At 44.4% G+C, this 130589-nt stretch overlaps 1 protein-coding gene across 6 annotated transcripts; it reads left to right on the top strand.

Annotated features, from left to right (window-relative positions):
- Window positions 1-10287: 10287 nt before the first annotated feature.
- On the top strand, window positions 10288-105782 carry elavl4 (ELAV like neuron-specific RNA binding protein 4). Of its 6 annotated transcripts, none has more exons than XM_085982893.1 (8): window positions 10288-10943; window positions 44854-45094; window positions 61670-61687; window positions 65287-65390; window positions 66775-66928; window positions 82878-83103; window positions 102146-102184; window positions 103295-105782. In XM_085982893.1, exons 1-8 carry the CDS (start codon window positions 10926-10928, stop codon window positions 103620-103622), a joined length of 1128 nt encoding a protein of 375 aa, XP_085839019.1. In that variant the 5' UTR covers window positions 10288-10925; the 3' UTR covers window positions 103623-105782. The 6 variants fall into 6 exon arrangements, with proteins under 6 accessions (XP_085839019.1, XP_085839020.1, XP_085839018.1 ...); XM_085982894.1 differs by lacking the exon at window positions 10288-10943 and adding an exon at window positions 27937-28140; XM_085982892.1 differs by lacking the exon at window positions 10288-10943 and adding an exon at window positions 28442-28579.
- Window positions 105783-130589: the final 24807 nt, after the last annotated feature.

The raw sequence follows: 130589 nt of genomic DNA, 5'->3' as shown, positions 1-130589 counted from the left end.
TTTTTCCACACAAACGATAGTGGAAATCTAGAATTATTTCCCTCAAAGGGCTGTGGATGCTGGATTAAATGAAACTTTCAAGACTGAGATTGACAGATTTTTGTTAGATCCAGTAACGAGGGATATAGATCAAAGGCAGTTAAATGGAGCCGAGGTACATATCAGCCATGTTCTAATTGAATGGGCTACTTTTATTCCTATGTTCCTATGACTGTACAGACTTAAAAAACTCATACACTAAGTATATACTAAATACACTACGGCCTGGAAATTGGATTCGGCCCGAAAACAGGCGGTGTCAAAGGCCAGCGCTATTTGCCTGTGCCCATTGAAAGTGGTCCAGGCAGCATGCAAAATTCATGCTGCCTGCTCATTATAATGATTGGAGCACTGATCTCAGCGCTAAATGCGCTGCTGATTGGCTTAGCGCTCAACAGGGGTGGGCCAGTATCGGGTGCAGTCTAATGGCCAGTAATGTTTGGCCTAGTCTCTATCCACTACTTAAAGGGGAGGTGCTTTGATGCAGCAGCACTTCATTGTCATTGCAGTTTGAAGCCATGGCACAGCAACAACAAGAACAACAGCAACACAGGGAATGAGCCAGAAAGTTCTCGGATGTTGCTCTCAAGGCCCTGGTCGTGGCAATGGAGAGAAGGCGGGGTGTCCTGTTCCCACAGGGTGGCAGGAAACCATCAAAGCTCACTTGCAGAAGGCTCTGGCAAGAGATAGCTGCCTACGTCATGGCGAACAGTGCCATGCCGAGGACCTGATACAGTGCCGAAAGAAGTTTAAAGACCTTACACGGCAGGTCAAGGTGAGTAAAGGCTTCAGCAAATGCCATATCCCATCATCTGCACCACAAGCCTCACACACTGCTCAATGCACCACACCCCCACTCACCTACCAACAATCTCTACCAAGCACCACTCATACCTCACAATCATAGCTTCACTTTACCCTCACAACCTTACCACTGCTGCAACACTTACAACCACATCTCACACCTTGCACACACTGACAGCTACTCAACTATGGCAGGCACGTCACGCAAGCACATTGCACCACGCTCACTGACTCACTTCTCTTTCTCTTACAGGCAAGGTGGCTCATAAACACCGCGAGCAGTGGCAAATGGGATGCAGCCAAGCCGCTTTACAGACGTTGAGCCAACTGGAGGACTTGGTGCTTGACATAATTGGAGGGGAAGTTGAAGCCCTTGCTGACAATAACGGTATGGTCATTCCTAATCTTTCTTCTCACATCCCACTTCCCCCTCATCCCTCAATCTCTTCTCACTTACAGCTGCTGATGCTGTATGCATGGAGATCTTGCTTTCCGCGACTCCTCCTTCCCTCCCCGCAACCAGACTCTTGTGCCTTTCTGCTTTCAGATAACCAAGAACTGCCAGCAGGCCAGTCTGTCTCTGAAGTCATGGAGTAGAATAAAGAAGTCACTGCATCCGACACTGGCAGATACCAACTCAGAAACTGGCACTGCACGGAATGCAGAGAGTAGTATAGATGTGAGATCTGCACATGATGAGGCACCAGGCACAAGTAAGCTGCAGCAAGGCCAAGGGGAAAGGGTAGCTTGGGGGCCAGCTCCCCGGAGGGCAAGTTCGCGTACAATTTCTGCTGCATAGGACTCAGATGGTGACCTCGATGGGGCGGCCTTCAGAAGAAGGGTGATAGTCATGCACACCAAAATGATAGGTGCAATGTCAAGCCTGCCAGAGAGCCTCTTGGCAATGTCAAGGAGTATGGAGGAGTCTGGCTGCAACATTGGATGGTGCTTTGCGCAGAGCTTGGAGCCCATGATTTCCAGGCTGTAAATGATGGATAACTCCAGGAGAGACCTTGTGGACCCAGCCACTATGCTGTATGATGGGCGATGTCACTGCTTCCATTGCAACACAGTGCTGCAGTGGAAGTGCAGACTACTTTCCTGCAGGCTCAGCTTGCAGCCACGCAAGATCAGACTGCTGCCATCGTGTCCTCCAACAGGTTGCTAGGAATACTGAGATGCTGCCCCAGGGGAGAGGCAGTGGGTCTGTGGAGCAGGAACCTGATGTCCTCTTTCAGGATGAGAGCATTCCTATTCCCACCACTGCGACTCTGCCATTGCCCTTGCTGCTGCCCGTCAGCCAGCCAGCCGACTGCTGCCACCCATGCCAAGGTGGTGCAGTCTACAGTCGGGTCTTCTAGGTCAACAGCTGATCGAGCTTGACCTGCAAGGCCATCTGTAGTCTCCCCCACGGAAACTCAGCAGCCTTCCACCAGCCTTGCTGCAGTCACTGGGGGAGCACTAGACTAGGAAAAGGCACACGAACAACAGGCACTAAAGAATTGCACAAGGGTGATTCATTCATATTGTAATGTTAATTGAATACTGATAAATTTATTCATTTTGTTTGGAATGTTTGTTTTGTGGTGCCTCTCATTTCAGCTTTGTGCCCAGGAGGATGCTGTGATGTTCCGTGACAGAGAGATGGTATGATGGGGATGTGGTGAACGACGGGGATCTGGGGTTTCAGTCACTCGAATCAGAGGGATTTGCTGCCTGCCTCCTCCCTTCCTCCTCCTGAGGTGGTCCCGCAATCCCTGCTGGCAAGGGATACACCCTCATTACGGCCAAGTTGTGACGCATGCAGCAAACCACCACGAAATGGGACACCCGCTCCGGCGAGTACTGCAGGGCTCCGCTCGATGGTCTGCTCGATGATGTTCCTGGTGGCAGCATGGCTCTCGTTATATACGAGTGCTGGGCAGGAGTGGTGGGGTTGCGGAGGGGAGTTATCAGCCAGGTGCAGAGCGGATACCCCTAGTCTCCGAGCAGCCACCCTCAGGTTTGACGTGGTGGCTGGAAGATTGCTGGCACACTGGACTGATGCAGGATAAAGGCATCATGACTGCTGCCAGGATAGTGGGCATTGACCATCAGATGCGCTGGGCATGGTCGCACAACTGCACTATAGTAATCTGGGATGTTATGATTAAGGTTATCCACCAGCCAATGCTGCTGGTAAGGTCAGAGGTTTGCTTCCTGTCAAGGTCAGCAAAGGTCGAATGCCAGGATGCAGGCCTGATGTATGTGTTTCCCAGTTGTTAATAAAGTACTCATGTTAATTCTACGATATCGCCTCTTTGAGTCCTTGTTCCACTTAATAGATTTATCACATTTGGCGATGAGGTAACTAAAGGACCCTGAATAAAGAAGAAAAGTCTGCCAGGACGTTTAAACAACAAAATCACGAGCTACGGTTAGCTACCAGCTGGAAGAGAGCATGGCTGCCATGGTAGGAACGGTTTCCGCTTTTGATAGTCAAGCACAAATCTGGGAGGAATACTGTGAAGTGTTGGATTATTTTTTCGAAGCAAATGAAATAAATGATGCCGGCAAAAGGAAAGCCATTCTGCTTAGTTCAGTGGGAAGCCAAACCTACAGTTTGATGAAGAATCTGCTCAGTCCTGAAAAGCCTGGAGACAAATTATTTGTTGAATTAGTGGCTTTGCTAAAAGAACATTTCAACCCTAAGCCTAGTGAGATTGTACAGCGGTTCAAGTTTAATTCAAGGAACAGGAAAGAGGAAGAGAGTGTAATGGACTATGTAGCGGTGTTGCATAAATTAGCACAAGATTGCAATTATGGGAACAACCTGAAGGAAATGCTGCGAGATAGGCTAGTTTGCGGAATTATGGACGACTGAATGCAGTGTAGATTATTATCTGAGACTGGGCTTACTTATGAAAAAGCATTGGAACTTGCTCAAGCCATAGAGACAGCGAACCAAGATGTAAAAGAAATACAGGGTTCAGACAGAGCTAATGCTACGCAAGTTGCAGGTCAGGTTGTTGTGCAAAAGTTGAACATGCGTCAGAAATCACAACGTGAGCATGTGAAGGCATGTTATAGATGCAAGGGCGATCACCTGGCGAGTGAATACCGGTTTCTGGAGGAAAAATGCTACAAGTGTGGGGAACAAGGACTCAGAGGCGATATCGTAGAATTAACACGAGTACTTTATTAACAACTGGGAAACACATACATCAGGCCTGCATCCTGGCATTTAACCTTTGCTGACCTTGACAGGAAGCAAACCTCTGACCTTAGCAGCAGCATTGGTTACAGCACCACCTGGTGGGTAACCTTAATCATAACATCCCAGATTACTATATCCCTCCCCCCTTAAGATTTCATTATGAATTTCTTAACAAACAACCATTCCTGAGGGTCACATAAGGAGTCTCCATTCATCATGTTCCATACTTGACGAATCTAACAGTTCAGTATCAATCTCTCTGGTGGCTTGCGAAACCTTTGTGAACGTCTAACAGTAAAGTCCCTGCTTGTTTGTGGTGAAGCTACCAGCTGCTCCTAAGCAGTTCTCAGAGTATCTGACTCTGCAACGATGGTTTCCTCTTGACGAATAGGTTCCTGTGGAATTAGCTCTGTCCCTGGTCGTGGCACCACAGATGCACTTGGATAACTGGGGCCAACCCTGTCTTCAGTCATTGCATCTGGAACCTTCATTTCAATTTCCCCTTGTCTGGGAAGTATCTGATCTACATGTCTGCGTACTACCCTACCATCTCCCAACATGACCTTGTATGATACTGGACCTGTCATTGAGTCTATGAAGCCAGGAATCCACTTTGGTCCATAACTGAAATTCCTGGTAAGGACCGCATCTCCTTCTCCAAAACTTTGGCTCTTTGTTCTTTTGTCATGGTTCTCTTTTTGTTTGTTTTATCTGTTTTCCCTTTTCCTTTTTAGGTCTGGGTGGACAAGGTCAAGCGTGGAGCGTAGTCTACGACTTAATAACATCTCAGCAGAAGAGAGTCCTGTGGTGGATTGAGGTGTTATTCTGTAGCTGAATAGAACCCGTGACACTTTGGCTGCTAAACTCCCTTCTGCACTTTTTTTTCATCATCTCCTTAAATGTTTGTACGGCTCTCTCCGCAAGTCCATTCGAGGACGGATGATATGGAGCCGAGGTCACCTGCACTATGCCATTTTTTCTCAAGAGCTCTTGTGTCTCTGTACTCACAAAACAAGTAAATAAGAATGGAGGCATTCCCCACTTGCACCAACACTCCCTGTCCCCTTAGGAACTTGAAACAAATTTAGAAAGCAGCAAGAGTTTCAGAAAGTTACACAGAGCCAGTGAAACTGAAAAACCATATCAGCTGCAAGTTGCTGCTGCTGATCCCTTTAAATAGCACTGCTGGAGGCTCCTTCCTGCTTGTGAACGCTTCGTCAGTTGGTCATGAATAACACAGGCTGGTAAGTGGACTGGCGAACACAAAAATGGCAGTTCGGGCGTCAAGTGAGCGTTGCACACTTACTGATGTCACGATCTGCATAATCTAAATATCGCCAGCGGGTGCGGGCATTGGCAGTGCTGCCAACCTGCCGAAAATGGCAGCCACTACAGGACCCACCAGAAGCGGGCGAAAGTGAGGCGGACGCCATTTTTTTCACCAAAACAGGCTTTAATGGCCAGCGCTAACTCCTCCAATTTCTAGGCCTATAAGTTCTTATATGTTTCCATTCTGTAGCTTGACTTTGAATGTGAAATTTGTTACTTCACTATTGTTGAAAAGAATGGAACAATTAATTTAGAGCATTATTTTCTTCTGTTTATTTTACTCTGGGCAGCTACTTATATATAATTCTTCCTGCTCCTGCATATAATAATAAATAAAACTGTACGATGCATTGCATTACACACTTTCCTGTCACCTCAGAGACTTGACCTCAAATCCAGCAGGGCTGCTTTGGTAAAGGTCTTCTTTCTCCTGGCTGTAAGGGTCTTATACAAAACAGGCCCAACCCTTGTGAATGCCAGCCTACAATTTGACACATATTGATAAGCTAATTCAGAGAGGCCGTAGGAAACAGGAGAAAATAAATTGCACTGAGGTGCAAGAGTATGTTCTCTCAAGACATGATGGAATTTTCCACTGTTGGTTCTGGGGGCATCTTGTTTTCAATTTTACTGCTGCTAACATTCTTCCAGGTGAAATCCTTTAAGTTTTCCACTGGAAGTAATCTATCACTATGTTGGCATTAATACTGTAAATCTGGCCAATTCTGATTTCATCATGATAATCCCAGTTTCATAATCTTCAGTGGCTTAATGCTACTTGACTAGGATATGTATCACCCACCGACATCAAATTAGTCACCAAAGGTGCAATTTCACAGCTACTATGTTGCAGCTATGCACAAGGAAAGTTCATTTCATAAAATTTATAAAATCCAGCCCTGGAAAGGGAGTCAACACCACCATATGCTAACATGCCTGTAATGGAATTACCAACATGGTCATTGTTGTGCATTATCTCCATCCAAAAGACACTTCTAGGACTAGGTTTCCCTTGAAGTGGGGGATTTGCTCCTCACCAAATATAGTTAAGCCATGTAAATGCTATGTACCTACTACAGTACATTAATGGCAAGTATCACAGCATTCAGACAAAAAAGGATGTTAGCAGGTCCTGCCATAATTACACAGTAATATTAACATGTTCTCTCCATTGTTCCTTGTACTGTTTTCACAGGTGAAGAGCTAGATGATCAGCATCTTACAGGAGCAAAGGGAACAGCAAAAGAAACAGCCTTCAAGCTCCACACATTTTAGCAACACTGAATCACTTACTTCACAGGAAAGGGAAATACAGCAGGGTTCGCTCAATGAAGTTAACAGTTCTGTTGGTAAAGGGATGACACCAGGAGTCTTCAGAGTCCCAAGCACTCCAAACCCTCTATAGAAATGCCTGAAAAAGTAGGCAATGCAGCAAGCCCCTTTAAGCAGAGATTGCTGGATCATGTTCATGGTGCATCCACTTCAATTGATTTCATAAATCACAAGAGTGAGGCATAAGAGTTTATCAACATCATATAAACCACAACATGCATTAAATTTTTGAATCACACCTTGACTTGTGCTACCCCACAAAACAACATTTAATTTTCAGTGTCAGTTGTACTTGCAAGCTATGGGGAAAACAGACAGCAATAAATGGAAGTCCCTGACAGATGAATCATACAAGAATTATAGTTTGTTGGCTTTTTATTTCCTGGAACAGTAGAACCTGTATATGTTATATAAACCTACATCATAGTCATTAGTGATGAGCAACACTATTGGTATTATCATATTACAATGTCAACAACCAAACCTGTATAGGTTTCTGATTTTTCAGGGTGCATTTAAAGGTGTGAAACCTCCAGACATTGTAACATCTTGACACAGAGTATATGCGCTCAGAAGTCTACAGTTTAAAGCTTTGCTGTCAGTTATATAAGGAAACTACTTTTATGTTGCTAAGGCAGTTGAGAAAGAAAGTACCTGGTACATCATGGAATAATGGTGTCACCTGCCTGTTCAACTCCTCTCAACTAATGGTGGAAGCTACTTTTTTATTCAGAGCTTTGCAGTTTCCCATCAGCTGCTTGTTAGCCAATTTCATGTCTATCTGCCCCAGCAACTTACAAGCAGCTTCCTTATATAACTGACAGCAAAACTATAAATGGGAGACTTTCTCTTTCTCAGCTCATATACTACAAATACCATGACAACATCACACACACACATCATAATCAACACGCAAAGGTTTAAGATCGTCTTGAAGCTGCAAATCAAAATTGAGTTTGAGGTGCCAGTGTAAATCAGCTATTTGGGAGCAATTCACTTTGAGCCGACTTGCTGCAGTACAAGTGTACTCTTAAAAATAACAAGTATTTACTTCCTGTATCCTTACCTATTAATAATTGTTTGATGGTAGAAGTGCTTTATTCTCTTACGAACAAAAACAAACCACATATTTTATTATTCATTCATTTCAGATCTCACAGCTAGAAAAAGTCTGCTGCACTGATGTAACTAACAGGTTCATCAGTAAGCAGTTCTCATTGTGCGAATGCAATCCTTACCTGTGCTAGATGCTCATCGAAGAACTTATAAAGCAATGTTTATTTTTAATTGCAGTTCTTGGTGAAATGTTTTGCTGATCAAAATAAAGGCTGTTGGTACTGGCGAATGGAACCTTTTCCACTTCTACCATCCATCCTCAATATCAAATGCCCATATCAAGTAAAGCTCCTATTATTTTGCTACAACTTCAGAAGAGCATTCTTGATTGAACCAGTATGTTTTTCAATTTCCCACAACAGTCATCCCTGTAGTATCCATGTGAGAATGCTAAATAGCATGCAGTTTTGCGCTGGAGGCACTGCCATCAGAAACTGGGTTCAGACTGTCCAAAATCAAGTATGTTGGGCAGCTAAAATTATTTAATTTTTCACACATCTGTACTTAATCAACATTTCAGGTCAGTTTCCATATTAACTGCTCTGCTTTTTCCAGCTTTCATTCTCTGCTAAGCTAAGCAGAGGACCCCTATCTAAATGATAAATGAAAATGGCACGGAAATTTCTATTATTCAGCATACATACACACAACCCATCTCTTGTCACTAAGAAATGGAAGAAGTACTACTAAAGAACTTAATTAATTGTATGTTATGTAGTCAGCTTCACTCATTATTTAAAAACCCTGTACGCCACAGACAAGCACAATAAAATCTAAGCAGAATAAGTTGGCAGACTGAAAGGTACACTGACATGAGAAATACACTGATGTGTATTTCACTATTAATAGCACCAATATTTGCACTACAGTAGTGCCAAGGCCAGTTCAGCAGCAGATTCTCATGTGGCACATCAGCTGATCTCTTTTTCTAACTGTGTAAAGGACACAAAGCCTGAAAATCAGCAGCATAGTTAGTAACACATAACTACATGATCTAACCACCTTGTACCTTTAACATAGTTTGACTTTAGACTCTATCGGCATTGTTAGCAAAACCAGTAAGAATATTTAAAAATTTAGAATTTTCTTCCAGGCAGTAGCAGGGAAAGAACCATGTTTACAAATGCATTTACCCAAGTGTTTGAAAAACATGATAACAAAATGCTTTTTTTCCTGTAACTGTTGTAACAAATGACATGTTCTGAAATATATCTGGCCCCAATCCGCAGTTACAGTGTAGATATATTGGGCAAGAATTTGCGGTGGGTATGACGGCATACTCCAAGAGTACGCCGTCATACCGCCTTTGAAATGGACCGCAAGTTCGGGAATTCCGCACTCGCTTGTGCTTGCGCTAAATCCCGAACTTGCGATCTGTCAAGTTCCAACTTGGCAGAGAATCAACACCGACAGGGAAAGTCTAATTGGTGGCGCAGAGTTGGGCTAATTGCCCACCAACTGCCCAGCAATTACACTGAAAATTTTACAGCTGATGCAAACAGGAACAGGGCCGGTTTGCACAGCGTAAGGGGATACCTCCTAACAAATCCAAGTATTAAAAACTTATGGGGCCGGAAATGGAAGCATTTTAGGATTTTGTCCATGGAAAGTATTTATTGTCCATGTAAAAGTTTGGAGGCAGCGGTTGTTATGTTGAGGGTTTTTTTTGCATCTATGTGGAGCATAAGCTTTAAAAAAAAATCCTGCACATGAAATCCCGGAAGGCTCTAGTAATGAGGGTTTTTTTTCCCTTTCTTGGAGATCATAAATGAATGAGACACCTTCTGTTTCCTGATTGGAGCACCGGCCCATCTGAATGCCCTCTACTATGCAACGTTAAACAGCAAGATCGCATTCCGTTCAGCTACCGGCGGCGTAATCCGTAGTTACGCTGCCGACCGCAAATTCCAGGCCAGTGCGTTGATGTCAAACCAACGAGGAGTGTAAAAGTTGAGTGCAAAAACATATATAAACACTTATAGAATATCTTGAATTTTTGCTAAATTACTAGTTATGCCAATCTTTAAATCATGAACACGTATAATATCTGCACCTTTCACAATGTCAGCGAACTAAACTGTAAAAATTCAAACAATTTGAATTTCTATATATTTTACCTATCACACATTGAGTGCTATTCTTTTTATTACAAAAAACTTTAACATTTTGGGGTAATAGTTGAGAATATTCTGACGTTTTATTTAACATAAATTAAACCACCTTATGTTATGTACTGAGATTGTGTTAACATACGAGCAAGAATTAAAGCACTGCAGTAGAGCCGTCCGTAATCTATCCAACACTACTGTTGGATTATTTGACAACGTATTGGTTCGCCCTTTTCCGCGAAAAACAGACATATATTTAACAAATGTAAAAAAAAAATTACCGCGCCAACAACTAACAGCTCTAAATAAGCAACTTTACACACCAGAATCATTTCTCCTGTCCGCCATTTCAATCCCAGAATTCCCAGATTTATCCATAACAACGCTGTGAGTTCGTTACCGTGGTTACTGACTGGCAGAAGGAGAGACTGTGAGAGGGAAGGATGAGGGCTGAGGAGGAATCATTCTGCGGCATGTGCCCAATCAAAGTTGCAAATATTCGACAGCTGAGCACCCTCCCCCCGGAGAGCATCGAACAGGCGACCGTTGGAAACCAACCAACCGCCAGCCCGGCTCGCGCCCAAGGCTCTCTGGTTCTGGCGCTGAAGCTCAGCGGCAAGTGCAGGTGCGAGCAGCGCCGCCGCGGCCGCGTTCAACACTCGCTTAAAACAGGCAACAGCTCCTGAGACTGACGTTCCATTATCGAGGATCAGTCGTCTGGAAATTATTATTAGGATATTTCCATTTTATTTCCATTGTTCACCAGGTTTTTGTGTGTCATGGTAATAAAGCAAAAAATAAATAAAAGTGAGTTCCTGTTGATTTTTGGTTTGCATTTACGAGTGGTTGTAAATGGCATTGCAGTTTGAGTGATTGGTGGGGGTGGAGCATCGGCGGCGGGGGGCTCGTGTGCGCTTTTGTTACATTCTCTTACGCCTCAGTGCCGAGTGGGTTCACACGCAAAATACACGTATATAGAGTACGCGAAGATAGCGAGAAGGATGCGTTTAAAAACTCAGGTAAACTCTATATATATGTGTGTATCTTTAGATGTTGATAGTTTAAAAAGTTCATGTTTAAAGGAAATGGTGAGCCTGAGGGGACTTGTGCCAAAACCAAGTTGAAAAAGTTTTAGCTGAAGAGCGGTTGAGCCTCAATGGGTCACAATATTGCCAAGGCCACGTCCTTAAAAAAAAAGAGGGTTTTTTTGGAAAACAATTAACCTTGATTTCAAACATTATATACAGTACTATGGAAAATGGTAACATTGAGGAAAAAAAGTACTTTACTGAAATTCAATGAGACTTTGGGACTTATTCAACTCTTAGATATTCTATGATGTACACCTATAAACTGGTCGTTCAATAACGGTGAGAAGGCATCCTGTTTATATTCTAATAAAAATTGTAAAAGATCTAATGGGTAATTTATAAGTAAAATTCACAACTTTTGATATGGTATGAAGGCCTTAAAATTGTATGCTATACAGGTACACTATCCCTTATCCGAAAGCCTTGGGACCAGCTAAGTTTCGGTTTTCGGAATTTTTCGGATTTCAGAAGGTATAAGACTGGGAAATTTGTATTTAATATAAATTTTTGAAGTTCAGGCTACCTCTTGCGACTGTTCCGTGTCTCATTCCCCTTCCTGCTTCTCTGGAAAGCCGGATATCGGCTGACTCCCACTAAGCTGGCCCGCAAATCAGGTCGGGGGTCGGGTCGGGGTGGGGTGGGGTGGGGGAGAAAAGAATATCGGACGGACCGCGGTTTGGTTTGGGTCGAGTCGGGGGGAGAAAAGAATATCGGACGGGCCACTGCAGCTATCGGATGGGCCGTTGTATTGTTGGGTTCACTCTCCCGGTACCTCCTTCACACTGCCCGGCTTGGCCTGCAATCTCCTACCCAGGAGGGAACTCTGTGACCCTCTGCCCTGCTCAGCGTAAGTCGTGCGCCACTCTAGTCATGTCGTGCGCACGACTTACGCTGAACGAAAAAACTTTCGGTTTTTAGAGGTTTTCGGAAGTTCGGATAAAGGATAGTCTACCTGTATTAAATCTTTATTTTTATGTGTGTGTAAGCGAGAGAATCGGGAAAATAGAAAATATATATTTTTACGATGGAATGTTTTACTCAATTCTGCCAGTTTTTGCCTCCACGCGGCTTATTTATGAATTTGTCTGGAAAAGTACTTGGCACGAGGGTTGTTACAACATTCCTTTATACAAAGCAAGTTTATTTCCTTTGGAAGAATATTTGCAAATTATTTGCCACTAATTTTTCTTGAGTAGGGCATTTTGATTCAATATAAAAAGGAAAACTATACCGAGCAAGTAATCATTAAAATAAGTTCCACATTGATTCCCCTCAGCACACGATTTCCTGCTTATTAAAATGAATGGACGAAAATCCCAGTCAGTGGGAAATATTTTTGTTAGTTGTTACCCGCCTACTGGTACTGCCGAAAAAACCGCCAAACTCAAGATCTGGCGCCAAATCGAAGCAAATGAGAGAAAAACCATCATTTGCCTTTTTGAGGGCTGTAGTAACACTTTTGCAAGGAATTGAGATATAAGTTAATTGTTCCCCCTACAAATCCTAATACACTGCATTTTTATTTGCGTTAAAACAATATCAAGTTACTAAAGTTATCCTTTGAAAATATGTCTGCCTATCTATCTCTTTTTATATATAAAGCAGTTGGTTTGTCTGTCTGTCCGCTATACACTCAAAAGTTATAGAGCGTACCTACACGCATGTTATATCAAAAGAAAGCTTATCATTAGGGGAGTCTAATAGGCGTATTTACTTTTTGGTCAGACAAAAAAGTTCAAAAATCCGCTCATTAGCAGTTGACCAATCCTACCGCTCATTAGCGTTGAGTGACATGATGGTTGACCAATCCGCCATCTGTGGGCGGGCCTAATCCTGCAGCCTCCCGAAACTTCGCCGCCATTTTTTTCATCCCCACAGCGACAGCACCAGCCAAACAAACCCCCACATTGCGGCTCCGGGAGCAGGTGGTGAGTTGGAGTCACTCGGCCCGGGCCACAGAGCGGGCGGGGTAGCGTCAGCGGCCATCCATAAACTGTGCTACCCGGGGCGCGGCGGCCAGGCGCACCAGGTAATCAGCTGGGGTCCGTCTCGGCCCTAGAGCCCGGCCGGACCTCAACCGCTCGTCCCCGCACGGCCACCGCGGCCTGGCTCAATTTTCAAAGCCCTTCCCCGGGTGCCAAAAGGGGGGTGGGAAAGAGGGGGGGGGGTGGGAAAGAGAAGGGGGGGGTGGGAAATAGAGGGTGTGGGAAAGGGAGGGGGGGGGAAAGGGAGGGAGGGGAAAGAGAGAGGGGGGGAAAGAGGGAGGGGAAAGAGGGGGGGAAAGAGAGGGGGTGGGGGAAAGAGAGGGGGGGGAAAGAGAGGGAGGGGGGGAAAGAGAGGAGGGGAAAGAGAGGGAGGGGGGGAAAGAGAGGGGGGGGGAAAGAGGGGGGGTGTGGGAAAGAGAGGGGGGGAAAGGGAGGGGGGGGAGGGAGAAAGAGAGGGGGGTGTGGGAGAGGGGGGGGGAGGGAGGGGGAAAGGGGGGGGGGGAGGGAGGGGGAAAGGGAGGGGGGGAAAGAGGGGGGGGAGAGGGAGGGAGGGAGGGGGAAGAGAGAGAGGGGGGGGAAGAGAGGGAGGGAGGGGGGGAAGAGAGGGGGGAAGGGAGGGAGGGGGGGGAAGGGAGGGAGGGGGGGGAAGGGAGGGAGGGGGGGGAAGAGAGGGAGGGAGGGGGGGAGGGGGGGGGAAAGGGGGGGAAAGGGAGGGAGGGGGGGAAAGAGAGGGAGGGGGGGGAAAGGGAGGGAGGGAGGGAGGGAGGGAAAGGGAGGGAGGGAGGGGGGGAAAGGGAGGGAGGGAGGGGGGGGGGAAGAGAGGGGGGGGAAAGAGGGAGGGAGGGGAAAGAGAGGGAGGGGGGGAAAGAGGGAGGGGGAAAGAGAGGGAGAGGGGGGAAGGGAGGGGGGGGGAAGAGGGGGGGAAGGGAGGGGGGGAAAGAGAGGGAGGGGGAAAGAGAGGGAGGGGGGGAAAGAGGGGGGAAAGAGAGGGGGGGGGAAGAGAGGGGGGGCGGAAGAGAGGGAGGGGGGGGAAGAGAGGGGGGGCGGAAGAGAGGGAGGGGGGGAAGAGAGGGAGGGGGGGGAAGGGAGGGGGAAGAGAGGGAGGGGGAAGAAGGGAGGGGGGGAAGAGAGGGAGGGGGAAGAGAGGGGGGAAGAGAGGGAAGGGAGGGGGGGGAAGAGAGGGAGGGGGGGAAGAGAGGGAGGGGGGGAAGAGAGGGAGGGGGAAGAGAGGGAAGGGGGGGAGGGGGGGAAAGAGAGGGAGGAGGGGGGTAAGAGAGGGAGGGGGGGAAGGGAGGGAGGGGGGGAAGAGAGGAGGGGGGAAGAGAGGGGGGGGGAAGAGAGGGGGGGAAGAGAGGGAGGCGGGGAAGAGGGTGGGGGAAGAGAGGGAAGAGGGGGGGGGAAGAGAGGGAGGGGGGGAAGAGAGGGGGGGAAAGAGGGAGGGGGGAAGAGAGGGGGGGAAAGAGGGGGGAAGAGGGAGGGGGGAAAGAGAGGGGGGGATGAGAGGGGGGGAAGAGGGGGGTGGGGGGGAAGAGAGGGGGGGAAAGAGAGGGAGGGAGGGGGGGGAAAGAGAGGGAGGGAGGGGGGGGAAAGAGAGGGAGGGAGGGGGGGGAAAGAGAGGGAGGGAGGGGGGGGAAGAGAGGGAGGGGGGGGGGGGAAAGAGAGGGAGGGAGGGGGGGGAGAGGGAGGGAGGGGGGGGAAAGAGAGGGAGGGAGGGGGGGAGAGGGAGGGAGGGGGGGGGAGAGGGAGGGAGGGGGGGGGAAAGAGAGGGAGGGAGGGGGGGGGAAAGAGAGGGAGGGAGGGAAGGAGGGAGGGAGGGGGGGGGAAAGAGGGAGGGAGGGGGGGGGAAAGAGAGGGAGGGAGGGGGGGGAAGAGAGGGAGGGAGGGGGGGGAAAGAGGGAGGGAGGGGAAAGAGAGGGAGGGAGGGAGGGGAAAGAGAGGGAGGGAGGGGGGGAAAGAGAGGGAGGGGGAGGGGGGGAGAGAGGGAGGAGGGGGGGAGAGAGGGAGGAGGGGGGGAGAGAGGGAGGGGGGAAGGAGAGGGAGGGGGCGGAAAGAGAGGGGGGGAAGAGAAGGGGGGGAAGAGAGGGAGGGGGAGGGGGGAAAGAGGGAGGGGGGAAAGAGAGGGAGGGGGGAAGAGAGGGGAGGGGGGGAAGAGAGGGAGAGGGGGAAGAGAGGGAGGGGGGGGGAAAGAGAGGGGGGGAAAGAGAGGGGGGGGAAGAGAGAGGGGGGGGAAGAGAGGGAGGGGGGGAAAGAGAGGGGAGGGGGGAAGAGAGGGGGGGAAAGGGAGGGAGGGGGGGAGAAGAGAGGGAGGGAGGGGGGGAAAGAGAGGGAGAGGGGGGAAGAGAGGGAGGGGGGGAAAGAGAGGAGGGGGGGAAGAGAGGGAGGGGGGGAAAGAGAGAGGGAGGGGGGAAGAGGGAGGGGGGGAAGAGAGGGAGGGGGGGAAAGAGAGATGGGGGGGAAGAGAGGGAGGGGGGAAAGAGAGAGGGGGGGAAAGAGAGGGAGGGGGGAAAGAAAGGGAGGGGGGGAGAGGGGTAGGGAGAGAGAGGGGGACTGACAGAGAGAGGGTCAGGGAGGGAGAGTGACACAGAGCGCAGGAGCAGCAGCGCCCAGCCGTAAACCGCATGGCCCAAAAAAGCCCTGGCAACGCCGGGCGCCCCCAGCTTTTGTACATAAAGGGCAGCACGGTGGCATAGTGGTTAGCACTGTTGCCTCACAGCGCCAGGGACCCGGGTTCGAATCCGGCCTCGGGCAACTGTCTGTGTGGAGTTTGCACATTCTCCACGTGTTTGCGTGGGTTTCCTCCGGGTGCTCCGGTTTCCTCCCACAGTCCAAAGATGTGCGAGTTAGGGTGATTGGCTATGATAAATTGACCCTTGGTGTTAGGGGGATTAAATACGTGGGGTTACAGGGGATAGGGTGGGATATGTGTTGGTGTAGGGGTTACGGGGATCGGGTGGGATATGTGTCGGTGCAGGCTCGATGGGCCGAAATGGCCTCTATCTGCACTGTGGGGTTTCTGTGATTTCTGTGATAAATAGGGTGGAAACCCACTGGAATGGGTCCAATTATTTATGCACCATGTGATTTTCTGCTGGAAGTAATAGCACTGTTCACTTACCAGCATAACGGTGTAAACCCACTTTTGACCCCCATTGTCGTAACTACCACCCCATGTTCAATCTCCCTTTCTTCTCCAAAGTCCTTGACTGTTCCATTGCCTCTGAGATCCGTGCCCATCTTTCCTACAACTCCAAGTTCCTGCCCCTGCCATAGCACCGAAACGGCTGTAACCAATGTCACAAACAATATTCTTTATTGTCTGTGACCGTGGTGCATTATCTGTCCTTGATCTATGCTGTCTTCAACAGTCAATCACACCATCTTCCTCCATTGCCCAACTTGGTGCGACTCCCCTCAATTGGTTCTACTCCTATCTATCCAATCACAGCTAGAACATCTCCACCAATGGCTATTTTTCCCATCCCTGCCCTCATTTCAGAAGTACCCCAAGGATCCATCCTTGGCCGTCTTCTCTGCCTCATTTACATGCTGCCTGTAGTGGCGTTTCTTAATTTCCAAACAGGCAGCCACTGAGCTTTGGGGCTTTTAACAACGAGTAGACGCGTGTCGAAATAAAACGTTCCCAAACGTAGCTTTGTCTTTTAAACTGTTTACTATAACACCTTACAAACAGAATTACAAAGCAAACACGTATAAACGAACACGGTCAAAAACTGTATTGCTCCAGCCCTCACAAGTTTCTGCCTCCTCCAGCCACGTGGAGTTTAAACTGTAAAATGGCTGCATACCATGTGACGATCTTAAGGACTGTACCATTGTGGCAAGAATGAAGGGGGTATCTCGGACTATACTACTGGAGCTAGAAAATAGGGGGGTTTCTCAATACAATAAGTCAGTCAGGTAAATTAACTGTATTATACTATTTAACCAATATTTTAAAGTATTTTCTTAAACTTTCATGGCTCTTACACTGCCTCTGAACATCATCTACAGATATAGGGTCAACTTCCACATATATGCTGATGATACCCTTTTTTTATTTATTCATTCGATGATGTTGGCGTCGCTGGCAAGGCCAGCATTTATTGCCTATCTCTAATTGCCCTTGAGAAGGTGGTGGTGATCGCCTTCTTGAACCACTGCAGTCCAAATTCCCATAGTGCTGTTAGGGAGGGAGTTCCAGGATTTTGACCCAGCGACGATGAAGGAATGGCAAATATATTTCCAAGTCAGGATGGTCTGTGATTTGGAGGGAAACTTGCAGGTGATGGTATTCCCATGCACATGCTGACCATTTCCTTCTAGGTGGTTTCCAACAGGAGTCTCTCTTTCACATTGATTTGGATGAGGGGACTGAGTGTCATGTATCCAAGTTTGCTGATGATACAAAGCTAGGTGGGAAAGTCAGCCGTGAGGAGGGCACAGAGTCTGCAAAGGGATATAGACAGGTTAAGTGAGTGGGCAAGAAGGTGGCAGATAGAGTGTAATGTGGGGAAATGTGAGGTTAATCACTAGTAGGGAAACAATATTTTTTAAATGATGAGAAACTATGGTGTTCAGAGAGATTTGGGTGTCCTCGTACAAGAAGCACAGAAAGTTAGCAAGCAGGTACAACCAGCAATTAAGAGGGCAAATGGCATGTTGGCCTTTATTGCAAGGGAGTTGGAGTACAATCGTAAAGAAGACTTGCTATCATTGTACTGGGCTTTGGTGAGATCACACCTAGAGTACTATGCACAGTTTTGGTCTCCTTATTTAAGGAAGGATATACTTGCCTTAGAGGGAGTACAAAGAAGGTCCACTAGAATAATTCCTGGGAGGAGAGGGTTGCCCAAAGGGCTGTGGATGCTGAGTCATTGAGTATATTCAAGGCTGAGATCGGTAGATTTTTGGACTCTAGGGGAAGCAAGGAATATGGAGATCAAGCTGGAAAGTGGAGTTGAGGTCGAAGATCAGCCATGATCTTATTGAATGGCGGAGCAGGCTCGAGGTGCCGTACGGCCTACTCCTCCTATTTCTTATGTTCTTAAAGCGAGATGAGTAGCTACTGAAAGCAGCTACAGTTTTTTATGCAGTGTGTAGGGTGAGATAAAAGTAAGAACCACCATGGCCATGACTCCTTATGCCAGTGATGACCAGCACAACTTCCTCTATGGGAAACATAGAAGATAGGAGTAGGCCATTCGGCCCCTCGAGCCTGCTCCGCCATTGAATGCGATCATGGCTGATCATCTAAATTCAGTACCCTGTCCCTGCTTTCGCTCCATATCCCTTTAGCCTTAAGAAATATATCCAACTCCTTGAATATATTTAATTAATGAATTGGCCTCTACTGCCTTCTGTGGTAGAGAATTCCACAGGTTCACCGCTCTCTGGGTGAAGAAATTCCTCCTCATCTGTGTTCTAAATGGCTTACCCCTTATCCTTAGACTGTGACCCCCTGGTTCTGGACTCCCTGACCATCGGGAACAGCCTTCCTGCATCTAGTCTGTCTAGTCCTGTTAGAATTTTATAAGTTTCAATGAGATCCCCTCTCATTCTTCTAAACTCCAGCGAGTACAAGCCCAATCGACCCAATCTCTCCTCATGTCATTCCTGCCATCCCAGGTATCAGCCTGGTGAATCTTCGCTGCACTCCTTCCATGGCAAGAACATCCTTCCTCAGATAAGGCGACCAAAACTGCACACAATACTCAAGATGTGGTCTCACCAAGGCCCTGTACAACTGCAGCAAGACATCCTTGTTCCTGTACTCGAACCCTCTCGCTACGAAGGCCAACATACCATTTGCCTTCTTAACCACCTGCTGCACCTGCATGCTTACCTTCAGCGACTGGTGCACAAGGACACCCAGGTCTCGTTGCACTTCCCCTTCTCCCAATCTATTGCCATTCAGATAATAATCTGCCTTCTTGTTTTTGACACCAAAGTGGATAACCTCGCATTTATCCACGGAAGAGAGCGTTCAGGCTGGCTCGGCCTCCTCTGGTGATAGCCTCCTTTCTTTAGTTGTGCACGACCTTCTCCTGCAAGATAGAAGGGAGTATGTTAATGACAGTCTTGTCAGGTGTTTAGAAAGTCTGCCTGTCATGGTAAAATAGTTGGTATACAGTATGTGAGATGTGGGGCAGTGAGGGTTGCAATAGTGCTGATTGTATGAGTATGAGGAGAAGAAGGTGGAATGGTGTAGTGCAGTGATTTTTAAAAATTCGTTCCTAGGGTGTGGGGGTCGCTGTCAACGCCAGCATTTATTGCCCATCCCTAATTGCCCTTGGGAAGGTGGTGGTGAGCAGCCGCCTTGAACTGCTGCAGTCCGCGTGGTGAAGGTACTCCTGTAGTGCTGTTAAGGAGGGAGTTCCAGGATATTGACCCAGCGATGATGAAGGAACAGCGATATATTTCCAAGTCAGGATGGTGTGTAACTTGGAGGGGAACTTGCAGGTGATGGTGTTCCCATGCACCTGTTGCCCTTGTCCTAGGTGCTAGAGGTCGCGGGTTTGGGAGGTGCTGGCGAAGAAGTCTTGGCGAGTTGCTGCAATGCATCTTGTAGATGGTACACACTGCAGCCATGGTGCGCCGATGGTGGAGGGCGTGTATGTTTAAGGTGGTGTATAGGGTGCCAATCAAGCAGTCTGCTTTGTCCTGCATGGTGTCGAGCTTCCAGACAAGTGGAGAGTATTCCATCACACTCCTGACTTGTGCCTTGTAGATGGTGGAAAGGCTTTGGGGAGTCAGGAGGTGAGACACTTGCCGCAGAATACCCAGCCTCTGACCCGCTGTTGTTGCCACAGTATTTATGTGGCTGGTCCAGTTAAGTTTCTGGTCAATGGTCACCCCCAGGATGTTGATAGTGAGGGATTTGGTGATGGTAATGCCGTTGAATGTCAAGGGGCGGTGGTTAGACTCTCGCTTGTTGGAGATTGTCATTGCCTGGCACTTGTGGGGCATGAATATTACTTGCCACTAATCAGCCAAGCCTGAATGTTGTCCAGGTCTTGCTGCATGTAGGCATGGACTGCTTCATTATCTGAGGAGTTGCGAATGGAACAGAACACTATGCAGTCATCAGCGAACGTCCCCACATCTGACCTTATGATGGAGGGAAGGTCATTGATGAAGCAGCTGAAGATGGCTGGGTCTTGGACACTGCCCTGAGGAACACCTGCAGTGATGTCCTGGGGCTGAAATGATTGACCTCCAACAACCACAATCATCGTCCTTTATGCTAGGTATGGCTCCAGCCAGTGGAGAGTTTTATCCCTGATTCCCATTGATTTCAATTTTAGTAGGGCTCCTTGATGCCACACTCGGACAAATGCTGCCTTGACATCACGGGCAGTTACTCTCACCTCACCTCTGGAATTCAGTTCTTTTATCCACGTTTGGACTTGGCGGAACCCAAACTGAGCATCGGCGAACAGGTTATTGGTGAGTAAGTGCCATTTGATAGCAGTGTCAACGACACCTCCCATCACTTTGCTGATGATTGAGTGTAGACTGATGGGGCAGTAATTGGCCAGATTGGATTTGTCCTGCTTTTTGTGGACAGGATATACCTGGGCAGTTTTCCACATTCTCAGGTAGATGCCAGTGTTGTTGCTGTACCAGAACAGCTTGGCTAGAGGCATGGCTAATTCTGGAGCACAAGTCTTCAGCATGACAGCCGGGATGTTGTCAGGGCCCATAGCCTTTGCTGTATACAGTACAGTGCGCTCAGCCATTTTTGATATCACGTACAGTGAATCGAATTGGCTGAAGACTGGCTTCTGCGATGGTGGGGACTTCAGGAGGAGGCCAAGATGGATCATCCACTCGTCACTTCTGGCTGAAGATGGTTGCAAACGCTTCAGCCTTGTCTTTTGCCTATTAGTTGTTTAATTGTCCACCACCATTCATGACTGGATGTGGCAGAACTGCAGAGCTTTAATATGATCTGTTGATTGTGGGATCGCTTAGCTCTGTCTAGCATGCTGGTTTCGCTGTTTAGCGTGCATGTAGCCCTGTGTTGCAGCTTCCCCAGGTTGGCACCTCATTTTTAGGTATGCCTGGTGCTGCTCCTGGCATGCTCTTCTGCACTCCCATTTGAACCAGGGTTGGCCCCCTGGCTTGATGGTAATGGTAAAGTGAGGTATATGCTGGGCCAAGAGGTTACAGATTGTGGTGGAATATAATTCTGCTGCAGCTGATGGCCCACAGCGCCTCATGGATGCCCAGTTTTGAGCTGCTAGATCTGTTCTGAATCTATCCCATTTAGCACGGTGGTAGTGCCACACAACACGATGGAGGGTGACTTCAGTGTGAGGGCGGGTCTTCGTCTCCACAAGGACTGTGCGGTGGTCACTGCTACCAATGTTGTCATGGACAGATGCATCTGCGACAGGTAGATTGGTGAGGACAAGGTCAAGTAGGTTTTTCCCTCTTGTTGGTTCTCTCGCCACCTTCCGCAGGCTCAGTCTGGCAGCTATGTCCTTCAGGACTCGGCCAGCTCGGTCAGTAGTGGTGCTACCGAGCCACTCTTGGTGATGGACATTGAAGTTCCCCACCCAGACTACATTCAGTGCCCTTGCTACCCTCAGTGCTTCTTCCAAGTGGTGTTCAACATGGAGGAATACTGATTCATCAGCTGGGGGAGGGCAGTAGATGGTAATCAGCAGGCAGTTTCCTTGACCATGCTTGACCTGATGCCATGAGACTTCATGGGGTCCGGAGTCAATGTTGAGGACTTTCAGGGCCACTCCCTCCCAACTGTATACCGCTTTGCCACCACCTCTGGTGGGTCTGTCCTGCCGGTGGGACAGGACATACCCAGGGATGGTGATGGAGGAGTCTGGAAATTGGCTGAAAGGTATGATTCTGTGAGTATGACAATGTCAGGCTGTTGCTTGACTAGTCTGTGTGACAGCTCTCCCAATTTTTGCACAAGTCCCCAGATGTTAGTGAGGAGAATTTTGCAGGGTCGACTGGGCTGGGTGTGCCCTTGTCGTGTCTGAAGCCAGTACCGAGGTCGATGCCAGATGGTCTGTCTAGTTTTATTCTTATTATTGTTTTTAGTTGCAACTTGTTGCAACTGAGTGGCTTGCTAGGCCTTTTCAGAGGGCAGTTCAGAGTCCACCACATTGCTGTGGGTCCAGAGTCACATATAGGCCAGACCTGGTAAGGATGGCAGATTTCCTTCCCTCAAGGACATTAGTGAACCAGATGGTTTTATAACAATCTGATAGTTTCCTGGTCACCATTACTGATACTAGCTTTTTATTCCAGATTTATTTAATTAACTGAATTTAAATTCCCCAGCTGCTGTGGTGGGATTTGAAATCACTCCAGGCCTCTGGATTACGAGTACAGTAACATAACCACTATGCTACCGTTTAGAAGATGTCCGACCCTAATTGTTGAACAGTTAGACAATGATCTCAGGATTCCTGCCAAAAAAAGACGAATGTTTACAGAGTATTGGAACCATATGAAGGTACTGCAAAGATTCTCTGAAGATGTGTGGCAGATGGCTGGAATGGCAGCACAGCCCAGTGCCATCCTTTGTGTCACTATTAGAGAAGGCTTCTCTGAAATCCATTGGCTCTTGGAGCGGGTAGCAATCCCAGGAACCGCTCCTTTTGTTGGTTGAGAAACATGAGCGCCTGGCGCTAATTTTTTCACCTTTTAAAAGTTAGTACCCCAAACAGGACTATATTTAATTTCTCCCCCAAAGGCTTGAGCTGATAAGTGGCAAGTAACATTCGCACCACAAAGTGTTAGGAAATGACCATCTCCAACAAGAAAGAGCATAACCATCTCCCTTGATATTCAATGGTATTGCCATCACCAAATCCCCCAGCATCAACATCCTGAGGTCGCCATTGATCAAGAACTGAACTGGATCAGCCACATAAATGTCGTGGCTACCAGACAAATCAAAGGCTGGGATTTCTGTGGTGAGTGGCTCACTTCCTGAGTCCACAATGCCTCTCTACCACTTACAAGGCTGAAGTTGGCAGTGTGATAGAATAATCTCCACTTGCCTTTATGTGTGCAGCTCCAACAACACTATTTAGGACAAAGCAGTCTGCCTGACCGGCACCCCATCCACTAGCTTAAACATCCACCATCGGTGTGACGTGGTTACAGTATATACTATCTATAGAATGCAACTAGCAACTCGCCAAGGCTTCTTCGACAACTCCTCCCAATCCCGCAACTTGACACCCTCACCTCCAAGTCGCACACCATCCTGAGTAGGACATATATCGCCATTCCTTCATCGTCGCTGGGTCAAAATCCTGGAATTTCCTACCTAACATCATGTTGGGACCACGTTCATCACACGGACTGCAGCAGTTCAAGAAGAAGGCCCACCACCAACATTCCCCCTAAGGTGCGCGGGCGCACGGCCACACATCGATCGGGAGATCCCGTGCAGGCCGCTCACCAGCTGTTGCTGCTGGAAAAGATACCGTGCATGCTGTTGCGCTTGTTCCTCTTCCAATAAATAAACCATAACAAGGGGAATCTCCAAGCGGAAAACTATTTTGCAGCCTTCCCCTTCATTATAGGCAAATTCCCCAAGCATGAAACAATCTCGAGGGAGACTTATGAATGAAGCTAGCAGCCTAAAAATAAAGTGCAATAAATTTTCCAAAAAGGCCACTCCATAGTAAAGTAATGATGTTCTATATAACACTACAATGAAACATAGCAATTCACCTTTAAGATTCCAGCATCAGCCTTGTTCAACTGCTGCTTGTTGTATAGTGGCATAAATTAGATCGACAAATCCTTGGACGGAAATGACGGCATTGGGACTAATGATGTCACCCTGTCTTAAACCCATCACTTGCATGGCTGCACTCTTGCTAGGGCAGGTGCATTTACACCCTTCAGTTCTGCGGTAACTTAGGGTGAAATTCAAATGAGGCATAAAACCGGTGGATCCTCTTTCCACCCCTAATACGTCCTCTGGTTTTACACCTTACTAATCCATCGGAACTTCAGGGCTGTAGTTCTGCATTTATATAGAGAGAAGTGTGAAGAAGGGAGCTGACAGGAATTTCTTTTCATGGCTAAAGAACAGAAAAGCTAAAACTATTGGCCATTTTCCTTACAGAATGTTTGCTTGCTTTGCTGAGCATGAAATAGGAAATGCAGCACAGGTGCAGCCATCGAGAAACTAGCATGAAGACTGTTTTAGAGGGATTTCCTAGCACACCCTTGCACATGAAAGCTCTAGTGGTTCTCTAATGGACTGAAAATGACACTACTGCTACTGTTTACTATACTGTACTAAGCACTGCTCAGCAGTACAGCAGATGGTGGTACATCAATAGGTCAGTATTGATTGGATAAATTTGCCTCAGGACAACACCATTTTAGATGGGGGGGTTTTTAAACTAGTTTTTTGTTTCCCATTCCCCCAAAAAATAAAAAGCTGTGACTGAATTCTACAAAATATCTAAATATAAACAAAACATTTCAGGATTTTCATGTATACTCTCACATTAATGGTTTACAAATCTCTGCTATATTTGATTTATAATGTGTTGTGCTTTTACTTCTCCAGTACAATGGAAAATAGATGGTGTACATATTTAAGACCATTGTTTTATATAGACAAGAATCATATATTCAATAAATTATACCAGTGTAATCTGCTGTGTTGATATTCTTTAACCAGTGCTTGAATTGTTTAGCGTTGTACATTTCTCAAGGCAGAAATGTTGAAATCGTTATGTGGGCTGTAGATTGAAATTAAGGCCCTATGCTAAGGATTTATTACCCTTAGATGTTCAGTCTCTTGGAGCAGACAGAACATAAATTCTGTGCTGCAGTTCTGAGTGCAAGCAAAATTAGTTTGTGCTGCAAAATGATCAATTAATTTTATTAAGTTAGCGAAAAAATAGAAAAACTGTTACTGAACAAATTTGTGATCCTCAAGCTTCAGTAGCAGCTTTTCATTTTAACCTAATTTCTGGTTCATTGTTTTCAAACAAAGGTAGTTTTAGTTGTTTTGAGTCACTGTGAATTAAGTCCTATTCTCTGTGTAGTAAGACTAGAACAAATACTTGATATTTTGGTCTCTCGTCAGGCAGATTTCAGTTTAATTATGGTTTTTTTCCTCCACCTTTCCACCCTGTATGATTTTGAATGGAGAGAGCAGAGAGGGAAACAGAATATAAAAAGAAATATCGACTTTATTTATTCTGGTACCCATTGTGTGTACGAATAGTACAACAATTAAGTGGAGTGGTGAGGTCCTTGCAGGCTTATTTTTGTAGTCACGATTTCCTCAGAACAAACAAAAATAGTATTTTTGAATCAGATTTGCAAAGAACTGGAATTATTCAGAATGCTACTGAGTTGAGAATAAATTGAAGCTTAATATGGATTTGCTGATATCAGCTTTTCAGAGTAGCAGATTTGACTGAACGGTAAAAACCTTATTGTTGGGACGGAATTAAAATTATACTTAAAACCAAACGTGCTCTTTACACAACCATTGCACCTAATGGAAGGGGATAAAATTATACAGTGATTTGTGATAGTAACTAAATTTACTAGGCTTTTAACAGTTTTCTAATATTGTTAGTTTAAAATATTGGTCTCCAGATCACCATGGAATTATTGCAAAGCTTTGAGTTTCAGTATCTTCCTTTCTTCGTATCTTTTTTTTTTCAAGTTTCTTGTTAAAGATTATTGTAAGGTGTTGCATGGGACAATTGAAGTTTATGGAATCTTAATTTATGTAGCTGTAAATTTTTGTGCAGCATTTTTGTAGCATGAACCTCAGTACATGTGTTTGAACAGAGTTTGCCTTAAAAGATGTAGGAAAAAGAAATAAACTTTAGTTTGTGCACACTGCTCACCTTGTGGTAATTCAGAGAACTGTAACTGGAGAGGAACATTTGCTCAACAGCCATGTTGGAGTAACATAATCTGCCTGAGCAATACGTCTAACACAGTCTTAATGTGAATTTGATAAGGGAAAAATTGTACTGCTGTCTGTTGGGCTGGTGCAGACTAAGACCAGGAAGAATTGACCAATCTGTCGCATGGTATAATCTGTTGAAAACAGGAAAACCCCTTATGTAAACGTGTTTTGCTAAACGTGCATCAAAAGAAGTCTTTTGATTGTGTAAAACTGAATTGTCAGTGAAATGTTTGAAATTGGTAGGACGCTAAATGCTGCTTTATTGAATAATGAGGTACGGTATACTTGTTTGTTTTTTGGCAAGTGTTTTTACATATTGTACATAGCTCTTTCGAATTAAAGAAAATTGTTATGGTGTTTAGGTAATACATTTAAGAAGTCTTAATGATGTGATGCATAATTATTTTTTTTGTTCAATAGATTCAGTACGATTGTCGTACTATGGGCTGTTGCCTGGAATATTATGTTGTTTAAAGCTTCAAAATGCTATGGAGTAGGTGGTTATTAATGCTGAATTAGCTGGAATGTGGTCCATCTGGGCTGTGCGAGCCTGATGGCTACTGATGCTAAGATACTTACAATTTGTCCCTAAGGTTGTATGTTGATCAGGGGACTGTTATGGGATCACGGTGATAACAGATAACTGTAGTAAGAGCGTCTCTGCATAGTTTATCATTAACTGATCACTTCTTGTAGAAAATGGGCCATTGCAACCTCATAGGTGGAGATGTAATGTGGCTGATCATAAAAGTGATTGCTCCGTGAAGGTAGGGAAAATCTTATAATGAAAAATCGATGTTCCACCATCTGTGATAGAGTACCAAGAGAATACTGACAAGGATTTCACTCGACACAAACTAAAATTGTACTTTGCTTCTCTGTATTGTTGCAAAACATATTTGGCTTGTACTCCTGGAACTGTTTCACTGGGTTGACTTCTTGAATTATTGTTTGTAGAGCCAATCTCTCTCAGGATCATGAATTTGTCACAGGGTTCTATTTCTTATTTAACAGGCTGAAAAGATATAATTTTTATTTCAGAAAGATATGCCTAATATTTTTTCTACTCCGTAAGTGCATTGATTTTTTTAAACTGTATTTTTAAGTAGCTTTGATTCAACTGTTAATATTAAGATAAGTATTTAAATCTATGTCCTGTATTTCTGGTACTTTATGATGATTGTTAAATTTATTTGGCTTATAAGCAGTAACTGCTACTGATTCATGTTAATTCCTACATGTTTTTTCTATTGGCTTTTATTGAGAATAATTGTTGTTATCTGTTAGCAACTCATCTGGCTAGTGTTTTAAAGGATGCAGTTAACATGTTGTGTTGCATGTGTGGTTAATAGCCATTGTAAGTTTACATAATAGGATTTGAAAGATATTACAGTATAGAAATTTATTTCAAGTTAGACACAAAGCTAGAGCTGGGACAGTTTTAAATAGCATTTTTCTGTTTGGAAGAATAAAGTATACAAAATAGTTTAAGGGGAAAAAACATCGATACCTGAAATAAATCCAGTGTTTTTGTGTAATTTTTTTTATGCACAAAGTGGCCTGTGAGCCCCAAGGCTTTGCATTAATTATGCAAGTCTTGAGAAAGCAACTGTCGGAGTAGATAAGGTGGTTGAAACACTTAAATTTAAAAGCTCAGTTTGCTTGACAATGCATGTGACATGCAAGCATTGAAGCATGGCTGAGATATGACATCTTGGCTTCTGCAGATTGCAAATTGAAGATGTGACTTGCAAATTTATAGTAAACAAAATTGAGTGAAAATTTGTGTGTGTGTTGGTTTCTTAATCTCGGTCTAATTACCAGGGACATGGTGCAGTTCAAAAGCTTTTCTCTGTTGTGGATAGAGGTCACCGCATCATTAACATCGTCAATCTGGTAAAAGCTAATTTCAATAGCAGCTGATGTCATGACAGCCTTTTATTTTTCTAGCCAATCAGACACAAGCAGTAATGACAGATGGTCCCATAAATGGGAGTAAAAGGGTAAAGCAGCCAGCCAATTCTCTGGGCTGGTTTGTTGTCTCCTGTAGCTTAGATTCAGTACTGCTTTATTCTTTTATTTTGCACAAACACTTTCACTGTGTTTTTGGATCTTAACAGAGGAATTGAAATATTATAAGTCTTCTCCTGAAGATTTCAAGTACGATAAGATCTAATCCTGTGCAATAAGAATGGTTATGGTAGGTACTAGGGCTTGGTATAATTTTAATCTACTTTGGAAGCGTACCAAAATGGTTCAGTTTATTGTACATTTTATTATTAGTGCATTAATGAAAGTCTATTTGTGAGGAAACAAAATTAAAACTTATTTAATATCCAGGCTTGGGAGTGAGGGGGCCGAAAGTACTGTGCAGTGGTTACAATGATTTCAAGGATGTGATTTATGTAAGCACCCGTACAACCGCATATTGTATTTCAAAGAGTTTGGCATCGTGACCTCATCAGAGAGGAGGAGGCTTGTGTGCTGTACTATATAGTATATGTTGAATTGTTGTAACTCGAAACATCAGTGTTGTAGAGAAGGCATGCCTGCTTTTACATAATGCCCTTTCGGTTTTGATTCACTGAAGACTACAAATTTCTTGCTAATCAAAAATGGAGTGGGGTGGTTTAAAAATGGTAGGTGTTTAAAAGATGTGCTATTTGCCTCAGTATCAGTAACGCGTTCTTTGTTTGGTACAGTATTTGAAAACATAGGGTCTTTGTGTGAGTAGAGGAATGCCATTTGGCTTTTTAAGCATATTTATTTTTGAAATACGTGAACATCAAGCATGTATTCTTAATGAGTATTTCAAGGGAGGTGAATAGAATAGAATTATTCATTTTTTTCCATTCACTGTTCTGTAGGCTTTTTTCGTCAGCTACTTGTTTTGATGGGTGTAATATAAATAAGATTAGACTGAACAGCTGAACTGAAAGTGATAGCTAGAAGGAAAAGCCTGTTGGTTGCCAGGGAAACAAGCTGAAGGAAGCTGAACTGAGAGCAGGTGGCAGTCATATGGGAATACCATGAAGCGAACAGTAGAACAGGCACTGTGATTGTCTCCCCCATTCTGTGAGAGTCACAACTTTAATTGTTTCAAAAGGTGTTAATTATATTCCAGACTGGAGGCTAGCGCAGTTGAGGCTATTATTAGACATCTGTGTCTTAAGAGTAAATGGCATTTCATTGGATTTTCTTTCTGTAGAGATGTACCTGTCAAAGGGGAAGAAATTGTATGAACCAATAAGTAAATAGAAAATTGGTCAAATAAAACATATAACAGTAAATGGTGAGCACTACACTGCTGATGGTTGTTCTAAGCATTACTGGAATTTTTCACCAGGCAATCCTGTACGGTCTGCCAATAGTGATGAAGATTTTAATGTTTAGCCCAATTTTAACATTGTAGTGGGTGTGCTTTTTCTTCAGCAAAGATGAATTCATTAATTCTTCAGTTGAATTGAATATGTATGATGCATTTGATGTGAGAAATTGGGGAAAGCAAAGATGACTGACTACAAAGCTCTGTCACTTAAATTCCTGATTCGAGCTAATACAACTAAAGCAGGATGAAACTGCACACTCTTCGTAATATATAGTTTGCAGAATGAGTTACTTTTATCCTTTTAAAATTAGTATATTCGTTTTGGAAAATGATTTCACAGCGTCCTGCAAGGATGATGGGCAGTGCATAATAACGTTAGAGTAGGTTGTAGAGAATTCAGTAAGGCCTAAAGATTAGAAAGCATGTTAAACAACAGATTTTATTTGTACAGAGCACCACTCCAAGATAGATAAAAGACTAGGTAAAGATATTCATTGTTTTTTCTCATCCATTTATTTCCCCTTTGAAACATATGGTAAGATATGAGTATTTCTATATCTCTACAATAATATAATATAATTAAGGTTTTTTTGTGCAGAACGATTTTGAAATATCCAAAATATGTCTATTAAATAATTTTCTTTTTTTAAAAGATTCAATGCTAATTCATTTCTAGTTAGGTCATCCTAAATAAATAATCCTAAAATCAGGAGAAATCTCAGTTTCACATTCTTAATGAAACTTTTAATTTTTAAGCATGTTGCTATTTTATTTTTTATATACAAGAACAATTTGTAAAGAAGAATAGATACAACATTTGAAAATGAAATAGTTTAAATATTGTTACTAGCTCAATGAAAAAGGTTTTTAAAAATCATTAAGAACAGTTGGAATTGGTGTTAATTTCATTCTTGAAACTCGCTGGCTTGGTTTAGTAATCATCAAAATCTAATGGTGATTTTGTTTTTAAAAATTACAATTCAAAAGCATATTAAGTTTTATTTTAACATTTTCCCTTGAATTAGTCTTGTTGCATTTATAACAACTTGAAATCAGTCAGAGCTAAGGAAATCTGTTAAATTTGAAAGGTTACTAGCACATTTAATGTGATAATTAAAAATGCAGCTAGGATATTTTGTATGATAGCATTAATACTGTTTTGAAAGGAAATTACAGGAAATGGATCGTGTGACTGAGCGAGACTGTAATTGATCTTAAAAAGCTACAAATATTTCTAATTTATTTCCAATGAAGTTGTTTGTTGTCACTTGTCTTCAAGAAAAAATGTAATCTAATAACCATTTTATAACTAATATATGTGATGCATAGTGCAAAACATTATTTCCTCCAGAAACAAATAAGTTAAACAATTAGAGCCCCTTCCTCATCCACTCAAACCAACCTTCTGCCTGCAGTTCCAGGTATTGCTGAACTTTACCTTTGTTGCCAACTATGTCTAATTGATAGATTGTATAAATTCTAATGGATTCTTCGACTTTATTACTCCTTTTCTTTAAATCGGTTGCTTTTTGTAGTAATGTAAAGAAGAATTTTGCAAATTGATGTGATGAGGACAAGGGGATCGATTAGTAATTATTACAATATCATTGTAAATTCTGAATTTTTCAGTGCTATTTAACAATAAATCAGAATTATTGTTTTGAATTTTGCTTAACTGTGCTTAATCCAAAGTTGTTTGGCTTTATTCATTTCAATGGATATTTACGCTGACGGAACTTGTGTTCAATTTGATGTGATTCTTACTGTGACAAATTTACCGTGATAGATCACACCATGAGAGCTGAACTTGATGTTGATGGCAGTACCTCAACTCTAGAAAACAGCTAAAATTAGAAATACAGATTTGATGTGTTTCTGACCTCTGAGAACACTGCCATTGGCTGTATTAAATATATGAGATTTCTGTTTATTCACCAGAGTAAGATGATTTTGTGCCCCAGGTCACTCCCATTTTGAGTTAACTGATGGGGGAGAAAATATATTTTTCAAAATTCTGCACAAGATTATTGAAATACCTCAATGTTCTATATATTGTAACCCAGATTGTTGAGTTGTTTTCCATATTCACAGTTTTGCCAAATATGAGATTTTTTTCATCAAATGCATACCATGACAGTTCTTCCTCCCCAACCTAACCTCCTATACCCCTGGGGGAAAAGGAGCAATTTTAAATACCACATCTTTGAGCAGATCATCCGCAGCAACTGTTTTTTATTTTCCCTCCCCTCCCACCTTTTTTCCTCTGGAGAGCACCAACGATTGCTCTTGATTCTCTATAATATATTGCTATTGTGTTTCACATTCAAATAGAATTTTTTTAAAGAAAGAATGCTGTGTTTCATCGTGCACTAACCTTTCCCAATTAAGCTAATTTACACCATACTTTTTCAGAAACTCAAAATATGATGAAGTACAGCAGATGATAAGACATCAGAAGGTGTACCCTAATACATAGTTGTATACTTTTGTTCTCAAAACCTTTTTTAATACTGTAAACTGCAGCATACATTATTTAAAAAGAATAACTATTTTGAAATGGGATATAAAAGAGCAGATTGCATATAATCAACAGAAAATGTCCTTGTTAATTATTGTAGTGTTTTGGAATTTTTATGTGTTTTATTTTTTTTTAATTGGGCAAGGGGAGGAAGTGAATGGAACATATGGAAATTGAAGTAAAGTATTATTTCAAGGCAGTTTCTGATAAGCTGAAAAGAGCAAAGACTCCAGGGAAGATTTTATTTTCAACAGTAGACACTAATAGGATACATTTTATTCAGTAATTTAAATTGACTTTTTTGGCATAAAATGCAGAAGTGTTGGGGAGAGAGCCATAGGCTGTGTTGGCAGTTCTGTGAGCCGTACCTGCTTCACCGATAATCAGATTAAAAAGCAGTGCTGTGCTTGTGATTAACTAAACAGTGATAGCCTTGCAATGTGTGCTACTGATGCCACAGTCTGCAGCTGCACAATGGTAATTGCATCTTGTCTTGTGTTTCATGGAGAAATTATCGAGTTAATTTGTGAGTGTGAGAGAATGGGTGTTTAAAAGTGAGTTGAAATGAGGGAGTGTTGTAATTTTGGGTGAGAATTTGACATGTAGCTTAAAAAGGAAGCTGCAGATTATTTTTGACAAATTTGGATTACTGCTTTATTCTGTTATATATGTACAAGTGCAATAGTCTTGTTCAATTGTTGATACATAAAGTCTTTAACTTACATTGATATATATTTATCTAAATGAAAAATGTTAGTTAGGAATTAGGAAACAAATGGAAGACTGCAGTGAATGTAAAAGGTTTGCCAGTGATGTCTGACATGCACCTTTGCTACAAGATTTCTTTCACTTTGCTTGACTTTTTTTTCATTGGCTTTACAAAGTGATATAAAGGCTATAATGAAAATATTCCACACGAGTTAGCTTATGATGTCTAACTACTGAGATTTATTATGATCACTACGGTTTGAGGTAAATTTCATTTTTCATTATGACACACTGAGCAGCAGGGTTTTTTTTGTTTATTTTTACAGTGATCTTTGACAATGTTACTATGCTGCTACATTTATATACCGCTATGTAATAATCTTAAGCTCTGATCTCTAACAAAGTGAAGCAATGTGGTTTTAGCCAGCATTTCAAATCTGGACTTTATTACAGAAACGAAAAACAGCTTTTCATTACTAAACATTTGCAAGATGATAGAACCAATAAAGCTATTCAAATCAGAAAAGCCAGTGCGGGTAATTTTAAACTTTGGCCAATGGTATAAAACAGGCAATATTGGATCGACCGCCCATCGTACATCCCGCAGATGTTTCCTTTCCACAATGGGCAGCAGATGCGAAATTGCCTGTTTTACACCATCTCCCAAAGTTAAAATTACCCCCAGTGATATAATAGGCAAATGCGCCATCTTGTATAGAGCTATGAAGGTTTACAGCACATAATGAGGCACATTCAGCCCATCATGTCTATGTTTGCTCTTTGCTAGAGCAATTCAATAATTAACTCACTGCCCTCTCCCCATAGTCCTGTGTCTTCCTCAGTTTCAAATATTTATTCAATTCTCCTACATAAGATGCAATGCTCTCTACCTCAGCCACTCCCTGTGGCAAAGCATTCCATGTTCCAACAACCCTCGAATCAAATAAATTTCTCCTGACTTCTCACTCTCAGTGACAGTTTTAAAATTGATGACCCATGGTCAGTGACATTTTTTTGTTTGCTCTTGGGATGTGGGCGACACTGGCAAGGCAACATTTATTTCCCATTCCTAGTTATCTGAAAGCATTACGATTCAACTGGAAATGGAGTCACATGTGGCCCAGACCATGTAGGTGTGGCAGGTTTCCTTCCCTGAAGGACATTAGTCAGTAACTCCCCAACCAGAGGAAATAATTTCTCCTTGTTCAACCTATCAAAGCCCTGCATAATTTTGTTTTTAACTATTAATTTCCTCTTAGCCATCTATGCGCCAGTGATAATAGTACAGGAAACTCTTTATTATCCGGCACCGACGGGACTAGTGTGGTGCCGGTTTATCAAAGTCCGGATTACAGAGAGGTATAGTTAAAAGGTACGAGAGCTCCGTACACAGCAACAAATCCAGGCTTCCCTGTTGCTTAGCAACATGTGCAGGAACTCCAGCCACAGACCAAGCATTCCTGTTGCTTAGCAACAAGTGTAGGAGCCCCAGTTACACAGCCACAAATCCAGGAACTCCCACTAATATGAAATAAAACTTAACTGAACCTACTCCTGAATTTTGCCGGTTAACAGAGATCTCCAGTTATTTAGGTGCTGGTAAATCGAGAGTTTCCTGTACCAGTTTCTCAAGTCTCTCCTCTTAGGTTAAAATTCCCCCCATAACTAACAAAACAGGTGGGTTGGGGGCATGTGGGAAGTTAAAGTGCTAAAAAAATCTGCTTTAACCTCCATTTTGAATTTAACTTTATTATGCCTCGTGAAACCCGCCAGCTAATGTAAGGCGAGGGCTGCTAGATCCAGGAGGTAATTGCCTTTACACTGCCCCCCCCCCCCCCCTTGCTGGCCTCTGATTTCCGATTCCCCCCCCCCCGCTCCCCCAATGCTCCTCTGGCCCTCTGATGTCATCTCCCCCCGCTCCTCCGACCACCGATCTTTGCTGACACTCCTCACCCCTCCTGCTCCTCCAGCCCTTGATCTCTTCAGACCCCCCTCCGTGCTAGGCCCGGCCCCATATCGTTTCCAACACCCCACCCACCTGCTCCTCCGGCCGTCCCCCACACAATCCCTCCCTCCTCTCTGCGGCCCAGTGCCGCAGGCCGACCCGGCCGGAGCCAGCCAGCCTCTCAATCTGGCTGGCTGCGGTTGGGAAACGGAGGCTTCGCATGCAAATCAGGCCCTGCCATTAAAATCAGCAGGGCATGTGGGAAACCCATTCTCCCAGGTTTCCCAGCCACTTCGGAGCACCACCCGCTCCCTCCCCCCCACAAACCCATCTTCCCCATTAAAATTCAGCCCATAGTTTCCCATCCCTGGCATCATTTTGGTGAATAAGCCTTACAGTCTCTACACTCCTAATGTGTTTGTTACAATGGGGTGCCCAAAACTGCTTTCAGTACTCCAACTGTGGCCTAACCAAAGTTTTATATAAATTCATCATTATTTGGTTACTCCTGCATACTATGTCTTTATTTGTAAAATCAAGAATGCTGTTGAGTTTTTTATGGCTTTATCTACCTGCACTCATGCTTGCAACAAATTATCGCTGGGACTTGCCTTCGGGGGTTCCTGAACAGCCGCCATAACTTCAGCGGAAGATCGTTGGAAACCCTGTTTATGCAAGTATCCAGGATTTCCACTGAAGTTACGGCACCCAATCAGGAGAACCCCCAAGATATTCACTGCATATATATTTGAACCCCTAGGTCTCTGTTCATTTGCACCCTTCAGTGTCTTTCCATTGAGCGTCTACTCCCCTTGTTTTCTTTTCTCCCAAAATGTATAACCCTACACTTACCCATGTTAAATTGCACCTTCCCCTGTTTATCCATTCGACTAACCTTTGTCCACCTTAAGTCTTTTACAGTTCTCCTCACTGTTTGCGTAATCCCCTACTTTTGTGCCGTCAACACATTTAAAGGGGTTGATTTTAACTCAGCCGTGAGGCGGGCTTTGAGGCATGTGGGGGGTTAAAATCGCAAAAACTGGGGGTCGGGACACCTCCCGCCTGGTTCTCGACCCCGAGCCATTTTAACCCAGGCATGTCTGATGGTCCCGAATGGTCTTTAAGGCCCTTAATCAGCAATAATTGGCCTTTATAATCCCATTTTAACAGGCCCTTGCATTTTTAACCCTTTTCCCACGTAAAACACACCTGGTGGGGATCACGCCTGTGAAACCTGGCGTGAGCACTATTGGCTTACTGACTATCAGCTGCAGGTCAACCATTAAAGAGGAGATTTGATCAGTCATCATTTGCAGGTGGCAGGACTTTGTTGTTTGAGGCCTGGGGCAACTTTTACCAGGCTTAACCACACCTGTGGAAGGTTGGAGCCTCACACACATCTCCAGTGTGAACTCCTGGGAAACCCCTCTCGCCACCCTCACTCAGCACTTCCTCAGTGGAGGCATATGCCAGAAGCATGGGAGCCATTTTTCTCCTTCCCTTCTTGGCATTAGAGGAGCTCGAGCACCAGGCGCGGCAGCAGCAGAACCAGGAACAACAGCAGCAGCAGCAGGAGCGATAGGCTGCTGCTCACCCACCTGAGGCAGCACAGGCCAGCGCATGGAAGCCCGTTGGCGCAGGAGATACCCCCGAAACAGGGTCTACAGACACAGGGTCAGCTACCTCAACATGACTGAGCAGCAGTGCCAAAGGCGGCTCCGACTTTCGCGACACACTCGCAGCGACCCCGGAGACAAAACCTGCCAGAGACTCCTGCATCTGTGCATGGAGTTCCATCACCTCTGATCTTATGGATGGACCCAGAGGCAGAGGGTCGACATGCAGCTGAGCCGAGCTGGCAGAATCCTGCACCCTCCGACGAGGGCTCTGCACTGCTGAACCTGTCTCCACAATCTGCTGATGCTCACTTGTGAGATGTGATACACCAGGTGACAACACTACTCTATGTCCCGAAGGTCCCCCCGAGGTATGAGTGTCTGCGCTGGTGCTGGATGCGCTTATTTCTGCTGACGCCGCGCCCTCAGAGGTTGCAGATTCCTCTGAGGAGTCTGGAATCTCAGGCTCTTCCTCCTGCACAGTGGGGACGGGGGCCTCTCTGGTCCTGTGGGGGAGTCAATGAAAAAGTTAGAGATATGATGCCAAGGTTACATGCACATTGCATTTTGCAGATGATCATAAGTCCATATGATGTAGCTTCAGAATCATTGACATTGCATGAGTCGCTGATAATGAGAGAGATGGAAAACTATTCTGTCACCAGCTTGCGGGGATGCACCTGTGTGTCCTTCCCCAACTTCCGCATCTGTATCAGCCCCGACAATCTCCAGGACGGCTTCCTCCCAGGGGGTGAGCTGGGCTAATGAGGGTGCCCCTCCTGTCCTGGCTCGCTCTCTCCTGTTGTGAGCTCTCTTCTCCTGCAATGAGGGAGACAAGGAGGTTGAGTGAGAATGAAGGAGTGAGTGTAGAGATTGCATAGCAAAGATACTTAGGAGACAAAGATGGAGTGAGGTTGCAAGACCAAGGGCCCTCCCTGTGTGTTGTCAGTTGTGTTCAAAGCATCAGAGTGAGAGGGAGTGTGAGGGCTGCATGGTCGAATAGTTAGGTGAATGTGAGCATAGAGAGAGAGGGAATGGCTAAGGGTGCATGGATGTGAGTGTCAAGTGGGATGTGGAGGAAGAGATTGCTAAAGCTGAGTGCTGGTGAGGAAAGGCAATGGGGATCAGATTGAGGGTGATGGAAATTTCATACTTACTTTTCCAGTGCGATGAAGGTCATGGAATCTTTTCCTGCACTGCATCCAGGTGCGCCGTGTGAGCCCCAAGGAGTTGACTTCCCCAGCCACCTGTAGCCACACAGCCTTGGTCTGACTGGGAGGCCTCTTCCTCCCTGAAGAAGGGATCAGGACCTCCCTGTGGGTCCTAGCCCCATCCAACAATGCCTGCCATGATGCCTCATCAAATTTAGGCGCAGCTCCTGTCCTCCCGCTGGCCATTGTTCCTGCAAGCTTCTGTGCCATCATAATGGGAAAGCTTGGAAGCCTGCAGAGGAAGCAAGGCTTGCTGTGGACCTTAAATGCAGCAGCAATGATGATGTCATCGGAGGGGACTTGCAGTCATGAAAAACCCATTTGCAAAGGCTTCCCACACGTTGGAAATAATTGGCCAATTGAGTTAAAATTGCATCAATCTCACACATCCATTTAGATTCGTGTGGGAATCATGAAATTCGGGGAACCCGACAATTGCCCGCAGCCGAGTTAAAATCGACCCCAAAGATTCTGTTCCTTATGCCCAAGTTCAAGCCATCTATAAATACTAAGAGTAAAAATGCGCTCAGTATTGACCTCTGCGGTACAACACTGCCAACCCGTCTCCAATCTGAGCAGCACCCGTTTACCTTAACCCTTTGTTTCCTGTCCATCAACTAACTTTCTATCCATGCTGCTACACTTCTTGTACCATATGCTAATTTTTAACCTAAAAATCTGCTTTCAGGCACCCTATTGAACATCTTCTGAGAATTCATATACGACACATCTGCTTTATCTATCCAATACTCTTCTTCATAAAAAACTCTTAAATTTGTCAAACACTACTTGCATTTAACAAATCCATGCTGGCTGTCTTTGATTAACCCATGCATTTCTAAAGGCGTGTTATGTTTATCTCAAATGATGGATTCTAAAGCCTAGAAATTCCCTGGTGTAGCGCTGGCTGTTAAGGCTGGTTTTGTTGAAAAAATGGCAGCCACCTAGCTTCCGCCCATTTCCGGCATGGGACATGGCAGCCGCCATTTTGGGAAGGACCAGAGCACTGCCGTTGACAGCGCTGGCTTCTGAACTCTAAATTAGCAGATCGTGATGTCAGTCGACGTGCAACATGTGATTTGACGCCATGACTGATAATTTGGACGTTTTTGCTTACCATTACGCTGGGTCCTAACCACGCACAGAAAAGCATGCATGAATCATAGAATGGTTACAGCACAGAAGGAGGCCATTCGGCCTGTCATACCGTGCCAGGTCTCTGCAAGAGCACTTCAACTAGTACCACTCCCCCGCCCTTTCCCCGTAGCCCTTAATTATTTTGTCCTTCAGGTACTTACCAATTCCCTTTTGAAAGCCACGATTAAATCTGCCTCCACCACCCTTTCAGGCAGTGCGTTTCAGATCCTAACCACTCGCTGTGTAAAAATGTTTTTCATCATGTCGCCTTTGGTTCTTCTGCTAATCACCTTAAATCTGTGTCCTCTGGTTCTCGACCCTTCTACCAATGGGAACAGTTTCTCTTTATCTACTCTGTCTAGACCCCTCATGATTTTGAACACCTCTATCAAATATCCTCAAACTTCTCTGCTCTAAGGGGAACAGCCTCAGCTTCTCTGGTCTATCCACATAACTGAAGTCCCTCATCCCTGGAACCATTCTCGTAAATCTTTTCTGCACCCTCTCTGACCTTCACATCCTTCCTAAAGTGCAGTGTCCAGAATTGGACACAATACTCCAGTTGAGACCGAACCAGTGTTTTATAAAGGTTCATCATAACTTCCTTGCTTTTGTATTCTATGTCTCCATTTATAAAGCCCAGGATCCCGTATGCTTTTTTTAACCGCTTTCTCAACCTGCCCTGCCACCTTCAACGATTTGTGCACATATACCCCCAGGTCTCTCTGTTCATGCACCCCCTTTAGGATTGTACCCTTTAGTTTATATTGACTCTCCTCGTTCTTCCTACCAAAATGTATCACTTCGCACTTTTCTGCCTTAAATTTCATCTGCCACCTATCTGTCCATTCCACCAGCCTGTCTATGTCCTCTTGAAGTCCATCACTATCCTCCTCACTGTTCACTATACTTCCAAGTTTTGTGTCATCTGCAAATTTTGAAATTGTGCCCTGTACACCCAAATCTAAGTCATTAATATATATCAAGAAAAGCAGTGGTCCTAGGACCGACCCCTGGGGAACACCACTGTGTACCTTCCTCCGGTCCGATAAACAGCCACTCACCACTACTTTCTGTTCCCAGTCACTTGGCCAATTTCGTATCCATGCTGCCACTCTCCCTTTTATTCCATGGGCTTCAACTTTGCTGGCAAGCCTATTATGTGTTACTTTATCAGATGCCTTTTGGGAGTCCATGTACACCACATCAACCGCATTGCCCTCATCAACCCTTTCTGTTACCTCATCAAAAAACTCAATCAAGTTAGTCAAACACGATTTGCCTTTAACAAATCCGTGCTGGCTTTCATGTAATTAATCCGCACTTGTCCAAGTGACTGCTAATTTTGTCCCGGATTATCACTTCTAAAAGCTTCCTCACTACCGAGGTTAAACTGACTGGCCTGTAGTTGCTGGGTTTATCCTTACACCCTTTTTTGAATAAGGGCGTAACATTTGCAAATCTCCAGTCCTCTGGCACCACCCCAGTATCCACGGAGGATTGGAAGATTATGGCCAGTACCTCCGCAATTTCCACCTTTACTTCCCTCGGTATCCTAGGATGCATCCCATCCGGTCCTGGTGACTTATCTACTTTAAATACAGCCGGCCTTTCTAGTACCTCCTCTTTATCAATTTTTATCCCATCCAGTATCTCAACTACCTCCTCTTTCATTATGACTTTGGCAGCATCTTCTTCCTTGGTAAAGACAGATGCAAAGTACTCATTTAGTACCTCAGCCATGCCATCTTCCTCCATATGTAGGTCTCCATATTGGTTCCTAATCAGCCCCACCCCTCCTCTTACTACCTGTTTACTATTTATATGCCTATAGAAGACTTTTGGATTCCCTTTTATGTTAGTTGCCATTCTATTCTCATACTCTCTCTTTGCCCCTCTTATTTCCTTTTTCACTTCCCCTCTGAACTTTCTAGGTTCAGCCTGATTCTCACTTCTTTCTCAACCTGACATCTGTCATAGGCCCCCTTTTTCTGCTTCATCTTACTCACTATCTCTTTCGCCATCCAGGAAGCTCTGGCTTTGGTTGTCCTACCTTTACCCCTCGTGGGCATGTACCTCGACTGTACCCGAACCATCTCCTCTTTAAAGGCAGCCCATTGTTTGATTACAGTTTTGCCTGCCAATCTTTGGTTGGGCCAGAACCATTCTTAACCCACTGAAATTGGCCTTCCTCCAATTAAGTATTTTTATTCTAGATTGCTCCCTGTCCTTTTCCATAGCTAATCTAAACCTTATGATACTGTGATCACTGTTCCCTAAATGTTCCCCTTCTGACACTTTCTCTACTTGACCCACTTCATTCCTCAGAACCAGACCCAGCAATGCCTCCTTCCTCGTTGGGCCGGAAACGTACTGATCAAGAAAGTTCACCTAAACACACTTCAGAAACTCTTCCCCCTCTCTGCCCTTTACATTATTACTATCCCAGTCTATATTAGGATAATTGAAGTCGCCCCTTATCACTACTTTGTTGTTCTTGCACCTCTCTGTAATTTCCCTGCAAATTTGCTCCTCTATATCCTTCCCACTACTTGGTGGCCTATAGATTAGTAGTGTAATGGCACCTCTATTGTTTCTCAACTCTAACCAAATAGATTCTGTCCTTGACTCCTCCAGGACATCCTCTCTCTCCAGCACTGTAGTATTCTCTTTAATCAATACAGCCACCCCACCTCCTTCCTTTCCTTCCCTATCTTTCCTGAACACCTTCTATCCAGGAATATTTAGTACCCAATCCTGCCCTTTTTTGAGCCAGGTCTCCATTATCGCCACAACATCATATTCCCGTGTGTCTATTTGCACCTGCAGCTCACCAACCTTGGTACATTCACACACATGCACTGTAAACCTATCTTAGAACTTCTTGTATTCTCTCTTAGTCTGACCCCACCTAATACTGTACTATTTCTTACTCTAGTGCTATCTGTCTCTCCTAATCCTTTGTGCACCTTGTTTCTAATGCTACATCCTGGTGCCCATCCCCCTGCCAAATTAGTTTAAACCCTCCCCAACAGCACTAGCAAACCCCCCGCGAGGACATTGGTCCCAGCTCTGTTGAGGTGCAACCCGTCCGGCCTGTACAGGTCCCATCTCCCCCAGAACCGATCCCAGTGTCCCAGGAGCCCTGCAGAAACGCTGTCAACACTTCTTAAAAGGACACACACATCTTTCAGGTAAGTTTGAATTTAAGCTTTTGGACATTTTTAAAATATTTTATTCAAGTAGTGGCTTGGTGCAATAGATGTTTAACGTTTTTAAAGTATGCAGGGAGTGCTGCTGGACACTTGCAAGGCTTCAGATGGTAAAGGAAGGCATCTTTTTTTTAAATGTGTTCTTGGGATGTGGGCGTCACTGGCAAGGCCAGCATTTATTGCCCATCCCTAATTGCCCTTGAGAAGGTGGTGGTGAGCCGCCGCCTTGAACCGCTGCAGTCTATGTGGTGAAGGTACTCTCATAGGTAGGGAGTTCCAGGATTTTGACCCAGCGACAATGAAGGAACGGCGATATACTTCCAGTCAGGATGGTGTGTAACTTGCTGGTGTCCCCATGCGCCTGCTGCCCTTGTCCTTCTAGGTGGTAGAGGTCGCAGGTTTGTGAGGTGCTGCCGAAGAAGCCTTGGCGAGTTGCTGCAGTGCATCTTGTAGCTGAGAAGACAGAAAATGCTGGAAATACTCAACAGATCAGGCAGCATCCATGGACAGAGAAACAGAGTTAACGTCTCCGGTTGAGATGCTGCTGAGTATTTCCAGTATTTTCTGCTTTTATTTCAGAATTCCAGCATCCGCTCACAGAGGGAAGAGGAAGACACAGAAGAGGAAGACGCAGAAGAGGGTTTAAACTAATTTGGCAGGGGGGTGGGCACCAGGTTGTAGCATTAGAAACAAGGTGCACAAAGGATTGGGAGAGACAGATAGCACTAGAGTAAGAAATAGTACGGTATTAGGTGGGGTCAGACTAAGAGAGAATACAAGAAGGTCTAAGATAGGTTTACAGAAGAGGAAGACGCAGAAGAGGAGGAGGTAGAAGGAAGGGTGCAACCCAGACAGCCCCTTTTTGGCCGGGATATCCAGGATGGAATCATCCGCTTGCGGTACCAGTGACCACAACCCCAATTCCCCTTTCAACATTTGTCCCACACCTTGCCTTCCCTCTGTTATTGACCATCACATCCTCTTGGCCACAATGCTGAAATAAAAGCCATCACAAAGCAAACTTTCCGATCCAACTTTATCCATATATGCATCCAGTATGACATCAAGAAATCAACAAATCACCCTTGTGCAGTCCCTTAGTGACTGTCTTGCAAGTGCCTTTGCCTATCCCAGTGATGTCACGCAGTGCTACCCCTTCTTCTTAGGCAGTCCCTCGGAACCGAGGATGACTTGCTTCCACACTAAAAATGAGTTCTCAGGTGACTGATGAGTCCAATACGGGACCTACAGTCTCTGTCACAGGTGGGGCAGACGGTGGTTGAAGGGGCAGGTGGGTGGGTGCTTGGGTTGATGTGCGCTCCTTCCACTGTTTGCGCTTGGCTTCCGCTTGCTCCCGGCAAAGAGACTCGAGGTGTTCGGCGCCACCACTTTGTGCGGTCTTGGGCCAGGGATTCCGGCTGCAGAATGGCTGGTGGAAGGCTGCTGGACTTCAGTGGGGGACACTGCAGGTGGCCGTGCAGGCCGACCTCGAGGAGCTGGTGGCTGGGAGTCAAATCGAGTTGTTTCTTCTTCACTCTCCTCTCCCTCTTTTTGGTCAACCACTGGCTGAGCAGGCTGTATTTCTTGGGTGTCTGAAATGAGGACGGCACAAGGGTAGAGTTGTGGTGAGGGGAGGACGGAAAAGCAAGAGCTGCATACCATGTGCACCTTGTAAGTTAGAAGATATCGTGGGATGAGGTGGAAGTGGGATGTGAGAAGGAGGATAATGTATGAGGATACCAGCATCTTGTATTCTTTCAGCCATGCCCGTGCCAAGAATGGCCAGCACCATCTCCTCCGAGGGGGTGAGGTGAAGCTAGGAATTGGAGGTGTGGCTTGTGTTTGGTAGCTGAGTAATGGGGGTGGGGGGTTGTGCATTGAGCAGTGTGTGAGGCTAGTGGTGCATTTAGTAGTAGGCGGCTTTTGAAGATGCATTCACTGACCTTGACCACTGGTCTTAGCTCATGAAACTTCTTTGGGCACTGGAGCCAGGTCCTGGGGGCAACACTGCTGGCAGTGACGGCCTCGGTGATCTGGTCCCACATAGTTCTTTCTGGAGGGCTTCCTGGCCCCCCCGTGCGTAGAGGACCTCTCTTGCAGTGTTAACCCTCTGCACAAAGCTGGAATGCTGCGTGCGAGACCCTGGGTGCCCCTTCCCTGGCTTGTTAAGCCATTTGTGTTCGTGCTGAATCACATCTACCATTTTTCTTACGTGTGGAAGACATTTCAGCTTTAAGAGCTGAAGACTGCCATTTCAGAATTGTTTTTAATGGGTTTTTTTCAGTTGAACTTTAAGGGCTAAAGACTGCCTATTTTTAAATTATTTTTATTTTTTTCATTTTAGAGGGCAGTTCCCCTTTAAGAGATCGACACTGCTTTCTAAAATGACAGGCTAGCTGTAAGAGAATGCTGCCTCGCTCCAGGGACGCTACGGCCAAGCTACATTGGGCTTCCTGCTGAGACTACTGCCCAAAACTATGCGATACAAGGCAGGTTTTGCGCTGTGCTAATTTAAATCAGCAGACTGCACCAAAATACCAGTGCTGCCTATGCTTTTTTTTGCAGGCGGCTGTTAACTTCAACCCGCAGTGGCACCGGCCTAATCAGCAGACTGCACCAAAATACCAGTGCTGCCTATGCTTTTTTTTGCAGGCGGCTGTTAACTTCAACCCGCAGTGGCACCGGCCTAATCGAATTTCTAGGCCTAAGAGTTTGTCTAAAGCTAACAGATGTGACCGCCCAGCTGACAGAATATGTAATAAAAACAGAAAATGCAGGAAATACTCAGCAGATCAGGCAGCATCTGTAGAGAGAGAAACAGAGTCAACGTTTCAGGCCGAGGACGTTTCAGGTTGAGGATCCTTCGTCAGAGTTCTGATGAAGGGTCATCGACCTGAAACATTAACTCTGTTTCTCTCTCTACAGGTGCTGCCCGACCTGCTGAGTATTTCCAGCATTTTCTGATTTTATTTCAAATTTCCAGCATCTGCAGTATTTTGCTTTTGTGACAGAATATGTAATTGACTATGATTCAGGAGTGTGTCGTCATGTTTGATTTCTATATTTAATGTTCTCGAGTATTATTCTAGTGAAATTACAATTAGTATCTTTGTGATTTTTAAAGGAGTTGAATCAAAGTTGCATATTCTATACTGACAGGCATGTCTGACTATTGGAAGGGTGTTTATTCCCTTGTAATCATGCATGGAATTCTAATACTGACTTTACATTCTCTTAGATAATCAGCACCATGGAACCTCAGGTGTCAAATGGCCCTACGTCCAACACACCCAATGGTCCTTCAAGCAACAGTAGAAACTGCCCATCACCTATGCAGACAGGGGCTCCTACAGATGACAGCAAAACCAACCTCATAGTCAACTATCTTCCCCAAAACATGACACAGGAAGAATTCAGAAGTTTGTTTGGGAGCATCGGTGAAATAGAATCATGCAAACTTGTTCGAGATAAAATAACAGGTTAGTTTGGGCCTTAAACATACAATGAAGTGTACAGACCCAGCACTTCTGTTGAGACAGGTCCAAGCAACATTTTTCAATTTTGTCAAATTTAGTTCAATATGCTAAATTATATAGTTCTGATTTATTTGTGTGTTTTAAGTTCTAAACAGCAAGGCCCTGAATTTCCACAGGGTTCTCTGACTCTCCTGCTGAAACTATGGTGGGAGTTAGAGTAATGATCATTTTTAGCCATTTACGCCAGTTCTCTGAAGGTACCACTGATCTCCCCCAAGAGAACCCCAGCCAAAATTACAGGTGCATATATTTAGGTAATAGAAACATGAATAACAATCAATATATAATGTGATTACTACTATGATTGAAAATACAAAGATAATGGGGTAATTTTCACTTTCAACGGGGGCAGAAAGCCAGCAGTAGTGGATCGGCTGCCCACTGTACACCAACCCAATTTTCTTTTCTATTGAAGTCAATGGAAAGGAAAACGGGCTGCAGTGTATAACAGGTGGCTGATTCGTTACCGCCAATTTTCCGCCTTCACAAAACATTAAAATTACCCCCAATACATTCAGGAATTGGAAATTTATATTTGACATAAATTCCACAATCCTACCATCTTGTTTTTTCTTTGTAAAATATCATTCATGTTCTTTTGGGCTCCATTCCCAGCTACATGCACAAGGAATGCCCAAGTGAAATCAGAAAGTCCCCATTGAGAAATTACACAGGTGAATCTCTTTTCCTCCTTTGGGGCACAACATGCTAATACACCAACACGAGACATTACCACCCAAGAAAGAACATAAAAAAGCATGTAATGAGAATTTGGCCCATCAAGCCATTGATCATGTACATTCCCCCTTATGCAGTTGATCTACTGAAGGATCCTCTGCATAAATATCCTTGTTCTCCAAAGGTAATCAAGTAAAATCCCAGCATATTCATTCATCCTTTCATGTGCACTTTTCCTGCCAACCCTCCATCATTCCCTCCTCCCCACCGGCAGAGGAACCACCAAGGAATATTAGACTTTTCAGCAGCTATTCATTATGTTCCCTACACACTTTCTTGGTCCAGTACAAATTTGGCTGGGCTTTTAGAAGTCCAGCACCATAGTTTTTTTTTCTAAAACTTGCTAAAACTTTTTAAATTCTGTGCGAATGTTTACAATCCTCATCCATTGCCAAATTTATTGGACCACAATACATTAAGGGAAACAGAAGCAAATTCTTCTGCGATGGAGGTAGCAACAGATTTATCAGTGTGAGGCTGTAATGCTATTACAAGCTATTAAAAGAGCTTGAGGGCCCCAGAGCCAGTTACTGACAAGTCGGTGGAAATGGTCTGTACATCTAATGTAATAGAAATTGTCTTGGTTTTAAACCAAAGCATATACCCCAATTGATCAGAGACTCCTGCCTAAAGATATAAAATAGACCTGCTGCAGAAGGAAGAAGATACACAAGCCATGGCCACCACAATGCTGGCAAGTAACAAATCATGAGCTCCCTCTAGATGGGGGCTGCCATGACTAACATCCTGCAGAGATAAACAAGTTTACTTGGCTTCGACTATCCCTTTTAAACAAACCAAGAATCATATGAGAGACCCATCAATGATGCTGATGAATAGTGCCCGAAAATGGGATTAGAGTAGATAGCTCCAGTTGGACAGCTCACAGTGGAAATGGTATAATGGGCTTAATGGCCTTCTTCTGTACTATAATTTCTGAGATAGAACTCCCTTGCTGAGAATTTAATATGAATAGCAGATGAAGGGGATCTATGATGTCTTCGATGTGGTTGTTCAGTCAGTTATTCAAACAATGTTCTTTTCCAAACAGGCCCAACTTTAGAAATAGAAACATAGAAAAATAGGAGCAGGAGTAGGCCATTCGGCCCTTCGAGCCTACTCCGCCATTCAATATGATCATGGCTGATCCTCTATCAATACCATATTCCTGCTCTCTCCACATACCACTTGATGCCTTTTGTGTCTAGAAATCTATCTATCTCCTGTTTGAATATATTCAGTGACTTGGCCTCTACAGCCTTCTGTGGTAGAGAATTCCACAGGTTCACCACCCTCTGAGTGAAGAAATTTCTCCTCATCTCAGTCCTAAATGTCCTACCCCGTATCCTGAGACTGTGACCCCTCGTTCTAGACCCCCCAGCCAGGGGAAACATCCTCCCTGCATCCAGTCTGTCTAGCCCTGTCAGAATTTTATGCATTTCAATGAGATCCGCTCTCATTCTTCTAAGCTCTAGTGAATACAGGCCTAGTCGACCCAATCTCTCCTCATACGACAGTCCTGCCATCCCAGGAATCAGTCTGGTGAACCTTCGCTGCACTCCCTCTATGGCAAATATGGCAAATATATCCTTTCTTGGGTAAGGAGACTAGAAATGCACACAATACTCCAGGTGTGGTCTCACCAAGGCCCTGTACAACTGTAGTAAGACATCCTTGCTTCTGTACTCAAATCCTCTTGCAATGAAGGCCAACATACCATTTGCCTTCCTAACTGCTTGCTGCACCTGCATGTTTGCTTTCAGTGACTGGTGTACAAGGACACCCAGGTCCCTTTGTACATCAGCATTTCCCAATCTAGCACCATTTAAATAATACTCTAACTTTCTGTTTTTCCTACCGAAGTGGATAACTTCACATTTATCCACGTTATACTGCATCTACCATGTATTTGCCAACTCACTCAACTTGTCTAAATCGCCTTGAAGCCTCTTTGCATCCTCCTCACAACTCACAATCCCACCTAGTTTTGTGTCGTCAGCAAACTTGGAAATATGACATTTAGTTCCCTTATCCGAATCAGTGATAATTGAAAATCCAAATACACCACATCCACTGGTTCTCCCTTATCTATTCTACCAGTTACATCCTCAAAAAACTCCAGTAGGTTTGTCAAACACGATTTCCTTTTCATAAATCCATGTTGACTTTGTCTAATCCCGTTGATATTTTCTAAGTGTCCTGTTATCACATCCTTTATAATAGGCTCTAGCATTTTCCCTACTACTGATGTTACGCTAACCGGTCTGTAGTTCCCTGTTTTCTCTCCCTCCTTTTTTAAATAGTGGGGTTACATTTGCCACCCTCCAATCTGCAGGAACTGTTCCATAATAATCTATATAATTTTGGAAGATGACAACCAATGCATCCACTATTTCCATGGCTACCTCTTTTCGTACTCTGGGATGCAGATTATCAGGCCCTGGGGATTTATCAGCTTTCAGTCCCATTAATTTCTCCAGCACTATTTTTTTATAATACTAATTTCCTTTAATTCCTCCTTCTCACTAGACCCTTGGTTCCCTAGCATTTCTGGGAAGTTATTTGTGTCCTCTTCCGTGAAGACAGAACCAAAGTATTTGTTTAATTGCTCTGCCATTTCCTTGTTCCCCATTATAAATTCTCCCGTTTCTGACTAAGGGACCTACATTTGTCTTCACTAATCTTTTTCTTTTTACATACTTATATATAAATGGCTTCTTATCTCAAAAGACAGCATTATAGACTGAACCTTCATTGATGCCAACTTGTTTTTCTAGTGTGAGTTTAAATAGCAAGAGTTAGCAATCCTTTTCACCATAAGGGAAATCACAGCCCAGACTGATTCCATCTTCCACCATTGGCCACACATGCGTACTTTCCATAAAGGATCACTGGATATCCATCAGGATCAGGAACCGTACCCAAGGAATGCTGATGCTAATTGTAGAACCCTTATTTCCATCCTCAATGAGATTAGTTAGCTCAGCACAGATTGGGAATTAAACTTTGCAAGCTCTAGTCTAAGTGACTCAAGTTACATGCTGCTTTTACCAACTGAGACAGTGAATGAGTTCCGAATTACCAAGTATAAACTGATATCACAGCTAATAAATGCTATTTCAGGTCTTATTTTGAAGCGCTTTCCTCCAAAGTAATGTGAAAGATAGCCAAACAGTGTTTCTCTGTAGCCGCAAAAATACTCTGCAGAGTTCAAGCACGAACATTCAGGTCCACGGTTACTGGAAGACGCATTGCAATACTTCAACTTATATATAATGATGATGCATCAATATGGCACAGTATGGAGGAGTACTGCTCAATTTTCTAAGTCAACAGTGACAGATCACCACCGATGAATTACTAGAGTTAACTCCCTTTCTTGAAAGGGTTCCTTCCTTCATCCCTCACTAGAAAAATCCAACATGTATAGTGTAATTGTCTCCTTTCATGCCATTATTAAATGAGGGCAATGTTTTGTTAAGAGACTGCTATAAAGCCGAGAAAAAACATAAGGGCCTAGAAATTCGGTTGGTAGCGCCAAAAGAGCCTGAGAATTGGGGCGTTACCCAATTTTTGGGCGGGCGCAGTGAATATAGCGCCACCTCCCATATTGAGTATCCTTTTAGCGCCGGCGCTAACTCTTTGCGCTCGCCCGCGGGCGCAGGCAGATCATGACATCATTTCAGTGTGCAACGCCTTTTTGGCGCCCCAGACCGGATATTCGGTGGCGCCCGCAACCTTTCCACCTGGCGCTATTAGTGACAGTTGGATGGAGCGTTCCCAGGCCCTTCTCGGACTCGGGGGGCGCTATTTAAAGGGGACCGCACTAGTATAAAAGCTGCAGCCATTTGGGCTGGCCATTCTGATCGTTGCTGGAGAGAGTTGCTGACCTTCTGTTGGACAGTAATTTTCTCATTGAGCCTTTGGAGGCACTGGCAGCTTGAGGGCCCGGCTCCCGAGCTGGTGATGCAGCATCTGAAAGCAGGGAGGTGGAAGAGTGGCTTTAGCAAAAGGACAGCTTGGCAGCAAGGGATGCCAGATTGCGGCAAGGCTATGACATGGGTCCACAGTGAGAAAGCATGCTGGCGGGGGGAACAGGTGGAAGGAGACAGTTGTAAAAGGGGAGAACCTTACCATCGCTGTCGACAATGGGGTCGGCAGCTGCAGTGGTTACAGGACCACTCAGACGTCCTCCAAGAATCTGGTGGACTCTCTCCTCGAGATCCGTGAGAGTGATCACTTGTGGAGGACCTCCACCGGTGCGAAGCTGGTCTTTGCCAATCCTCGCCAGCTTGGACTGCAGGGGAAAGGAGGGGAAGTTATGTTACATGATGCCCTGAGTGATCATCTCATGCCCCCCATGGTGGAAGAACCCTTACATGATGCCCTGAGTCAAATGTGCATGTGTGTGCCCAGAAAGGGCCATGGGTGCTTGCTGGCGGATGGCCAATGGGGCACAGCCCACCCTGTAGCCATAAAGTCAGGTGCAAATGAAGGGATGCAGAAGTTTGCAGAAACAACACTCACCCTCACGACCCGAGTGAGGTCGTTGAATTTCTTTCTGCATTGGACAGGGCTCCTGGTCACCATGCTGCTGGAGTTGACCCTCTGGCATACATCCCTCCAAGCTCGTCTGTAGTCCTTATGATTCGGCCTCCTGCCATTGTCTGGGAAGAGAACATCTCGCCGGCGCTCCACTGCGGCCACCAATTGCTCCAGAGCCTCATTGGTGAAGCGCTCTGCTCTCTGTCTCACCTTCTCCATCTGGCCCAAGTTTTTAGCGCCAGAGAAGGGCCTGCGCCGATTCTGAGGTCTGCAAGGCGCAGAGTGTGGATGCTGAAGCTGACTGACCCACCCCTTTAAGAGCTGGCCGGCGACTGGAAGTCTCGTGGTCATCAGTAATTGAGAGCACCTGCGCTGCGCCCGTCCGCTCCGATATTGGGTTGCGCCGGAAGTTTGGCGCCTTAGGAGTCCCGTGTAACGCCTGAATTTGCGCCTCAATCACCTTTAGGGGCGATGCAACCCAATATCGCACCAGGTGGCGATAAGTTGCGTCTGGCTATAAACTTTGCGCTGCGCCAATTCTAACGCCCCAAGCGGGGCTATACCCAATTTCTAGGCCAAGGTGACTCAGATCAGTTGCTGATATCAAAAATTTGAATAAGCACCCCAGAAAGCAGTTGTTCTGAAGTCACTACTTATTAATATTGGCAAACATTTAAAGAATGGCAAATAGCCATAAATTTGAAAGATGATAATTGTTTCCACAAAAAATATGGAGACACAGAAAATGTGTACGGGTGCATTTATATTGTAGCTACCAATTATTTTGCAGCTGATATCTTTTGGGTCAGGTCACAGATTTGCAGCAAAAGCTTACTTTAGAAGCTAATGGCTAAAGTCTTCTGTTGGTGCAGTCCGAATCTGTCTCAAAATTCTGTTTCACATCTCAGTAACTGGAAGGATATGGTTTTCCCAGACATTGCTCAGTGGTGGAAAGGTAGATAATCTATAGCAGCGCTGCTGGTACCATCAAATGCATTCCTGGAAGGAGCACATATGGAACAGGGTCTGCAGAGCACTTGGCCTCACCAAGCACATAAGTAAATTGGACTTCAGTGTGATTTGGTTACCTGCTTTCAATACAATGCACTTCTGTGGACAGACATCATTGTAGTCAAATTCGTAATCAAGCAAAACTGGAAGAGTTCTCTGGTATTCTGTAATGATAGTTTGAATCTAAGGCCCTAAGGAGAGCAGGCATGGAAGTACTGGAGACTGGGGATAGATGCAGAAGATCAATGTTCCTTGAAACCCCAATGCATATAAGAACTCAAAATACTGTGACAAAACTGCTCAATCTTATGATATAACTCCATCAGAAAATGACAACATTTTTAGGAAAAAGTGACCTTATTGGGACATCCAGTTAGAGAATGAATTTGCAAGCACAACAGCCCGAGGATGTCTTAAAACAGTTGAAAAGAAGGCAAAGTGCAAAAATCCAAGCCAATTTCAACAACCAGAGGACATAAATTAGAGCTCTCTGATTAAAGAGAATAATTGAAGGATGCAACAGAGAAAATTTAACCAACAAAAATTAGTGTTGCAAAGCAACCAAAATGTGATCAATACACTGAAGGTGTGGAGTAGCAATTATATCAGCGATTGACTGGATTACCTAAGGAAAGGGACAAAATCATTTCACTGGGAAGATATAAACAACCTGGCAACAGACATCACTGAAAAATCTTAGAATTTTGGGATTACCTAAGAACATGAAGGGAACTGACCCAACAGGATACTGAAAATAATTATATAAATAAAATCAGATAAAAAAACGATTCTGGAGAAGGTATACTGACACTGGCTTCAATCTTCAAGGATAAAGACAAACCGAGGCTATTTGTTTTCTATTTTCCTAATTAGTACGGAAAAGAGCTCATGTTGTGGGCAGCTACCAAAAGAAACCAGTAAAGGCAAAAGAATTTCCTTATACAGTGACAATTGGCAAAGCACTTGGCCGAATGACATCCATTTGAGAGTGCATGTATAGTTTTCAGAGAAGCAGTTTGGAGAGATTATATGTTGTATTCTATCAGAATAACGGTCTTTCATGCTGTACATCAGAAAATGCAGAAGAATTCTTCAAAATAAAGTGAACTAGATTTGTACAAACACAGAAGTTGCAGGAGGCAGGTCCTGCATGGCAGAGTGGGACAGAAAAGGAAGGATAAGAAGGGACTTAACCTCAATAAGAAAAGAAAGTATTTGCATTTAAAATCAATGGATTGCTTTTGAAGTGCTGTCACTGTTGTTATGTAAACAAACACAGCAACCTATTTTTGACCAGCAAGGTTCCACAAACAGAAAATGAATGAATGATCAGATAATCTGATTTTGATGGAGTGGATTGAGGGAGGATTGTTGGCCAGAACACCAAGAGATGAAGATGCAAATCGAAGCCAAGAGGAGACAAACTAATTCCTTTAAATGGTGTGGATAGAGAGAACACCATAGAATCATAGACAAACTAATTGCCCTAAATGGTATGGATAGAGAGAAGAGAACACGAACAAATGACAAGGATAATTTAGGAAAAGTTACCCAGCAAAAACACTGAGAACCTTTTGTTCTAGGAATAGGGATTGAAGACTATGTTCATGCCATAATAGGGGAAGATTTTTGAATGCTTTTGCCAATCTTCAGGATCAAAGATGAAGAGTGGGTAAGGTAGGATTAAAAATATTTTTATTGGTATAGTAAAGAGCTCAAGTCAGGAGCCACAATAATTTTAATTGCCCAGCAATAGTCCTGAAATAAATCATTGCAAAAATGCTTTTCATTCCAATATCCTTCAAATATTTTGTCTTTCCAAAACAAGAGTGGAATATCCTTTTAAGGACACCATCACCATTGATGCCTAACCTCAGAACAGCTCTGGTGGTGAATACGCTACTAGCTTCCAGGAAATCATCAATTGATTGTGCTTATATCATTATATAGAAGATTTTTTGATAATGTTTTATGCTATAACACTCTTAAGAAACTTCTCTAGGCTTGGAATATCTGCAACAATTCTTATTCCTCCACTTGCATCCAAGATCATTCTGCCTTCAAGCATAAGCCTCTTTTTCTGTGGTTCTTTTGCAGATGTTTCCCTCATTTCTCTGTTTATGATAATCCTCTTCTTTAATTCCTCCAATAGAATTATATCTCATTTTTCATAAACTCATGTATCATCCTTTTGAACTTTTAAGCTTTGCTGGCTCGTTTAACAGCTTTGAATTGATCAGTATAAGATTTATTGAATTAAGAAAATCGAGACAAGAAAAGGCCATTTAGCCCGCTCTGTCTAGAGTAAATGTTTGATTATTCTATCACGGTCTTCCCTCCGCACCATCTGTTAGTCTCCTTTAGAGAATATCAATTTTCTTCCCCAGCTCCTCTTGGGGGAAAAAATTCGTTCTACTGTTAAATATCTTTGTAACTCTTAATCCTTCTTCCTAGAGATATTAATCCAGGTCCTTTTTAAAGATGCCCGTTGACCCCAAATCAACTACCTTCTTTGGGAGTATGTTCCACATATCTACTATCCTGGAGAGGGACAAAGTTTTTTTCTAAACTCTAACCTTGGTCAAGGTTTGTTAATTTAAGAACAGAAGTCAAGATTCTGCTTGGTTCATGGCTACCTTATCCACTAATTTAAAACAGATTTACATTACTGCAAAGCTACAACATGGAATAATCCATATATATTTGTAAAGAACCATTGCTTTGATTTGTCCAACATGGACGTTCTTCAGTTTAGCAGGTCCATTGTCACAGTCAGAGAGGTAGATTTTCGTCTTCACCACCTGGCCGGTAATCTGCCAAATCGAATTTCCCACCCTTTTATAGAATCCACACAATTTTAATTCTTTTTCAGGTATTTTCCATTCGTAATATCAGGACAGTGTCCATATGACCACCCCACCCCCCCCCACCTCTGTGTAATATGAGTACAGGAAACTTTCTGGTATCCGGCACTGACGGGACCAAGCTGGTGCCGTAACATCAAAAGTGCCGGACATACCAGAGTTAATGTTTAAACATACGGAACTGAGAAGCTCCGTGTGAATCAACAAACCCTGTTGCTTAGCAACAGCTTCAAAACAGTCGGCTGCAGCTGCAAGCGTCTGTAGCTGAAGCTGTTGCTATAGCTACAGACCTTGCAGTGCTTGACTGGGAGAAAAAAAAGCAACGAGAACTAAAAAAAATATAGAAAACGGCTCCTGATTTTTGCCATTAGATCGAGTATTCCGGACACATAAGCTCCGGATAAACCAAAGTTTCCTGTACTATAAAGAGTGGGCGGGCGCGCAGCCAATCCACTCTCAGATTACCGCCTAGATGCCGAATTCAAAAATTATCCCAGGTTGTCATTTCCTGAGCAAGCAGCTAACTTCCATGTGTAATAATTGTCAAGCCTTCTATTGTGTTGAGGGTTTCAGAATGAAAAAAGGAAGAAAGACTGCCTAACCTGTGTAGTTTTTTTTAATTCTTCAAATCATAGGTGTCTTGTATGTACTGAAGTCCCACCCTGCTTCCCACTCAATCGCTTGCTGGGAAATATTTAGGATTATGTATCACTATCATCATTTCCCCCCTAAATATTGGGTCAAAACAAACAAGTTCCGTGACTGTGCTCTTCATACTATACAGAAGTGGGGGCGGGAGGGGGTTCATGTGGACATCATCCTGACATTATGAAAGCAAAACATCTGAAAGAGACAATGGAAAGGAAAATCGGTTGAAGTGTATAATGGGCAGTCGATCCGCTGCCGTTCATTTTGTGCCACTTCCAAAGTTGAACTTTGTCCCTGTTGTACACGTGTGTTTTTTCTGACTTTGGAATGTACCTCTTCTAAGAAATCACTGGCATTTGGAGGATGCCTACTTTTGAGAATGTGAAACCCCCTATGAAGGTAGCTAATCATTATTTTGGTACTCTGCTTAGGCCAGCCTTTAAGTGATAGCTTGTTTATTGAAAGGCGAGACTAAATGCCTGCATTAGCACTTTGGCATTGTGGAAATAAAACTTTTGGTAAACCTGTCATCAAAGAACAGTTTATCAATTAGCGGACCATATCCCTAATGAGAACCAAAATCCTGGTTACCTGAAAAAGTATTTTGAATACAAATGGAGGATCTTTACTACCAAGAACACAGTATAGAGGAACAATAATTACTTTGTAGACCAGTTTCAAGGTTAATGGAATTGGATATATACTTGAAAAGGAAAAATTTGCAGGGCAATGTGGAAGAGCGGGTGAGTGGGACTAATTAGATAGCTCTTTCAAAGAGCCGGCACAGGCATGGTGGGCCAAATGACTTCCTTCTGTGCTGTAAGATTCTATGGGGTCATTTTTGTCCTGAATTTTAATAGGAGGCGGGTTGGGAGCGTGGGGACTCCGAAGCAGTCGAGAAACACTGGAGTCCCTGGATCCAGCAGTCCTCAACTTACTTTAGCTGGCGGGTTTCACGAGGCCTGCAAAACCCAACCAGCCAGAGTTAAATTTAAAATGGAGGTTAAATCTGAGGCACAGCAGCCTCATTATAATATTTAAATGGACGGCCCGCCTCCTGAGAGCAGGCTGGCTGCCCACTCCGGCCGCCTCCGTTAAAACCGGAAGTTGGCGATTTGGAGGCGGGTTCGGGTCGAGATTCAGACTTTTAACACTTTAACTTCCCAAACCCACCCTTTTTTTGAGTTAAAGTTCCCGACTTTGTGCGATGGTGTAAAATGGGCGATAGTGAATCAGCAACCCATTTTACATCTCTCCTGATTATTTCCATTGACATTTATGAGACAGCTACAAGAGTGATATCACACTATTGTCAACATCCTCACAAAGCTAGGCTGGCATCTGCTTTAAATTTGAAGCAGGCCTGTTCTCTTTCTTGCAGAAAAAAATACTACTTTGGAAGAATTAGATAATGGTGTATAGAATGTAACAAAATAAGTTGTTTTTCCATACCGAATTTTCCACCTTCCTTGTCTCTCAACTTTGTTCTACAAGAAATTGGGTTTTTGAGTTAACTAATTATACTTTACAGTAAAACTGCATGTTTCATAGTAAAATGTTTCATAGTAAAATGTCATTAATGAAATCTAGGGGGGAATTTTAACCTTAAAAGAACGGTGGGTTGGAGGCTTAGGGGTAATTAAAGTGTTAGAAATGTGAATCCCGACCTGAACCAGCCTCCAACCCGCCCACTTCTGGTTTTAACGGGTTGCCAGGAGGCAGTAAGCATCCAGGTGCAGCAGGCAGTTAAGAAGGCAAATGGTATGTTGGCCTTCGTAGCGAGAGGGTTTGAGTACAGGAACAAGGATATCTTGCTGCAGTTGTACAGGGCCTTGGTGAGACCACACCTTGAGTATTGTGTGCAGTTTTGGTCGCCTTATCTGAGGAAGGAAGTTCTTGCCATGGAGGGAGTGCAACGAAGATTCACCAGACTGATACCTGGGATGGCAGGAATGACGTATGAGGAGAGATTGGGTCGATTGGGCTTATACTCACTGGAGTTTAGAAGAATGAGAGGGGATCTCATTGAAACTTATAAAATTCTAACAGGACTAGACAGACTAGATGCAGGAAGGATGTTCCTGATGGCGGGGGAGTCCAGAACCAGGGGTCACGGTCTAAAGATAAGGGGTAAGCCATTTAGGACAGAGATGAGGAGGAATTTCTTCATCCAGAGAGTGGTGAACCTGTGGAATTTGCTACCACAGAAGGCAGTTGAGGCCAATTCATTAAATATATTCAAGAAGGAGTTAGATATATTTCTTAAGGCTAAAGGGATCAAGGGATATGGGGAGAAGGCAGGGACAGGGTACTGAGTTTGGATGATCAGCCATGATCTCATTGAATGGTGGAGCAGGCTCGAGGGGCTGAATGGCCTACTCCTGCTCCTATCTTCTATATTTCTACTATCTAAATATTATAATGAGGCTGGAAGCTTCTTCTTTAACATCCATTTTGTGTTTAACTGTAGCTGGTTGGGTTTTACACTCATAAAATCCGGCAGCTACGGCAAGGCAAGGACTGCTGCATCCAGCCTTAAACTTACCACCTGGATCCAGGGTCCCTGCCAAACCCAAGCCCCCGTGATCGGAGACCCCCCAACGAGATCTCCAATTCCCATTCCCCCCCCCCCCGACTCCTCCGGCCTTCCCCATGCTGCTCCCGGCCCCTGATCCTTTCAGACCCGCTCCTCCGGCCACCCTTCGGCCCATCGCCCCATGTCTTCTGCAGACCCCTCCCACCACTCCAGTGCTGCTCCCGGCTCACGATCCTGGTGAGACCCCCCCACCTTGCTGCTCCGGCCGACTTCGGTCTCCCTCCCTCCTCTGTGCGGCCTAGTGTCGCAGGCCTACCCGCCCAAAGCCAGCCTCTCAGACTGGCTGGCGGTGGGTGGGAAACAGAGGCTTCCCATGCAAATCAGGCCATGCCATTAAAGTCAGCAGATCCTGCAGGAAACCCAGTTCTCTCGGGTTTCCCGACCGCCTCGGAGCCCTCTCCCCCGCCTTTCCCGTTAAAATTCAGCCCCTAGGCTTTTCTAAATAGTACCATTGTGCATTATGTTAAAATAAAAAATAACCTACGCAAGCATTTTGTGCCATTTAATGTTCATGTAAAAATATCCATTCCTACAGTATGTTTATCTGGGAATTCTAACAGAATTTTTAAAAGTGCCTAAGCATGGTTCAAGATTTGTTAAGCAATCAGATTAACAAGTGCATTTGTTTTCTCTAATTTTAAAGGAATGGGGTCTAAAGGAATGGGGTCTGTGTTCCATTTCTTCCCCCACCTAGCCCCCTCCTGAAAAGAACTCAAGATAGACCAAATGACTTGGGGCCACAAATATGGTCATGGGAGGGGGAAGTCACATGTGTCGGGACAAAAATCTCTTAACTGGATAGGTTTCCCATGTGTTTTACCCTGTTAGATTGCTTGACAGCCATGGGATATGAAGGATAACTTCATATGAAGAATGTTAACCCCCTAAGGTGAACAGTCTACCTTTTTGTAGAGGCAGTTTCTAGCAACGCACATGGGGTATTAAAATGCCAGAAGACAGGATGTTCTATCTGTGTGCACAACACAGAGAGTGAAACATGTCTTCCGGGGGGGGGGGGGGGGGGGGGGGGGGTGGTTTTTAAGGGAAAAGGTATTTTGCGTCAAAGCTTTAAAAAAAATCTGATGCTCTTGCCCCTCTCTTTTTTGTTTCTTTTGTTGCAGAGTACTAGAGAAATACAAGAATGGTCGTTACAGCGTTTAATTTTTTTAAGGGTATTCTATGTTCATTGTTTTAATTGCTTCTTGCTCTCTGAGGTTAACAGAATTGTTTTAAATATTTGTCAGTTTTAAAATTGTGATCTGTTTACTCCTAATCATTAGACAAAAAGTTATTCTGTTGAATATAAATTAAAATATTTAATATCATAACCCATTGATTATACTCTTCACTAAAAATGGGATGGCATACTAGCTCATTATTTCTTAAACATTTATCTGCACCTACTTAATGTGTTTTCAAATTTAACAGCACTTGTTACATAATACAGAGTATGGATTTTGCATGCTACTCAGTTATAAAATGACTTGATAACTTATTTTAAATCATGGGTCATGTGCTGTCAATTGATACAAATTTCCAATTTTATTGGACTGTGTGTTCCTTAGCAGTATTGAATTATATGATGTAATTGTTTCTTCCACTGTACACATTTTTATATCGCCCTGAAATACTGTATATACTTGCATACAAGACAGTACTCTATATAACAAATCCTCCCTCCCCCAAATTCCACCTAGTTGATGGAGGTAACGGGTTTGGGAGGTGCTGCTGAAGAAGCCTTGGATAGTTGCTGCAGTGCATCCTGTAGATAGTGCACACTGCAGCCACGGGCGTGCCTGTGCTCATAGAATCATACAGTACTAAAGGAGGCCTTTAGCCTATCATGCCTGTGCTGGCACTTTGAAAGAGCTATCTAATTAGTCTCACTCCCCTACTCTTTCCCCATAGCCCTGCAATATTTCCCTTTACAAGTATATATCCAATTACCTTTTGAAAGTTACTATTGAATCTGCTTCCATCACCCTTTTAGGCAGTGAATTCCAGATCATAAGAACATGCTGCGTTTTAAAAAAAAAAAAAAAAAAAAATTCTCCTCATCTTCCCTCTGGTTCTTTTGCCAGAGGTGGAGGGAATGAATGTTTAAGGTGGTGGATGGACTGCCAATCAAGCAGACTGCTTTGTCTTTGATGGTGTTGAGCTTCTTGAGTGTTGTTGCAGCTGCATGCAGGCAAGTGGAGGTTATTCCATCACACTGACTTGTGCCTGGTAGTTGTTGGGAGGCTTTGGGGACTCGAGGTGAACTACTCACCACAGGATACTCAGCCTCTGGTCTGCTCTAGTAGCCATGGCATTTATGTGGCTGGTGCAGTTGAGTTTCTGGTCATCCCCCAGGATGTAGTTGATGTGGGACTCGGTGATAGTCATTATCTGGCACTAGTGTGGCGCCAATGTTACTTGCCACTTATCAGTCCAAGCTTGGATGTTGTCCAGGTCTTACTGCATGCGGACATGGACTGCTTCGTTATCTGAAGAATTGAACTGCGTATAAAAGGAGCCATCTCCACGCCCCCTCCCCCCACACACTCTCACAATTTTTAACCCATAACAGGGACATAGAATTCTGATCTTATACAAATGTATATGCAGTAGGTCAATTATCAAAATGTCTGGCTAGCAAAAAAAATGCCTTGCATCCTTTTGATTCTTTAGAATTAAGAAAACTGCACAGATTTTAACTGACAAATAATAATTTCCACAAGTGCATTATTTTTACACTTTTATCACACCATTGGCAATGAAATTCTTCTTCCTAATGTTAATTGTAGTGTCTTATCATTAAATTAAAGAGCACTAAGGAATATTCCTCCAGGAAATTCTCCAGGTGAACAAACCTTGTTGCATTGCTATTCGGGTATAACAAATGTTTACATCCTTTTTAAAAGAGAATGGTAATTTAATTTATGATGTGGTAGGTTGAAAAAATTATTTTGAAACAGTGGAGCAATATGTTGTCACCTGCCACCATTGTACAGGGAGACTTAAGTTCAATTAAACCTTTATGGTTATGGTACTGACCCAAGGGTCCTGAGTTCAAATCCTACTATGGTAAGTTGTGAAACTGAATTCAATAAATCTGGTAATTTATGGGCTAGCACCAAGATAAAATGACCATGAAAGCTGCCAGATTGTTGTAGAAACACAACTGGTGCGTTAATGTCCTTTGGGGAAGGGAACCTACCACTCCTACCTGGTCTGGCCTACATGGGACTCCAGTGCCACACTGCATACTACATGGTTGGCTCTTTATGCCCTCAGACAACTCCGGATGGGCAATAAATGTGGCCTGGTCCGTGTCACCACATCCCAAGAACAATTTTTTTTTAAATTCCCATGCCGTTGAGTTCCCAATCTCAACCTTGCATTCTGGGGGAAGCACTGAATAGAAATCAGAAAGAGAGTCTTCACCAGGCATCTCAGTCACAAGTTCCTCCTAGCAGCTAACTTAGATTGGCTTTAAAGACAATTTGGCTGCAGAAGATATGTGGCTCGGGACTAGAGAGGAGAAATTCAATTTATAAAAAGTGTTTACAATTATTTTAATATGGTGTTGTGATATTTAGATATGTGTGAAGTTAAATACCTTTTTTGAAAATTGTATTTGAAAATATTGTTTCAAAGCTAAGTTGAACTTTGGGATATTGCATCATATTATTCAGCTTCATGTCCTTTATTTACAAATGTCAAAACAGTAGCCTTTTCATTTTCACTCTTAATTTTTTTTTTGTTGAAAATTGACCAGTTCCTCAGGTATGGGGTTCTGTAATTTTGGCACACTCTAAAATTTGGCTGCTGAATAAATGATGCTCAACATAATATACTTGCGTTGAAGTTCTTCTGACAAGGAAGAAATAAAATGAGAGTTTAACATCTGTAATTCTTTTTTGGGAAGTACTTATTTAAACATTAATTTCTCTAATATACAAAAAACATTGTGGACTACTTGCTGAACATTTGACAAGTTCAGTCAAAAAGCTCAACATAAAATAACATTTGAACCTTAAATTTTTTAAGTTTAGACATAGCTCTTATAAGTAAATTTGCCCTGTTTTACTTCCTGTTTCCTGTCTCCATGCATTTCAATGGTACTGACTACAGCTGATTTAAAAAATACTGGTAGGTATGGAAAAATGTATTTTAAAAATCAAAATTATTTACAATCTGAGATTAACAGTGATTGCTTTTTGAATTCTCAAAATTAGCTCCCACATCTTTTAATAATTACTGTTTGTGCATAATAACCAGTTATGTGTTTGTAATATAATCCATTTGACTATAAATAACTAAAATTGGTTTGTTGAAAAGTCATACAACTACCTTCAATAATCAATACTGAATTAATAAATCCAACAGCACAACAGTGGGTGGCAACCCTCCGTTAGTGTCTGGTTATTTTCTTCTCATGGCTTCCTTACAGTGCTTAAGTCATTACTCATCGGCCTTCTGATAAGCAGTGAAACAACCTTAACAACATAATTTAAAGCATTAGTTTAAAAAATATATATTTTGGATTAAGACTAATTATAGTTGGCATGTGTATATGTTAATCCAATTGTATTTTATATAAGCTTTACTCTTAAATCACACAAACACAGGACTTAACATATTGGATGTTAGACAACAAATGAGAAGAAAATGTTGAATTTCCAAAATTCCTTTCAATTCTGGCTTCTGGTTTACAGATATCCAAGACAATTCTTAAATATTTGATGCAGTAATTTTCAATGATACAATTTTTTAAGTAGCACGATCTACAAACTGATTCATATGACGCAAGATGTTTGTATCGATCATCCATGTAATTGTATTACCGTGGTTTTAGTCTTTGAAACCATTGAACCATTAAAACTTGTTAAAAATTGTTTCACACTACCAGAACCATAATGTTAACAGAGAGCATAGCATTGCTTGTTAAATATGATTTTTATACAGCTTGTGAACCTGATGTGACAACAGGTCAATTCACTCATATAAGATTTGTACATAATGGATACCTGCAATGTTCCCTCTAATTTTGGGGGGGGGCACGCAGCCCCTTTAATGGGCTGCGCGGCCTATTCAATGCGCGGTTTTTGCATTTAAAAGCCGGTGAACCGGCTGCGCAGGAGCTCCAGAGCGCTACGCAGCTTAAAGGGAACATTGGGTACCTGCTATTTATCCTTTATATTTTTCTCCTTCGAGCAGAGAATGTTAAGGGGAGATTTTCAAAATTATGAAGGGTTTTGATAGGGTAGATAGGGAATAACTGTTCCAACTGGCAGGAGGAGATAGATTTTATATAATTGACAAAAGAACCAAGGGGGAGATGATTTTTTTAATGTCATGATTTGTTACGATCTGGAATGCACTGCTTGAAAGGGTGATTGAAGCAGATGCAATAATAACTTTCAAAAGGGAATTGGATATATACTTGAACAGGAAAAATTTGCAGGGATATGGGGAAAGAGCAGGGGAGAGGGACTAAGTGGATAGCTTTTTCAAAGAGCCACAGGCATGGTGGGCCAAATGGCCTCCTTCTGTGCTGTATGATTCTATGATTTTATTTGCAAGGAATGCAAGTACTATATTGCAGTTCAGCACTAGATTGTATGGAAATAAATTGCAAAAAGGGTATAATAGGAAAATTACAAGTGACTTCTAACATAGATAAAATATTTCAGATAAAAAAGGTAATTTCTGTTAATAAATGAAAACCCCTTTTAAAACTAAAACTTACAAATAATGAATATCCTGTTATTTGTTGCAAAGGAACACAGCTCTTGGAATCTTCAAAAAACACTTCAGTTGGACTTTATGGGCTGGATTTTCATTGAGGAGGCGGGACTACAACTTTTGGGGTTGTAGTCCCGCCTCCATCGAGTTGTAGCCAACCCACGCGATTTTGACTTGATTGACCTTGTTGAGCCCGCCCAGCGGGCTCAGCAGGCCAATTAAGGGCCACCCGGCAACAGTTGACGTCACAGATTGATATTTCATCTGTCAAGACCTTTTGACAGATGAAATATCAGCATTTCACAGCTGTTTGAAGATGTCAAACACTGACAATCTGTACTCTAAGTCAATTCCTTCCTCTCAGGCTGATTTAGAGATCTCCGGAACAGAAAGCTGAATGCTGCATTTTTTGACAGATCGCAGCCATTCTGCTTTCTGTGCCGGTGAGATGAGGGACTCCCTAGACCTGAAGGAAGGAAGGCTGTAAAGGTAAGTAAAACTTCTTTAAACACTTTAAACACACCAAACACACTTCCCTCTGCACCCATCACTCACCTGAACACCGGACATCTCGACCCCTCCAAGCCCTTCAACCCGACGGCCCGCCTCACTAACTCGCCGTGGTTTGGAGCCGTCGGGAATCCCACACTTCAAGAATGAAAATAGGGATTAGGCTAAAAACTGCCTGTTGGCACTAATCCCTTTCCTGCCTCGGGGAGGCGGGTCTCAGTGCGGGTCAGGTACCCGCCTCCTTTGAAACTGGCATGGAGGCGGGTTGGGGGCGGGATGGGTTTGTGCCCCCCGATTTCGGGATTTTAACCCCCCCACACGCCTCTAATCCCGCCTCCACGGCCCAATGAAATTCCTGCTCTATATGTTAGTATGATGTGAGTCATACTCAATGAGGTTGATTTTAACTCTAGGCATTACCATGTTACCAGTGAGCTGCATACCCCGAATGGGTGTCTCGCTGCTGCTCACCGGCTCCGAGCCAGTTCAATATTGGGCAGCCTGGAAGCCGAGCCAGCTGGCAGGTACTCCTCCTGGCCCCACAAAAATGGTTCTTTACTTATCCTTTGGGCCTTTTATGCTTCACCGTCTGGCATAATTGGGCAATGTGTACATGGCACACGCACCGCTCAGCTGTCCCTCAAAATTGTGTTGGGGTCTTATGTACATCATAGGAACCCGATTTGCATGTAGTAATGACACTGCCAGCACACAAGGCCTCAGGATATGTGGTGGGCAAGATCTGAGTGGGAGCAGGGCAGTAAGTGCAGCACAGCTACTTTAGGGCTAGAACCGCCCCATTTCCACTGGGTGGGCCTTTAAAATTAGAGCTTTTAACTCTTCTATTCCAGTTGCCTCTAATTATGTTATCTGGACTCATTTATGCAAACACAATTTTTTTTAAAAAACAAATGAAACAAAATGTTAATCTAAACATAGGTATTCCTAATGTTTTGACTTTCTAATGGGGTATTATTAGTGATACTTTAATAGAATCATAGAAATTTACAGTGCAGAAGGAGGTCATTCGGCCCATCGTGTCTGTGCCGGCTGAAAAAGAGCTATCCAGCCTAATCCCACTTTCCAGCTCTTGGTCCGTAGCCTTGTAGGTTATGGCACTTCAAGTGCATATCCAAGTACTTTTTAAATGTTAATTAATTTGATAAGTTGCACTGATAGATTTCAGTAAATTGCATACAGCTTAATTTTGGTTCCATGAAATAATATTCCATGCTACAAAGAAAAGCTTAGACTTCTGTCTTTTACATTAGTACTATCCTACATTATAAAGTTAGACATGATTTCATCATTTGAGTTGAGAGAAAGGTGGCGGAGGGGGGGTGGTGATGGAAATGATTTATTTTCTTTTAAAACAACCTAAAGATTGCTTCACTCCTTTCAGGGAGCACAAGTTGTTCCTGGTGAGTTGCAGTATTGTGATACTCCACTTTTCAGAAACTAAAGGTTGGCCATCTATAATTCCTCTTAAACAGGGCAAAGTTTGGGATACGGTTTTGTGAACTATGTCGATCCAAAGGATGCAGAAAAAGCAATTAATACTTTAAATGGACTTAGACTTCAGACCAAAACCATAAAGGTAAGAGGCATCCTATTTGTTTTTGAGCATTGGTTTTTAAGGTGCATTCCGAAGCGTTTGCTTAAATAAAAGGAAAATATCTGCCTTGTTTAAATTTAAAATCACACAGGGTAATTTTGACCTTGGGTGATGGTTTAAAATGGCTGACATCGATTCAGCTGCCTGTTCTACATCCCAGTGGAAATGAAAATTGGGAGAAATATATAACGGGTGGCTGAATCAATATCACCTGTTTTATACCATCACCCAGAGTCAACATTACCCCTATAGAACTGTTGCCAACAGCCCGTAACCTCAGATGTTGCTTTTAATATCTGATGCAATGGATTTGAGTAGTGCAGCAGTGGGAAAACAAGTAAAATCTTTTGAAATGAATATTTATAGTCAGATATCAAAGTATTACTACTTTTTACTTTTTCATTTTGTTCATAACTCTAATAAAGCTTTGAACAACTGGTTAGGAGATTTTCTTTAATATATTCTTCACCTCTACTTTTACTTATGGATTTTGATAACAGAAAGTTGAATTTTATATCTTTCTGTACTTCTGTATTGTATAGCCAGTTAAAACTCAATGGGTTAGAAATGAGTCCTCATTGCGTCTGTTTTACGGGCGTAAAATGCATTAAGAGGACCAATTTTGGGCCACAACGACCTGCACCTAATCTGTGCCGGGGTACAGGTGCCACCATATACATCATAGGCATATGTAAATAAGGGGCTTAACATCTGTTTAAGGACCCCTCAGAAAAATTCCTCACTATGAGCAGAGCATGCGCTGAGCATGTTCCGCTAAAGGTTTTCAAGGGCTTACTGCGGCCTAACAAGTGGCCACCAACAAAATATATTTTACATTTTTACTTGCCTTCATATGGAGCCAGGATGAGTGTGATTGCTCCTCTTGGCTCCACATCACACCTGAAGGCTGTTGCTGGCCTGCGATTGCCCTCCTCCCATTCTCCTCTACCCCCAATTAAAATTGGGGCTTTGGTTTTAATGTAGATTTTGGCTACCAGAAACTCTGGCTGTTTATAGCATATATTTCTCAGTTCACTAAATTTCATTACAGGCCATACACATATATAGATAACTTTAATGCAGTAGTCTCAGCAAACTTTAAATGTAGGTAAAGATATTTCACCTTGCAAAAATTAGGTTCTTAAAGCTGTCTTTCTTGTCAATACGGACATTTACACAAGGTGGATTGCTTATAAAATATTGTACAGTATGAATTTACCAATTTCATCATAAATGGATAGGCGGAAGCTACTTTGGCAAGGCAAAAGTAGTACAAATTATTCTAAAGCTACTATACTTGAATCAATACATTCTATTTTTATGACAACTTACTTGGCATAATTTCTTGCTTTTATCTTTTCTCTAGGTTTCTTATGCTCGTCCAAGCTCTGCATCAATCCGTGATGCTAATTTGTATGTTAGTGGCCTTCCTAAATCTATGACTCAGAAAGAATTAGAGCAGATGTTTTCACAATATGGCCGAATCATCACTTCCAGAATTTTAGTTGACCAAGTCACTGGTAGGTGTCATTGATACTACTTTTCCCAGATGAGTTACCATCCTTTTACCAATACTAATATTTTCAAGGAGCAAACTTATCACCAATAAATTTCTTGGGGGTTTTTTTTGAGTACAATGGAATCTTTGATTTTACTGTAATTTTTTTTAGAAATGGCCACTTGAACTGACATGGTTTTTCATTCATTAAGTTTTGCAGGTTGCTTAGAATTCATTCTTCTCTGAGAGCTGCATTTGATCATGTCCTGTAAAGCAGCACACATCTGACTGATGTGTATACACAATGTTGTCAAGGGAATAATAAAAAAAGCAAGAAGTTATGTAAAATATATTGCATTCGGCCCTCAATTTTGTTTTGGCAAGTTTCTTTTCATAAAGCATTTATATATTTTTTTTAAATTATGGCCCAGTTTTTCCTCCCCCACCCCCTTTATTGAGGCATATCTCCAAGTGGGGGAGGGGAGGGTGAGACTTCAGCCCACCACAGAGATGTGCCCCTAACTGGCTGATTTTCTGGCCTTAGGATCATTACCATAGTGGAGACAGGCTCCTCGGCCTCTTCCCTAAAAAGAGGGTGGAGTTTTGATACAATAATGCCTAGGGGGCCCATCAATGTCAGGATGCTGGCAGCCTTCATGCTGACTGCAAAACTGCATGCTTAAATCAATAAACTTTTAGACCTTTCCCTGGGCCTGTGCATGCCAGCACTCCCCGAGCACTTGTGCAGGCCTTGTTTACACCCTGATTTCTTGGCCACCTACCATCGACCATTGAATGCTAGATGCCTGTATTCAGCATTCAACTGGTGGGAAACACAGCAAGGGCTATGTTTCCCTCATTTACATCTAGTTAACATATGTCACCCATTAATGGATGGGCATATTCTGCCCCAATGGGACCAGCACCCAGGGAAGCAAGGACACAGTGGATCGCGTGCCTGAGTAGCTATGCACCTCTGCCCACCCTAGGTCCAGTGAAATGTCGACAAAGAAGGGCTGAAAGTGTACAATCTTAATCTCAGGGCTATGTTTGCATGGCAATGAAGTCAGGCAGAAAATTAAAACAATTTTTTCATATTTCAGCAACATTTATTTTGGACCAAAGAACTAATAGACTGTCATAGGTACAGGTGGAATGTGACTGAGTGCTATTTCTTAAAGATATGTGCCCTGAAATTCCTGGGTATAGTGACGTGAAACATTGTAATCTGAATGGGCAGAGGCAGAATTTGGGACATGATCTGGATGCACAGGCCCCTTCTCCTTTTGCCACCCATAAAAAATTGCACCAGAATTGGAGCAGTCACACAATACACCCACCCACATATGGGAGGGCATATTGTGACAAAATGCAAATGAGGGAAATTCAACCTATGGCATTTGTCCCGTCATTTGCACCCCAGCAATGTTGGGCTCAGTGTTTCCCTGCAGCCATTAAGACTAGTTTTCCAAAAGCAATTGGCAATCAATTCCTGTTGGGAAATCAGTACATGGAAACTTTTTTTTTAAATTATGCTTTTTGGGCAGGACCAGAAGGCCAGGTTACACTGCAGCAAGGTGTTACAGTAAAATCCCTCCCCCCCCCCCCCCCCCGCACCCACCCTGGACCCGAGGGAGGTGCTGCATTGACGCTGTAAATAGCAATGCTCCCCGCCTGCAATAAGTAAATGTCTTGACTCCAGGACATGGACCAGGGGTTGAGCATAAATTCTGCCCCACCCAAGAATCTGACTCAAGGAATTTCTGGATTGTATAGTTTGCACACCACTGTTTTCTTGTAATTAACAGTGTTAAGTGAAATAGAATTCTGAAGTTTCAATGGGATTATGAGGAACTGAGATGTAATAAATCCTATAAATATATGATTTCTGGCAAAACTTAATGTGACCAAAAGTAGAGGTGTTGGGATATTAAGGAAATATATGTAAGAATCAGTATTGGTCATTATAGCTAGTTCTTTCCCAGAAAATGGTGGTGATTGTTAAGTCTGTGTGTTCTAGTTGTATTTAAGATTAATTACTGACACAGACTACAAGAATAACGTTTCAACAGGTCTTTACTAGTTGGAGGTCAGGGCTATACTAACAGCAATATCACTACACAGTACTTATATACCGGTGGTCACCACCGGTATTACGTATACAGCAGCCAGAGAAAGTAGTACATCTCTTAAGGTGGAACAGGCTTAAGTTCTCTTAAGGTGGAACAGGTTACATACACCACAATCCTCCCTTATTAGCTTAACAGTCATATCCCCATTTAACATAACATAATTACATATATAACTTCAGGTATAAACAGTTCAAAGGTTCAGTCTCTCAGGAGGCCTTCTGATTCGGGTTGGATAACGCCTTTCAGTGGTCTCTGATTCTTGTTGCTGAGGTGACTCCTCTAGTTGGTTTCCTATGTATTGGACGTCATCATCAGGTACATTCCCTGCCGAGGTAGATGCTTCAGGTTCATTAACGTCTTCCACAGTTGTCTCTGTCGCAACCATGGGTTCGACCCTTGCTCTCGATTCTACCAGTTGATCCGCATGACGCCTTATCACATTGTTACCAATATCTACTGTGTACGTCAGAGGTCCTTGTCTGGCCCGAATTGTTCCGGACTGCCATTTTTCGTTTCCATAGTCCCTTGCCAACACTGGTTGTCCTACGTCGAAACTTTGAGTGGTCTTGTTATTAATATGCCGGAACTGTTTGTTTTCCACTTCCCTCCGCACATTTGGTTTTAACAAGTCCAACCTGGACCGCAACCTCCTGTTATAAAACATCATGGCAGGACTTTGGTTAGTTACTGCATGAGCGGCGTTTCGATATGCCATTAGGAAATTGTCCACCTTGTGTTGTCGCGGAATCTGATCATCGTTCATGGCCTTTATTGCCTTTTTGAACGTTTGGACAAATCTCTCGGCCAACCCGTTTGTCGCCGGATGATATGGGGCAGAGGTATAATGTTTCACCCCATTCTTCTTTAAGAATTTTTGGAATTCTTCCGACACGAACTGTGGTCTGTTGTCCGAACATATCTGTTCTGGCAATCCGTTCCTTGCGAATATTGTTCTTAACACCGCAATTGTCTTTTCTGAAGTAGTGGTATTCATCTTGATCACTTCTGGCCATTTGGAATGTGCGTCCACCGCAATTAGGAACATGGAGTCCATGAATGGACCAGCAAAGTCAATATGTACGCGTTGCCATGGGGCTGAAGGCCATTCCCATGGGTGTAGCGGTGCGATCGGAGGTGCATTTTGCACTTTTTGGCACCCAGCGCAGCTTTTCGTCAACTCCTCTATCTGTTGGTCAATACCCGGCCACCATACATAAGCCCTAGCAAGACTTTTCATCTTAACTCCCCCCAGATGACCTTCATGCAGTTCCTTTAGAACTCTTTCCCTTAACTTGGGAGGAATAATCACTCTTGTCCCGTACATCAAAGTACCATGGCAGACGGACAGCTGGTCTCGCCTTGCCGAGAATGCCGGTAACAGAGGATCACCATGTGTTGGCCATCCCTTCACTGTCACCTCGTAGACTCGGGACAGTGTCGGGTCGTTCCTGGTTTCTCTTTCAATACTTGCATTGGTGACTGGTAAACACTCGATGATGGTCGAATGAAATAACTCAACAGGGTCAACTTTCGTCGTCTCCTCTTCTTCAGGTAGTGGCAGGCGCGACAGCCCATCAGCATTGCCATGCTGCTTTGTACCTTTGAATTCTATTTGATATTGATGTGCCCCTAGGAAAAGGGACCATCTCTGGAGTCTCTGTGCTGTCATCACCAAAACACCCTTCTTAGGGTTAAAAATGGATACCAACGGCTGATGGTCTGTCAGAAGTGTGAATTTTTGGCCCTGCAGGTAATGATTAAACTTCTTCACTCCCCATACAAGGCTGAGAGCCTCCCTATCGATCTGCGCATAGTTGCGCTCAGCGGAGGTCAATGATCTGGATGCAAACGCGACTGGCCTTTCCGTGCCATTTGGCAACTTGTGTGAGAGTACTGCCCCAATACCATATGGAGAAGCATCACAAGCCAACCGAATAGGCAGTGTCGGGTTGAAGTGAGCCAACACTTCCTCTGAGGTGATCAATTCTTTGCTTTTGCGAAATGCCTTCTTACAGTTTTCGCTCCATTCCCATGGTACCCCCTTCTGTAAAAGAGCGTTTAGCGGGTGCAGTACCGTGGATAGATTCGGTAGAAACTTATGGTAATAGTTAATCAATCCTAGAAACGACCTCAACTGAGAGACATTATCCGGAGCGGGAGCCTTTACAACTGCCTCTATCTTGTCAGGAGACTTATGAAGCCCCTCCCGGTCAATGACATGACCACAGTACGAGATCCGCTTCTGAAAGAACTCACATTTCTGCCGATTAACTCGAAGTCCATACTCTTTCAGTCTGTTGAGCACCAGTTCCAGGTTTGCGAGGTGTTCTTCATCACCATCTCCTGTAATCAGAATATCGTCCAGGTAACATTGTGTGCCTGGAATTCCCTGTAATACCTGCTCCATGGCCCTCTGCCAAATTGCTGGAGCCGATGCCACTCCAAAAACCAGCCGATTATACCGGTACAAACCTCTATGCGTGTTGATCGTGAGATACTGGCGTGACTCTTCTTCAACCTCCATCTGCAAGTACGCCTGCGCCAGGTCTATCTTGGTGAAGTGTTTCCCGCCAGACAACGAAGCAAAAATATCCTCAATCCGCAGAAGCGGATACTGCACCGTGTGAAGCACCGGATTAACGGTGATCTTGAAGTCTCCACAGATGCGAACCTTCCCTGGTTCTCCTGGCTTGTTGCTCGAAGGACGTTTCATAACGGGAACAATGGGCGTAGCCCACTCACTCCAATCTACCTTAGACAGTACACCTGAACATTCTAGCGCTTCCAGTTCCGCTTCTACAGCAGGTCGTATTGCATAGGGTACCGGTCTGGCTTTGAAAAATTTTGGGTGTGCATGTTCATCAATCTTGATGTTTGCCGTAATTCCTCTCAGTGTTCCCAGTCCCTGCTGGAACACCTCTTTAGCATCATCCAATATTCTGGACAATCGTTTAGGTTTGACATCTGTTTCCCCGGAATCTACCGTTAGTGCCTTTAAGGAGTGCCAGTCCATATTCATTTTCCTAATCCACTCCCGTCCCAGTAGTGGTGGACCTCCTTCAGGTAGCACATATAAGTCCATTACTTGGCTTTCTTTGCCCTTGTGGACCACTTTTACCTCTATCTTTCCGATGGGGTACACTCTTTGCCCCGTGTATGTTTTCAATATAATCTCCGTATCCCGTAGGGGAATATGTTGGAATAACCTTTTGTAATCTTTCTTATTCATGACCGTCAATGCCGATCCAGTGTCCAATTCCATCTTTACTTGGACTCCTGCTATCTGAAGAGTGACCCAAATTGTCTGGAGATCTGCATCCTTACCAACGTTGTGTACTCTTAAGCTACCCAGTTCATTACTGCTAGCGTCTGAATCTGACTTCTGTTCGTTCGAACTGTTCTTTGTCACCTTGTGTACCTTTATGTATTTTCCTTGCGGTGACTTTTTGTTGCTGGTCTTCTTTCCTGACCAGCATACTTTAGCTATGTGGCCAAGCCTGCCACACATTCTGCATTCTTGGTTTTTAAACCAACACTGGTTCTGATCATGCGTTGTCTTTCCACAACGATAACATTTTACAGTACTCAAAACCAATTGATTTGTACTGAGTTCCGGTGACCGTAGCTGCATTACTGCCGTGCCTCTTGCTACGGCTTCGTGTGATGCTGCCATAGTGACCGCTTTCTCAAGCGTCAGCTCATTCTCCTCGAGCAGTCGCTTTTGTGTATCTTCTTTTAATAATCCACACACAAATTTATCTCTTAGCGCATCTGTTAGTCCCGTTCCAAACTGACAGTACTTTGCTAGTTTACGCAATTCCATTAAATATTCAGCATTGCTTTCATCTTTCAGCTGCTTTCTGCTGTAAAATTTAAATCGTTCCGCTAGCATCAGCGGCGTGGGGTTTAGATGATTTCTCAGGACAGTAACAATCTCCTCGAACGTCTTCTCCGCCGGTTCATCTGGTGATAAAAGGTGTTTCAATTGCCCGTATGTCTTCGCACCCATTAAGTTTAATAAAGTTAGTGCTTTCTCTGCATCTGGGATTTTATTTGCTTTACAATAATTTTGTATGCGTTCTACATACGTGGCCCAATCTTCAATGTCGCTATCAAAGGTATTAATGTTCCCATGTTTAGGCATCGTTGCAATTTTTTTTAGTGATTTCCCTTTTTCCAAGATGGCGGCTTCCCGCTCTTGTCTTCGTCCTCCGCCTACAAAATGGCGGTTTCCCGCGCTTGGCGGTCTTTCCCGCGCTCGCCTTCTTCACCCGCTGGCTGCAATGACGTTTGGTGTGCCGCTGCTGCTCCCTTTTCCCAGCGATTAGTAACTCCCCCGACGCTGTCTCCGCTTCACCGCGGCTCCCTCGGGCATTCGCGCTTCCCCGATGTCGCGCCTCGCAGCCCTTCTTGCAGCCCGGTTATTAGCACCGGCTGCGTTCGCCTTCACCGCGGCTCTCGCGCCTTCAGTCGCCCCAGACGCTGCGCCTTTTTGGCCCGAATGCGGCCCGGCCCTTATCACCAGCCGCGATCGATGTCCCCGCGCTGCGCCTTTTGGCCCGAATACGGCCCGGCCCTTATCTCCAGTCGCGATCGATCTCACCGCCCTTATTCCTCCATCTTCCCTCCCCGTCTGTACAGCCAACACGGCCGACTTTCTGCTCGCGTCGCTGACTGGCTTACCCACCACCGAGGTAGAAGGAAGATAGCTGACTGCCGCTGATGGAGGCTTCGAGTTCAGGATATCTTCTGCACTCCGGGTTCTCGATGCCTGCCGCGCGACGTGTCTTCCAGCAGGGTGATGAGGGTGGATGCCTCTCTTCGACGCCCGTTCTGTGGACGAAGCCGCCGTGGATATAAACTGCCGCAGGGTAAGAATCGGACTCGTCGCCACTGTTAAGTCTGTGTGTTCTAGTTGTATTTAAGATTAATTACTGACACAGACTACAAGAATAACGTTTCAACAGGTCTTTACTAGTTGGAGGTCAGGGCTATACTAACAGCAATATCACTACACAGTACTTATATACCGGTGGTCACCACCGGTATTACGTATACAGCAGCCAGAGAAAGTAGTACATCCCTTAAGGTGGAACAGGCTTAAGTTCTCTTAAGGTGGAACAGGTTACATACACCACAGTGATGATGATAAATGCCTATTCACTTTGATAGTAATAAGCATTTTGAAGAATTTATAGCATTAATAATACTTGCCATTATATTTAACACCCAGTATATCTCCCGTGGTTCGCACATGGTCTGGTATGTGAAGCACAGTTGAGATGTTTAGCTGCTAAGTTGGTTAGTACTGCTAGAGAGACAAGCTAGGAGCTGTTGTCTCTGTGCCAGGAATGAGAATTCTAGACGCAGAGGGCTTAAAACTTGTTTGCCCACGAAAACAGGCATGGGGATCGCGATGCGGGGTCAACCCACTCCCGTTCAAAGTAATGCAGGCAGCATGCAAACTTCGTGCTGCCTGCTAATTAGAATGATTGTGGCTCAGCAGGGGGGTCAAGTACATGCGAGGCTATCACCAATTAAAGTTAGCCTGCACTTCTTAAATCCAGCCTGTACATCTTAAAGGGGAGGTGCATTCTGGCTGCAGCAGGTGATTCAACTGGCTGGGGATTAGAGTGCCAGCAGGAAGAAGTACAATGGCACAACAGGGGAAATAGCATGCTACAAAGTTCTCGAATGTAGCATTGGAGGTCTTGGTGCAGGAGGTAGACAGGAGGCGAGAGGTCCTGTTTCCACAAGGGGCCAGGAGGCCCTCCAGGCAAACACGGAAAAGGCAATGGGAGCAGACAGCCATTGTGGTCAATGTCCACAGTGTAGCCCTGAGGACCTGGCTGCAGTGCTGCAAGAAGTTCTATGACCTCACACGAGTGGTCAAGGTCAGTGAATTCATCTTCAAATGCCATATCCTTACAACTGAACCACTAGCCTCAGACACTGCTCAATTCACTACACCCCTTCACTGACCTGCCAACAATCTCTATCAATCATGACTCCTACCTCACATTCATGGCTTCACGTCACCCTCACACACTTAGCACTGCTGCAAGTCTCTCACTGCCAGCTATTCAACCATGACAGGCACATCACCCAAACACATTGCACCACATTCACTGACACACTTCCCTCTCTCTTGCAAGACAAGGTGGCTCATAACTGCAGGCAGCAGGGGCTACCTGCAGGGAGACAGGCACGCCTGCATATCCTGACCCTAATGGAGGAGATGGTGCTTGAGATCATTGCAGCAGCCATCGCTGAGCCCGTGGCGAGTGATGCGGCCTAAGCACTGCAAGGTGACGGTATCCTCATACCTTTTTTTTCATTATTCATTCATGGGACCTGGGCATCACTGGCAAGGCCAGCATTTATTGCCCATCCCTAATTTCCCTTGAGAAGGTGGTGGTGAGCTGCCTTCTTGAACCGCAGCAATCCGTGTGGTGAAGGTATTCCCGTAGTGCTGTTAGGGAAGGTGTTCCAGGATTTTTGACCCAGCGATGATAAAGGAACGGCAATATATCTCCAAGTCAGTATGGTGTGTTACTTGGAGGGGAACTTGGAGGTGATGGTGTTCCCATGCGCCTGCTGCCCTAATCCTCCTCACATCCCACTTCCCCCTCATCCCACAATCTCTTCTGATTTACAAGCTGCAGAAGGTGTAAGCATGCACATCTTGATTTCCCCCTCTGCCCTCACCACAACCCTACGCTTGTGCCTTTCTCCTTTCAGATAGCCAAGAACTCCAACCTGGCCAGGCAGTGGTGGAGGAGCAGGAGCTGCAAGAGAAAGAAGGCAGTGATGCTGAAGACACAGCACTGTCACTCGATTTCACACTTGCAGCCACCATCTCCTCACACTGCGCGTACATTAAAGTGTAGCATAGAGGCGCGATCTGCACGTGGTAAGTCACTGGGCACAAGTGGGCTGCAGCCAGGGCAGGGGGAAAGAGCGCAGGTGCCAGCTCACTGGCGGGTGAGGTCGCACACGAGTTCTGCTGCACAGGACTCCAGTGAGGACTTTGATGGGGCGGTCTACAGAAGTATGCACAGTGAAATGCTTGTTGCATTGGCAGGTGTGCCAGAAAGCCTGAATGCAATGTCAAAGAACATGGAGGAGTCTAGCATCAACCTTGCACAGGGCTTGGAGGCCATCCTTTCCACTGTGGAAGCGGTGGGCAAATCCATTAACGCACTTGTGAACCCAGCCATGATGCAGCGTCTGATGGCCGATGTCTCAGCTTCCAGTGTTGAAAGGGGCTTGCAGGGTGTCATAGCAGTTCAGCAATCTGTCCTCCAGTCGATTACTAGGATTGCTGAGGCGCTACCCCGGGGGAGTGGCAGTGGCTCCGTGGAGCACAAATCTGTTATCCTCTCAGGATGACAACATTTGACCTCTCACCCCTGCTACTCCGCCAGTGCTCTTGCTTTTACCTGTCAGCTAGCCAGCCCGGACTGCTGCCGCCCATGCCGAGGTGGTGCAGTCTAAAGCCGAGCCTTCTAGGCCTAGATCTGCTCAAGGTCGTCCTGCAAGGCCATTTGCAGCCTCCCCCACTGAAAGTCAGCAGCCACTGGGGTAGCACTGCGTAGGAGCACTAGGACAGGCAAAGGCACACGAAAGACAGGCACTAAGGGAATGGACAAGGGTGATTAGTTGACTTTGGAATGTAATATTGGATGATTTGATTTGGAATGTTTGTTTTGTGGTGGCTTTTATTGTAGCATTGTGGCCAAGAGGACACTGTGCTGGTCAGTAACAAGGGAAGTAAGATGTTGGACTATTGGTGAATGGGGAATTGCATTCACTGGTACCGCAGTCGAATGAGTCGATCACGGACATCCCGGCCAGAAAGGGGCTGTGTTGGTTGCGTCCTCCTTGCCTCTCCTTTCTCTTCCTCCTCCTCCTCTTCAGCTCTTTGCCGTATACGTGGTGGCAAGGGCTGTGCCCTCATGATGGCAAGGTTGTGGAGCAGCAGACCACGACGAATCTTGAGACGCATTCTGGCGAGTACTGCAGGGCTCCTCCAGCGGAAACGTTGTTTATGTACGCCAATGGTCTGCTCTATCAGATTCCATGTGGCAGCATGGCTCTCATTGTATGCATCGAAACCCATAGCGCCGAAAAACCGGGCGCTTCGGAGCCGAATTTAGCGGCAAGAGTCTTCGCTTCTGGATTTATTAGAGGAAATTATGCTCATTGACAACCCACACAGTGAAGGGAAGGCTGCAGGAGACCACACGTTACAGTTGCTATGCTCAGTTGCAGAATGATTAGACTTCGGGTCTTGCCTAACTTCTGTAACAATGGTCTCACTTTTATCCTCAGCTATAAGGCCATTACATCATGACTTGCATTCTGTGACATTTACTATTGGTTTACACTAACTTACATCAGCTCAGCCTTCCAAAGACTTGTCGACTTCTATTGTATCAAGTTTCATGTTCTTATTTATCTATACTTATGGTGGCCTTAAGACAATAATACAGATAAGCTTATCTACAAGGATGTTGAAACTCCACAAAGAAGAGGCAACAATCCTTATGACTCTATCTGTCCAGCTATAGAGACCTTGAATGTCTAAGCTGATTTGGGGCATTTTCCAGAATGCTTTTGCCAGCAAATTCTGGAAATGCTATCGGTTACAAAATAGAACCTTTAACATAAAAAGGCTTTTTTAATGCAACCTTTTCTACTAACGTTCCTAATAGCTTCCCTCCTCAGAACTTATAATATGACCTGCACAACACACTGAGAGAGTACCAACCACACGCTCAAAAAAAGAACTGACTTGATTAAATATTAACTGAACAATATGGACAATATTTTAAAGAGGTCAAAGAAGGGTTTAATAAACGAAGTAAAAATATTGATGATGCATTGGACCAGACTGAAATAAATGATTTACAGGGAATAATGAACATAATTTATTGGATAGTATGGTTCCTCCAGGGCTAATGTGTAAATGAGATGACAAGATTGTATTATAGTAGATCTAACTTGGACAGAGGAAGTGACTGACAGTATGAGGTAGAAGCAAGAGAATTGCACCGCCAACTGGGGTTGAAAATCGGTGCCCTAGGTGATCATGGGTGATACTGGTTAATTTTATGATAACTCGAACTGAGGGGTCATGGAAAAGGACGTGTGAGTACATCCTGCAAAGGGTATCAATCTAGAATCAATACACAATCTAACAACGGTCAATGAAGTGTAGTTAAGAATAGTTGATTGCTGGCTTGCTCTTGGAGATGGTTGTGTCCTTGCCTATGATTAACAATGAGAATATATTTTGCAACCTGGCCACTACCCGATCATGCAGGGGGAGATTCTAATCAAATACCTCCAGACTCCAAATCTTTTTTTATATAGCCTTGACGGGCAGGAATGGCTTTACCCGATGTCTCATGCAGCATAATCTTGGGATACTGCCACGTTAATAGGTTGGATATGTTACATAAGAACATAAGAAATAGGAGCTGGAATAGGCCATTTGGCCCTTCGAGCCTGCTCTGTCATTCGTCAAGATCATGGCAGATCTTCTACCTCAACTCTACCTTCCCACACTATCCTCATATCCCTTAATTCCTTTCATTCCCAAAAATTTAGGGTATAATTGACTTTAAAACTGAACTTACTGTACAATGTGTTATCATTTTCCTTGTCTGCATCATGATGTGTAATATTAAACAAATGAAGCGAAGGCTGCTGGAACAGATGGGTAAAGATGCGATGTTAATGAGATAGTGTGTGTGGACCTTGGACATTTTTCCAGGACCACAAGTGGGGGGGTGGGGGGAGGGGGGTAGATGTTGGAGAAGTTATGTTAGGTGAAGGTGTATTTTAATTACATTTTGTGTTAAAGACTCCATTTTGTGGTTAAAAGACAGTTTCTTCAGCAATTTGCTGAAACGGCTAGTATATGGAGAATGTCAATAAGTACTGACTCATCATACAAGATAGATTCAGATTTCTTGTGTAAGCTCTGAGCTTCTAATGGATGCATCTATCTGTTTAACAATTATATGTTTAACTTTTCTGTATCCGTAAGTAGATAAGACAGTTTATATTGTGACCTGAGATTTTGCTGTGGAGTTTTTCCACCCTGAGACAATGGGGCTGATTTTCCTGGAGCCGTTAGGCGGGCTTTCAGGCGTGTGGGGGGGGAAATCGCAAAAATAGGGGGTCGCGACCCCCCCCCCCCCCCGCCTGATTCCCCGCCCCGTCCGATTTTCACCCAGGCGTTTCAGTCCGACCCGAATCAGTCCCGCCCGCAGCAGGCGGGAGTGGTCTTCGGCACCTTAATCACCAATAATTGGCATGGTGTGGAGATGCCGGAGTTGGACTGGGGTGGACAAATGTAAGATAATTGGCATCTATAATGCCATCTTAAGGTGCCCTTGCTATTTTCAGCCTTTTCCCATGTTAAACACGCCTGGTGGGAACCCCGCTGATGAAACCTGGCGTGAACAATATCGGATTGCTGACTAACAGCTGCAGGTCAATCAGGAAAGAAGAGATTTAATCAGACATCATTTGTAGATTGCAGGACCATGTTGTTTCAGGCTTGGGGCAACTTGTTCCAGGCTTAGGCACAGCTGTGGAAGGTTGGAGCCTCACGCACTTCTCCAGTGTGAGCTCCTGGGACGCCCTTCTCGCCACCCTCACTCAGCGCTTCCTCAACTGAGGCGCCTACCAGAAGCATGGGAGGCCTTTTTTTCCTTCCCCTCTTGGCATTAGAGGACCTCCAGCCCCATTTGCGAAATGACACATACCACAACTGCAGAAGTTGCCATCAGAAATTTTATTTACAATAACCAGCTGATGGCATTTTTCAAATAAACACAACATTTCACCCAAGTGACTACCCTTGTGACTATGTGCTTTATTTTCCTCTTACGCGTGCTCCTACATAGTGGTTCCCCTATAGCTTCATCAGATGTGGAGGCCCCTTGCTCACTTTCCTGCTGCTCCTGTCTCGACACCTTTGGCGGGCGTCCTCTGGATGGCGAGCCTGTGAGGACTCGCCAGCAGTCTGCTGCTCCTGCGGCTGTGCAGGGGTTGAGACCTCTATCTCCGTTGGGTGTGGACTCCGGCGGGGCTTTGACCGAGGGCTCTGCAGTGGCATGGAAGTGTGAGCGCTTGAAGAGGAGCCCCCACTTCCTTGAGGTCTGCCACCAACCTCCCTCTCATGGGTCAGGTCCCCCTCAGTGCCTGCAAGTGGCTTGAGAGCACCTTGCTGCACATCAGGGGGGCCATGGGGACCCGTTTCTACAATGGCAGTCCTACTCAGAGGGCCTGCCATGAAGGTATGGTTTCTCTGCTCAATAGCTGACCATCGCTCCTCCAGAGATGTCAGTCTATTCTGAACACTCACCATGTTTTCAACACTCTGGCGACTTAGCTCCTCCATAGCCGTAGCCATCCTCTCCTCTACTGTAGCCATCCTTTCCACGGAGGTTGCCATCCTTTCTGTGGTGATGCGTTCATGCGCCAATTACTCCACAAAGGCTCTGCTCATGTTCGCTATGGATTCCTCATTCGCTCCACACTCGCAGCGACCCTGGAGACAAAACCTGCCAGAGACTCCTGCATCTGTGCATGGAGATCCATCACCTCTTCTCTTGCGGATGGACCCAGAGGCAGAGGGTCGACATGCAGCTGAGCTGAGCTGGCAGAGTCCTGCGCCCTCCACTCCTGTCCCTGTCTCCACCATCTGCTGATGCTCACTTGTGAGCTGTGATACACCAGGTGACAACACTACTCTATCTCGCGAAGGTCCCACCGAGGTGTGAGTGTCTGCGCTGGTGCTGGGTGCGCTGAATTCTGCTGACGCTGCGCCCTCAAAGGTTGGAGCTTCCTCTGAGGCGTCTCGCTGCTCAGCCTCTTCCTCCTCCGCAGTGGGGACGAGGGCTTTGGATGGTCCTGTGGGGGAGTAAAGGAAAGCGTTAGAGATGTGATGCCAAGGTTACATGCACATTGGATTTTGCAGATGCTCATAAGTCCAAATGATGTAGCTTCAGAATCATAACAGCGACTCATGCTATGTCAGTGAGAGAGATGGAAAATTATTCTGTCACCAGCTTGCGGGACTGCCCCTGCCTCTCCTTCCCCAGCTTCGTCAGCCACATCAGCCCCGACAATTTCCAGCACTCCTTCCTCTCAGGGGGTCAGGTGGACTATTGAGGGTGGGCCTCCCCCAGTCCTGGCTCGCTCTCTGTTGTTGTGAGCTCTCTTTTCCTGCAATGAGGGAGACAAGTGGAGTTTGAGTGAGAATGAAGGAGTGAGTGTAGAGATTGCATAGCATAGATACTTAGAGGGAGACAAAGATGGTGTGAGGCTACAAGACCAAGGGCCTTCCCTGTGTGTTGTCAGTTGTGCTCAAAGCATCAGAGTGAGAGGGAGTGTGAGGGCTGCATGGTGGAATAGTTATGTGAATGTGAGCATAGAGAGGGAATGGGTAAGGGTGCATGGATGTGACTGTGAAGTGGGATGTGGAGGAAGAAAGTGCTAAAGCTAAGTGCTGGTGGGGAAAAGCAATGGGGATCAGTTTGAGGGTGATGGAAACTTCATACTTACTTTTCCTGTACGGTGAAGGTCATGGAATCGCTTCCGACACTGTATCCAGGTTCTTCTGGTGACGCCCAGCGAGTTGACATCTGCTGTCACCTGCATCCATGCAGCCTTGGTCTCAGTGGGAGGCCTCTTCCTCCCTGACCTAGGGAAGAGGACCTCTCCGTGGGCCCTCACCCCATCCAATGATGCCTGCAGTGAAGCCTCGTCAAATTTGCAGGCAGCTCGGGGTCTGACACTGGCCACAGCTGCTGCAGGCTCCTCTGCCATCCTGTGTGGTTCGTATGGAAGCCTGCAGAGGTTGCAATGCTTGCTGTGGGCCTTAAAAGCACCATGAATGATGACATCATACTGTGCGACTTTCTGACTGGAAATAGTCAATTAGCAAGGGTTCCCACATGCTGGAAATGAATTGGCCAATTGAGGGAAAATTGCATCAATCTGGCAGACCCATTTACATTCGTGTGGGAACCCCGACATTCGGGGAACCTGACAATGCCCCACACCTGCGGGAAAATCGGCCTCAATGAGTCTTTTGAATGTTGAGCTAATGGGACCTAATATAAACCAGGAGTAAGGAAGAGGTAGGAATCTATAAGCAAAGACTTTACATCTAGAACTTACATTCCTTGGTACAGAGGCAACTGCTCCAAGCTGGGCTCTATAGTTTATTCTCTAACAATGAAGCTGTGTTTAACCTGTCCTGTCACTTTAATGCTACTGCTCAAGTATTCCTAAATGGCCATGCCAAGGCAATTGTGACTTCTTCTAAGCTCCTGAGATCAAGTAGAGGGCAATTGTAGCTGCTAGTTTCTGATTTCCGGTCAGAAGAAGCCAGCATGAAATGGTGGTTTTTCTTTTTTTTTTGCATTTGTAACAAAGTGTGAAGGGCACACATTAGTTGCAATATTAGATACAGGAAACTTTCTGGTATCCGGCACGGACGGGACCAACGTGTTGCTGGTTCATCAACAATTCCGGATAACCGAACGCTATAGTAAAAGATATGGAGCTCAGAGCTCCGTATAAAGCAACAACAGCTTCAAAACAATCGGCACAAGTTGCAAGCGTCTCTGTAGCTTCAGCTACACCCTTGCAAAGCAACAAATAGAGTAAAAAAAAGTAACAAAAAGTTACCTGAACCGACTCCTGAATTTTGCCGGTGGATAGAGCGTTCCGGTTATTTAGGGGCTGGTTAATCGAAAGTTTCCTGTATGTATATAACATGGGAATGATCGGTTCATCTCAACTGTCTTTCAGGCGTTTCCAGAGGAGTGGGATTCATTCGTTTTGATAAAAGGATAGAAGCAGAGGAAGCAATCAAGGGACTGAATGGGCAGAAACCTTCCAGCGCTACAGAACCAATTACTGTGAAGTTTGCCAATAATCCCAGCCAGAAAACAAGCCAAGCACTACTTTCACAGCTGTATCAGTCACCTAGCAGACGTTATCCTGGGCCACTGCATCACCAGGCTCAGAGGTTCAGGTAATAACAAAGTACATACAGTACCATAATCGGAGCAACTTTTAGGTGTCTTGTATTTTATATAGATTGTTTTTAAAATTAAACTAACATCTTAAACTGAATTAATAGTTTTAGTGACATTTTTGTTCATTGTAATCATCACTTACGAGTAAAATTGATTTTGTGTGAAATAGAAAAATAACTGAAATGTTTATGATTAAATTTGAGCTTCCTACCAGCAATAAAGCATCCAGTATAAACTACAGTTTTATAATAGCTTCTATCCTATTTAATAATTCTCAAAGGGTTAAGTAGGGAAGGTGGAAATATAAAGAGAAAGCATACACTATCATACGAGTTGAAGTAGGAAGTCAAAGTTCAGGACATTGAACACAGACTTATCTTTGCTTCAGGAGTAGAGGCAAACAACTTTTAAAAATTGGTTTTAAATAGTCTTTTACACCTCCTTGTTCTTATTAGCTCTACCAAGACAGCAAATCTAATTATTAGTATCATCTTAACATTCAAATGTTGGCAGATTTAATTTACTTGTTTAAGCACAAAAAGGACCAAAAATTCAATGCAAGTTACAGGGACCAATTTTCCTACGTTCAATGCCCAGGGAATGCCTATTCATTGGGTGCAATAGTGAGGAAAAAAGGGCGGAGACCTTTGCAGAATTCCTGAGGATTCCCTGAGGGGTGAAACAGCCTGTGAACTGTAATATGTGCGGGCCATGCACTGCATGTATTGAGGAGGAGGAGGTGCTCCCGCCCCCCCCCACCCCCGCGTCTCACTTTTCCTGTCATTCCCCTGGGAAAGTGCTCAGATACAGGGGTTTCCAAACAAGTTGCTGGTGAGCCTTGAACGCCCCACTCCTTCAGATCAGAGGATTTGAGGGGGGCTAGGCAACAAGGTGGAAAAGGCCCTAAAGGTGAGTTGCAGGGCTCCTGCAATCTGAAGGCCTTCTTAGATGCTTTTCTGCAACAGCAACCAAAAGATCCTAAGACCAGTCCCACAGCTTCAGGCCTTTCAGACTTACAGCTACACTTCTCTTTCCGATTCCCAGTGCAAAGTCCTGCCAGTGGGTATGCCTGTACCAAGGATGCAACCAGGCCAAGTTCAAGACCTAGCCCACCAAATTTGGGCAAAAAGTTCAGTACCTGGGCAATGGGGTGTGGAGGGGCCATAAATATCAACCCCATAGTCTTAGACTGAAATATGTTCACTTTGTCCTACTGTTTTAAGGCAAGGATTCAGGTTTATAATGAAGTCTTATACAATCTTTTATCTATTGGTTTTTGGGCCCAGCAAATATGAATATTTGTTGGGAACCCAGCTTGACTCCTAAAGTTACGTAACTGGCAAAAATAGTGCAACATTATATAACACAGACTTCAAACTTCCATTGGCCGCAACCCCAGCATTTCAGTCAGAGTTGTGCCCACTGATGCCCTCCAGTGCTGACCCTTTCAGAATCAGGAAAAAGGGCACCTTATTAGCATGGGACCAGCACAGTGCCACTATAAGCACCTCTTGGGTGTCTGCTGGCCCTAAGCTGCTAGAAGATCCAGCCTCTACTGCTAAGTCTTGGTTTGGGAGGTAGGGAAATGGCATCAGGGACTGGAACAACTCGAGATAAGCCCCAAGTGGCTCCATTTGTAAGGGGGCCTTGTTAACCCAAAAATAATCAACCTACTATAGTCTTCAGGGGTCCAGGCCACTTTCCTGGCCTGGATCTCCATGGTGTTTCCAGTTGAAATCTTGAAGAGTTACACCGAATCTCTGTGAGATCAAGGATACAGGAACTTCCAGTGCTGTTGTATAGGGCAGATGGAGATTCTGCCCTTTACAAAGCCCCACACATATTGGGAGTGCATCCTGGTTCCGGCCGTTTTCCACCCTTTCTGCATTATTCCCACTGATGTTGCCACAAGGATGCAACAGAAGGTTGGTAGAATTTTGGCCCCACAATTTTTGTAAGGAATAAATAAGCACTGTAACTTTATCCCTTAGAGCAAAAATAAAAAATACATACTGAAACCTGTCCCTCCATATAAACTTTCTTACCCATACAGCCATTCCCTTGACCTTTCTATTTCCTGTGTCCTCTCTACACCCCTGGTCTCTATCACAGACAAGGCCAGTTGCAACCATTTCCTGTATCTTTCACCACCCACATAACCTTACTCCCTTCCAACCTAATTTCGATCTGTATCCCAGCTGCCCAGCCTTTGACCTTCCATTCGCCATGATACATCTGCAGCCATCGATCTGCTCACCCACTCCATAACCTCCACCATTGATACACTTATCCCCAGCAAAACTCTCCCTGGTATAGACCCCACCTTTGCTCCCTCCGGTCCAATGGGTGCAGAAGAGCGCAACTCGTACTTGAGAAACTAATGGGACTAAAAGCCGACAAATCCCCTGGACCTGATGGCCTACATCCTGAGGTTCTAAAAGAGATGGCTGCAGAGATATATCCCCAGATTCTGGAACTGTCCCAGCGGATTGGAAGGTAGCAAATGTAACCCTGCTATTCAAGAAAGGACGGAAAGAGAAAAGGGGGAACTACAGGCCAGTTAGCCTGACATCAGTTGTCAGGAAAATGCTGGAATCCATTATTAACAGGTAACAGGGCACTTAGAAAATCATAATATGATTAGGCAGAGTCAACATGATTTTATGAAAAAGAAAATTGTGTTTGATAAATTTAGTAGAGTTTATTGAGGATGTAACTAGCAGGGTAGATAAAGGGGAGTCAGTGGATGTAGTATATTTGGATTTCCAAAAGGCATTCGATAAAGTTCCACTTAAAAGTCTGTCACGCAAGATAAGGGCTCATGGGGTTGGGGGTAATATATTAGCATAGCTAGAGGATTGGTTAACGGACAGAAAACAGAGAGTAGCAATAAATGGGTCATTTTCAGGTTGACTGGCTGTAACTAGTGAGGTGCCGCAAAGATCAGTGCTTAGGCCTCAGCTATTTACAATCTATATTAAGGACTTCGATGAAGGGACCGAGTGTAATGTATCCAAGTTTGCTGACGATACAAAACTAGATGGGAAAGGAAGCTGTGAGGAGGACACAAAGAGGCTCCAAAGGGATATAGACAGGTCAAGTGAGTGGGCAATAAGGTGGCAGATGGACTTTAATGTGGGGAAATGTGAGGTTATTCACTATCGTAGGAAGAATAGGAAAAAAGAATATTTTTTAAATGGTGACAAACTGAAGCGCTATCAATTACTCATAAAAGACTGAGAGTTAGAAGAGTAACTAAAGGCTTTTATTAACAACAGAATGAAGGTCTGCCTCGAGTGGTCGACCGGTCCAGGATACAGGGCTGGGGAGCAGTCACCTTTATACTAGGACCTGTGGGAGGAGTCAGCCGAGGCATGTCCAGGCATGTACACAGTGGAATACAAACAGGAATACAAACAGTGGTTTACCACACAAACTACTTAATTGTTCGTGTTCAGAGAGATTTAAGTGTCCTAGTACAAGAAACACAGAGCATGAGCATGCAGGTACAGCAAGAAATTAGGAAAGCAAATGGCATGCTGACCTTTATTGCAAGGGGGTTGGAGTACAAGAGTAAGGAAGTCTTACTACATTTGTACAGGGCTTTGGGGCAACCACACCTGGGGTACTGTGCATAGATTTGGTCTCGTTATCTAAGGAAGACTATACTTGCCTTAAAGGCAGTGCAACGAAGGCTCATTAGATTGATTCCTGGGATGAGAGGGTTGTCCTACGAGGAGAGATTGAGTAGATTGAGCCTATACTCTCAGGAGTTTAGAAGAATGAAAAGTTATCTCATTGAAACATATAAGATTCTGAGGGGAATTGACAGGGTAGATGCTGAGAGATCGTTTCCCCTGGCTGGAGAGTCTAGTACTGGGGTAATAGTCTCCGGCTAAGGGTCGACCTTTTAACACTGAAATGAGAAGGAATTTCTTCACTCAGAGGGTTGTGAATCACTGGAATCCTCTACCCCAAAGGGCTGTGGATGCTCAGTCATTGAGTATTTTCAGGGTTGAGATAGATAGATTTTTGGACTCTAGGGGAATTGAGGGATCTGAGGATTGGGCGGGAAAGTGGAGTTGAGGTCGCAAATTAGCCATGATCTTATTGAATGGCTGAGCAGGCTCGATGGGCCATATGGCCTACTCCTGCTCCTATTTCTTATGTTCTTATGTAACTGAGTTAGCCATCCATCACCTGATCTGGCTGGACCATCAAGCCTCACGCCCTCTGCCAAAAACTCACACTAGTCCAGGATCATCCTGGGGGGCAAAGATAGCCCCTGGCTACTTTTCTGCACTACCAACCATCTCCTTAAACCTCTCTCCCTGCCCCTTCCACCCTCCCCTCCAGCAACAAGTATGAGGAGCGTGTGGACTTCTTTATCATTAACATTGAGGCCAGTCATTCCACTGCCTCTGCTGATTCCCCACGCCCTAGCCCTGAACTCGCATCTTTCTCCAGTTTCTCTCCTGTCTCCCTGAGCTCACCTTGTCCTTGAGACTCACCTCCTGCTTCCCATGACCTCATTCCTGCACCCAACCTCCCTTTTTAGCCTCCATGCTAACTTGACATTATAAATGGTTCCTTCTCCTCAGATAATGTCCTCCACCCTTTCAAAATACCTGTCATCACCTCTTCCTCAAAGAACCCACTCTTGATCCCTCTCCTTGCAAACTACCGCCCCATCTCCAACCTCCCTTTCCTCTGTAAAGTTCTTGTCACCTCCTAAATCCGTGCACTTTTTTTTCCTGCAACTCCCCAGTTTGAATCTCTCCAATCAGGTTTCCGCCCCTGCCACAGTGCTGACACGGCTGTAACTAAATTCACAAATGACATCCTCTGTGATTATGACTCTCCTTGTTGTCCTCAACCTTTCTATAATCTTTGACATAGTCGACCACACCATCCTCCTCCAATCCCTCTTTCCCCCCCCCCCCCGTCATTGTTCAGCTCAGTAGGATTGCCTTTTCTTGGTTCCACTGTTACCTATTCGATTATAGCCAGACCATCTTCAGCAATGGCTCCTCTTCCCGCCACCGCACCACTATCTTCAGAATCCCGCAAGGATCTGTCCTTGGGCCTCTCCCCTTCCTCATCAACATGCAGTCCCTTGGTGACATCGTCTTCAGACGTGTGGTCAGGTTGTACATATACGCTGACAATGCCAGTTTTGTTGACGCCCTCCACTGCCTCTGTGTTGTCAGACAACTTGTCCGATTTCCAGTAATGTATAGAATTTCCTCCAGTTAAACACTGGGAAGATTGAAACCATCATCTTCGGCTCTGCTACAAAATCCGTATATTCATCACCAATTTTATCGCCCTTCCCGACCATTGTCTCAGGCTGAACAAGACTGTTTGTAACCTCGACGTCCTGTTTGACCACGAGTTGAGCTTCAGACCCCATATACTCTCCATCATAAAAGACTGCCGACTTCCACCTCTGCAACATCACCAGCCTCTGCCTCAGCCCAACTGCCACTGAAACCCTCATTGACTCAATTATTCTAGTGCTCTCCTGTTTGGACTCCCATCCTCCACACTCCATAAATTTCAATTTGTCCTAAACTCTGCTACCTGTATTCTATTCCACACAAAGTCCCACTCACTCATCATCCCTGTCCTTGCTGACCTACATTGTTCCCAGTCTTCCCAACACCTTCAACTAAAAATTCTCATTTTCTTATTTAAATACCTTCATGGCCTATCCCCTCCATATCTGTAACCTCCACCCCTACAACCCAACACTTCCCCAAGCTCTCTGTTCCTCTAAATCTGACCTTTTGTGCCCCCTCTCTCCAATCGCATCCATACCTTCAGCCGTCGAGACCCCGCAATCTGGAATTCCTTCCCTGAACCCACCACTTTGACCAAGCTTTTATTCCCCCCATCCTAGTATTTCCTTCTTTGGCTCAGCATTCATTTTTGTCTGATTACTGCTCTGCGAAACGCCTTGGGATGATTTTCTACATTAACAGGAATGTATAAATTTAAGCTATTGTTGTTGAAAACCCTAGGTTACAGTTTATATCGCACAAATAATCGATCTGACAACTCAAAAGCAAGAAATCCAAGAGTGAGCTATGGTCAATGGTTCACGTGGGATAAAGTTCATATCCTACAGCTCTTATTTATTCTGCCTATAGCACATTAAATAATTTAAAAATAAGTTTAACTGTTTTAATTATGATGTATATTGATGCATTGATTAAAGACTGTCTCTAATGATGTCAATGAGAACAATTTTATTATCATGGTACTATCTTGTCCATATTTTCATATTTCAAGGAGATTGCATAAAATTTGCAATAGACAAAACCAGTGGTGAAAAATTGAGGGTTTCCTTAGATTCAAGGCCTTGTATTATAAAATATTTCAATATCAAAAATACACTGTAGCCGTAATAATTAAGCTGCACCTGAAAACCTGTTTATGACTAACTTTAGGGTCTATTCCTAGTTATTATATTACTGGGGTACGGTAGCATAGTGGTTATCCGGAGACGTGAGTTCAAATCCCACCACAGCAGCTGGGGAATTTAAATTTAGTTAATTAAATAAATCTGGAATAAAAGTTAGTATCAGTGATGGTGACCAGTAATGACACTAGCGGATTGTCATAAAAACCCATCTGGTTCACTAATGTTCTTTAGGGAAGGAAATCTGCCATCTTTACCCAGTCTGGCCTATCTGTGACTCCAGACCAACAGCAATGTGGTTGACTCTTAACTGCCCTCTGAAATGGCCTAGCAAGCCACTCAGTTGTAGCAAATCGCTACAGAAAATAATAGCAACAATAAAACCGGACAGACCACCCGGCATCGACCTAGGTACCAGATTCAGACACAGTAAAAGCACACCCAGCCCAGTCGACCCTGCAAAGTCCTCATTAACATCTGGGGACTTGTGCCAAAATTGGGCGAGCTGTGCCACAGATACTCACAGAATCATACCTTTCAGCCAATGTCCCAGACTCCTCCATCACCATCCCTTGGTATGTCCTGTGCCACCAGCAGGACAGACCAACCAGAGGTGGCATAGTGGTATACAGTCGAGAGGGAGTCCTCAATATTGACTCCGGATCCCATGAAGTCTCTTGGCATCAGGTCAAACATGGGCAAGGAAATCTCCTGCTGATTACCACCTCCCACCCTCCCTCAGCTGATATAGATTGGACAAATCAAATTGGCAAAGGTAGCCTTGAGGAAGAGTTCATAGAGTGTATTTGGAATTGTTTCTTAGAACAATACATTGAACCAGGGAGCAGGCTATTTCAGATCTGGTAATGTGTAATGAGATATAATTAATTAATGATTCTAGGGAAGAGTGATCATAGCATGTTAGAATTTCAAATTCATTTTGAGGGTGAGAAACTTGGATCTCAAACTAGTGTCCTGAACTTAAATAAAGGCAATTACAAAGGTATGAAGACAAAGTTGGCTAAAGTGGACTGGGAAAATAGATTAAAGGGTAAGACGGTAGATAAGCAGTGACAGACATTTCAGGAGATATTTCATAACTCTCAGCAAAAATATATTCCAGTGAGAAAGAAAGACTCTAAGAGAAGAATGAACCATCCGTGGCTAACTAAGGAAGTTAAGGATGGTATCAAATTGAAAACCAAGACATACAATGATGCGAAGATTAGTGTTAGGCCAGAGGATTGGGAAAATTTTATAAACCAGCAAAGGATGACTAAAAAAATAATAAAGAGAGAGAAGATAGATTATGAGAGTAAACTAGCAAGAAATATAAAAACAGACAGTAAGAGTTTCTACAGGTATATAAAAAGGAAGAGAGTAACTAAAGTAAACGTTGGTCCCTTAGAGGATGAGACTGGGGAATTAATAATGGGAAACGGAAATGGCAGAGACTTTGAACAAATATTTTGTATCGGTCTTCACGGTAGAAGACACTAAAAGCATCCCAGTAATAATAGATAATCAAGGGGCTATAGGGAGGGGAGAACTTAAAACAATCACCATCACTGGAGAAAAAGTACTAGGCAAACTTTTGGGATTTTTTTTTTATTCGTTTATGGGATGTGGGCGTCACTGGCAAGGCCAGCATTTATTGCCCATCCCTAATTGCCCTTGAGAAGGTGGCGGTGAGCCGCCGCCTTGGACTGCGGTATTCCCACAGTGCTGTTAGGTAGGGAGTTCCAGGATTTTGACCCAGCGACGATGAAGGATCGGCGATATACTTCTAAGTCAGGATGGTGTGTGACTTGGCGGGGAACTTGGAGGTGGTGGTGTTCCCATGCCCCTGCTGCCCTTGTCCTTCTAGGTGGAAGAGGTCGCGGCTTTGGGAGGTGCTGCCGAAGAAGCCTTGGAAGGTTGACATGGTTGACTAAAAGTGGACAAGTCCCCTGGACCTGATGGCCTGCATCCTAAGATCTTAAAAGAAGTTGCTGCAGAGATAGTGGATGCATTGGTTGTAATCTACCAAAATTCCCTGGATTCTGGCGAGGTCCCAGCAGATTGGAAAACCACAAATGTAACACCCCTATTCAAGAAAGGAGGGAGACAGAAAGCAGGAAACTATAGGCCAGTTAGCCTAACATCTGTCATTGGGAAAATGCTGGAGTTCATCATTAAGGAAGTAGTAGCAGAACATTTAGAAAATCATAATACAGTCAAGCAGAATCAGTATGGTTTTATGAAAGGGAAATCATGTTTGAAAAATTTGCTAGAGTTCTTTGACGATATAACGAGCAGGGTGGATAAAGGGAACCAGTAGATGTTCTGTATTTGGATTTCCAGAAGGCATTCAATAAGGTGCCACATAAAAGGTTACTGCACAAGATAAGAGCTCATGGGGTTGGGGGTAATATGGGCATGGATAGAGGATTGGCTAACCAACAGGAAACAGAGTCAGGATAAATGGGTAATTTTCAGGTTGGCAAACTGTAACTAGTGGGGTGCCACAGGGATCAGTGCTGGGGCCTCAGCTGTTTACAATCTATATTAATGACTTGGATGAAGGGACTGAGTGTAATGTAGCCAAATTTGGTGATGATACAAAAATAGGTGGGTTGCAAGTTGTGAAGAGGACACAAAGAATCTGCAAAGGGATACAGATAGGTTAAGTGAGTGGGCAAAAGTTTGGCAGATAGAGTATAATGTGGGAAAATGTGAGGTTATCCACTTTGGTAGGAAAAATAAAAAAGCAAATTATTTTTATTTAAATGGAGGGAGACCACAAAATGCTGTGGTACAGAGAGATCTGAGGGTCCTTGTACGTGAAACACATAAAGTTAGCAAGCAGGTACAGCAAGTAATTAGGAAGGCAAATGGAATGTTGGCCTTTATTGCAAGGGGGATGGAGTATAAAGGTAGGGAAGTCTTGCTACAACTGTACAGGGCGTTGGTGAGACCACACCTGGAGTACTGCTTACAGTTTTGGTCTCCTTATTTAAGGAGGGATAAACTTGCATTGGAGGCAGTTCAGAGAAGGTTCACTAGGTTAATTCCCGAGATGAAGGGGTTGTCTTATGAAGAAAGGTTGAGCAGGTTGGGCCTATACTCATTGGAGTTTAGAAGAATGAGGGGTGATCTTACTGAAACGTATAAGATTCTGAGGGGGCTTGACAGGGTAGATGCAAAGAGGATGTTTCCCCTCGTGGGGGAATCTAGAACTAGGGGGCATAGTTTCAGAATAAGGGGTCGCCCATTTAAAACAGAGATGAGGAGGAATTTCTTCTCTCTGAGGGTCGTGAATCTTTGGAATTCTCTACCCCAGAGAGCTGCGGAGGCTGTGTCATTGAATATATTTAAGGTGGAGATAGGCAGATTTTTGAACGATAATGGAGTCGAAGGTTATGGGGCGCGGGTAGGAAAGTGGAGTTGACGCCAAGACCAGATCAGCCATGATCTTATTGAACGGCGGAGCAGGCTCGAGAGGCCAAATGGCCTATTCCTGCTCCTATTTCTTATGTTTTTATGTTCTTATAGATCAGTACTCCTCCATGTTGAACACCACCTGGTAGAAGCACTGAGGGTAGCAAGGGCACAGAATGTACTCTGAGAGTGGGACTTCAGCGACCATCACCAAGAGTGGCTCGGTAGCACTACTGCTGGCCGAGTCCTAAAGGACACAGCTGCCAGACTGGGCTTGTGGCAGATGGTGAGCAATCTAAGACAAGGGAAAAACCTACTTGAACTCGTTCTTGCCAATCTACCTGTCGCAGATGAAAGAAAGACTTGTATTTATATAGCACCTTCCACAATCACCAGTCGTCCCAAAGCGCTTTATAGCTAAAAAGTACTTTTGAAGTGTAGTCACTGTTGTAATGTAGGAAACGCAGCAGCCAATTTGCTCTCAGAGAGCTCCCACAAACAGCAATGTGATAATGACCAGATAATCTGTTTTTGTTGTGGGATAAATATTGGACAGGGCACTGGGGATAAATTCCCCTACTCCTCTTCTAAATAATGCCATAGAATCTTTTACGTCCACCTGAGAGAGCAGACGGGGCCTCGGTTTAATGTCTCATCCGAAAGACGACACCTCAGTACTGCACTGGAGTGTCAGCCTAGACTTTTGTGCTCAAGTGGAGTGGGACTTAAACCCACAACCTTCTGACTCATCTGTCCAAGAGACAGCATTGGTGGCAGTGACCAACGTACAGTCCTTGTGGAGACTAAGTCCTGTCTCCACACTGAGGACACCCTCCATTGTGTGGCACTACCAACGTGCTAAATGGGATAGATTCAGAACCGGTCTAGCAGCTCAAAACTGGGCATCCATGAGGCGCTGTGGACCATCAGCAGCAGCACAATTATATTCCACTACATTCTGTAACCTCATGGCCCAGCATATACCTCCCTCTACCATTACCATCAAGCCAGGGGATGAATCCTGTTTCAATGAGGAGTGCAAAAGAGCATGCCAGGAGCAGCACCAGGCGTATCTAAAAATGAGGTGCCAACCTGTGGAATCTGCAACTTCATGCATGCTAAAAAGAGGAAGCAGCATGCTATAGACCGAGCTAAGCGATCTCAGAACCAACGGATCAGATCAATGCTCTGCAGTCCTGTCACATCCAGTCATGAATGGTGGTGGACAGTTAAACAACTAACGGGAGGAGGGAGCTCCATGAACATCCCCATCCTCAATGATGGTGGAGCCCAGCACGCAAGTGCAAAAGACAAGGCTGATGCAGTTGCAACCATCTTCAGCCAGAAGTGCCGAGTGGATAATCCATATCGGCCTCCTCCTGAGGTCCCCACCATCACAGAAGCCAGTCTTCAGCCAATTAGATTCACTCCACATGATACCAAGAAACGGCTGAGTGCACTGGATACAGCAAAGGCTATGGGCCCCGACAACATCCCAGCTGTAGTGCTGAAGACGTGCTCCAGAACAAGCTGTGCCTCTTCCCAAGCTGTTCCAATACAGCTACAACACTGGCATCTACCTGACAAAGTGGAAAATTGCCCAGGTATGTCCTGTCCACAAAAAACAGGACAAATCCAATCCGGCCAGTTACCGCACCACCAATCTACTCTCAATCAAAAGCAAAGTGATGGAAGGGGTCATTGACCGTGCTAGCAAACGGCATTTAGTCACCAATAACCTGCTCACCGATACTCAGTTTGGGTTCCGCCAGGACCACTCGGCTCCAGACCTCACTGCAGCCTCGGTCCAAACATGGATAAAAGAGCTGAATTCCAGAGGTTAGAGTGACTGCCCTTGACATCAAGGCAGCATTTGACCGAGTGTGACATCAAGGAGCCCTAGTAAAATTAAAGTCCATGGGAATCAGGGGGAAACTCTCCACTGGCTGGAGTCATACCTAGCACAAAGGAAGAGGGTTGTGGTCGTTAGAGGCCAATCATCTCAGCCCCAGGACATCGCTGCAGGAGTTCCTCAGGGCAGTATCCGAGGCCCAAACATCTTCAGCTGCTCATCAGTGACCTTCATTTAATAATGTCAGAAGTGGGGATGTTCGCTGATGATTGCAGTGTTCAGTTCCATTCGCAACTCCTCAGATAATGAAGCAGTCCGTGCCCGCATGCAGCAAGACCTGGACAACATTCAGGCTTGGGCTGAAAAGTGGCAAGTAACATTCGTGCCACAAAAGTGGCAGGCAACAACATTTCCAACAAGCGAGAGTCTAGCCACCTCCCCTTGACATTCAACAACATTACCATCATCAAAACCCCCACCATCAACATCCTGGGGGTCACCATTGACCAGAAACTTAACTGGACCAGCCACATAAATACTGTGGCTACAAGAGCAGGTCAGAGGCTGGGTATTCTGTGGCGAGTGACTCACCTCCTGACTCCCCATAGCCTTTCCACCATATACAAGGCACAAGTAAGGAGTGTGATGGAATACTCTCCACTTGCCTGGATGAGTGCAGCTCTAACAACACTGAAGAAGCTCGACACCATCCAAGACAAAGCAGCCCGTTTGATTGGCACCCCATCCACCACCTTAAACATTCACTCGCTCCACCACCAGCGTACCGTGGCTGCACTGTGCACCATCTACAAGATGCACTGCAGAAACTTGTGACGGCTTCTTTAACAGCACCTCCCAAACCCTACCACCTGGAAGTGCATGGGCAGCAGGCACATGGGAACACCACCACCTGTAAGTTCCCCTCCAAATCATGCAGCATCCTGACTTAGAAATATATCGCCGTTCTTTCATCATCGCTGAGTCAAAATCCTGGATCTCCCAACCTAACAGCACTGTGGGAGTACCATCACCACACTGACTGCAGCGGTTCAAGAAGGTGGCTAAGCACCACCTTCTGAAGGGCAATTAGGATGAGCAATAAATGCTGGCCTTGCTAGCAACGCCCACATCCTGTGAATGGATTTAAAAAATCCTACTTGTGGGGTGAATCACAAATGCTACACAATTACGTTAGATGCTAAAATGCTTAAGCCCCGATTTTAACTCTGGGCCATTGGCAGGTTCCCATGGCGCATTTTAACTCCCGTGCCTCATTTTAATATGATTGATGGCTGATTGCATCTGGAAACAGGCAACCAGCCCTTCTCTGCAGCGCAATTTCCGGCAGGCCGTCCAAGGCCTATTTAAAGCAGGAATTTACCTCTTAAAGTGAGGTTGCATTCACTGATGTCAGATGTAAAGAGGGGAATTTCAGAAATGAATCACAGTTCTGCCCAAGGCTTTCAGATGCCATCCTGTAGGTCCTGTTGTAGGAGGTCTCCAGCACCTGCAGACACTGTGCTCCAGACTACCCAGCACGCCTGGACAGAGATAGCTATGAGGTTTAGTGCCAGCAGCACCTCCACTAGGACTTGGGTTCAGTGTAAGGAGAGATCCAATGACTTCAAAAGATCAGCAAGCGTGAGTACAGCTCTTTATTTTTCCATCTTTCTTAACACCTGCCAACGCTCCTATCACCCCCCTCCTCACCACTCTCACCAGTTCCCTACCCTGCATACAGTTACACATTGGGCTGCAACACCCCTCTTTCTCATTCCAAACAAACTCACCTCTTCACAGCCACATCCACACAGCAATCCCTTCTCACATCCTAGCACTTGCACAACCAGCAACTCCTTCCTCGTATCACATTCCACACACGGCTTTACATTCATCACATACCCATCCGCTTTTCATCCAGGTCAACAGATTCACTATATGATCAAGCCCTACACATCCCTACTTACCTTTTCAATAGCCGTTCACTAATTCTCACCCCCTCTTTCTACAGGAAAAGACACCACATAATGTGAAAGAGAAGAGCATGACTGGAGGAGGAGTACCCAGCATTATTGCCTTCACCCAACAGTGCAGGAAGCCTTGGAGATTGGTGGCCAGGGCACTGGGGAATGCCAGGCTGGCAGCTTATCTGAGCAGGTTATCTGCATATTATTTGTTACCCTTCATTCATCTCAGTAAATATTTAGCAAGCTTCACAACTTTAAGCTGCTAATGTCCAGCCTCACAGTGCCATCCAAACTCAAGTCCCCTTTCTCTTTCCGCTAGGTCCTTTTCAGCAGCAAGAACTTCCTGCAGAAGAAGACAACTCGAAGGAAGACAATCCTCCTGAGGATGAACTGTCATACGCTCAATCCCTCCCAAGCACCAGCACAGATATTGGCACTCCGTATGGGTTAGATAGTGAGACAAAGGGCTCTGCCTGTGATGAAATACCCAGCACTCGTAAGTAGCAACTGGTACTGCCAGCAGGGACAGCCCAAGAGAGAGTTCGCCAGAGGGTGAGGTCCTCTCCCAGTTCTGCTTAGCAGGACAGAGATGAGGGCCACGATTTTGCCTTCCGGGGCGACCAGGGTCGGTGGAGGGGTGCAAATCCACTACTGGCTTCATCCCGCTCTGTGAAAAGAATTTTACGCGGATTAGGCTTATTAAGTCTGCACAGAGGTGCTGCAAACACTGACAAGCACTGCACAGAGGTGCACGGCTACACCCAGGCTCTCCCATGACTCCCTCTATATGCTTATGGAACTAGTCACAGCACGCAGGGAGGTCCTCTTCCCTTTCCATGGGTGGAAGAGACCTCCCCAGGAGATCAACGCAGCCTGGTTGCACATTGCACAGGAGGGCACAAGCAGGGATGTCGTCAGGAGGACCAGGCTGCAGTGGTGCAAACCTTTCAATGATCTCAGTAGATCACGAAACACTACTGCAAAGCCATACTCAACCTCATCCTGCTGTACCACTCATCACATCCCCTTCGCTCTACTTTCCTACCCTACTCCTGCACATCCTTACTCTCACCAACTTACTTTGCACCTTCACCCATCCCTCTCTATTTATATTAGCACTTCCCCATCTCACTAGCCACACCTCTCACTCACCCTCATCCTAGTCCAATCATACCAATTAACTTTCAATGGCATTACCATCGCCGAATCCCCCACTATCAACATCCTGGGGGTCACCGTTAACCACAAACTTAATTGGACCAGCCACATAAATACTGTGGCAACAAGAGCAGGTCAGAGGCTAGGTATTCTGCGGCGAGTGTCTCACCTCCTGACTCCCCAAAGCCTTTCCACCATCTACAAGGCACAAGTAAGGAGTGTGATGGAATACTCTCCATTTGCCTAGATGAGTACAGCTCCAACAACACTCAAGAAGCTCGACACCATCCAGGACAAAGCAGCCCGCTTGATTGGCACCCCATCCACCACCTTAAACATTCACTCGCTCCACCACCGGCATACCGTGGTTGCAGTGTGTACCATCTACAAGATGCACGGCAGCAACTCGCCAAGGCTTCTTCGGCAGCACCTCCCAAACCCGCAACCTCTTCCACCTAGAAGGACAAGGGCAGCAGGCACATGGGAACACCACCACCTCCAAGTTCCCTTCCAAGTCAGACACTATCCTGACTTAGAAGTATATCGCCGATCCTTCATCATCGCTGGGTCAAAATCCTGGAACTCCCTACCTAACAGCACTGTGGGAGTACCTTCACCACACGGGCCGCAGCGGTTCAAGAAGGCGGCTCACCACCACCTTTTCAAGGCCAACTAGGGATGGGCAATAAATGCTGGCCTTGCCAGCAACGCCCACATTCCATAAGAAAATAAAAACAGCACATTGTGTGATAGTCAATGTTCATGTGAAGTTTCTGTTAATGTGCTGTCAAACATTGAAATCTTTATTTTCAATACTTTGCATTCTTGGACAGATTTGTGTGCACCTTTGGAAGTGGCTTAGTGAGTTGCACTGAATGGTGAGACATAACGGTACCCCCCGCAATGGTCATATGAGTGTAAAAGGAATGGTTTGGGCATTGTAGGGATGCTTTATGGTGTTGGTGTGGGGTGGTGCCAACCTGGCACATCATGTGGCAGCCAGGGTGTGCAGCATCAAATGAAGTAAATCTGGCTATGGTGAGGCCATCCCTGGTGTCCTGGGCAGCAATGTTGTTTGGTGCTGATGTCCTGTGCAGCACCAGCTGATTGCGGAATAGTTTGGTGTTGTTGGTGCTACTGGTGTGCCTGGTGCTGCTGGTATTGGGGCTGATCGTGGTGGGATTTTGAGGACCAAGGTGAGATTTTTTTCAAGGGCAACAATGCTGATGGAATAGATGGCAGGTGAGGTTGAGATGACAGTGGTGAGAAAGGTTGTTCTAATGAGGTGACACTGGAGAGTTAGCTCCAAACACTTGCAAGCTGCATAAAGCTCAATCTGTCTTCTAAATGGAGTAAGTAACAGCTTCTAACCTTAGAAAGTGAACACCTATGAAATGGGAGCATTTATAGACCATTTGCAGCTGTCAAGTAAAGAAATCATCACATGCTGACACAACACCCAACCTCCTTACCTGACGTGATCCCCAAGCAGCGGGGAAGCCATTGGTGAGCTCTAAAAATCAAAAGGTAAGCATAAAATACTAGTTCATTGCCTCTTAACAACCTCTCTAATGATGTAAATTGCCTCCCCCGCCGCTTGGTGTCGGGTCTGTTCTGCAATGACAGACCCGACATCTGGGAGATCAGTGTGGAGGCGGGTCAACAGCGGGTTCCCTACCCGCTGTCAAAAAAAACATTTCCCAGCAAACCCGCCTCCAAAGGCCCCCGCTCACCCCCCCAAAAAATTCCGGCCGAGGACTTCAAGAGCCCGGTCATGAAAAGAAAACTGCTTGCCTCTCACAAGCAGTTATACCAGGTATTGCAACACCTGCCAAGGTGTTTCAGCACTATGGCAGGAAGTGTGGATGAGCCCACTTTCAGCCTATGTGGTGTCATCTCGCATGGCATTATCATTCTGCAGTCTACCTTGGAGAGAATGGTCACCTCCAGGAACACTGCATCCGGGCTCTGGATGTCAATGTCACCAGCCTTTGCAGCGTTGGTGGAAGCTCAAGCATCTGCCATGCAAGCTATAGGCTCCACCTTGGAGAGACCGATGTCACCTTGGATAGATGGGTGGACTGAATAGAATGGGGCTTTCAAGTTGTCACTTATTTTCTGTAATCTGCTCTCCTGCAGATCAGTAGAAGTGATAAGTCTGTGCTCCTTCGCCACCCCCTCAACCAATACCCACCATGATGCAATGAAGTCAGCTGGGCCACACTGCCCCGCCGGCAGCTGAGGTGCAGTAGTTTGCAGCTGGGCCCTCCAAGGCTCAAACACCCAGAACCCGTCAGCCATGAGCATCTCAAGGTTTTCCACATGAGCAACAGCAGCTTTGCTGAGACCACAGAATTAGGAAATTTTCTTATAGGAAAGGCACCATGGGTTGACATTTAGGAGAGAAATGAATGGAAGGAATTATTGTGCTAGGAATTAAATTCATCACCTTTATCACATTTAGCACTTTGGTCTGCAGTGTGATTTTATAGCAGCTTCTGAGTCTCCGTTGTCAGCATGTCATTGATGTGGAATTTGGCTGAATGATTTCAAAGTTCTTTAATGCAGGATTAAGGGAGTGGTGAAGGATGTAACAATGACTGTTAATGCAGATAGGCTTTGTGTAAGTTTTCATGGCAGGGGATTGAGCGGGTAAACCAGAATCACTGAGCAACTAACTCATCCCTCACGTCTCTTGTTGCAAGGTGTTGAGGTGGTCCTTCTTTTCTGCTGGTTCCTTGCCTTCAACCTGGTCTTCCTCGCCCAAGGAGGAATGCTGCTGTTGCTCTGCCTCCTCCAAATGCAGGTCTCTATGTATACCAGGATGCAGCATACCACTATGATGCGGGACACGCTTTGTGGGGGCATATTGTCAGTGAGCCCCCAGACCTGTCCAGATACCCGAATCTCTGCTTCAGTAGTCCTATGGTGTGCTCAGTAATCATCCTGTTGGTCCTCTGACTTTGATTAAACCTTTATTGCTCAGGCATGATGAGGTAACGGAGGGGTGTCATGGGCCATGTTTGTAGAGGGTATCCCTTGTCCCCCGGCAGCTATCACATCACATTAGTGGAAGGATCAAATATTGGGACGGTTGGGTGTTGTGGGATAAAAACATTGTAACAGCCTCATATGGGTATCTTGCATGAACCTGTTTCTATGATCAGAGACTAGCTGGACATTAATTGAGCGGTTGCCTTTCCTATTCAAGAATGCTGCTGGCTGATGCTATGATTGCAACATGCATGCAGTCAGTAACGCACTGGACACAAGGAAAGCCAGCCACTGCTACAGATCCCCAAGCTCACTTGTGTTGTCTGCTGAGGTATTGGTGACCAGCTTAATGAACTGTGTACTGCAGACCGGGAGCTGCAAGAGGTGTCCCCTGGCGCAGACTGGAAAGAGACATGACAAAGAAGATAATGGCTGTGTTGACTTTGAGAGCCATTGGCAAAGCATGGCCCCTTAGTCCAGCAGGCAGCAGTTTCTGTTGCAGGAGGCTGCGGAGGCCTGCAACAACCTGCATGGAGAAGCGCAGTCTCCTGATGCACAGCTCCAGATAAATCCAAGAAACTTAGACTTGCCCTGTACACCCTGTGTGCTGAGTATGGCCTCCTACAAGCAGCCCTCCTTAGCTGCTGTCTTCTAACAGGCCCCACTGCTGCTCGTGCTGGATGCTGAGACTGCTGTTCCTCTTACAACTTTTCATCCAAATGAAACTGGCAATAATAGCATCCATGATAAGTAGATAGAATTTACTGAGGTAAGTAAGGCAAAAATATCATAAAGATGCAATCTGGAAGCTAGAAACACTCCTGGCGGGTAGGAACAGTAAACCTTTTGTCACAATTGAACTATCCGCCTACTGGTCTCGCCAGGCAGGCAGGATTAAAATCATCCCTTTAGTTATACAGTACTAGTTGTAAAGTCACTTTATACCAGCCATTTATCAGTGAAATATTGGATCTACATTTGTTGTATAAACAACAGTGTCTTATTGTAGAGTGACACGTATTTAGTATTCAGGGCATTAATGCAATCTATAAAAAATAAAAAGCTAGAGTAACATGAAAGTCTGACTGAGGGAGTACTGGTTACTAGATTATATGCTTTGGAAGTTCCAGTTCTCTTGCTCAAAATGGACCATTTAGCAGGAGTTCCATTGAATGAGCTGCCATCTGTGAAACATTAACCCAAGGACCTCCTTCTCTTTTCAGGCTGGACAATTTGCTTAATATGGCCTATGGCGTAAAGAGGTAATTAGAACTCCACAGACTGCCAGATGCCCATGTTGGCACAGATTGTTGCTAATTTATTTTGACTAACTTTTTTTAGTTTCTTTCCGCCAGCATGTCAAACTTTTGTTTCAGACTTCAGTTCCTTTGGTTCTTTTTTTAAAAAAAAGACTCATAACTCTTTTGTTTACACACTTCTTTAATTTGCAGGTTGTTCTATTTAGTTGATTCAGGTGCAGCAGCTACAAATGATATAGTACCAAAAATGCTGGACAGCAAGTACATTGGCTACTGCTGCTGCTTAAACTTAAAGGAAAAGATAACTGCAGTGACCCAGTGTCTCGCAGTCAATGAGGAGCAAACATGCAGCAACCTACCATTTGTACACCCTGAATACATTTATCTCTTATGAAATGTATTACTTATTGGAGATGTTAGAGAATTTTCATAAACTTTTCAGTTGAATAAAGAAAGCTGTGTGCACCTCTATCACTACATTTGGAGTTTTTACAGTTCTGTTCTTTTCCCAGCATTTTCTGTTTTATTAGTAAGATTAAGTTACATTGTGATTTACTAGGGCTTCAAACAGTGTTGCGACTTTTACGGCTAGATTGAGACCTTTTTTTTTACAAGTAATGGGAAGGGGTGTTAGAACAGAAGTAATCAACTATTGCTTATTTTAAACCAGATTTAAACTGTTGTATTTATCACATTTGCAATAATTCTGTAATGTATATGTATTACACACAAACTTTAAGGTTAAATACTTGTGTGCGGAAAAGCTGAGTTTGAAGCCCCAACAAACTAAAATATTTTTTTCTCAGAACGACTGGTGCTTTTCAAAGACTTTCTTGAAAAAATATTTCAAACAGGAAAGTGTGAAAATGAAATTCTAATTCTGAACTGTTTAGATAAATGCAAGAAAAATATGAACATAATAAACCTTGAAGGATAGGTTAATATTAATTAAAAATCTAGTAGCAAGATAATTACTATATTAAATGTTAGCTTTAGTTTGTTAAAGGTTGATCTAATCTCATGCTAAAAGTATATACAAAGTGCCAAATTTACCAATTATAGATTGATCTAATCTCATGTATATCCAAAGTAGCAATTTTCTTTGTTTGACAGATTCTCGCCAATCACAATTGATGGCATGACCAGCCTTGTTGGAATGAATATTCCAGGACACACTGGAACAGGCTGGTGTATCTTCGTCTACAACCTTTCCCCTGACTCCGATGAAAGTGTTCTCTGGCAGCTGTTTGGACCATTTGGAGCCGTAAACAATGTCAAGGTCATTCGTGATTTTAACACAAACAAATGCAAGGGATTTGGGTTTGTCACCATGACAAACTATGATGAGGCAGCCATGGCAATTGCAAGCCTAAATGGATACCGTTTGGGTGATAGAGTTCTTCAAGTATCATTTAAAACCAACAAAACCCACAAATCCTGAAGTGCAGATATAGTGTCACACTCAAGAGCAAATGGAACTTTAAAAGGCTTATACTAAAAATGGACTTCATAAGCCAGTGTTGCCTAAGTATTAACATAGGATATCCTGTGATGAAGCAGGAAATGATTTTATAATGCTAGAAAACTTTGATGCATTGAATGTTCTTTCATAGCTGTTGTTGTTCAAAATATACATAGATAAAATGTGCAGGAATTTTTACCCAGCCTGCTACCTTTTCTACCTTCTTTGAAGGTGGAGCTTTTTAAGTCAACCATTCACGTTTAAAAAAAAATGAAGAAAAATTTGACATTTTTACAAAAAACTTTTCGAAAAGAATACATCCAAATTGATTAGTTAAACAGCCCCCCTCTGTTCAAAGAAACAGATCTGCTAAAGCGCTTTTGCAGATGTTTTAGTTATTCCCTTTTCTTTGTATCATGTAAACATAAAATATTTCCTGGTTGGGAAGGGGAAAAGGGGGACACCTGATGACATGACTTAACTTAAACAATGTTGCCAAAGAGATGGTCTCTTTGCTGAAAATGGGTTTCAAAAGATCTATTTTTATAAAAAAAAAGAATTTTTACAGGATCTGGATTTGAAAAAAATATTTTGACTGGCTAATATGGGGGAAAAGGACAACTTTGTCGCGTTCATACTGTACTGGTACTTTTTAGGATCAAGATGTATGTTTTAAATTGGGCTGTAGATTGTTTTCTGAACGATGGGAAAAAACAGATGATGTTCATATCTTTCATAACATAATGATAGGGAGTGATCTCCCCAGGCACACAGTTCCCCACAGTCAAAACCCAAAAGCAAGGAGATTAGTTGCTAGACAGTTTTTTTAAGTCATCAGTAACAGCCGGGCAATATCATTAAAATTGCTGAAATGTTTTCCTAAAATAAATGTCAAAACTTCCTTAGTTGAAGCAGTAGGTAGGTGCTAATGAGATTACATATCTTGAACTCTAAATAAAAACATAAACATTACTTGTTTTATCAGAACTGATGTTACTTGTTTGTGTTGAATTTGTTGAAGACTTTGATTCCGTTTAATCCCTTGATATTCCATTTTGGCAAACCGCACATTATTGGCATTTGTTTCATTCAATCATTTATTTATTTTATTGCTGATCTGATGCATATTGCCAAACTGAATTTAGCTAACTAGTTAGTTAGTTATTTGTTTATTTTATCTATGGAAAGATGTGTCATAGGTTTGTGTCTATTTGTTATGTATATAAAGATTGATTTGTTTTTATTTATAAGTTGTAAGAACTTGGTTGTTTTGTTAATATGGCAAAATGGTTCCAGGTGATACTAAGTGAAACTTAAGTATCTGAATATTTACTTGTGCAGAAATAACAAAATATTGTTTAATATATTGTCATGTTGGTTGTGAATATTTTTTCTTCATATTAGGGATGGACAAATTACTTTTATTTTCCATTACGCAGAGAGGAAAATTGAGCTACGGGAACAAAATGGCTGAGGGAGTGCTCTCCTTAGTCCAGTGCACTGATAACTTTAGTATGTTGTGCTTTTTAAGAGTAAGAAGGTCATGCTCTTCCCTGGGTACTAGAAAAGTTACTTGCTATGCATAATATAGTTGATAGTTAAATTTGCTATTGCTTTTGTCTTGTTAATAACCTTTTCAATAAAGTTGTCTTAATAGTACCGTTGTTATGGTTAATGTGCTTATTTTGTGCATTTTTCCATGCTAAACCCACTAACTGCATGTAAAGGAAATAGTTTTACATTGAAGGTGGACTTATAGTGAGCAAGTGTGTAAGAATGAATCATATAACTTATCACTTTAAAAATGCTAGACTAAAATTTAACAGAACCCTCATGCAATGTTCAGGGATTATATTATATTACCATCTGCTGTGAATGAGCTGAATTGCTGGGAGAGTTTGCTGCATTTACTAAGCATTAGTGGGGAAGGCATGTAAAAGTTTCTCTACAATGTGTTTGTTTAATTGGAATATTTCTAGGACCAGGCAGTAAAATACACTTCAATAATTATGAATGACTTAATGTTAGCATAGCTAATTTAGATTATTTCTGAGAACAGCTGTAAATGTTTTTTCATAAAACTGTTGTGTTGAATTATTTGTACTTTTAATGTCAAACAATAAACTGAAGTGTGCAGAATATTGTGTTCTAGTCGCCGTGTTTCTGTGTTCTCAAATGGTTTCAATTGATTTGTGGAAACCACGCTTTTTAACTGAACCCAAATTAACAGTTATGCTGACGGCCGTTCCGGGAAGTGTCTATGACTTTTGGCTGGCGGAACGCGCCGGCTGGCTGGCCCTTCCAGCAACGACGAAGTGGCTGCAATTTTCAGCCCCCGGCCTTATTTGAATTTGGCCGACGGCAAACGAGTGTGCCGATGCAATTCGGCATTCTTCAGCCTCAGGAACGTCAGCCGGCTGAGATGTTGACAGTGCTCCGTGGGTAGGTCATCGGGGGGGTTGGCCAAGCTAGCAGCGGCCCGCAGTATTAAAATGTTTCCTGATCGGAAGGCCGGTACCACATGTGTCGCTTAAAGTTACAATCGGTGTCCTAACTGCGTTGGCCCCATTGCAGCACCATCGGCATTTCCCTTGGCCGATAGTGAGCTCCCTCTTGGTAGCAGAAATGCCCCGTGAGTCAGCCGTGCACTGCCGAGGACCCCCGACCCAGGGAATTGGATTGCAGTTGGGGTGGGTGGAAGTCCTGCCCTGTCCGAACTCCACCTTGAAGAGGAGTGTCCCGGCCGATAACTCCGAAATAAAAGTTTAAAGGAAATCTGACATTCCTGAGGCCGAAGTCTTGTCATTACAGTACACTCCATGTACTACGCAAGTGAGCCCAAAATGAGAATAAAAAAGTATTTGTTGCATTAAGATCAAATATTGAGACAGCGGCCATATAAAATCATCTCCGTGGATGACAAACCATTTTTTTTCTCGATAGAAACTGTGCTATTGCAACATTGAAGACCTTGATTGTTGCTTCTTGCAAGCAGTTTAGAGCTGCAATTCGCTCAAGTATTTCCTCTACCTCCAAGGAGGTATTTGGCAAAGAGCGACTTGAGATACTGGGACTGCTTCCAGTGCAGCAGAGGGGCAAAGAAAAGTAGTTATTAGAGGTTTTTAGAATTATGATAGTCTTTTTCTATTCATTCAGTCAAAGCCTATTTCATCTAGATGAGGAGTTAGTGATGAGGGATCATCAATTTAAAATTGTGACTAAGAATGAGCAGAGAGGTTAGAAGTTTCTTTATGCAGAGGATTGTTGGAGCATAGAATGAACAGGGGGAAGGTCCTGCTAAGGGAATATAAGGAGTTAGAAGGTAAATTAAGCAGGACCTCGAGAGTGGATTATTACTTGAGCCACATGCCAATTGGCATAGGGAGAAACAGATCAGGAAAGTGAATGCACTTCTGAAAGATTAGTGTGGGAAGGAGGGGTTGCAGCTCATGGAACACTGGCACAGGGACGGGCTGCACATGAACCAGCTGGGAACAAGGTCCTCGTGGAAAGGATAAATAAGACTGTAACAAAGACTTTGAAACAGTAATGGGGGTGGTAAGGGTAGATATTGTTAGATCCATGATTCTGAGAGTATGATGTTTTTCATAACCACACGGATGCTGTAACTTAACAACAGGTATTTACTGGAGTAGGGTAGTCTCAAGACTGGGGTACAGAGGCATGCTCCAGGCTTATATACAGGTGTGGTCACTGCCGGTACTACAGTATACAGGAGCTGTAAAAGTAGTTCTCTCTTAAAGGTACATACACCACAATTCCTCCCCTTTTAGATTAGTAGTACCCATAATATTCAAATAACAATTAACACTTTAACATGTACATTAAACAACAATAGTCCATTTATAGATTCAGTCTTTGGGGCGGCTTCCTGATCCTTTCGGGATAGCGCCTTTCCTGAGGTTCTTCTTGGTGCGGAGGCGATTCTGGCCCCTTTTCATCGGTTCGTTCATCGGGTTCCACTGCTACTGGTTCGGAGGTAGATGCTACCGGTGTGTCGGGTTCATCCCCAGGTACGCAAGACATGGGGTTGACTCGTTCCTGTGACGCTAAGATCTGATCAACGTGGCGTCTCACAATGTTCTCCCCGACATCCACTGCGTACATTAATGGCCCCTGCCTTGTGCATATCGTTCCAGGTTGCCATTTCTTTGTTCGGTAGTCACGGGCCAAGACTGGTTGTCCTATGTTGAAGCTCCTTGTCGGCTTCTCATTGATGTGCTGGAATTGTTTATCCTCAACATTTCTTCGCACATTTGGTCTGAGCAAGTCCAGATGAGATCGCAACCTTCGGTTAAAGAACATCATGGCCGGGGTCTGGTTGGTAACTGCATGTGTCGCGTTTCGGTAGGCTAATAAGAAATTGTCCACCTTATGCTGTAGTGGAATTTCATCGTCGCACATGGCCTTTATCGCCTTCTTAAAGGTTTGTACGAACCTCTCAGCCAATCCATTTGTGGCTGGATGATACGGGGCGGATGTGTAATGCCTTACCCCATTCCTTATAAATTTTCGAGACTCTTCGGACACAAACTGTGGTCCATTATCAGAGCAAATCTGCTCTGGCAAGCCGTTTCTGGCAAATATGGTCCGTAGGACTGCAATCATTTTCTCTGTAGTGGTTGAGGACATTTTTATCACCTCAGGCCACTTCGAATGAGCATCCACTGCTATTAAGAACATTGAGTCCGTGAATGGACCAGCAAAATCAATATGCACCCGTTGCCATGGAGAGGAGGGCCACTCCCATGGGTGTAGAGGGGCTTGTGGTGGTGCATTTTGGACCTTCTGGCATCCTGAGCAGCTCTTGGTTAGGTCTTCGATTTGTTGATCGATTCCCGGCCACCACACATAAGCCCCAGCAAGGCTTTTCATTTTCACTCCCCCCAGATGACCTTCATGAAGCTCATTTAGCACTCTCTCCCTTAACTTGGGTGGAATCACCACTCTGGATCCACACATCACTGTCCCCTGGCATACTGACAGCTGTTCTCTTCTGGATGAGAATGCTGGCAACAGTGAGTCGCCATGTGTTGGCCATCCCCTCACCGTCAAATCATATACCCGAGACAGCGTCGGATCATTGCGGGTCTCCTCTATATCCGCGTCCGTTACTGGCAATCGTTCAATTATTGACGAATAAAATATCTCGATAGGGTCCACTGCTGGTGCTTCCTCCACAGTAGGCAATGGCAGGTGCGATAGCCAATCAGCGTTTCCATGCTGTTTCATGCCTTTATATTCTATTTCATATTGATTCGCCCCTAGAAACCGGGACCATCTTTGTAACCGTTGTGCAGTCATCACTGGAATGCCCTTCTTAGGATTAAAGATAGAGACAAGTGGTTGGTGGTCAGTCAGCAAGGTGAACTTCTGCCCATGCAGATAGTGGTTGAATTTTTTTACTCCCCATACTAGGCTGAGGGCCTCCCTGTCAATCTGGGCGTAGTTGCGCTCGGCTGAGGTTAGTGACCGAGACGCAAAGGCTACTGGCCTCTCCAACCCGTCTGGGAATTTGTGCGACAGCACCGCTCCAATACCATAGGGTGATGCATCACATGCCAAACGAATTGGTAGTGCTGGGTTGAAATGGGCCAACACCTCTTTAGATGTGATCAATTCTTTACACTTCTGGAAAGCTCGTCTACATTCGTGATTCCACTTCCATGGTACCCCTGTTTGCAGTAGGGTGTTCAGTGGGTGTAATATCGTGGACAAATTTGGTAAGAACTTATGGTAGTAGTTTACCAGCCCGAGGAACGACCTCAGTTGTGACACATTTTCCGGTGCTGGAGCCTTGACTACTGCCTCAATCTTTTCAGGGGACTTATGTAACCCCTCTTCATCGATGACGTGGCCACAATACGAGATCTGCTTCTGGAAAAACTCGCACTTGTGGCGATTAGCTCGTAGCCCATACTCCTTTAATCTGGTGAGCACCTTCTCCAAGTTGGCGAGGTGATCACTGTTATTTTCGCCCGTGACCAGGATGTCGTCCAAATAACACTGGGTCCCTGGAATCCCTTGCAGGACTTGATCCATTGCCCTTTGCCAAATAGCCGGAGCCGATGCTATCCTGAACACCAGCCAGTTGTATTGATAGAGACCTTTATGAGTGTTAATCATAAGGTATTGTTTCGAGGCTTCTTTTACCTCCATTTGCAAGTACGCCTGGGCTAGATCAATTTTGGTGAAGCGTTTACCTCCAGATAGCGAGACGAAAATATCCTCAATTCGTGGAAGCGGATATTGTACCGTGTGAAGGACTGGGTTCACTGTCACCTTAAAATCCCCACAGATGCGGACCTTCTTTGGTTCCCCAGGCGTATTACTGAACGACCTCTTCATTACAGGAACGATGGGTGTAGCCCACTCGCTCCAGTCTACTTTGGACAGTACTCCTGAACGTTCCAACCCTTCCAGCTCTGCTTCGACAGCTGGTCTGATCGCATAAGGCACTGGCCTGGCCTTAAGAAACTTTGGGCTTGCTGTAATGCCTTTTAGTGTTCCGAGTCCCTCCTGGAACACTTCTTCTGCGTCAGTTAGCATTTTTGACAGTCATCCAGGTGTGACGCGTCATCCTTTTTGGCCTCAACCTTCAGTGCCTGTATGGAATGCCAATCTAATTGTATCTTCCGGATCCATTCACGTCCTAGCAGTGGTGGTCCTCCATCTGGCAATACATATATATCCATTTTAGGTATTTCCTGGCCTTTATATATCACTTTCACCCTTATTTTTCCTTTGGGGTAGACTTTTTGCCCCGTGTACGTCTTCAAGACAATCTCTGTAGCTTTCAAGGGTATATGTGAAAATAGCCGCTTGTAGTCCCTTTGGTTTATGACTGTTAGGGCTGATCCTGTGTCCAATTCCATTTTCACTTGGACTCCGTCTATCTTGAGTGTAACCCAGATAGTCTGGTGATCCTCCATTTTGGTTACCTTATGTAGTTTCAGACAACCCAGCTCCTTGCTTCCGGAGTCTGTGTCACTTTTCTGTTCGTCTGAACTACTGTCCATCACCTTGTGTACCTTTTTGTACTTCTCCTGTGGAGATTTCTTACTGTTGGTTTTCTTCCCAGACCTGCAGACTCTTGCTATGTGTCCTGCTTTTCCACACTGTCTGCACACTTGGTCCTTGAACCAACAATCCTTCTGGTCATGTGTTGTTCTGCCGCAGCGATAGCACTTCCCTGTTCCATAGGACATTTCATTGGTGCCATATTCTTGCGGTCTCCGTTGTATCTCTGCAGCGCCCCTTGCGGCTGCTTCGTGTGATACTGCCATACTGAAAGCCTTGTCCAGCGTAAGATCCTTTTCTGATAGAAGCCGTTTCTGGGTTCCTTCACTTTGCAGCCCACACACAAACTTGTCCCTTAACGTATCTGCTAGCCCCGCTCCAAACTGGCAGTGTTTCGATAGCTTGCGCAGTTCCGTTAGGTACTCAGCATTGCTTTCGTCTTTGTGTTGGTTCCTTTTATGGAACTTAAATCGTTCTGCTATCAGCAGCGATGTGGGGTTTAAGTGGTCCTGTAGGATTTCTACTATGCTTTCAAAATTCTTGTTCACAGGCTTCTCTGGGGTTATTAGGTTTTGCAGTAACCCATAAGTTTTTGCACCCATGGAATTTAACAAAACCAGTGCTTTCCTAGCATCTGGCACTTCATTCACCCTGCAGTACACCTCAATACGTTCCACATATGTCGCCCAATCTTCGACTTCATTGTCGAACGTAGAGATACTGCCACTCTTCGGCATCCCTGGGTGTGATTTAACTGTCAAAAATGGCGTCTCCCGCGCTTCCCCTTCTTCTCCGCTGGCACAAAATGGCGTCTCCCCCGCTTTCCTTCCTTCCCACGCTCGCCCTTCTTCTCCGCTGCGGCTTCTAAAAATGGCGTCTCCCGCAATCTTCCTTCTCCGCGGCTCAATGGGGTCTCCCACGCTCTCCCTTCTTCTCCCCGTGGACACTGTTCAGCCCTTGAGCCCTGGCTGTGCTCTGCGTGTTCTTTTTTTTTGTGCGCCTTTCCCGTTACCGCCGCTCGGTCCTGAACCCGGCTGTTGCTTTACCCTCTCTCCGTTTTGTTTTTCCTCGACGCCGCTCGGTTTTCAACCCCAGGCTGCGCCCTGTGCGCTTCACCCTCTGTCTTACCCCGTCGACGCTGCTCAGCTTTCTCTCCGCCGTCGGTCGGCTCCAGCCGCCGCTGTCCGGGAAGGGTCTGCACTGTACCTGTCGCCAGTCTATTGCTGATCGTCGTGGCTGGGGAACCAAGCCCGGCTCTCCACAGCCTTTCCTGCGATGTTCACTCTCTGCCGGACGACTGGGCGGTTACTCGTGGTTGACGCCCGTGTTTCTGGCCTCGACTTTCTTCCACCGCCCTCCCGGAGCGAATCCTCGAAGGGAAATGCAGAGTTGCAGGTAGATTCAAATCGACACTCGTCGCCACTGTTAGATCCGTGATTCTGAGAGTATGATGTTTTTCAATAACCACACGGATGCTGTAACTTAACAATCAACAGGTATTTACTGGAGTAGGGTAGTTTCAAGACTGGGGTACAGAGGCATGTTCAAGGCTTATATACAGGTGTGGTCACTGCCGGTACTACAGTATGCAGGAGCTGTAAAAGTAGTTCTCTCTTAAAGGTACATACACCACAGATATAGATAAGAAAAATGAGGGTTGAGAGCAAAGGTCAGGCAAGAGATAATGATAACGGCCTAGAGTTTCCGCTAGTTCACCTGAAATCGGCCAAACCAGCATAAAAGTTCAAGGAATTTTAAGTGCGAGTTACATCGCGCGTAAATCTAGTTTCCATGATCTTTTAACGCTGGTTTATAAAAACATCGTGCTGGAAGTCAGCCCCACCCACAAAACTGGCCACGCCCCCATATCAAAATAATGAGCATAGCAAGTTTGCGACTGTTTGGGGAGACTCTTCAAATTAAGCTTGTTTTGTTAGGCGCAAAGGCACGTTTTAAAAGTTTTAAAATATTAAATATTTAATTTACTGAAACTAACTAGTGTACAGCAATGAAACTAGTAAATGGTTCAGTATAGTTTTTTAAAGTCATTTTCAGTGATTCAAAATCAGGTTACTCACAGGTGGTGGACTAGACACATTAAAATATTTATTTTTTGTGATAAACTCATTTTCAGCTGTATTCATAAAACTGCACCAGGTTACCACTCTTTAAATACCTCAATATTTTTTAACACATGGAAAAAAAGTAAACAATTACATTCTATTACGATGCCTGATTGCACTAGTTCATGGAAGATTTTACAGTTGTGATTGTACAAATGAGTTTGAGCAGAAACTTGAACCATAATTTCACTTCAGAAAACCAGTGCAATTTGCGCCTAGATTGCCAATTGTGCCCAAAGCATAATCTCTACCCTAACATAAATACTCAAAACAAAAATCATTACAGGAAGTAATAAAATAAAGCAGGTGTAATAAAAAAATGAGCATATTAAATTGCTTGTATAGAACTTAGCAACAAAACTGGGGTATCAGAAATAATAATTAGAAGGGAAGAAATAGATGTAATGGGGATAATGGAAGCACAGCTGCAGACAGGACATGATTGGTAGTTAAATACTGCAGACTATAATGTATTTAGAAATGATAGGGAAGGAAAAAGGGGTAGTGGAGTAGCGGCATTAACAGAAACAATATAATGACAGTAGCAAGAAAGGACACAACTAACAAAGTGATAGAAACAGAAATCCATCTGGATTAAAATAAAGGACAGGAAGGAATTGGTCACACTATTTGGGATATACTACAGACCAGAAATAGTAGAAAGGAAGTGGAAATATGTAGGCAAATATGTGAAATGAGTAAAACACAGAATCATATATTGAGGGACATCAACTAACCACAAATAAATTTGCAGCGAGAGGGCATGAAAGAGAAGGAGATTTTACACTGCATACAAGACTCCTTTCTGAGCCAATATTAAAGAAGCCCAACAAAGGGTAGCACTGCTAGAGCTAGTAATGGGAAATGAACCAGAGCAGATAAGAGAGGTAAGTGTGGGAGAACATCTCGTGATCACAATAATAAGGTTTAAGATAATGATTGAGAGAGATAAAGGTGGAATATATGTGGGAATGCAGATGGAGCTAAGGAAGGTAAACTAGAAAAAAAGTATTGATAAAGTAGAACTGCAATAGGCAATATTCAAAGGAAAGATCAATAGAGTTAAGGAAAAGTAGATTCCACTAAAATATGAGCAAACTAGTCAAGAATGAAATACCATGGATAAATAGAGGTGAGGATAAAATTGAGTCTAAAGAAACAAAAACCCTGGAATCTTTTAAGAAACAATTGGATGGGATGACGTTCAGATTTCTGTAGATGGATGATCAAGATGGGCTGAATGGCCTTCATCCCCAATTATCTTGCGAACAGTTTCCATCTTAAAAAAAGAAACTTAAAGGGGAAGAAAATTATGTGGAGTACATGTTTTGTTCAAAGTAGTTTCCTAAATTTATATATGTATTGAGAGACACAGAAAGTGGTCAATAAACTAATCCATTTTGCACCTATCCTCTTTGAGATCAAGGACGCAAAGTCGATGCTGACTCTTAACAGGTTCTAATGCAAGGCTTGTAAATTGGATGCTAAATGGAACTAAAAGTCCAAGCTCTAAGAGAAAACATAATGGTATTTTCTGAGAAGAAACTAAAGCATCTGTAACATCCTTGGCACTAAAACCAGGTAAATGCTTGGTGAGGAGTTAACTGTTGTTTTGGTAACCAACTTCTTGTACATTTTTCCTCAGTTAACTTTAGTACGTACACCTTTATATCAACGTGAAAGGGAGAATCGTTGAATTTTGCTTTTTTTATGAATTTACAATGTAAGTTTTATACATAATTTTCTGTATGTGCTCATACTTTTGAATGCTCAAAAGGCTGAGATCCAGGCTATATGTCCATCAACATGAGAACTACAAAATATTGAGTAACACCTTTAATTTTGCTGTCCTAAAGTAATTTTTCTCTGGCTTGGTAGAGTGGTGAAATGAGCACATTCAACAACACTGGTTGCCTACTAATAAGGCACTTTCGCCAATTCAAAGAAACAATTCCTCCAAACTATAAATCCTATTCAACCTTCACTTACCATCAAAATATCTTAGCATATTCCTTTTTCCTGGAGGCTAAACAAGACAGGAAGAAAGAATGGCAGATGTTCATTGCTGGATTGCTTTGGCAAGAAGTCCAGCAGGATTAGATGATGCAGGAGCAGTGCCCCATAAAATTGCCAAAGGGTTGCCTTCAAGATATCCTGTAAACTGCCTGAGGATGCCCACACAATATGGAGTTCAGATCTTGATCTGAGTATTGGGAAGTAAATAGTGAATACAGGCTTTTACGCAAATAAGTCATAAACTCATTATCTCTGGCTCAGGTCAGAAGAAGAAGCACTCAGTGAGTCGTAAACAGGTCACGACCCCTCATATTTGTGAGAGCCCCTTTCTTATAAGTGTAACCTGTGTAACCTTTGGTATTCGTTTTGTTAAGTAACTCTGTCCATTAATGATTTGATACTCAACAGTTAGGTTATCTAATTACATTTATGTATGTCTGTTAATCATTTATGTACCCAACATTAAGTTATGATTTGTAACCAATAGTGTTTAGTGAATGACTTGTGGTCTGGCTTCTACCGTGATGATTTGGCAGCTTGAGTGTAACCTAGTCGAGGGTTAGTAAATTTAATTAATTTTGATCCGGTCTGGCTTAAATGCAAGACAGTTTGGCCAGCCGAGTCAGGCATCATTCATTCGTAGACCTACGCTGGCAGGTAAAACCCCAGACAGTTCCCAAGTGAAGAGTTCAAGGAGGGTATTAAGGATTTGTCTGGTTCCTCAGGAAGCAGTAGCAGGGCATTTGGAAAATCATAATGCAGTCAAGCAGAGTCAGAATGGTTTTATGAAAGGGAAATCATGTTTAACAAATTTGCTGGAGTTCTTTGAGAATGTAACGAGCAGGGTGGAGAAAGGTGAGCCAGTGGATGTGGTGTATTTGGATTTCCAGAAGGCATTCGATAATGTGCCACATAAAAGGTTACTGCATAAGATAAGAGCTCACAGAATTGGGGGTAATATATTAGCATGGATAGAGAATTGGCTAACTATCAGAAAACAGAGAGTCGGGATAAATGGGTCATTTTCCAGTTGGCAAACGGTAACTAGTGGGGTGCCACAGGGATCGGTGCTGGGGCTTCAACTATTTACAATCTACATTAATGACTTGGATGAAGGGACCAAGTGTAATGTAGCCAAGTTTGCAGATGATACAAAGATGGGTGGGAAAGCAAGTTGTGCAGAGGACTCAAAGAATCTGCAAAGGGATATAGACAGGCTAAGTGAGTGGGCAAACATTTGGCAGACGGAGTATAATGTGGGCAAGTGCGAGGTTATCCATTTTGGTAGGAAAAATAAAAAAGTAAATTATTATTTAAATGGAGATTACAAAATGTTACAGTTCATAGGGACCTGGGGGTCCTTGTGCATGAAACACAAAAAGTTAACGTGCAGGTACAGCAAGTAATCAAAAAGGCAAATGGAATGTTGGCCTTTATTGCAAGGGGGTTGGAGTACAAAAGCAGGGAAGTTCTGCTACAACTGTACAGGGTATTGATGAGACCACACCTTGAGTACTGCGTACAGTTTTGGTCTCCTTATTTAAGGAAGGATATACTTGCATTGGAGGCGGTTCAGAGACGATTCACTAGGTTAATTCCAGAGATAAGGGGGTTGACTTATGAAGAAAGGTTGAGCAGGTTGGGTCTATACTCATTGGAATTTAGAAGAATGAGAGGTGATCTTACTGAAACATATAAGATATTGAGGGGGCTCGATAAGGTAGATGCAGAGAGGATGTTTCCCCTCATGGGGAAATCTAGAACTCGGGGGCATAGTCTCAGAACAAAGGGTCATAGAGTCATAGAGTTATACAGCACGGATAGAGGCCCTTCGGCCCATCGTGTCCGCGCCGGCCATAACGCCCTGTCTAATCTAATCCCATATTCCAGCATTTGGTCCGTAGCCTTGTATGCTATGGCATTTCAAGTGCTCATCCAAATGCTTCTTGAATGTTGTGAGGGTTCCAGCCTCCACAACCCTTTCGGGCAGTGAGTTCCAGACTCCAACCACCCTCTGGGTGAAAAAGTTCTTTCTCAAATCCCCTCTAAACCTCCCGCCCTTTACCTTGAATCTATGCCCCCTAGTTATTGACCCTTCTACTAAGGGAAAAAGCTCCTTAGTATCCATCCTATCTATGCCCCTCATAATTTTGTACACCTCAATCATGTCCCCCCTCAGCCTCCTCTGCTCCAAGGAAAACAAACCCAATCTGCCCAGTCTCTCTTCATAGCTGAAGCGTTCCAGCCCTGGTAGCATCCTGGTGAATCTCCTCTGCACCCTCTCCAAAGCTATCACATCCTTCCTGTAGTGTGGCGACCAGAACTGCACACAGTATTCCAGCTGTGGCCTAACCAGTGTTTTATACAGCTCCATCATAACCTCCTTGCTCTTATATTCTATGCCTCGGCTAATGAAGGCAAGTATCCCATATGCCTTTTTTACCACCTTATCCACCTGTTCCGCCGCCTTCAGGGATCTGTGTACTTGCACACCCAGATCCCTCTGACCCTCCGTCTTGCCTAGGGTCTTACCATTCATTGTGTATTCCCTTGCCTTGTTAGTCCCCCCAAAGTGCACCACCTCGCACTTTTCCGGGTTAAATTCCATTTGCCACTGTTCCGCCCATCTGACCAACCCATCGATATCGTCCTGCAGACTGAGACTACCCTCCTCGCTATTTACCACCCTACCAATTTTTGTATCATCCGCGAACTTACTGATCATACCTTTTACATTCATATCCAAGTCATTAATATAGACCACAAACAGCAAGGGACCCAGCACCGATCCCTGTGGTACCCCACTGGCCACAGGCTTCCAGTCACAAAAACAACCTTCGACCATCACCCTCTGCCTTCTGCCACTAAGCCAGTTTTTTATCCAACGTGCCAAGGCACCCTGGATTCCATGGGCTCTTACCTTCTTGACCAGTCTCCTGTGCGGGACTTTATCGAAGGCCTTACTGAAATCCATGTATACCACATCCACTGCGTTGCCCTCATCCACACACCTAGTCACCCCCTCAAAAAATTCAATCAAATTAGTCAGACATGATCTTCCCTTGACAAAGCCATGTTGACTATCCCTGATTAATCCTTGCCTCTCCAAGTGGAGACTGATTTTGTCCCTCAGAATTTTTTCCAATAATTTTCCCACCACTGATGTTAGGCTCACTGGCCTGTAGTTCCCCGGTTTTTCCCTACTCCCCTTCTTGAATAATGGAACTACATTAGCGGTTCTCCAGTCCTCTGGCACATCCCCTGTGGCCAGAGAGGTTCTGAATATGTGTGTTAGAGCCCCCGCAATCTCTTCCTTTGCCTCACACAGCAGCCTGGGATACATTTCGTCCGGGCCTGGGGATTTATCCATTTTTAGGCCTGCTAAAACCGCCAATACCTCCTCCCTCTCGATGTTAATGTGTTCGAGCATATCACAGTCCCCCCGCCCTATTTCTATGTCTACATCGTCCCTCTCCATAGTGAAAACAGATGCAAAAAATTCATTTAGAACCCCTCCTACATCTTCCGGCTCCACACACAGATTGCCACTTTTGTCCCTAATGGGCCCTATTTTTTCCCTAGTTATCCTCTTACCCTTAATATACTTATAAAACATCTTAGGATTTTCCTTTATTTTGCTCGCCAGTGTTATTTCATGGCCCCTCCTTGATCTCCTAATTTCTTTTTTAAGTATCCCCCTGCACTTTTTGTACTCCTCTAGGGCTTCCTCCGTCTTTAGCCTTTTGTATCTGCCAAAAGCCCTCCTTTTTTTTCTAATCCATTCTCGTATATCCCCTGACATCCAAGGTTCCCTGTGGTTTTTGGAACCACCCTTGACCTTTACGGGAACATGTTGCCATTGTATGATCTCAATCTCCCTTCTGAAAGCCTCCCATTGCTCCGATGCGGATTTTCCTACAAGTAGCTGATCCCAGTCCATTTTGGCCAGATCCTGCCTTATCCTATTAAAATCGGCCTTCCCCCAATTTAGAACCTTTATTTCCGGCCCATCCCTGTCCTTTTCCATGACCACCTTAAATCTCACCATATTATGGTCACTGTCACCAAAGTGCTCACCTACTAGCACTTCTTCCACTTGGCCGGCCACATTCCCTAGAATTAGGTCCAGTACCGCCCCCTCTCTTGTAGGACCTTCTACATGCTGGCTCAAAAAGCTCTCCTGGATGCACTTTAAGAATTCTACACCCTCTGTGCCTTTCACACTCTGACTATCCCAGTTAATATTGGGGAAGTTGAAATCCCCCATTATTATTACCCTATTATTTGCACATTTCTCTGAGATTTGCCTACATATCTGTTCCTCTATCTCCCCCTGACTGTTTGGAGGCCTATAGTACACTCCCAGCAAAGTGCTTGCCCCCTTCTTGTTTTTAAGCTCCACCCATATGGCCTCATTAGAGGAACCTGCTAATATGTCATCCCTCCTTACTGCAGTAATTGACTCCTTAATTAATATTGCTACACCCCCTCCTCTTATACCCCCCCCCCCTCTGTCTCGCCTGAAGATTCTGTACCCCGGAATATTGAGCTGCCAGTCTTGCCCCTCCCTCAACCATGTCTCCGTGATAGCAACAATATCATACTCCCATGTGTTTATCAACACCTTCAGTTCATCCACCTTATTTGCAAGACTCCTTGCATTAAAATAGATGCCATCCAGCCTTGCCCTTGTATATTTGCCCTGTCTACCAAGCTGACTTGTTCTTTTCTCTATAATTGGCAGCACATCACCCCCTATTTCAGCTCCCCTCTGTATCCCATCCCCCTGCCAAGTTAGTTTAAACCCCCCCCAACAGTGCTAGCAAACCTCCCCGCAAGGATATTTGTCCCGCTCTGGTTCAGGTGCAACCCGTCCGACTTGTACAAGTCCCACCTTCCCCAGAAGCAGGCCCAGTGATCCAGGAAAGTAAAACCCTCCCCCCTACACCAACTCTTTAGCCACGCATTCATCTGCTCTATCCTCCTATTCCTATACTCACTAGCACGTGGCACTGGGAGTAATCCAGAGATTACTTTTAGAACTGAGATGAGGAGGAATTTCTTCTCTCAGAGGGTCGTAAATCTGTGGCATTCTCTGCCCCAGAGAGCCGTGGAGGCTGGGTCATTAAATACATTTAAGGTGGAGATAGACAGATTTTTGCAAGATAAGGGAGTGAAGGGTTATGTGGAGCGGGCAGGGAAGTGGCTTTGATCCCAAGATCAGCCATGATCTCATTGAATGGCTGAGCAGGCTCGAGGGGCAAAGTGACCTATTCCTGCTCCTATTTCTTTTGTTCTCATGTTCAGCATATACTTGTCAGGATACCGACATCCAGGGTCCTTATCCATAGACTCTGGTATAACAGATTTCTTTGATCATTAAATTACATTTGTTTGATATTAGAGCATGATTGGCCTACTGCGACTGGAAATCGGGGAGGGGTGTGTGGGAAGAATTGCTTTTAGACTTTGGTAATCGCCTTGAAATATTTTATCACTTCTTCAACCTATTCTGCAAAGATGATTTTTGCTTATAAGGGAGTCCTAGCAGCTTTCCTTGAAGATTCTGAAGACAGCCAAAGATAGTTAGTGATGCAGGCCTAGATAATAGATAGCCTTAGTCAAAAGAGCATAACTCCATTCCAACGTTGGCTTCCAGTCCACAAAATATTCACCATTGGAAATTTATTATTCCTTATAGGACCATCCTAAATCAGTGTAATAGTAATGGATAAACTTTACTAATACATCTGATATGCAGTCACCCTTTTTTGTAATAAGAACATAAGAAATAGGAGCAGGAGTAGGCCATTCGGCCCTTCGAGCCTTCTCCGCCATTCAATAAGATCATGGCTGATCTGTACCTCAACTCCATTTAACTGCCTTAGCTCCATATCCCTCTATATCTTTACCTAACAAAACTAACAATTAGATCTGTTGGGAAAAATATGCCTATTTCACTGGATACTTTGGAATTTAGGCCTATATCATGTTCTGAGATATAAACTGTACCTCGTGACATCTACTTTGCATCTCCTTATTCCGGCAATACTGATTTATGCATCTATCAGTGTTGAAAGCTAGTAAGAAATTACTGAAGAAATAAAGTGGCTGCTACCCCATACAACTCATCTACACTAATCTTTATGCCCCAGATTGCAAAATGATTACTGATACAGCCACAACATTAAGCATTATTAAAGGACAGCAAAGTATTCACTGTAAAGCATTATCATGTCTTACCATTCGTCAACTACCAGCATTAAACCAACGGTGTTGCTTTCCTCAAGATGCTCTGTTAGCAACCATTCATGACGGCTTGGAACTTGAACTTGATACAGATGCTCTTTATTGAATCTATTCTGCCTTGTCTTAATAATGAGGTGAGAGGATATTAGTCATTTGCCCTTTTCTTCTTGCTTCTAAAGATACCATTAGATATTTGTGCTTCGATAATGTGACTAATTTTCTAGATCTGGCTCTTCTTTGTCTATTCCTCAAAGCCTTGGGAGATTTTGCAGGTAGCGGAATCATGGTTTAGTGCAGACGAGTTCAAACTTCACCCCATAGGCCACATGCAAACCCCTCCCCCCTGATTCCTGTCAATCCGGCTTTTAAAACCCAGGCAAGTCAGTTATATTTGCACTTATTTCTTATTTACTGATTTGTTTGAATTTTGTGGACCTTGAGGTTGGGAAAGGGCCTTCAATAGCACCATTAGCACATTGGCGAATACATACTAAATGAGAGCACCAAGACTGGTTAGTAGCTGCAACTTGAGATACTTGCAAAATGAATTTAAACTTCCTCTGTGGCCCTTAGGACACCATAGTGTGAATCTACATGAAGAGTAAAAGTTTTCCAATCAACCAAATCTCATACATATACCTCAGGTATTTCCCACTAATCATAGAATGGTTACAGCTCAGAAGGAGGCCATTCGGCCCGTTGAGCCCGTGCCGGCTCTCTGCAAGAGCACTTCAGCTAGTCTCACTTCCCAGCCCTTTCCCCATAGCCCTGCAAATTTTTTTCCTTCAGGTACTTATCCAATTCCCTTTTGAAATCCACGATTGAATCTGTCTCCACCAGCCTTTCAGGCAGTACATTCCAGATCCTAACCACTCGCTGCATAAAAAAGTTTTTCCTCATGTCGCCTTTGGTTCTTCTGCCCATCACCTTAACTCTGTGTCCTCTGGTCTAAAACCCCTGTTTAAGTGTGAAACGAATGTATGAGATTTGATAGAAGGGAAAGTCTATCTGTATATAATGCACAGCTTCAAAGAAGAAACCAGGGAGGCAACTGTATGAAAAACTATACATACCAAAACAGACACAGCTGCACTTCTATCATATGGCTGTTCCTGTATGCACATGTTTAAGGCTAGTGATTTGTCACAGGAGATTTACTTAAAAACTACGGCATATGGATTATAAGGACCAGACAATAAACTCTGCCCCTATTTTTTTTCCACATGACAGCTGTTGATGATTCTGCCATTCCTATTTACACCTCTTCTAGACTCATACGATAGCAAAATACTGCAGATGCTGGAAATCCGAAATAACAACAGAAAATGCTGGAAAAACTCAGCAGTCTTGAGAAAGGGTTCATCCGAAACATTGACTCTATTTTCTCTCCACGGATGTTGCCTGGCCTGCTGAGTTTTTCCAGCATTTTCTGTTGTTATTTCTTCTAGACTCATCTTTTGTTCCATTACTTGTCCCATTACCATTTTCCTTTTGCCTCACTCCATTATCCCTTTTGTCTTTTAATCTCTCCACCCTTCCATCCTATCACAGACCTTCCCTTTTGTTTTTTCCTCCCCTTCCCTGCCCCTGCACTTGCTTAAAATCTGTTACATCTCTAACTTTTTCCAGTTCTGACAAAAGGTCATCGACCTGAAACGTTAACTCTGTTTCTCTCTCCACAGATGCTGCCTGACCTGCTGAGTGTTTCCAGCATTTACTGTTAATATTTCAGATTTCCAGCATCCGCAGTATTTTTCTTTTGGATTATAAGGACACTGTACTGGTGTTGGGAGGGGTGGTATAATAGTACAGGAAACTTTCGATTTACCGGCACCTAAATAACCGGAAATCTTGGTTAACCGGCAAAATTCAGGAGTAGTTTCAGGTAACTTTTATTACTTGCCTTCCTCCATCTGTTGCTGTGCAAGGGTGTGGCTGCAGCTGTTGCTAAGCTACAGAAACGCTTGCAACTTGTGGCCATTGTTCTGAACCTGTTGCTAAGCAACAGGGTTTGTTGCTTTATACGGAGCTCTCAGCTCCGTATCTTTTACTATAGCTTTCGGTTATCTGGAATTTTTGATGAACCGGCACCACGTCGGTCCCGTCCGTGCCGGATAAAAAAATGTTTCCTGTACACTATACAGGTGTAGGGGGATATCTGTAAGCTCATGGCCCAACATATCCCTCACTCTACCATTACCATCAAGCCAGGGGACCAACACTGATTCAATGAGGAGTACCAAGCAGCACTATCATACCTAAAAATGAGCTGCCAATCTGGGGAAGCTGAAACACAGGACTATATGCATGATAAACAGCTAAGCGATCCCACAACCAAGGGATCAGATATCAAAGCTCTGCAGTCCTGCCACACCCAGTCGTGAATGGTGGTGGACAATTAAACAATTAACAGGAGGAGGAGGCTCAATGGCCCAGATATTCCGATCACAGGCCTCCCGCGGGTGGAGGACTGCGATCTGGAAAAATCTGCGCCCTTACCTGAGGGCTCCCAGGAGGCACACAGTTCCGAGGCTGGGCCTCTCCAAACTGCCGGTGCACAGGGCCCACGTAACCCAGAGGCGCATGTAGTTCGCAGCATCCCTGGGATCACGTGGGCCACGGGGAGCCAATCACAGAAGAGAATCTCCCTTCATACATTTGACAGGAAGACCTGTCAAATATAATGACTGGAGATCACCCCCAAAACATAGTAAAATTTAAATAAATTTTAAAAAACATCACATTTTTAAAATGACTTGAAAATACAAATAAATTAACTATTTTAAACAAAACTTTACATTTTTGAAAAAAATAATTAAAGTTTTTTACAGGGCTAAAAATAAACTTACCTTTTTTAAAGTATTTTTAAATGATAAATCAGTGGAAATTAAAAAAAAAAAAATTCAACTCTTATCTTGGTAAAAGCGGGCCTTATGCCTGCTTTTAGCAGGTGCAAGAATTGTAAGTGTTTTCTGCGGGCGGAGGGTCTCCAAAAAGTGGAACTCTCCACCCGCAGAGGGCCTTCTCCCGGGCAGCCGGAGGATCTGTCAAGAGCTTTCTTGACAGATCGGAAATGCCGGTTTCCAGCGCATGTGCAGTGCATGCCTGAAACCGGCAAATCCGATGTCCCTACGGGTGGGTACACAGCACATACCCACCACCCGTAGGGATCGGAATATCCAGCCCAATGAACATCCCCATCCGCAGTGATGGCAGAGCCCAGCACCCGAGTGCAAAAGACACGACTAAAGCATTTGCAACCATCTTCAGCCAGAAGTTCTGAGTGGATGATCCATCTCTGCCCCCTCCTGAGCTCCCCACCATCACAGAAGCCAGTCTTCAGCCAATTCGATTCACTCCACATGTATCAAGAAACAGCTGAGCGCACTGTATACAGCAAAGGCTATGGGCCCCTACAACATCTCGGCTGTCATGCTGAAGACTTGCTCTCCACAACTAGCTGCGCCTCTAGCCAAGTTGTTCCAGTAAAGCTATAACACTGGCATCTACCCAACAATGTGGAAAATTGCCTAGGTATGTCCTGTCCACAAAAAGCAGGACAAATCCAATCCGGCCAATTACCACCCCATCAGTCTACTCTCAATCATCAGCAAACTGATGGAAGATGTCGTCGGCAGTGCAATCACGCAGCACATACTCACCAATAACCTGTTCACCGATGCTCAGTTTGGGTTCTGCCAGGCCCACTCAGCTCCAGACCTCATTACAGCCTTGGTCCAAACATGGACAAAAGAGCTGAATTCCAGAGGTGAGGTGAGAGGGACTGCCCTTGACATCAAGGCAGCACTTGACCAAGTGTGGCATCAAGGAGCCCTAGTAAAATTGAAGTCAATGGGATTCAGGGGGAAAACTTTCCACTGGTTGGAATCATGCCTAGCACAAAGGAAGATGGTTGTGATTGTTGGAGGCCAATCATCTCAGCCCCAGGACATCACTGCAGGAGTTCCTCAGGGCAATGTCCTAGGCCCAACCATCTACAGCTGCTTCATCAATGACCATCCCTCCATCATAAGGTCAGAAGTGGGGATGTTCACTGATGATTGCACAGTGTTCAGTTCCATTCTCAACTCCTCAGATAATTAAGCAGTCTGTGCCCACATGCAGCAAGACCGGGATGACTTTCAGGCTTGGGTTGATAAGTGGCAAGTAACATTCGTGCCACACAAGTACCAGGTAATGAGTATCTCCAACAAGAGAGAGTCTAACCACCTTCCCTTGGAATTCAACGGCATTACCATCGCCAAATCCCCCACCATCAACATCCTGGGGGTCACCATTGACCAGAAATTTAACTGGACCAGCCACATAAATACTGTGGCAACAAGAGCAGGTCAGAGGCTGGGTATTCTGTGGTGAGTGACTCACCTCCTGACTCCCCAAAGCCTTTCCACCATCTACAAAGCACAAGTCAGGGGTGTGATGGAATACTCTCCACTTGTCTGGATGAGTGCAGCTCCAACAATACTCAAGAAGCTCGACACCATCCAGGATAAAGCAGCCCGCTTGATTGGCACCCCATCCACCACCTTAAACATTCACTCCCTGCACCACTGGTGCACCATGGCTGCAGTGTGTACCATCTACAAGATGCACTGTAGCAACTCGCCAAGGCTTCCTCGACAGTACCTCCCAAACTCCCGACCTCTACCACCTAGAAGGACAAGGGCAGCAGGTGCATGGGAACACCACCACCTCCAAGTTCCCCTCCAAGTCACACACCATCCTGACTTGCAAATATATTGACATTCCTTCATCATCACTGCGTCAAAATTCTGCAACTCCCTACCCAACAGCACTGTGGGAGCACCTTCACCACAGGGCCTACAGCGGTTCAAGAAGTCGGCCTAGCACCACCTTGTCAAGGGCAATTAGGGATGAACAATAAATGCTAGCCTTGCCAGCGACACCCACATCCAATGAATGAATTTTTTTAAATGATAGGACACTGTACTGGTGGTGGGGTGGATATGATAGGACACTGTACTGGTTCAGGGGTTGATTGCTCCTGAAATGCATAACTGCACCATTTAAAATCTAGCATAATGACAATGAAAAGTTTAGTAACTCTCTGCTGTTATCAAGTTTGGTTGTTAAATGGTGTCTTTTAAGATAGTAGAAACCTAAACATGAGTGCCAGGATCAGCCAGAGTACTGAACTGTATCAGTTGAGCTATAGCTTGATGCACATTTATACTACATACGATACAGTACAGTGCTGCCAAGTGCACTATAGCTGCTAATTCAGCAAATTCATCCACCCAAGTTTAGTTAGCCCCTACCTTAAAAAACACAAGTTAACAAATTTTCTGATAGCAGATTAAAAACCCATTCGGCTCATTATTGCTAGCTTTCTGCCAGCACAGGAGCTCATTTCAACAGCAATCAGTGATTATTGTTGAAACATGTTCCTGCGCCTTCAGTAAGCCAGCATGCATTAAAGGATTTTTCTTCAGATATCCGCGTCAAAACAAATTCATTACTTTAAAGACAGTAGATATTTAACCTTGAGTGCTGGGATCAGCTGAATATCAGCTGCAGTGTATCAGCAGAACAGTACCCTATCAGTTGTAGCTGTAACATGGCTGCATGCCATTTTCTAACTGCAGTTGATAAAAGTATAACACTCCAGCTGATATCAGTTCTCAGGTTTATGTCTTGTGTTTTAAAAGGCACAGTTGAAAAATCAAATTTGTTAGCAGCAGCATAATTCAAAATTTTAAAATTCACATTATGGAGGGCAGAATGATTCTCGTCACAGTAGGTTACAATAATCACAAGATTTGGCATGACAAATCAGTAGCCTTACTTATGAATGATGTCAACAGAAGGAAAAACTGAAGTTGTCAAAGATAATCACATGGATGCGGAACAGGAAGGTCCGAGAGTTTTTAACTAAAAAAGCATTACTCCAAATTTTCCCGCTGGGAGGTTGTGAAAAAGAACAAAATTTAATGGAATAAAGACAGAAATGTGATGCTAATTCTCTTTTGATCTGAAAAGTATAGATTATGCCAAAAGGGCTGCCTTTAAAGAGGAGATGGTTTGGGTACAGTCGAGGTACATTCCCACTAGGGGGAAAGGTAGGGCAACCAAAGTCAGAGCTCCCTGGATAATAAAAGAGATAGAGAGTAAGATGAAGCAGAAAAAGGGGGGGTGGGTGTATGACACATGTCAGGTTGAGAATACAAGTGAGAAGCAGGCTGAATATAGAAAGTTCAGAGGGAAAGTGAAAAAGGAAATAAGAGGGGCAGTGAGAGTATGAGATTGGCAGCTAACATAAAAGGGAATCCAAAAGTCTTCTCTAGGCATATAAATAGTAAACAGGTAGTAAGAGGTGGTGTGGGGCCGATTAGGGGCCAAAATGGAGACCTACACATGGAGGCAGAGGACATGGCTGAGATACTAAATGAGTACTTTGCATCTGTCTTTACCAAGGAAGAAGATGCTGTCAAAGTCATAGTGAAAGAGGAGGTAGTTGAGATACTGAATGGGATAAAAATTGATAGAGAGGAGGTACTAGAAAGGCTGGCTGTACTTAAAGTAGATAAGTCACCAGGACCGGATGGGATGCATCCTAGGATGCAGAGGGAAGTAAAGGTGGAAATTGCGGAGTCACTGGCCATAATCTTCCAATCCTCCTTAGAGGGGTGGTGCCAGAGGACTGGAGAATTGTAAATGTTACACCCTTGTTCAAAAAAGGGTGCAAGGATAAACCCAGCAACTACAGGCCAGTTTAACCTCCGTAGTGGGGAAGCTTTTCGAAACGATAATCTGGGACAAAATTAACTTGGACAAGTGTGGATTAATTAAGGAAAGCCAGCACAGATTTGTTAAAGGCAAATCGTGTTCAACTAACTTGATTGAGTTTTTTCTGATGTGGTAACAGAGAGGGTTGATGAGGGCAATGCGGTTGATGTGGTGTACATGGACTTCCAAAAGGTGTTTGTTAAAGTGTCACATAATAGGTTTGCCAGCAAATTTGAAGCCCATGGAATAAAAGAGAGAGTGGCAGCATGGATACGAAATTGGCCAAGTGTCAGGAAACAGAGAGTAGTGGTGAGTGGTTGTTTATCGGACTGGAGGAAGGTACACAGTGGTGTTCCCCAGGGGTCAGTACTAGGACCACTGCTTTTCTTGATATATATTAATGACTTGGACTTGGGTGTACAGGGCACAATTTAATCCTCTTTTTGAAGTATTGAATTCCTTTTTAAAATAGCTTATGGACTCAGTTCAACAACAGTTTGTGACAGAAAATTTCACATTCCAGCCATCATCTTTGTAATTTTTTTTTTCAAACCTCCCCTTAAATTTATTACTGTCATTCCTGTATGATATCTTATCTCTCGGGGAATCAAGGGATATCAGGTTCAGGCAGGAAAGTGGAGTTGAGGTTGAAGATCAGCCATGATCTTATTGAATGGTGGAACAGGCTCGAGGGGCCGTATGGCCTACTCCTTCTCCTAATTCTTATGCTCAGTATGCCAAGTGAAGATATCAAGATACTGTATATCCAATATGCAGGTCAATAACAGCCTTTGCTCTTTAGCATGGAATTCAGCAGTAAAAGTCAAGTGACAGATCAACAAGAAAAAAGATGTTTTAAAAAAATGACTGAAAAATATTCAAAGTTTCCCTCAATTTCTCCAGCTTTGAAACAAATCAATTAAATAAGACAAATTATTTATTGTATAGTAACCATTTCAGAGACAGCTGGTAAAATTATTTAATTTGGAAACCTGATGTAATTGTACCGATTGCAAATAAGACAGTTGGGCCTAGAAATTCACTTTGGGGCGGCCAGCTCGCTCGCGCCCAAAAGTTAGTGCTAGGCGGGGAGCCATTAGCGATCGTCAGATATTCAGTGTTTGCGCCCCAATTCGGAACCGGGCGCTATACCAGGGTGTGGCCGCCTCCGCTTGGGGCGCTGACACTGAATTTCAGCGCTCTTGGCGCCGCTGCACCAGCCGCTGCGGAGCGGCAGGCTGCGGTACTGCAGGCCTCCTCCTTCTCTTAAGGGGGAGCTGCCTGCAACGGGGAGATCGCCGCTGGAGAGTGCCGGCAAATGAGCCCGGCACCACGGAGTAGTGCCGGGTTCACGGAAAGCAGCCGGCAATGCCGCGGGGGGGGGGTGGAGGAGGCCGGGGAAGGAGGTGCGGGCAGGCGGCCGCCGAAAAAGCGGCCGGCCGCACCTTCCACTTTAAAGCGCCCCACTAAGGCTACAGCACGGCCCCGTTTTCTGGTCGCTGTTTGCGGCCGCTTCGGAGGAGGCGGCCGCTACTAAATATGGGGATCGGGCCGGTTTCGGGGCGGAACCGGGGCACTGCGCACACCGATGACGTCATCGGTGCCGGCGCAGCGCTAACGGCTACCGCCGCCAATACCGCTGCGCTGAATATCAGCGCAAACTCATTTTTGGCGCAGAAGCCCTCTTTAGGCGGTAACTGGCTGCAAAGCTGGCAGCGCCTTAATGAATTTCTAGGCCTTGATGTTTAATTTTCACATGATGCTTACGCTTCATTTACACAACAACCAGAACAAAACAAATTGTTATTTTGCATAGGTTTTTCCTTCTTATCACCATCTATGGTGGAGAATTAACGTACAACCAATCCAAATGTGATCCTTGGAAATAAATGTTGAGGTATTCAGTGAAAAGGGCTTGCATAAACCTGCAAACAAACACATTATATTGTCAGCATTTGTTAAACATGAATTAAAATGAAATCTTATGTCTAAATAGATTTCATACTTCAAAACTGTGAATAAAAACTACATGGTACATTACTTGGGTTTCTAGGCAAACAGTTTTTTTTTTAAGTGATTGTTAAGCTCAAAGTTTAGGAAACCTGTGAACAGAGGGTGGCCAGATGGTATAATGTATTATAGCACCGCACCATAAACTGAGCAACTCAGCTGCAGCTGTCATTTGCACTCAACCTTCTCCTAAATGTCAAATTGCAGATCGCATTTGGGTTGTTGGGAGGCAGAACCAAGCAAAAGGTGTGGTGCCTATCCAAGAAAGGAAACTTTGGCAGGATTTTCAGTTTGGAGCATTCTCCCCGGTACTTCCAATGGCTGGTCACAGAGCAGCACTGCCAAAGACCAGGCAAGAAAACATTGATTCTCTTAAAAACAGTACCATCTGGGAGGCTACAGTGGAATGAATAACTTTACTAAAAATGAAATTTACAAACCAACATACAATATTGAATCATGTCAGCACAGTTAGCAAAAGAAGAAAAAAAAATAAGCAAAAGCTAGGTTATCATCAGGTTACGAGGTAACTGCACATATATTACACACATGCCCCAATTTTCACAAAATGGTAAAAAATAGGGTTGAGCTGGTCCATGGCACAGGCTTACAGCACCAGCAGCTCAGACCAAACTTCCTGGTGGGAATACCTCTCCCTAATTTAAATAGGCCACTGACACATGAAAGGCCTGCCCAGACAACTTGTCACGTTGCACATTCGACTGAGAAGTGTAAAATC

Source organism: Somniosus microcephalus, chromosome 3 (assembly GCF_052327205.1).
Source record: "Somniosus microcephalus isolate GS21.2 chromosome 3, FLI_Smic_1.0, whole genome shotgun sequence".
NCBI lineage: Eukaryota > Metazoa > Chordata > Chondrichthyes > Squaliformes > Somniosidae > Somniosus > Somniosus microcephalus.
This window is presented reverse-complemented; position numbering and strand designations above follow the sequence as displayed.

Coding starts and splice junctions, on each gene's coding strand:
- elavl4 (XM_085982892.1), top strand. CDS start 28,556: ATGGAGTGGGGTGGTTTAAAAATG. Junction 83,104..102,145: donor CACCAGGCTCAGAGGTTCAG/GTAATAACAAAG, acceptor TTCTCTTTTCAG/GCTGGACAATTTGCTTAATA. Junction 102,185..103,294: donor ATGGCCTATGGCGTAAAGAG/GTAATTAGAACT, acceptor TTTGTTTGACAG/ATTCTCGCCAATCACAATTG.